The sequence below is a fragment of the Antechinus flavipes genome, chromosome X (genome assembly GCF_016432865.1).
Source record: "Antechinus flavipes isolate AdamAnt ecotype Samford, QLD, Australia chromosome X, AdamAnt_v2, whole genome shotgun sequence".
Taxonomy (NCBI): domain Eukaryota; kingdom Metazoa; phylum Chordata; class Mammalia; order Dasyuromorphia; family Dasyuridae; genus Antechinus; species Antechinus flavipes.
The window spans coordinates 82577267-82698860 of record NC_067404.1 but is presented as its reverse complement, the minus strand read 5'-3'; the positions used below and the strand labels follow the sequence as shown (position 1 = coordinate 82698860).

General features: G+C 42.4%; 4 protein-coding genes and 2 long non-coding RNA genes across 11 annotated transcripts; 2 read left to right on the top strand and 4 right to left on the bottom strand.

The window, feature by feature from the left end:
* The first annotated feature begins 960 nt into the window (after positions 1-960).
* OGT (O-linked N-acetylglucosamine (GlcNAc) transferase) lies at positions 961-36177 on the top strand. Its single transcript, XM_051968441.1, has 22 exons — positions 961-1238; positions 4615-4765; positions 6406-6649; positions 11356-11424; positions 14654-14770; positions 21074-21153; positions 22184-22379; positions 22866-23006; positions 23671-23771; positions 23994-24147; positions 24257-24358; positions 24495-24674; positions 25037-25195; positions 28146-28235; positions 29033-29158; positions 29511-29681; positions 29805-29921; positions 30013-30180; positions 31698-31850; positions 32569-32821; positions 33019-33142; positions 33716-36177. The coding sequence occupies exons 1-22, from the start codon at positions 1202-1204 to the stop codon at positions 33888-33890; spliced, it is 3108 nt and encodes a 1035-aa protein (XP_051824401.1). The 5' UTR covers positions 961-1201; the 3' UTR covers positions 33891-36177.
* Positions 36178-36279: 102 nt separating this feature from the next.
* GCNA (germ cell nuclear acidic peptidase) lies at positions 36280-58528 on the top strand. Its single transcript, XM_051968442.1, has 10 exons — positions 36280-39703; positions 44032-44083; positions 47781-47827; positions 48243-48294; positions 48385-48452; positions 49415-49568; positions 54821-54959; positions 55130-55271; positions 57492-57696; positions 57912-58528. Exons 1-10 carry the CDS (start codon positions 39661-39663, stop codon positions 58186-58188), a joined length of 1179 nt encoding a protein of 392 aa, XP_051824402.1. The 5' UTR covers positions 36280-39660; the 3' UTR covers positions 58189-58528.
* A 381-nt stretch (positions 58529-58909) lies between these two features.
* CXCR3 (C-X-C motif chemokine receptor 3) lies at positions 58910-78221 on the bottom strand. Its single transcript, XM_051968443.1, has 6 exons — positions 78167-78221; positions 69266-69320; positions 69027-69178; positions 66952-67762; positions 60286-60378; positions 58910-60066 (listed from the first exon to the last, which is right to left on the bottom strand). The coding sequence occupies exons 5-6, from the start codon at positions 60292-60294 to the stop codon at positions 58978-58980; spliced, it is 1098 nt and encodes a 365-aa protein (XP_051824403.1). The 5' UTR covers positions 60295-60378; positions 66952-67762; positions 69027-69178; positions 69266-69320; positions 78167-78221; the 3' UTR covers positions 58910-58977.
* A 788-nt stretch (positions 78222-79009) lies between these two features.
* On the bottom strand, positions 79010-93735 carry LOC127542658 (uncharacterized). The gene is made up of 5 exons (XR_007948775.1): positions 93086-93735; positions 87612-92784; positions 80956-81004; positions 79799-80021; positions 79010-79207 (listed from the first exon to the last, which is right to left on the bottom strand). It is a non-coding gene; the product is annotated as an uncharacterized LOC127542658 (long non-coding RNA).
* A 2004-nt stretch (positions 93736-95739) lies between these two features.
* LOC127543098 (hornerin-like) lies at positions 95740-110978 on the bottom strand. 6 transcript variants are annotated; one of them, XM_051969132.1, is made up of 9 exons: positions 103965-110978; positions 102441-103201; positions 101637-102186; positions 101050-101589; positions 100248-100610; positions 99745-100017; positions 99555-99644; positions 99289-99458; positions 95740-96738 (listed from the first exon to the last, which is right to left on the bottom strand). In XM_051969132.1, the coding sequence occupies exons 3-6, from the start codon at positions 102175-102177 to the stop codon at positions 99782-99784; spliced, it is 1680 nt and encodes a 559-aa protein (XP_051825092.1). In that variant the 5' UTR covers positions 102178-102186; positions 102441-103201; positions 103965-110978; the 3' UTR covers positions 95740-96738; positions 99289-99458; positions 99555-99644; positions 99745-99781. The 6 variants fall into 6 exon arrangements, with proteins under 6 accessions (XP_051825092.1, XP_051825088.1, XP_051825090.1 ...); XM_051969128.1 differs by adding an exon at positions 103473-103537 and having other exon boundaries at positions 100248-102186; XM_051969130.1 differs by having other exon boundaries at positions 100248-101589; positions 101659-102186; positions 103965-106550.
* A 4434-nt stretch (positions 110979-115412) lies between these two features.
* On the bottom strand, positions 115413-116426 carry LOC127542682 (uncharacterized). The gene is made up of 2 exons (XR_007948784.1): positions 115734-116426; positions 115413-115627 (listed from the first exon to the last, which is right to left on the bottom strand). It is a non-coding gene; the product is annotated as an uncharacterized LOC127542682 (long non-coding RNA).
* Positions 116427-121594: the final 5168 nt, after the last annotated feature.

Below are 121594 nucleotides of genomic sequence, written 5' to 3'. Positions count from 1 at the left end.
ATTCCCATGATGCACCATAACTTGGCACTCCAGTCCTGCCTTGCACTCTTTTTAGTCTGGGCGGTGTGTGAGCCTCCCTTTAGAGAGTTCCCCTGATCTCAACTTTCTTATCTGTACGAATTCTCGGGACGGCGGAGAGACCTTGGGGTCATTTAAGTGGATGAGCCGGGCTGGAGGCTGTGGTCCAAGATCGACACCCAGCAACGGTCCGGGCTCGGGAGAGTGTGTGTGTGTCTGTGTGTCGGGGGGTGGAGACGGGCTCAGCCTCTGCCAAAATGGAGCAGCAGAGGCGGCAGCGGTGGCTGGGCCGGCGGGGGGTGGACTGAGGATGGGTGAAGGCGGGGCCGGGACCTCTTACGCGGCTCCCCGAGGTCACTCACGCGCCGCTCCAGCCCCCCGCAGCGATTTGGGGTCCAACTCCGGGCTTGAAATGGGGCAGAGAGAAGATAACTAAGCCCTGTGTAGGGCAGCGGAGCGGATCTGGGGGTGATGGGGGGCGGTAATAGGGGGTGGGAAAGTCCCTCCCTTCCCGAGCCCGGGCCTGCCTTTAGCGGACTCATTGGCTCCCGGCTGTCACTGACGACGACTCGCCCTCTCCCCCCTCCCCCCCACCCCGCCCCAGCTGCTAACTTGCGCCACGGCGGGTTCGGCTCAGCTCCGGGAGCCAGTCAAGGGCCGGGCGCGGGCTCCGGATGGGGGCTGCTGAGTGTCACGCATGCGCCCCGATTCCAACTCCTGTTTGTCGCAATGCCCACTCCCCCGCCCCTTTAACCCCCCCCTCCTTTCGCGGAAGATTACATCGCGTGCTTCGGTTTTCATTGTAATCATTTGGTGGCCTCAGCGAGTCTACCCGAGAGAAGCCAAAAGTCACCTCCTCCGCCTAGGGACTCAATTGTAACAGGAAGTAGTTCCGGCTGGTGTTGTCTTGGGTTGGGAGCCGCCACCACCGCCGCCATTTCAAGAGCCTGAGAGCTGAGGGGCGGCGCGGAGCTAGCGTAGCGCTGCGGTGCTTCGTCAGTACAGCGGCTGAGAGTGAAGCAGTCCCGGCTAGCTCGGCTGCTCGCCTGCCCGCCCGCCCGCCGGTCGGCGCTGCAGCTCGCTTCCCGTCCGTCCTGTCGCCGACCTCGGAGGCGGCCCCGGTGGCGGCGGGACGCAGCGGCGCGGGGCTCCCCCTGGCCCGCCCTCCCTCAGGAGGCTCCCGATGGCGTCTTCGGTGGGCAACGTGGCCGACAGCACAGGTACTTAGGCGGCCAGGTGGCCGCGACTTTGCGCTCCCCTGCTCGCGCGCTGCCGCAAACTCCCCAGGCTCCTGGACAGCTGCCTCTTTAACCCCGAACCCCGCCATGTTAACCCTAGCCCCGCGGGGTGACCCGAGCAGGCGAGGGAAAGATTCGGGGCGCTACCCTTGCGTGCGCCTTCCCCTCCCTACCCGGCACCCTAGGGGCCCCCACCGCTTAGGGGACGGCTGTCTTTCCCCCAGAGGAGGGCAATCGTGGATTGAGGGAACTCTGAGGCCACGCCCTCGTGTCCTCAGGGAGGAAACTGAGGCAGGCCCAGGTGGAGTGCTTAGCGCACGGTCCCGCGGCTAGCGGGCCAGTTTCAGAGGCCGGATTTGAACTCGGATCTCGGCGAGGTCGGGCGCGGCGCCGTGCCCCCTCCCTGGCCTATTCCCTCCTCCCCCCCCTCCTCCCTTTCCCCCCTGCGGCGCCAGGCTTCCTGTGGCTGGGTGGCGGCGGCGCGGACCTGCGGGCCTGGGGAGGGAGGTGGAAATTTCCAGGGGCGCCGGCCCCCAGGGCTTGCCCTTTCTCGGACCCGCGTCTTCCTTTTCTTTCCTACTCGCTCTAGCCCGAGGGTTACAGCCTGGCTCCCTGGGCGGGCTCCGGGGCCCCGGGCCAGACTTCTTTGGGACTTTGCCCCTTGCACTCCTCGGGGGGTCCCCCGCCTGCCTTTCCCCTTCCGTTGCTCTCCGGCTCATTGTCTCCTTTCCCGAGGTGTACGGTTATTAGCATTTGAAGTTTGCCTCGCTCGCCTGAACCGTGGGTTAAGGCACCGCCCGGGCTGGCTGACTCCGAAATGGCCATTTTCTTTTCGCTTTTGAGCTATGCCGGATTGGGATCTCTCTTCCTCTCCCCTCCCCTCCCCCCACTCCCAAAAAAGACCTTTTTGATTCTTGAGCCAAGTACCTTCCTGTGTTCAAACTTTCTTGGGCAGGGGCCCCTTTAAGACGACTGTTCGGAACAGTTGCTTCATGAATGCTACCGAAATGGGTTTCTTTTCTGCATTGTTGAGCACTAATGACTCCTATTTGGGAACTAGCTCATCCGTTATTTACAGCTCTAAAGGGTGGAATTTCATAGAGCGTTCGGGCTTTCCCCCTCTCCTGAGGTAGTATTAAATAGCGCTGAGAATTTCGTTTATAACTCTCTTGCCAGGAGAATCAAACGAAATGCCATTTATCCATTGTTTAAGCACAGGACGGTGGATGGGATATTCTAAACACCAGCTATTAATATTAGTTGAGAAAGCTTCGATTTCAAGCATTAAGATGGTATTTATGCCGTTTTAAACCTGGTTTGTTAATTGAAAAAAAAAAAAACCAGCTGGAAGTGCTGGTTGTTTTTTTAGTGTGCAATATTTGCTTTCCCCCCATTTTCACAAATATGGCTGATATTTGGCAGTTGAGTGTCTCATCCTCTCACTTTTGGTTGAATTCCATGGTCATTGTCTCCAGAAGCCAAGGCTGCCATTTTTCCCTCCCGTGGAGCCGGATTTGTTTTTTCGACTTCGTTTTTTCCATTCTGACGACCATCTATCTACCTATAGTTTGAAAAATAGCCGAAAGTCCAATGGGAGCGGCTGTTTTCTAACCAATTCTGAGGGTACAGTCGCTTCTGGGGCCGTTCAGTTGGGCAACGCCATTTGAATAGCCCCGTGGTGTTAGCTCGAGTCTTTCGTCTTTTCATTTCGTTCTTGTTGGGCTGAAAACCGTTTTGGTTTTTTTTTTCCCCCAATGCCGAAGCTGTTACTTTAGAGCGCTAAATTAGCATTTATTTAGTTTCGAAAGTGATAGGATAGTTGAGCGAGGCGATGGGTACATTTCTTAGCTACTTTTTTTTCCCTTTAGGTTTCATTACTGACGTTTGCCTCCTCCAGATTTGTTAAGATCAAATCTCCCCTTTTGATAATTATATTCAGCAGTACAGGCTGTCATTCCTCTCATCCGGGTTGAGTTCCACGCAGAACACGAGCCAGCTGCTTTAATGATCAGAGTACCCAGTAGATTCACCACCTTAAACCTCAGTTTCTTCCTCTGTAAATAGAGCCGATAATATTGCTTGTGCAACGTCGACCTCCCAGAATTGTTGTGAGAAAAGGTCCTTGGAAAGAATTTTAGAGAAGCGCTTCTATTTCATCTGTTTGAAATGAGTGGGCTATCGGTCTAGGCTTGCAAAGCTCACGTAGATACTTTTATGGTAATAATATCGGGATTCAACTTGGCGAAAGCCAAGTTAATTTTTAACACTGTAATTCTATGTTGAAACTGGCAAACTGCCTCCCTTTGCCTGAGTGAAATGTGTTGCACTCGGGAGTTCTTTTTCAAATGTTATTAATTGAATACTTTACCAAAGGTTTTGGACTGGATTTCATAGTATCTCTTACTTAGCACTGCAGTCACAGGTGACTATTCGCAACAGGCATATGGATGTTTTTGCAGTATTTTAATCCTCCCGTCGAGCTGTTGGGAAAAGGATTAGAGGGATACCTTGAGGATCGGAGTGGGGGGTGGGGCGTGGGGCGAGAGCAAATGGCTTCCCAGTCCTTAATTTAAAACATTTGATGACCTGTTTAAAGACTTGGGAATCTTAATGGATAAATTTGCCTTTCTTATTTTATCAACTGCCTTAAAAATAGCAGTTTAATTTTCAAGTTAGTTGTGCTCTCCGACACCATTAGCTTCTAGTCTCCCTTATTGTTTTCCATGCTTCGTCTGGAATTTTATAGTTTCACAGAGTGGGTTTAGAAAATCCCAGAAACCTTACTTGGGAAAGCATATTATAAAACTACTTAAGCAGATTTAACCCCAAAGATTATTCTGGCCAATATTATTAAGCATTTTTCCATCTGTTTCAGAACTACATGACTTTATCTTGTTTCTTAATAGAATAAGGTGTTAAGGTTGGGAGGACTGTCATTCTAGAGGAAGCTCCAGAAATAGCACGTAGAATTTAACGGGCACCTAGTGTCACTTCTAGAAGATGATCTAAAAATAACCGTATGGCTAATTTATTGCACATGAGTATTTAAATATCTTCTAATACTTTCTCATTTAGTTTGAGAAGAACATGTTCCCGAATGCACTCCTGAAATGTTTATTTTGTACTTAATGTGAGGATGGGGTATATTGATGTAGTTAATACATTCTAGTGCTTTACTTAAGGATTTTGATCTTTTGGTTCTGTTGGCCATTTTCTTTTTCTTTTTCTTTTTTTCCCAAACAATTTGTCATTTGTGTTTTCTAATGTTTTGTCCTTCCCTCCCCTTACCCCCCCCCCAAAAAAAAAAATGTTTTGGTGAATTCTCCACAACGAATGAAACATATGCTTTTCTTCCAAGGGTTAGCTGAGTTGGCTCATCGTGAATATCAGGCAGGAGATTTTGAAGCAGCTGAGAGACACTGCATGCAGCTGTGGAGACAAGAGCCAGATAATACGGGTGTGCTTTTATTACTCTCATCTATACACTTCCAATGTCGCAGACTGGACAGGTAGGAGACTTGGTTTTATGGCTTTGGTATTTAAATTGGAAAATTTTCAAGTTTTTACAAAGTACACTCGAATCATTACGTTATCTCTCATCCAAGCATGGAAAAATGTTTCTGAGCCTGCACTGATTCATTACAATACTTTCCTGGGTTTGCTATGTTCCACTTGTGCCTCCTGGCAGCTCCTTTCTTAGTTTTTATTAGGCACAGGCTTCACTGCTAAAGAGTTCAGGAGGGAAGGCTAAAGGGACTTTGCAGACTTGTCCATCTGGGGCTGTTATTTCCTGTTCAGGTAACAATCTGTTCTTGGTACTACTGTTTCTTTTCACACTTGAATTGAATGCCGTGGGGGAAATGAAGAAAAATGATTCACAAGTGGAAATGCATAATGTGACAATAGGAAATGTATGTACTTCAAATAACTACTACCAAAACATAAATTTGAATCTTTCGGATAAAATTACTGGACCGAATCAATGAATTATGCTGGAATATAATAAATGCTATGGATACTTGAGGATGCTGAAAACAGGGATTTGGGGTTCATTTAGTGTTGGTGCTTTCACTGTTGGGATATACTGGAGTGGAAATGCACCTATTAACTACTTACTGCGTTAATCACTGGTACCAAGAGGACAACATTGATACGGTTCCTGTTCTCAAGCTCACATTCCAGTTAAAGGAGACCACATATAGAGTAGGTTTCATCTTCAGGCAGATGGAAAGGCCGATAGTCCTTAAGTGCAGGCTTAATCATGTTTGACTTTATCATGGAGGATGGCTTGGGTGGGAGTCCCAGTGGAAAGGGCTTAGCCATGGATGAGCCGCTAGTTGTTCCTTTCTGCTTTATGACAATTTCTTCAGAGTGTTATACGTTCTCCTTGGTGAGAGACGTGATATGTTGAGAAGAGAGCCACCCAAACAATCTCTACAGGAACAACAAACTGTATCGGTGCCCATTGCCCAGACTGATGTGCATTTGAATGGCTAGCTCATTAGTACAGCTATATATATATCAATCTGGCTCAGTTACTATAGGTGTCTAATGAATTGGGCCCAGTATTGAATAGGAGATTGAATGGGCTAGATTGTGTTTGAGAAATTGTGTAGTGCCTCTTGATTCCAAACTGCTCTCTGATAGATGACCCTTATTAAAATCATTTTTCTGTGAATCCTTGAAGTACTGGACACTGAAGTAGAAAATTAGATGCAGTAATTTCTTGAGACTTAAGTAGATAATTCTTTATTCAATCTGCGATGCTCAGAAGAATAAAGAATAGATGATGAGTTCTCTCCTCTCCCTCCCCCTCCTCTAACTTCTGAAAGCCAGTGCTTTTATTGTTTGCACTTTTCTTGAGTACTCTGCTTTTAAGGCTTGTGTAATTTCCAAGTGTCTTCCAGTTAGGGGGATAATTGTCATGTGGCGAAAAGAGCCTGCTGCATTTTGGAGCCACAAGACCTTGGCTTTTGGCGTGTCCTTTATGGAGCCTGGATTTGATGGGTTTTGAGACTTTGTAAACTGGTGCAGAAAGTTGACATTCTGGAATCTTGGAGGACTTGTTGTGGTAGACCAGGTCAGGTTTTAGGATGTGCCTTTCTCTAGATCATCCTCATCACCAGTTTTCTCTCTCTTCCTTTTCCAGGTCTGCTCATTTTAGCACTTTGGCCATTAAGCAGAATCCACTTCTGGCAGAAGCCTATTCCAATTTGGGAAACGTGTACAAGGAGCGTGGACAGTTGCAGGAAGCTATTGAGCATTACCGACATGCACTGCGCCTCAAACCCGATTTCATCGATGGCTATATTAACCTGGCAGCCGCTTTGGTTGCAGCAGGAGACATGGAAGGGGCAGTGCAAGCTTATGTGTCTGCCCTTCAGTACAATCCTGTGAGTAAAATTTGGTAGTGACTATCTTACTCCCACAGAAACCCAGGAAGCTGCTTTGGGTAGCTAATCTGTTGCAAAGCCAAAACAGCTTTTTGAGTTTGGAAAATGGGGTCCTTCTAGAAAATGAGCACTATTACTTTAAGCTGAGTTCTTAAATAAGCAAATTCCTCTAACAAGCAGAGAAGGAAAAGGATAAAATCTACCCTTGTTGCAGATACTATTTCTAGTATGATAGGCAAGGAACCGGACATCAAATACCCAGTTTCTTCTTGTGGGTCATTCTGGTAAGTCTTGTTGAACTCCAGAAAATTCTCTTAACACAGTGTAGCTCTCTGAATTCTCTCAGCTTGGGAGTGCTAAATATTTGTGACAGTGATTATTGAAACCTGGTCATACATCACCATTCTCCAATCATATGTTAGGATTTGAGGTAATTTTTAGGAGCATGGTTATATGATAAGGGTTAGAGTTAGGGCAAAGCTTTCTGTTATCTGGTAGAAAAGGGGGTAGGAGGTGGGAAATTTGCTCTGGTTCTACTACTAATTTCAACATAAAGGTTTAGAGTTAGTTGCATAAGTGACTGCAAAGTCACTTAATTTCTGTGCTTCGTTTTATTCACATCTAAAATGGGATTGCTGCTTGCCTATCTTCCTCACAGGATTGTATGAGAATTAAATGAAAAAAATCAATGTGAAAACACTCGATGAAGACTTAATACTACTATTAGGTAGTGTGTTATATATACTTAAGCTTCTAAGTGGTTTTTAGGGAGTACCTAAAATAGTGTGTTGTATTTATCTACTGTTGATATGTAAAATTTCTTTAGAACAGATGTCAAAGCATAAAGTTAGATCCTTTTTCCTTCATCTTGTCATATCCAGCCAGCATAGAAGACAGAATTGCTAATGAGGTGAAAATGGTTTCACTAGGCTTTTTGTTCAGTTCCCATATTTCTCTTTATAATCTGAAATAAGTCAACAGATTTATTGCATATCCATCCTGTAAAAGATAAAGAGCCCTTGCTCTCAAGGCGTTTACAACCTAATTGAAGAGTCATGACACGCATAGAAATAGAACTAGCGCTATAAGGCCTTGTGTCTAACTAAGGTAAGTGCTGAACGAATAGATCCAGAAAACAAACGGTAGCCTGTTGGTCTGAGGATGGCCCAAATAAGGCCTTTGCCGTTTCATTCACCGTTGTTCCAGTGGGTAGTTTTGTCAAAGATCCGAAGCTTTCTTAAATTAACAGTTTTCTCTGTACTTTAATGCTTTGTTATTCTCCCTATACAAGGGGCTCAGCTCCGGTAGTAAGTAGCTCTCTCTTAGTTCAGAACCTCAGTTGGTAATACTTAATGGCAGTAGAGAATGAAGGATAATTAATATGTTGAATGACTGAATTACAATCCCCAAAAGTTATCAACGAGCTAGCATGATGGGCCGAATCTGATAAGGTAAAATTTTATATAGTCAAATATAGGACCGAGTCTTAGGTTTAAAAAAAGAAACAAACTAAAATCCAATCAAACAGATACTTAGTGGTAGAAGTCTCAACTGTAGGATTTTTTATGTTATGTCGGAGAACTCAGTGTAAATCAGCAGTGGGCTCTGGCAACCAAGAAAACTGAAGAGGTTTTTGTCCTCACCAATAGAAATCTAGTACAGAGGGAGGAGATAACCTCCTAAGCTGCGTTGGTTCAATACTATCTGGGATGCTGCTCTTAAGGGATTTTGAATTTAAAGCACCTCCAGGATGGTTCAAGAAACTAGGAACTGTTTACAAATGAGAAGAGATTTAGAGGAACTGGAATTGGTTAGACTGGAAAAGAAAACGGTGTGTGATTGCTGTCTTCAAATAACTGAAGACTTTTTAGTCTTTGGAAAAGAATTCCTTTTGTATCCACCTCTATGGTTTTTTCTGAATTATACTAGCCTTTTGATCTCTGGATCCTCATTCTGTCAATTAAGATAAGAAGAACTTACCCTTCATGCTTTGCTGTTGTCAGTACTGGCAACTAAAGGCCTGAACTAGATTTTTTATTTGATTTGAGAAGGCAGAACTAGTAGCAGTGGGTTGCAGAGAGAAAATTGAGCATGATATAAGGAAAAACTTCAAACTTTCAAAGTGAACATGGGGTACCAGGGCCTCAACCCTCGAAGACTTCATGTGGCAGCTGCAAGCCCAATTGTGTAATATTTCTCGGGAGAGGGGGAGAAGTGTTCCCGTTCAGGAATAAGTTGCTTTAAATAATTAATAGGTTCTTTCCAATGCTGAAGCTGTATGGAAATGAGACAGTGAGAAAAGGAGATGTTAGGAAAAGAACTGATTCTGAAAGAGCTACCCATTAGCACAAAGCTCAACATAAATCTGTCCTACCCTGCCAGAGAAGCAAGTTGGATTACTCTGAATTATGTATTGAATGGTCTCGTGCCATGCTCGAATCCCATAACATAAGAAAGGAGCTGCTTGTTTACCGGGTGGACTGAAAACATTGACATGATTCCAGCTTTTAATGCTTATTCATCATGAGTAAATGTTCCAGGGCATCCTCAGTTGCTGTAGTGAAGGTGGTAAGAGTGCCTTGACCTTTACCATTTGACTGGTTGATAAAACTTGAAATAACACCAGTTCCTCATTGCTCCTGGATATCATTTGATTTGTATAGTAATAGCTACATTTATATGCCGCTTAAGTAACACTTGAAGGTTTGCAGGGCACTTCACAAATATGATCTTAGTTGATCCTCACAGTAACCCTGGAGGTGGTTGCTATTCTGATCCTCAGTATACAGTAGAGGAAACGGAGGCAGAGATGGCTTAAGTGATTTGCCCAGAGTCACACAGCTAAGAATGTCTGCAGCTGCATTTGAATTCCGGTCTTCCTGACTCCAGGTCCAGTATTCTATTTACTGAATAAATAGGCCCCCAGCTGCCTCTAAATGATGGTCTGAGACATTCAAGACACCTTTGCTTTTGCAATGGCAAAGAAGTGCGATATTGATGACTTGTGATAGTCAAAGTGCTTTACCACATCTCCATTTTCTAGAGTAGTGATCCAGTATCTTATATCTAGTGGTATCTCATTTCTAACAAAAAGGTATGTCACATTCAGGCCTAATTTTTTTGACTCAATTGGAGCAATTGCCCTGATACATTGAGCTGTTTATTTATTTATTTATTTTGCCTCTTGCCTTTTGCATCATCAGTAGCTTCTAGTGATGTTTGGTGTGTTGACTTAGCATAAATGCTAAGTCTGGCATTCCCAAGTGCTTTTTGCTAACAGTCTTGATCACAGAGGTGATGGAACCGATTGGGAATTAATTCTCAGCAAGTGATTGTCCTCCCATGCTATTCTGGAAGTTTCACTTTTACTGTGATCACCCTTCTTCCAGTGACTGGTCCGTTGCTCACTATTTTGGCATCCTGATGTCAAAAGTGTCAGGGGCTCTCGCTTCTGCAGCTGAGCTCTGGAGGACCATTTATTTCTGTGCTTATGCTGCTGTTGGTTAAATTTAGCACATATATCAGAGGTCAGTACATATTTGAGTGCCTACTACGTGCATTGCTAGAAGCTCTGGGGAGATCAAAAAAACTATTGGGATTCCTTTTCTTGCTTATGATCTCATGAGAAGAGAATATATACACGAGAGAGGCAACCAGATACAAAGGGAACATGTCCACTGCTAAAGCTAGCTATGATGTAAGCCTGCTGGAGAAATTTGGAGAAAGGGTCAGAGCTCAGAACTGAAGTCTAAAAAGCAGTATTAGTCATCTTAAATCCCTCCAAGGATTTTCCTTTGTTGTGGATGGCCGTGGCCTCCTTCAACAACAACAGCAGCAACAGATCTATTGCTGATACCCTAAAAGAAAGTCTTAAGTTGGCTCAACCATGATATCGACCCAGTGTAGCAGTTCTTTGTTAAAGGGATATCCTATAGCTTTCCTAATCTTTGCTTATAGTTAAGACTTGATGATTCTGAGAAGCAATTGAGAATTCAGTGTTGTGCATCGCGTGGCACTGTGGAAATACTAGCTTTGGGGTGACAGTTGCTAGGATATTTAGTTAAGACGAGTCCACTTATGGACGGACAATTTTATTTTTTTAATGAACTGTTGAGGTTGTTTGGGCAAATCAGGACAAATGCCAGAAATAGTTCAAGGACATCCTTCACTGCAGTTTGGGTAAATGCATCTGGTTACCATCTGTACAAATTCAACTTTCTCTAAGGAGCAGAATCAACTGCTCTAAATTTCAGTTAGCCACCCTAAGGTGCCCACTGGTCATGCACTGAGAGCGCTGATGAATAACATAGTGGTAAGCAGCCGGGCTGCGGAGGGGGAGGGGGTGTGTGAAAAGTGTGGAAAAGGACAAAGAGTTGAGTAATTTCCTCTTACATAACAGCTAAGTATAATTTTTAAGTTTCTAAACTTATCTAGGAAGCTCAGGATCTGGCTGTTTTGTCTTGCAAGTTTTTCTGTGTCAGTGGAAATTTGCTCTTCAGCATGACTCACCACTGTCGTGGTTATGACGAATGAGACCATTAAATTGAATCTGATTATTTGGTTTATGACCACTGATCCTTTTGAGGGCCAGAGGAACTATTTACTTCCCTGAAGTGTAGAAGTCCAGAGTGTGAGTGCAAGGTTTCTGAAATTAATGCCGGGACGAGAGTATATGCAGTTAATGATAAAGTGTCTCTGATTTCTAGGATTTGTACTGTGTTCGCAGTGACCTGGGGAACCTGCTCAAAGCCCTGGGTCGCTTGGAAGAAGCCAAGGTAGGTGTTCCGTAGAATGCATTTACACATCAGTGTTTTGAAAATCTGTACTCTTTGCCATGTCTTCAAATCTTCATTGAGTTATCTTCACAACCAGTCCTGAGAAACTGAGGAAAAACTGACAGCATGAATCGCCTCAGTCTAGAGCAAAGCCAGGCTTTGGTGCTCCTGCTCTAAATGTAGGGGTAAAGCGAGGACCTGCACATTGTGGAGCCCTTCTGCTGAGCTAGATCACCCTAGATCACTGGGCTCCGGCACGATCTTATCTGGGAATAAATAGCATTCCTTCAAATGTGAGGTTTGCCTGCTGGTGACAAGCAGCGGCGCCATTGAAAATGCTGCTCTTCTAAGTCCTTTGTGGCTTGTAAGTGGAGAAGAAAGTCATCAGAATGTTACCCTGTAATACTGGCATTTAAACTTTTTATTCTTTAACCTTCCTCCCCTCATCCCTGCCCCTTCCCCCCTTTTTACAGTGGAAGAAAGGCTGGTTAATGATCACAAATTCCATGATTGGCACTTCCCCACCCCCTCCTTCCCACCCTGCCCTCTCTTTCCAGCTCCCCACCTCCCTCCCTCCTTCCTTCCGGTCCCCCTCCCCCCCTTCCTTGCAGTTTCCTTTAGTCTTCTCCCTCCCTTATTTCCTTCTCTTTCCCTGCCTTGCTCCCTTGAAAAAAAAAAAACAAAACAAAACATCAAAGGGCAGAAGGACAAAGCTGGTTTGTTTGGGAAATGGACTGATCGAAAGAAAACTTGCTAAAGTGGAAAGGTGGCTTTTAGCAGTCTTTTGTTTCCAAATGATAAGAATTTGAATATCAGGTTGGGTTTGAAAGCTTTCGGCCTAATTGAAACCTTAAATTACAAACTGAAATTGTCTTGTTACAAGCCACCTTACGCAATCGCGCTGCAGGGGTGAGGAGTGGGGAGAAACCAGAGAGCCTCTGAACCTCCCACCTGTTGCTCTGAGCCCCACGCGCATGCTGATGCGTGGAGTGTATGCGCAGCGTAGCTGTCTGTTTGATCACCTCATGGTAGGGAGAGCGAAGGCTTTTCGGCACCACGTGATGGGAAAAAGCCCTGATGTGTTTTTTTTTGTTGTTGTTTTTTTGTTTTTGTTTTTGTTTTTGTTTTTGTTTTTTTGCAAAGTGCAGAGTTCATAAATTCATTGCACTGGCCATTTGGATCAACCCGCATAGGTTTCCACCCTATGAATTCCATCCGATTGATTAAAAACGAGCTGAAAAGATGCCTCGTTGGCGATTTCCTTAGGAAATAGATCTTCCAGGCCCGGTTCATTTTCATCCCACCAAGCGGACAGCTAACACGAATTGCACTTCACTGCAGCTTTAGAGACCGGTTTAGGCTGAGACACTGCGCCTGCCTTAGGTTGCTGACTTCTTTATTTCAGAGCTCTGGAGACACCTAGTTTGAAAAGCGTTATACTGGTTTTGTGAGAACTTAGTAAACAAGACACCTATGGAGTGAAATGCAACGTATTTCTTTTGCAATCAGTGCATTTAAAAATTCAAGCCAGCAAATTCTTAGCAGCTAGAAGCAAATTTGTTTTACAGCAATCTCAGAGCCTTTCTTCCAGCAAAGTCCCTGCTGTATGCAATAGTCCTGATTATAACCCTCTCCCTTCTGCATGACTCCCATGTTACAGACTGAGACTGTCCTCATTCCCATATGTTATAGACATATCCAAAGAATTTCAATTGCTTTGTTGAACTTTTACTAATGATCTTGTTTTATTTTCTCTCTTGTTTTTGGTTTTTCACCATTGATATTGTATTTAGAAGGTTTCAGGTGGGTGAAACCTCCTATTCCATGCGTAAGGTGCCTCGCTGAAGGGAGCTCGAGGCCTGGATCTAGGGCAGACACACACCTCCTCCTCCTCTTCCAGCAAGGAACGCACCGAAAAGTCACATGATGAGAAATATGGTAACGGGTTTGTAACTGCCACAGCAAAACAATTTGCCTCCATGCCTGAATCTTCTGTCTTGTGGCTTCAGAAAAAGCTTAAAACTATTTTATTTACAAGCAAGTAATGTAAGAGAATGTTTTATACTTTAGCCACAATTCTTTCAAAGAAATAAAGTTAAAGTAAATTAAACTATTAAAAATTAATTGGAGATAATTTACTAGTAAAAGCTTCTAACTCTCCTTGTTGTTCATTTTTTTTTCCTTTTTTCTTCTTTGTTTGGATTGCAGCGTTCTGCTCTTCTGATGACGCGCTGTGACCCTGCAGTAGCGCAAAGGCTGCGCAGCGTTGATCGCGCGATGCGTGCGAATGAACCCCTGCGAACGGTTGACTAGATGAGTAATCTGATTGACTGGCTCCCTCAGTCCTATTCTGTAGCCTTTTTGGACCAAATTGGGTTTTAACCTCAGCACTTTGAGTCGAGCTGATCTCATTACCAACAAACACTCAATGCGGGCCTGTCTAGTAGATTAATGGATCTCGTCGGCCGTTTGCCGTGCCTAAGGGTGTTCTGCGAAGCGCAGCAGCAGTCGCAGCAGGCGCAGCGATGGCGCGAGCGCGATGCTGTTAGGAGGCGCTGGCGACACTTGCGCTTGCATTACAGGGACCTCAACCCAGGTGCATTCCTGTCATTCGAGGTTTCAGCTTCATTCCCCTCTGGGTGTGGGCCAAGACAAAGTAGAGCTTACTGTTCAGCCTGAGGTAGCTGACCCATAGAGAGCAAGAGCACAAGTATGTAGAGAGCGAGAGCACGCTCTAGATGATCTGCAGCAAGAAAAGGAAGTCAGCTCCTATCGCGGGATTTGGGTTTTGCTGAAAGTCTTTAGTATGGGGAAAGCGGCGGGTTTCACTCGGTGACCCCAGAAGAAGATTTGCTATCTGTGATAAGTAGGGGCCCTGCTGGTAGGTTGAGAAATGATGGCAAGTGAGATGTCCAGCTCTAGATTGAAGCAACTGGCTTTCCAGGTGAGTTCCCCGCTGAAGAATTCATCCTTGTTCCGCAGAACTGAACATGGTGGTTTGCACTTGGGTTCTGGTTGGCGCGGGCGCAGGAGCAGCCAGCTGTGGCAGCGCAATTTAGTTTTGGCGCAAGCGAGCCTATGCTGCAGGGTCACTTTTGGCCGGTCAGAGAAGGAATACTGACATCGACTTTTTTTTTCCCCTTGATCTTTTTTTTTCTTTACAAATTTTCCCCTTTCCCTATACCTTTTCCCCTCCCATCTTTTTTCTTCTTTCATTAACCCTTCCAAGGCATGTTACTTGAAAGCAATTGAGACGCAACCAAACTTTGCTGTAGCTTGGAGTAATCTTGGCTGTGTTTTTAATGCCCAAGGAGAGATTTGGCTCGCAATTCATCATTTTGAAAAGGTAAGTCATTGAGTGGTTAAGTTCTAAAAGTATCAGGCTTTCTGCCTAGAGATACTTAATACATTACATATTCATATTTATATACTGACTCTATCTATGGAGGGATATGGGAGAGAGGGGTGGTGACAAATGTAAATTCCTAGGTACATATACTTGTATATCTACACATAGCCTACATCTCTCATGCAATCTCCATCTCTGGGTAGCATAAGGCAGGTTTACTTTTTTTTTTTTTTTTTTTAAGCTTTTTATTTTCAAAACATGCATAGTTTTCAACATCCACCCTTGCAAAGCTTTATGTTCCAAATTTTCTCTCTTTTCCCTTCTCCCCAACCTTCCCTTCTCCCCACTACCTCCTTTTAGACAGCAAGTAATCCAATATATGTTAAAACATGCGCAGTTGTTCTGTACAAATTTTCACATTTCAGATTCACTCTCTAGTTAGAAACTCGGGCAATTATGACAGCCATTGAAAGTAGCTCACAATAGATGAATAAATCTACCAATGGGACTGATAATTCATTTATGTCGAAGTAGCCATCAGTTGGTATGGTCCTCTGTTATGCATTACTAATACTATGATATTCAATATAAATATCTAGAGGCCCCCCACCCTTTCGGGGTTTCTGATCTCATTTGATCCTCATTGGCAGGAATTGTGACTCAAGGAATTGATGTAATTGTAGTAAAATGATCATAATAATATTAGCTAAGATTTGTTACGGTCCTTAGAGGTTTGCAGATATTCTCTTTTAATCCTCACAGCTTTGGAGGTAGATGATACTACGATACTTCCACTACCACCGCCACCACCACCACCCTCTTTGTTTTTTTTAACAGATAAGGAAAATGAGGCAGACAAGTTAAGTGACTTGTGCAGAGAGCTAGTAAGTATCTGAGGCTAGACTTGAACTCAAGGTCATATGGAATTGTCACTTAAATCAGTTGTCATACTCTGCTCAGAAACCCTCTGATGCTGTTATGATGAAGGCCAGCTCCTTAAGTTGGCTTATCCAAGGTCCTCTCTCATCTGGACTCCTCTGGTCTTCCAATGCAGTCTTATCTCAAGGACTCCTTTACATACAATCCATCGTCTGGGACAGTGAAATCTGGCTCTTGGAGAAGAAAGATCACCAGAACCCGGTGCTATTGAGTCTGTAACTCTGGTCCTTTCACCTATAACGTGCCGTTTTGGACCGTGAACTTGTTGAGTTGGAGGGCATGGGTTCAAATGCTGTTTCTGCTAACTTGTGTAACCCAAGCAAGTCACTGAACTTGGTTGAGTTTCCTTTTTGTTTTTCCTTTAAAATGAGCTGGTTAGCTTAGATGACTTCTGATGGCCTTTTATACACACACTTTAGAGCCCTGATCTTAAGCTGACTTCCCAGGCTAGTTTTTATTAAAAACATTTTGGTCTTTTTTTATTGTGGACTTAATCTTGAAACAACTTCTGTATCACAAATCAAAGTGGACTTCTCTTACTATGCGGTTAACAATGTTTTTATTCTGAACTTAACATTAAATAAAACGAACGTTTCTACATTCGAAGTAAACTCAAAAGGATTATACATGAAACACTGAAGCTTGGTTTTCTTTTTAAGTGGATACTTATTTCAACAGGGAACTCTTCCCCTTTCTCTCTCCACTCCATTTTGTGACTTTATAAGATGGTTTGCTTCTATGTTTACTTCTGATTACTGATATCTTCTGTGCATCCTTTTTTTTTTCTCCTTTAAGTTCTTCAGTGACCTCATTTTATTTTCTTTTTCTTTGGCAACCTATTGCTAGCCTTCCTTTCAGGTCCCTATTAAGTTGTAAACAGAACCAACCCCCTTGTAAGAACTATACGTAGTCAAGCAAAACATGTTGACTGTGTGAAAATGTCTGTGTCATGCCGAACTCCATCTGTGCCCTCTGTGGCAGGAGGTGGGTGGGGAACCTACTTTATCTTCAGTCTTCTGGAATCATGGGTGGCCATGGCATTCAGCAGCTTTCCTAAGACCTTCAGAGGTGTTGGTATCGCCCAAATACTCCTGGGTCTGCTCCCATCACCATGGAGTGAGTCTTTCCGAGTTTCCTCATCTGTACCTTTCATCAGTTCTTATAGCGTAGTAAGAGGCCATTGCCCTCATATACCATAATTTGTTTAGCTCTGCCCAAGCGATGGGGGCCTCTTAGTTTCCAGTCCTTTGCCCTAACAAAGGAAGGGGACTGCTGGAAATAGTTTTGTACATCCTTTTCTTGTTCCTTTGGGCTCTTTGGAGCGTGAGCCTAGTAGTTGTATCCTTAGAGAGTTGTTTTTCAAAAGTGTTTATTAAATTTAATACTATGGTAACATAGTTGTCCTGTACTGGATTTTTTTGTTCCGTGTGCTTGTTTGGTTAATGTACTTCCCTTTTTTTTTGATTTCTTTAAAAAGCTTGGTACCTCTTTACTATCTATGAGCCTTCTCAAGAGCTCTCCTTTGTAACACGTACAGTTAGTACTGCTCATTTCATTCAGCATTAGTTCTTATGAATGTTCTCAAGACTCCTCAAGTAGCCTCTTGAAAAAGGCAGAGAGTAGCATCCATCAAGCCACTCGTCTGTGGAAATCTAAATGACTGTTGCTTGTATTAGGCCCAAAGGAATTTTTGCGGGGGTTCTTTTCTATTTACCCAATAGATCGTTTAAAAGGTCATTTCTGTTTTCTGAGCCAAAACTCGAGCTTGAAGATGAAATGGGTTTTTCTTTCCCATCATGTTAGGTGACCTCTTTAAACCTGTGGGGAGAATTTCATCCAGTGTGTGCTACTTTAAAAAAAAAAAAGGTGGGGTGATGCTTTTTAGCTTCTATATCAGGTTGAAAAAATTGGGTCACAGTCTTCTCTTTCCCCTCTTTAAAAACCAATCAAATGGCTGAGTCAGACACCTGGGCATGTGCCACACTCCAGACCTATAGGCCATTCCCCAAAGACCACCTTGTATATGCTGAGCTTGAAGAGATTAAAGAGGGCATGTAGTTTAATGTTCTTCTCTTAGAGGTGAGGAGATGGGCCCAGTGAGGTCACACAGCGAGGGAGGTATCACAGTGAGATTGGAATCTGATTCTCTGATTTTTCCAGCTCTCTCCTGAAGACATGAAAATAAATGATCCCAAGCTTTGGCTTCCCTCCGGGGCTGGAAAGATGAGAGAGTTTCAGACTCAACTTGTTCAAGTGTGCACAGGCCTAGGGAAGTACCTCCACAGATGTGTTTTCCTTCTCCCCCTCCCCTCTAAATCCTAACTTGGCTTTTTGCCTGAGCTTTGGCAGTGACTCCTTGTGGGGACTGCTTTCCCATGTCCCTTGAAATTGGGCTGTGTTAGATGTCCTCAAAGCAAACTTGCTGAGTTGAAGTATGAAGTTTGTTAGGATAGTTTCTTTTAAACCAACAGTTGCTCAGAGTGAACTGGAAGGGACCCCGGTGGCCTTCGGCCATGACTGAAGAAGCTCCCCTTCTATGCTATATATAATACTATAGTATTTACTTACTATAGGATGTCTGCCAAGCTGTCAGCTAATCTCTACTGGAAAGAGCTCCAATGAGGGGGAAATCCATATCAGCAAAAATACGCTGCTTTGTAACTTTTTACAATTGTTCTCTCCTCCATGACCACATAAGTCTCTCTCCTCCACACATCAGACTTTATATTTCCCCATCTCTGAATACTAACTTCATTTAAAACATCGTGAGGAGTAATACAGTAACTTCAAATGTTATTATTATTATTATTGTTTTTAAACTGTAACAGATCTTCCCAATTCTAGAACACAGGAATAATAGAGTAACTTTGGTAGTGGCTGTTTAAAATGGTTACAATTTTCCTAACTAAATATAAGCCTTAATAGGCTCTTCTAGGGAGTTTTGGAATTACTCTGAGTCTTATATACCTCTGTGTCAAATCAACATTTGATTGGTAGAGTTATTGAGAAGTCAGTGGTTGGTGCCCTCCCGGAAGGTCTTCGGAAGGACTGATCTCTTTGGGATTGTTAATTCATAGATTCTTAAGTCTCTTCAGACTTCCGAAGTCACATGTCCCAAGTGTCTATATATAGTAGTTAAGAAGTGCTTAAGACATACGTGTTTAATTGTGATGGGACCAACCTGAATGGAATTCCTTCCTGTTTTTAATCTCTTAGAGGGTCTTTTAGCTACCGTGATCTTAGCCCACTGTACTTTTTGGTTGGTTATGATTTGTTAAGAAAGTTTTTCTTTGCTTCTCTTATTTTTGCCTCTCTGACCAAGCAAAACAAATCTCATCTTAATCTTGTACTTGATGACCTCCTAAGTAAGCAAAGACAGTTCTCCTGTGCCCCCAAGGTCTTTTTTTTTTCCTCTTCAGGTCAACACCCAGCCCTTTGGCTGATTGGTTGCCTCTGTGTGTGTGTACAGTCTCGGGGGGGGGGGGGGTGCTTCTTAAAATGGTTCCCAGAGAGATTCTCAAAACTACTTCTGTTCATGTCAGAGAATACATTAGCTTTTATGGCTACCATGTCATACTGACACTCCCAAAGAACTGGTCCATGTCTTATCATTTCAGTTTCTGTTTCTAGATCTAACATGTTTTTAGGCCCTGATCATAGCCTACACAACTTGACAGGTTAAGAGTCTTGAAGTCAATCATTTGATAAAAATGTGACCAAAGTAAGACCCTAGATTAAAAGCTTGAAGATTCAGGTCCTCAGAGGCCTTCTAGTTAGTATGATCCCTCAAACCCTTCTTTGTTATTTTTTTCCTGTTTTAAAAAATTCTGTACTTAAACATAAAATGAACACTCATTTACACTATAGAAGAGAAAGAAGGTGGCACATGGAAGTACATATCTCTTACGTACAGCTTGTTTGGGATTTTTTAGATCTATGATGAGTTCAGCATGTTAAATTTAAAGCAGTCTTGTTTGTCCGTGGAGCCTTTCCTGGCCATCTGTTTGGAGCAGTGCTTCAATGACCCTTATTTTCTTTCTCTTACCTTTCTCTCCCCATCCGTAGCTCCTCATTCCCACCCCCCAAATTGAGACAAATTATAAAAAAAACATTTCTTAACAATTATACAGAGTCAAGCAATACATTGTGCATTAAAATAGGTGTTTGTTTCCATTTGGAGTTCCTCACCTCTTTATCAGGAAGTGGCTAGTAGTTGGCTTCATCATCTGTTCTCTGAGGAAAGGGCACCCTAGAGAAAGGTGCTCAGTAGCGAACAGTGAATGGCATGAGCTCAGACACTATCAGGGTGTATTTGAACTTGGATCCTCTCCCTCTGGAACTGGGTTGAGGGTCAAGGGTAAATGTGTGAGGCACTCTATTAAAGATAGATTAAAAACTTTATCAAGATTGGTGTGGTCGGCAAACATAGTTTGCTTAGGTACACTATGATTTAGCCTATGTCCCTTTGTCTTGTCTGCAAGAATTGTCTGAAGGGTTTTATTAATATTTAATCTCTGTCTGTGTTGTTCTCCTGATATATCGAGCTAGTAATCCAAAGGAGGAAATGTTAGGTTGAATCCTTACAGACTATTCCTTTAATAATTTGCTTATTTTTCCAGAAGTTGGCCTGTGATTTTAGTCATCTCCTCTCACCCACCCCCTTTTTTTTTGTTGTTGTTTAAAGCACTTCTACCTTCTCTCTGATACCCATTGTAATCCCTGTCTCCATTTTCACCCTATGTAGCTTTAAAAGCAGTCTCTCTCTTTTTTTTTTTTTTTTGCCTTTACTGTTTGTTGTCAAGCTTTTGCTTCCCTGCAGTTTAGCTTTTCTGTTCCTATTGAATGTTTTTAAAGATATTCCTTTTCTCATGCTGTACTTGCTTTTCCCCACTCCCTACCCCCCCTTTTATCATGAAAAAAGTTAAGTGGAATCTTGTGGTACTGCATCTGACAAAATGTACCATTCCCTACTGTAATTCATCTTTCTCGAGAAAATTGTTTGAGAGAAGAATTTTGTTCCAACATTAGTGATTTGGAACATAGTTGCATCCCTTATCATAAGAAATGAATTAAAGGAGAAAAAAAGTTTTCTTTCTTGGGACCTTGGTTTCCTCATTAAAATGAAAACTGTAGACCATATGGTTTATTTTCTTTTTGATTTTAACTCATTCATTGAATAGTTAAAAATACCAGAATATATATATCATAAATTATTTTATACATTTTCATGCATAATTGGAGGCTTTATGTTTACTTGTACCCAGAAAGTAGCCTTTGAGAAATTCTTGCAAACACATTTTACCTATTTCTTACAAAATGGGGTAATGTACAACATTATTTAATTCTCTCTCTTATTTTTAGGCCGTGACCCTTGATCCCAATTTTCTTGATGCCTACATCAATTTGGGAAATGTCCTAAAGGAGGCACGTATATTTGACAGGTGAGGAAATATTTATTAGAAACAATGATTATGGAAATATCCTTATTTCCTTTAGACTCCCTTCACCTTACTTCCCGAGACTGCTTCACAATACTTACACAAGTTCATGTGTAATATTTTTTCTTGTTTTTTCCAGGGGCATTTGAATTATTTCATTTCTCTCTTGTTGGCCCTTGTAGATCCTTCTTTGTAGCGTTAGGACTTTGTGCTAGTACTTAAAGGTTACATAATGGAGGAGGCTGCAGAGGGTAGGAGAGTAATAACCCAAACCTAGTTCTCACTCTCCAAAAGAAGGTTGGAAGCTTAGTAGTGTAGACCTTGAGTGGCCTAGGAGTGCTGAGGTTTTGGAGCTTGACACCAAAAAGATAGAAAAGCAGAAAAGTGTAAGAAAGAGGAAGGGAAATTCTTTTTTAAGGCAATTCTGACATGTGAGTACTTTAAATCTTAGTGTGATGGAATCCAGGAGCGACGTACCATGTTGTCTTTTGTATGGCATGAGATCTTCTTTCCTTTTTTTACTGATGTTTTTCAGGGGCCACGTGTTGCTGTGAAAGAATTGCCTTTTCTTTTTGAATCGGTATAGATAAGTGTGTTCCCTAGTTTAGAACAGACCTTTCTTCATTTTGGAGGTCGTTTTAGACTTTGAAATATTTTTTAGTAGGGCTTGATCTAGAAAAGAGGTTGACCGGGGTTGGTTGAAATGAAGTTGCCCTGGCCCTCAATCACTTTGTCTTGCAGGGCAATAGGGAGGATCTCTAGCAGAGAAAGAACTTGGATGAGATTTGTGTTCAGTGAGCCCCTCTACCCAAGCCGTGACCAGCCTGACAAGGGCATGTGTACAGATACACCCTCCACCTTTTAACTTGTACCTGTCAGTAAGAAAGGACTAAATCTTCTATAGACAGTGTGGGAAAAAAATACCTTTCTTCTGGGGCCAAAATCTTTTTTACCCAGTGTATCATGTAATTAAAATGACATTAAACATGTTTTTCATGTATTGGATGATATAAATGTGCTTTTGTGTTTACAGAGCTGTAGCAGCTTACCTTCGAGCCCTGAGCCTGAGTCCTAATCATGCAGTGGTGCATGGCAACTTGGCGTGTGTATACTATGAACAAGGCCTCATAGACCTTGCAATAGACACCTACAGGCGTGCTATTGAGCTACAACCTCATTTTCCAGATGCTTACTGCAACCTAGCCAATGCTTTGAAAGAGAAGGGCAGTGTAAGGAGGATTTTCTTTTTCTTTCCTTCTTTGCTTCCTTCCCTTTCTTTCTTTCCTTCTTGTTCTCTTCCTTCTTTCCTTCTCTTCTTTCTTTCTCTTCTCTTTCTCCTCTCTTTGTTTTTTTCTAAGCTGGTAAGGTCAAAAAAAAGCTGCATGTGTTTTTCATTAGTAGTGACTGGGAGGTAATGGTGGAAAACAAAATTAAATTTGTATTTTAGTAGGAGAAAATGAAGTTTCAAACATCCTCTTAGTGTAGACTAGGGAATACTCTGTACTTATATAACAATTCCTATTTGCTAATTTTTTTTTCCTGGGAAGTTTTCACATGGTGCAATGAAGGGATGGGTAGAATGATGGTAATGATGTTACCATTTGGGAACTTTGGGAAAGAAACTGATTTTCCAGCCATTGGGCTTAAAGGTAGATCAGGATGACAGCAAGTCTGAGATTCAGTGGCTTCTAAATAATCTCGGTTTCATTTTCTAGGTTGCTGAGGCAGAGGATTGTTATAATACAGCTCTCCGGCTTTGTCCCACCCATGCAGACTCTCTAAATAACTTGGCCAACATTAAACGAGAACAGGGGAACATTGAAGAAGCAGTCCGCCTGTATCGTAAAGCGCTTGAAGTATGTTGACGGGGCTGGGTTCTGTTGTGTGTGATAATGGAGCTCGGCAGCTTGAGTATAGTTTAGTAATCGGAGCTAGCTAGCACTGATAGGATGCTTTAAGGTTTGCAAAACACTTTGCAATTATCTCATTTTATCCTCATAACAACCTGAGGAGGTAGGTGTTCAAAATGTTCTCCTTTTGGGGATTAAGGTTAGCATTGGGTTCAATTTTGCAGAAGAAGAAATTGAAGTGAACTTGCTGAGGGTCACACAGCTAAGTAAGGCTCTTGAGGTCAGATCTACATGTGGCTCTTCTCGACTGCTCACTGCGGTGCCTCCCAGTTGCCACTCCCATGAGAGTAGATAGTTTGGAGAAGATATTTTATATTTAACTCTTCCTGCTGTATGACCCCCGTATTGACTCCTATGTGGAAAAGAACAAGGATTTCATCCTCGGAGTCCATTTTAGCGGAAGGACAGGATGTACTGAGAGAACTGAGTAAGAATGGAATTCGGCAGATGGTATCAAATGAGTAATCTGTGCCCGGGTAGCAACAATGGCAGTGGGGGATCGATGTGGCCAAAAAAGAGGAAGTGAATCCTCGGAGGAGGTGGGTGGTGATTAGTAAAAATGGTGAGTTCAACAAACTCAATTTCAGATATTTGTGATGACTTTTTCTAGGTGTTCCCTGAATTTGCTGCTGCCCATTCAAATTTAGCCAGTGTATTACAACAACAGGGAAAATTGCAGGAAGCCCTGATGCATTATAAGGAAGCGATTAGGTAAGGACTTAGAGCCTAGAATTCTGGTAAGAGCCACGGAGAAGCATAAAGCATGGGAACCATTTCAGTCTGCAAACTGACCATATGTCCGTGGGTTTTGGGACAGCACAGAATGCTCAAGTGGCTTCTAGCAGGAGGACAGAGTACATCGAACATTTGAAGAGATTAAAGATTTTCAGTTCTTTGAAAAGAAAAAAGCATGATTTTGATTCTCTAACTCAGGATCAGCCCTACCTTTGCCGATGCTTATTCCAACATGGGAAACACTTTGAAGGAGATGCAGGACGTTCAGGGGGCCTTGCAGTGTTACACCCGAGCCATCCAGATTAACCCAGCTTTTGCAGATGCACACAGCAATTTGGCTTCCATTCACAAGGTAACACTTAGTCTTGTTGATTGCTTTTGCTCTCCCTTTTTCAGTTTCCTTTTTTCTTTCTTGGTTCATTTTTTTGGAGCTCTCGTGGTTTTTTTCTTTCTGTTCTTAGGATTCAGGTAACATTCCAGAAGCGATCGCTTCTTACCGAACTGCTCTGAAACTAAAGCCCGACTTTCCTGATGCTTACTGTAACTTGGCCCATTGCCTGCAGGTAAGGGGTGTACTACGATCAGCTGAGTTGAAACTCTCCTGATGAGTCCCTTCTGGATAAGGCACATCAAAAGTGAAGTCCTCTGTTTAAGGTTGAATCAGCTTTTTTTTTTTTTTTTTTTTTTTAAACCTCTTAGATTGTTTGTGATTGGACTGACTATGATGAACGGATGAAGAAATTAGTTAGCATTGTAGCTGATCAGCTGGAGAAGAACAGGTTACCTTCTGTGCATCCTCATCACAGCATGCTATATCCTCTTTCTCATGGATTTAGGAAGGCTATTGCTGAGAGACATGGAAACCTCTGCTTGGATAAGGTGGGGCCTGATTAGATCTCAACTTGGCTTGTTCCTGTTCACTTACCTGTTCTTTTATGGTGGTAGCCCTCTTTGGGTGTCAGTACTCTGGCTTGCTTAGGATGCTGAAAGTGGTTTTTGAATAGTAACTTTAAAGGCTTAGTATCCTTTCATCGTAGTTTCAAGCTGCTCCATTGCTTCTGTGAACAAATTAAGAGCATAAGGTGCACCGCACAGATTTAATGTTTCAGGGTTGCCCTGAACTGGCATTAGGCTTAAAACCAGTTTTTTCAGCCCCTAACACTTGGCGTTGAATTTTTACTTTGATATATGAAGTATGGATTCTTTAGATTTGACCAGTGTGCACTGGATTCCTTTCTTAGATAAATGTCCTTCACAAGCCACCGTATGAACATCCAAAAGATTTGAAAGTCAGTGAGGGTCGACTTCGTGTAGGATATGTGAGTTCTGACTTTGGAAATCATCCGACTTCCCATCTCATGCAATCTATTCCCGGGATGCATAACTCCGATAAATTTGAGGTAAGCATTGTGCTCAAGTAGGTAGGTCTCAGGCACCAAGTGCTTCCCAGGTGCCAGCCACAGATGGGTAATTAGTGACAGAGAGTGTGTCAGGTACCGGGATCCATTTAGACAGGTCATTGACCTGGGTTCGAGTTACTCTGTGTGATGGGAAAGCAAGTTGCTTGAATTCTGGCCTCAGCTTCTTTTTTTAGGGATAATTTAGTCATCTAAAACACGGACCTGGGTGTACTTTGAACAATTTACGGGCAGTACTGCAAATGCCAGAAGTGAAAATGTACCTCAGCTGAGTGAGGATTTCGGGTTTGCTCAGATAACCGAGCAATTTGCATCTCTTTGGTTTCTTGTTCTTCATGAGTCCTGGGACTCATGAGGGATTTCTTAGCAGAGAAAAGAGGGGGTAAAAATTCAAGAATGTTTTGGGTTCTAAATTCTTGCTCAGGGTTCTTGGGGGACTTTTGTTCTGTGATTCAAGATTTTCTGCCTCAGGAAACTCCCACACCCAATCTGTCTGATTCTGACCACTCCTTAGTCAGATAGCTTCTGGCCTCAGGAAACTCCCACAGATCCAACTCTTGAGAAAATAGTCTGATAATCTGGTCCATGAGAAGCTCCTTCCCACCTATGAGTCATAGAATTAGCATATCAATGCTAAAAAGCTGGATAGTTGTGTCTCCTTGCTTTTGAATTCCCTTATAGTTCTGTCCACATGTAATGGTGGTACAATTTCTATTGCAATGAATATTTTAGCATATCAATGCTAAAAAGCTGGATAGTTGTGTCTCCTTGCTTTTGAATTCCCTTATAGTTCTGTCCACATGTAATGGTGGTACAATTTCTATTGCAATGAATCTTTGCCCCTTGACTAGGAGATGGGTTCAAGCCTGTAAATTCTTTTTTTTTCCTCCAATATTATTATTATTTTTTTATTATAACTTTTTATTGACAGAGCCCATGCCTGGGTAATTTTTTTACAACATTATCCCTTGCACTCACTTCTGTTCCGACATTTCCCCCTCCCTCCCTTCACCCCCTCCCCTAGATGGCAAGCAGTCCTATGCAAGTTAAATATGTCACAGTATATCCTAGATATAATGTATGTGTGCAGAACTCAACAGTTCTCTTGTTGCACAGGAAGAATTGGATTCAGAAGGTAAAAATAACCCGGGAAGAAAAACAAAAATGCAAGCAGTTTATATTCATTTCCCAGTGTTCTTTGGGTGTAGCTGTTTCTGTCCATCAGTTGGACTGAGTTAGATCTTCTCTTTGTCAAAGAAATCCACTTCCATCAGAATACATCCTCATACAGTATCATTGTTGAGGTATATAATGATCTCCTGGTTCTGCTCATTTCATTCAGCATCAGTTCATGTAAGTCTCTCCAGGCCTCTCTGTATTCATCCCGCTGGTCATTTCTTACAGAACAATAATAGTCCATAACATTCATATACCACAATTTAGCCAACCATTCTCAATTGATGGGCATCCATTCATTTTCCATCTTCTAGCCACTACAAATAGGGCCGCCATAAACATTTTGGCACATACAGGTCCCTTTCCCTTCTCTAAGATCTCTTTGGGGTATAAGCCCAGTAGAAACACTGCTGGATCAAAGGGTATGCACAGTTTGATAACTTTTTGACCATAGTTCCAAATCGCTTTCCAGAATTGTTGGATGTATTCACAATTCCACCAACAATGTATCAGTGTCCCTGTTTCCCCACATCCCCTCCAACATTCCACATTCTTTCCCTGTCACTCTAGCCAATCTGACAGGTGTGTAGTGGTATCTCAGAGTTGTCTTCATTTGCATTTCTCTGATTAATAATGATTTGGAGCATATTTTCATATGGCAGAAATAGTTTCAATTTCTTCATCTGAGAATTGTCTGTTCATATCCTTTGACTATTTATCAATTGGAGAATAAGCCTGCAAATTCTTTTGAGACATGGTTATGACCTCTTCCCAACTTCAACAAAAGGAGGCAAAAGACAATCCTTGTTCTCCAGGGGCTCCTCCATTAGGGAAGAGGCAACATGCAAACATGTATGAAGCAAATTATAGACAGGGGAAACAGGATATCACTAACTGGGAAGGCACTGAAATTAACAGGGATGGGAAAGTGGGATTTGAATTGGGTTTTCGTGGAGGCCGGGGAGGTTAGGAATGCCTCTTACTGACCTGCCCTACCCATCTCTCTCCTGCTCAGAACACCTAAGGAATATGATGTGCAATTCTTGATACTGCAATTGAAGGCAGAACAGAGGCTGTAGTAGATTCAGAATAGGAGAGTCGGGATCCTGGTGTTATAAGGAGCAGCCAAAGGGCCTGAGCAGCTTGAAGTTGCAGAGAGGCAAACGTGGACTGCTTGTCATGGAAACACTTCATTCTAATTAGAGCCGTCCCATAGGTGAAATGGCCTATCCTGGGAGGGCAGGCAGCGGCATTTTTCCTTGCCTTCTATCAAACATGTGTGAGGTTTTAGAAGAAAGTTTGCTGGGCCTGATCCTCATTTATGTACATTGCTCCTTCCAACTGTGAGATTCTGGTTCTGTTGGATTGGCTTAAGTCCTCAATGGGGTCTGCTGATGCATTTTGGGAGTGGAACCCAGAGCCATTGCCTACATCCCCTTTCAGGAACCATGTATACCAGCTAGTTGGCACAGTACATAGTCAGGAAGATTTGAGTTCAAATCCATTCTCAAACTTACTAGCTAAGTGACCCTGGCGAACTCATTTAACTCTGTTTACCTCAGATCCCTCATTTCTAAAATGAGTTGGAGAAAGAAATGACAAATCATTCCAATATCTTTGACAAGAACACCCCAAATGGGGTCACAAACAGTTGGACGTGACTGAAACAGTTGAACTAAATGTGTTGGAAGCAACATGAGTCTCAGTTGTGTCTGCCTTTTTAGGGCATGGCTGACGTGGTGTGCTTGATTTCCAGGTGTTCTGTTATGCCCTCAGCCCAGATGATGGCACAAACTTTCGTGTGAAAGTGATGGCAGAAGCAAACCATTTCATCGACCTTTCTCAGGTAAGTCTTCTCCAGTAGTCTGACGAAGTTTCGGTGGAATGAGTAGACAGTTTGTATGTCTGCACGTGGTATCACGTACGAATAAAAAGGACATATAGGAATTAGCTTTTGATCTGTGAGTTTCTCGCTCACCTTAATTCTCGATAATGGTGGGGGGCAAGGTGGCTGTCTACCGATATCTAGAGAATTAAAAAAAGAGGTATATATCAATGACTGCTTTTTTTCCTGGGGATGAAAAGGAGGTTTTATTAAAGTAACTGCCCTAGAGCAAGATTTATATATATATATATAAAACTCTAGTGGAATGGAATAGATGTCTTGGGAGAATAACAAGTGAAATATGTAAGGACCCACATCTTCTCTCCTGGTTTTCCTTTCTTCTGCCCAGTTTTTACTTTTTCTCTTGCTGTAAACCATGGAGTATGGTTGGGACAAAGGTATGGTAAAGTTAAGGACTGAATTGCTGAGGATGAAGATTTGTTTTTCCTCTTCGCTGGAGTCTGTTGTTCACTCTGGCATATCCCCTTGTTAGATGGGAGAAACAGGCAGTGAGGAAGTTAAGGGGGTTGGACTAGACGGTCTCTAAGGACTCTTCCTGTTTGAGATCTGTGGTACTGGAAAATCAAAGCAGAAGGGCTTGCGATTCTGGTTCATGTGAAGTTTTCCCAATAATTTCTTGGCTAGTGGCTCTCCAATGTCAACATACCTTCGTGAGAAGCTTTGAATTTGTGTTTTATACTTTGAGTGTAAAGACAGTGTTTTCTACCTGATCTGCTTGACACTTTATTCCTCCTTAGATTCCGTGTAATGGAAAAGCGGCAGATAGAATACATCAGGATGGGATCCACATCCTTGTGAATATGAATGGCTATACCAAGGGTGCACGCAATGAACTCTTTGCTCTGCGGCCAGCTCCCATTCAGGTATTATTACATGTTGCTCATCGCCTAGAAAGCATTCCGATTCCATGAAGACAGGATCATGACACCTGCACTCTTTAGTCCAGACTGGTTAGATGGGCAAATTATTTTGGCTGGAAGGCACCGATCTCCATCTCCAGGGACCATGAACTTCAAAAACACACTAGTCTGGCCATTGCGTTCTCCGTGGGAGTGGATGGGGAGAAGCCGTCAAAGTTAATTTTTTTACTCTATGTCCTCTTGCTAAAGAAATGAATTCTTGATTTAGTTTGTTCACATTATTGAGAACTTTTCAGGATTTTGAAATGAAGATTCTTGTTTTTAATGCATAATTGTTTCGGTCGGATTTTTGTAGGCAATGTGGCTGGGATACCCTGGGACTAGTGGTGCACTTTTCATGGACTATATTATCACAGATCAGGAAACTTCTCCAGCAGAGGTTGCTGAGCAGTACTCAGAGAAATTGGCTTATATGCCCAACACTTTCTTTATTGGTGATCATGCCAACATGTTTCCTCACTTGAAGGTTCGTAGAGAACACAGGGGTTTGGGAAATACCAACCGACTCTGGTCTTCTCTTTCAGTTTGGGTAAAGCTGAAAATTACTCTAGGGTAGTTACTTTAATAAAACGTCTTTTTCCTTCCCCAGAAAAAAGCTGTCATTGATTTCAAATCCAACGGACACATTTACGACAACCGGATTGTCCTGAATGGCATCGATCTCAAGGCCTTTCTAGATAGTCTCCCCGATGTCAAGATTGTTAAGGTGAGAGAGACTCCATAATTTAGGGTAATCCTTTGTGAATCTTAAAGGGCTAAGTCGTTGATGAGCTCATTGTCATTATCTCCATTATTAGATGAAGTGCCCTGATGCAGGAGACAACGCAGACAGCAACGCAGCTCTCAGTATGCCCGTTATTCCCATGAATACTATTGCGGAAGCTGTGATTGAAATGATTAACAGAGGACAGATTCAAATAACAATCAACGGATTCAATATTAGCAACGGACTAGCGACCACTCAGGTGAGATCTGGCAAACGACTGCTCATAAATTCATTTAAAAAATCAGGCCTTCTATTGGGAGCGTATGTGTAGAGGCGTTGACTGCTCGGGAGATTGCCGCAAAAGTGGCGTTCAAGAGTGAGGTCACGATGCAATGGGAGATCACGTTGTGAACTCGAGATTTGTGTGGCACTGGTGTGCAAGGTAGGTTGCTGATCCAGACCAGATATGTGAAACATAAGGTAATTTGGCTGCAGATCTGTCTCCCCGCCTCCCCTCCATTAAAGGAAGGGAGGGGCTTTAATCGGACTTCAGAAGATAAGTTGGATTTAGGTAGACGAAATTTCAAGATAGGCAAAACAAAAGGCATGGACTTTGGAGTATGGACTTGGTGCTGCGTTTTGGAGAGTGGGTTAGACGGATGGATTTGGGGGAAAGTAGGGAGAATGGAAGTTGCTTAGAGGAGTTGAGACCTTAAAAGCCTCGTGGTAGCTTCGGCTACCTTGAAAGCAGTAGCCAAAGTGGAGAGTCGAGGGCCTTGATTTTCATTTCTCTCTCATGATTGCTCCTTCATGCACTGATAAGATAGGTACCATTTAGCCCTTAGTTCTGGGGAGGACTCCTGGAGGGCAAGGAAACTGTGTGCTGCTCAGTTGGGCATTTTTGCTCATTGGTGGTTTCTCATGCCGTGCAATCAGTTGGAAGGACCCCCATGAAGGAACAGTCTTTCTTGTTCATTGAAATAATGTTCATTGTTCATTGCCCAGCGTCCTCTGTTCCATTCATTCCCTTCTGTCTGGTCTCTTCCCTCCTGGGTCCCAGTCCTCTGGGCACCTGCTTCTGCCAGTGGCCAGTTTTCTTCTTTAAGGCAAAAGGACATGAGCAACAGGGATTTTGGTCTTGGCGAACCTTTTCCCATTAGTCCTTGACCCCTTTGCTCTTTCTTCCCCACAACCATGTCAAGAAGTAGCATGATAACTTGTTCACTTTATTTTTTTTTTATTTTCAAAAATCCATAGTTTTCAGCATTCACCCTTGCAAACCTTGTTTTTCCAGATTGTTCTCCCCGCCCCCACCCCAGACAGCAAGTAATTGGCTTGTTCAGTTTTAACCAGCTTTCCACTGAGCGACTCCTTTGTGGACTGTTCACCTGGGAATTGTGGGGTGGGGAGGGGGGGGGGGTTAAGGCCTAGGCCTGTGGTTTCCTTACTGTAGGGGGTGCCACTTGTTCAGGCTGGCACCTGCTCTATAATTTAGTCTTAAGGGATTGCTTAGAGGCCTGAGAGCTTTGGTGACTTGCCAGGTTCACAGTGGGGGTGGGGGAGCATGGCAGGAGGCGGGGAGGCTCAGATGCAGGACTTTTACCCAAGTTACCCAAGAGGCCTAAGGCCTCTCAGTGCCCAGTCTAGCTCTCTGCTCTTTCCAAGTTTCTCTGAGTATTGACCAGATTACAGCCTTTGAATCTTGTACTGTTTTTCAAAGTTGCACCACTTTGTGAAATGAAACTTTTGTGGATAAGAGTTTGTTTTTTGTTGCAGATAAACAACAAAGCTGCAACAGGAGAAGAGGTTCCCCGGACCATTATTGTTACCACTCGTTCTCAGTATGGCTTACCAGAGGATGCCATTGTGTACTGTAATTTTAACCAGCTGTATAAAATCGACCCTTCCACCCTGCAGATGTGGGCTAATGTGAGTATGGGCAGCTGCTTTGTCCCTTCAGCAGACCGTTCTTCCCCCTTGCAGGGAGCTGCCCTTCATCCCGGGAGTAGCTGCTTCGTTAATGCCCTAGTTTGCTTTTCTCAGATATCAGAGACTCTTGAGCGATTTTTCAAGTGACTGTGGTTATGTGTTTTGTGTATGGGAGTAGGAGGCAAAGAGTAGAGGCTGATCAAATGAAGCCTTTGTCTGTTTGGCTTTGTTTCAGAAGTTTCCTAGTGCAGAATTTGAAGTTTACCATGGGAAATCTGTACTTCTTTGGGGAAAGCTGCTATTACTCTCCAAGTGCTTATAGAACAGCTGAGAAGAGGGAGATGTGTTCTGTTTCATTAGGTGGGAGGAAAAAACAGTGAGCTGATACCGAGCTGCTCATTAGATGAGAAAAATAGACTCTTAGCCCTTCAGGAAGTGCTTTTGGGGGCCAGAGAAGAAAGGAAGTCAAATGGAGGACTATTTACAGGCCTAGGAAGAAATTGGCACATTGTGTTTATTGTTGTTGAATTTTTTCACTGAAATGGGCAAAGACTTAATTTCCTGGTGTTTGAAAGGGAAAATCGGTTGCCTTTACTTAGCCCTCTAGTTTTTCTTTATCCCTTATTAGGAGAAAGTGAAGCTAACCTAAAATAGCCCCTTTTGGGGATGAAACAACAAACAGTAAAAGAAAGGTTACTTTTATCCTCTTGATTTGCAGATTCTGAAGCGGGTTCCCAACAGTGTGCTGTGGCTCTTGCGTTTCCCAGCTGTAGGAGAACCCAATATTCAGCAGTATGCCCAGAACATGGGCCTTCCCCAGAATCGGATCATCTTTTCTCCAGTTGCTCCAAAGGAGGAGCATGTGAGGCGAGGTCAGCTAGCTGATGTCTGCCTAGATACCCCGCTCTGCAACGGGCACACCACTGGCATGGACGTGCTGTGGGCAGGAACCCCCATGGTGACTATGCCAGGTAAGCCTCCCCCTCTGCTTGGCTTTGTTCGGGGGATGCTCCTAGGGAAGAGCATCGAAGACAACCAAGAAATCTCATTTATTAGGATGGTCTGCTGTCTCGCTTGTTCATCTCCTTAGCAAGGATGATTAATCTTCCAAGTCCTACTTAAGTAGATTTTCTGCAAGACACATAAAGTGTTATCCTTCCCATTACAGGAGAGACTCTCGCTTCCCGGGTTGCTGCCTCTCAGCTCACTTGCCTCGGTTGCCTTGAGCTTATTGCAAAAAATAGGCAAGAGTATGAAGATATTGCTGTGAAACTGGGGACTGATCTAGAATAGTAAGTAACTTTTTTCTTAGATAACGTAAGACTGTAAAGTGGAGGGAATAAAGAATTTAAGGAAACGATTACAAAGGATTGGCATTAATCTAATCCGTTTAACATGTCTCCAGAAAAAGGTAAGTGACAGAAGTTTGGGGATTTTGTCCGGCTGCCATCTTACAAATGCTCATTGATAGAGGGCTTTCTTTTCCTTCCTTTAAATGTTTCAAAGACACAAGTTGGGTGAAATCAAGAAAGAACGTGGTCTCTTGGCCGTAGAGTTTTGGGGGGAAGGAGCAAAACAAATAAAGCATGTTTCAAGGGTCGGGGATAGGCAGGATTAGAAGTCCTGTCAGTGAATTAAGCTTTGTCTCTGTCTACAGCCACGAGGCTATATATAGGAGGCAGAACAGAGAAGAGAACTGTTTGAAATGAGAAAGAAACAGATGCTCAGAATTTGATTTAAAAAGTCTACCCTATTATGACATCCAATTGTGGTTCTTCCATTTTGCTTTTCTCATTTTTTTTCTCTTTCTCCATCTCTGTCTTTTTCTCTCCTGTATCTCTTTTTTTTTCCTATTTTTAACCCAGCCTGAAGAAAATCCGTGGCAAAGTCTGGAAGCAGAGAATATCCAGCCCTCTTTTCAACACCAAACAGTACACAATGGAACTAGAACGCCTTTATCTTCAAATGTGGGATCACTATGCAGCTGGGAACAAACCAGACCACATGATTAAGCCGGTTGAGGCCACAGAGTCGGCATAAAAGATTCAGTACATATAGGAGAATTATCCCAAGGCATGAGCCTCTCAAGCCTCTGTTGCAAAGGAAAAGGGAACTAGAGACCCCTACCTACATTTCTACATATCTGCTCAATACCATGTGACGTACACAATGGTAATAAAATAGCACAGCAAGCCTACTTCCTGCACAATAGGGAGAGACAGTAAAGATGGGAAACTGCTATTCCACAAGGAATCTGCATACAGTTGAGCAGTGCCCACAGGTGCTGTGTAGGTATGGAAGACGTGATTGAATTGGAATGCTTGGTGTAGGGGAGAGAGATTTGCCCAGCCACTTGCAATTCTATGGATTGATTGAGTCTTCTATGAATTATTTTTTCCTTCTTATATTGGGAATTGGAGCTTTTAAAAATGTTTAATTTCAGGTATTCCCATTGGCGTGTGTGGTTCTCTTCCAGGATTAAGTTTCCAGCTAAACTTTTCCAGCTAAATATTTCCAGCTAAAATGTTCTTTACTCCATGACCTTTCAGCTTTTGAGCCACAGATTAAAAGGGCATCTTTGCTGGTATAGGCTTTTTATAGGTTTTATAAACCGCTTGAGTCTATGTCAGCCTTGTAGTGTCTGACCTGTTGATTGGAGCTGTTTGTGCTGTTGGTTTTGATGATGACTTTTTGTTCTGTATTTTTGTTTTGTCCCTCTTCCCCTTTCCCTCTCCTCCCCAGTCAGTCTTCCACTACTTCTTGGTTTTTGTTAGAAAAAAAAAAAAAAAAGAAAAAAAAAAAAAAGAAAAAGAAAAAGAAAAAAAAAAGGAAAAGGAAAAAGAATAACAAAACAAAACAAAAAAAACAAAACAAAAAAAAAACAAAACAAAAAAAAAAAAAACAAAAAAAAAACCAAAACAAACAAACAAAAAAAACCACAACCCTTCCTGAGAATCATTTAATTGGCTTCTTTGGCAAGAAAACCAGACTTAGGATTTCACACATATTCTCAAAGTGGTGTTTACTTTAAACACACTGGTGCCAAATGCCAGTTTTTAAAAAAATGATTATTAATTATGTAAAGACAGTCATGGTACTGTTTCACAGAATAAATCATTTTTGTTTTCTAAGTTTTGCCCCCCCTTTCCCAGCATTTACTGTTGTCGGAAAGTTATAGTGTGCGCAACATTTTGGCTCCATTTTGATGGTTTAGATTTTTCTTGAAATTTTCCTTGTTCTTCCTATTTCTTTTAGCAGAAATGAAAGCCCAGGTAAGTATTCAGTCATTTCATTCAATAAGTCATGATTGCCTCCAATACATTCAATCAGTTTCATTCAGAAATAGTGTCGTGCCAGAAGCTCTGCAGGGCCACTGCAGATGACCTTTCAAGGCATTGCACAAAATGGTCTTTCCATCCGAACCTTCAAGTATGTGATGTACAGATTTTGCCTCAATAGTGGCTTGACTGCATTGCTACTTGAATTATGTTTCAGACCTCAGCACTGCTAGTGCTGGAGTGTCTTCTGGGAAACTACAGGAATAGAAATATTCCCGAATTTCAACAAAGGGCTTGAAGTTGAAAATAAGCCAACATACGAGTGTATATCATGTCTAGCTGTTCTGTTTTTAATGCTACTCGGTAAGAAGTAAGTATTTGTCTGCTAGCGGTGCTGCTTGTAGGTGACCAATGGTGGCCAAGGCCCAGGGTTTGCTTCACCTATTCTGTAGCAGCTCGTGCTTTGACTGGCTCCTAGCTGACAAATTCTTGATTAAATCACTGTCAGACACTTTGAGGTTCTGACAGAATCTGAACGGGAACCCTCAGAATTCTGAAGCCAGAATTTCTTAGGCATGAACTGCTCCTTTTAGCAGTTTGGGAACTCCTTAATTTATTTTTCACCTTTTCCAATCATTAAAGGATGTCAGGACATTTCCATGAATGATGTTTTCAGTTCACAGATTGCCGAAAATGGATTAGAATCAAAACTGTCCCTTTCTGATGCCCTGGAGGCTGTGAGCTCCAGCCATTTCACATAGCACATCACTCCTGCATTGGAGGAATGTTTTTCCTGGTGTGGAAAGTATCTGCTGTGGTTGAAGCTTTGCTTAAATGTAACAAAAGAGGTTTTGTTTCCAGGTAACGGGTCTGAGGAAGACTTAATTCTGAATAGAAACATAGATATTACTGGAAACTAATTTGTCTTTTCTATTGTATTCCGCTTTATCAAAAACAGTAAAATATTTAAATTGTGCTACAGAAATTCAAATATTGTCTTGCAGTCTTTAAACAATAAACAGAAACATTTTCCTCTGAACTTAAAAAAATGTTTGTGTGCTAAATGCTAGCTGGGTATAGTTTCGGAAGTCAATGTCTTTTATGTGCCTGTGTCTGAGGTAACTGTTGGGCAGAGTCGTGGGGGGTGGGGTGGGGAGGGGTTAAGTAAGTATGACTTAGCTATCCTGTCTCCTGCTCTAACTGCCTTGAGACAGCTGAAGAATTTTAAATGAGAAGTCACCTTGATCCTCTGGTTCGGATTCTGATTTTCCTTCATTCCAGCTGTAATCACGATGGTGATAGTGACTAATGCTTCTGTAGCAACCCTCTGTGCTTGGTGCCCTTATCCTTATTTTACTGATTTGATAAGGAAGGAGGCATTCAGAGGTTAGTGACTTGTCCAGGGTCACAAAGCTAGTAAGCTTAAATTTGAGACACCAAGGCCAGTCCTTTCTCCACTGTGCTTCTTCTTGCTCAGGTTATTAAGCACCTAATACATGCCAGGCACTGTGCCTAAATAAAAACATTCCCTGCTCTCCAGGAGCTTTCAATCTAAGGGAGGGGGTGGAGGGGTGGAGAGGGAGAGACAAAGAAAAGGATGCTGGAGAAGGGTGGGAAAGAAGGTGCCTGGCTGGGGTCATGAAGAGTCAGAAATGACTGAACAAAATACGCAAAATTCTGTGCTTAGTTCTGAAGAGAGAAAAAGAGGCACAAGCTGAGCCCTGCCCTTAAGGAGTTCATTAGAGTGTCCTCATGCTGATATCAGTAGCTCTTTTTATTAACAGAGAAAGGAAAAGTGGGAATTGAAACTTCATACCCCTGTTGGGAAGAATGGAGATGGAGTGGGCAGGAGGCAAATCAATAGGGCTACTCCTGCTTAGGACAACTAATTAGACTAACGGGCTTAATTTCCAGTTTTTTAAAGACCAGTCTGCACCGAGTGTCCTTCACTGATCGAAATTCCTTACTTCCTCTGATACAGCTTCCCTGCTAGGTTAATCTGCTTCTGTGTTCCCTTTGAGCTACTCTTGGCACACTGCCACCCTTAGAAGGGAGATGTATGTGGTTAACCTGTTATTAAAAATGTATCGGTAGATGGCTTAGATCCCAAAGAGATCACAAAGGAGAAAAAGGGTCCCACATGTGCAAAAATGTGGTGGCAAGGACCTGGAAACTGAGTGGATGCCCATCAGTTGGGGAATGGCTGAATGAGTTATGGTATGTAAAGGTTATGGAATATTGTTCTATTAAAAAACAATCAGCAAGAAGATTTCAAAGAGACCTGGAGAGACTTGGAGAGACTTGCAGGAGCTGATGCTGAGGGAAGTGAGCAGGACAAGGAGATCACTGTACATGGCAACAAGATTAGAGGATGATCAATTCTGATGGAAGTAGTTCTTTCCAACAATTAAGATGATCCGGGCCAATTCCAATGACCTTTTGATGAAGAGAGCCATCTGCATCCAGAGAGGACTGTGGCAACTGAGTGGGGCTCACAACATAATTTTCATTCTTTTTGTTGTTGCTTGCATTTCATTTTCTCTTTTTTTTCCGGTTTGATTTCATTTTTCTTGTGTAGCATGATACATGTTATAAATGGGTATACATGTATTGGATTTAACACATGTTAACATGTTAAACATATATTGGATTACTTGCCATCTAGGAGAGGGAGGGGAAAATTTGGAACACAAGGTTTTGCAAGGGTGAATGTTGAAAAATTATCCATGCGTTTTTTTGAAAATAAAAAGCTGTAATAAAAAATAATAATTTTTTTTAACTCAATAGAGCTTCCAGCAAAATAGTTGCAAAACCTGGCTTTTGGATTCCTCATCTCTAAAGCAACCGAGGGGAATAAAGGCAGCAACAGTGCTTTGTAGCATCTGCAAAGTCTGCTTCTTAATTTATCAGCGTCTATGTATTGTTTCTTGTAAGCAATTTTTGTCATGGCCCAGGCCTTCTATGGGTAGTGACTTCTGACTTCTCCACTCACACTTTAAGCTGATCGCCCAGCCAGGGGCTGGGCTAATGTCTCAAAGTTAGGTTCTATTCCTGAGCAGACATCTTTTCGGCTTGGAAAAAAGACCAAAGACACAATTTTCATGGGTCGGAATCGATATACCCGTATATTCATATTTTCCTTAGGCCGGCCACTAAACCCCTGCCTGAAGTCATATTTACATAAACTGGACGACAATTCTTGGAGGCCATGTTCCCTTCTAGTCAAGCCTTTTGTTCCTTTCTCCTCCCCCCCCCCCCTTTTTATTTTTTTATTGTGAGACTCTCAAACGTTTTGAATTTGGTTTCTTTAAGTTCAACTTGGTCAGCGTTTTTCCCCTACCTTTTAGAACCCAAAGGCTCGGCGCTTTTTTTTTTTTTTCCTGCCGATGCATCCTTCGAGAACCAAGTAGCCATCCTAGCTTGGTGGTACATTGGAGGAGGCAATCAGGCTGTGAAAGTGGAGCTCAGGGAGCTCACTATGAGACATTAAATGGAATTTTATATTGGTAACTGTACAAAGCAGATGGTACAATCTAAAAATAAAGACTTTTTTTTTTTTTTTTTTGGTAGGATGTGATGGCGGCAGCCGTGTTAGTGGAAAAGACTCATTTCGTAGCACCCACGCATCTACCATAATAGGAAAAAAAGCTGTAAGGTTTATAAAGTATTTTAATTATTTTGAGTTTGGAAACTTTTAACAGGAAATGAAACTACAAGAAGGGTTACTTGAAATACTCCCATAAACTCCCATTGGCCGAGCTAACTTTCACACAGGCTTTTTTTGGCCGATCATCTCTTTCCATTTTTCGGCTGCATCCGGTTTCACTTTCGCTCTAAGTAATTTACAACGGCCCCTCCCTCCGTACTTCTCCCTGGGGGCTTGACTGCTTGCTCAATCCGCCATTTAAGGCTCTCTACTGAGACCAGTTCCATTTAGGGCCTTCCTCACTCCGCCCCTCCCCCACAGAGCTTCCACCCTGGTCCGATTTTCCCGCCCGGACCCTTCCCCCCTTTCCCCCATCCTCTTGTCCGCAGGGTCGTGATTGAACTGACGGCTGGCTCCCTTCTGCCCTTAGCAGAAGGCAGGGACCGCCTTGAAAATTGTGCGCTTAAGTATTTCCTGGATTGGTTCGAACGGAAGTGGAAAAAACAGCAGGCACGAGGAGGCGGAAGCTAAGGTGGAAGGCTTGGCCCTGTCTCCCCCGCCCTGGAACCTAGAGGGAGTCCCAGAGCGAAGGGGGCGGGGCCAGAGTTCCAACAGGAAGGAGACTCGAAGAAGTACCGGAATTGGGGCCAGCCCACAGCGCCGCCGGAAGTGGCGTCGGTCTCGCGCCGGCGCCAAATTCAAAAGAGCCGCCCGCGAGAAAGACAACCACTAGCTGCGCCGGAAGTGGAAAGGGCGTCGCACTACGTCGCGCCAAAATTCGAACGCGATGACGCGCCGTAGCTGAGGAAACCAGTGTTGTCCAGCGCGTCTCCGAGGCAGCCGGTAGTCGGTTCTCGGTGTCCGGGCCGGCGCACCTCGCCGGGCCATGGCACGGGTTTTCAGACGAGAAACCGAGGACATCACCCCTGGTGAGTAGGGGAACGGGGCGGGGACGTGGGTGGGGACGGGGATAGGGGCAGGCTATCCTTTCGTGTACTTGGGGCGGTCCCTACCTGACTGGGGGAGGAAGGAGAGAAAAGGTGGGGCCTAGGCGGTGGGTGGAGAAACATTTGGAGGGAGCCCAGGGCAGAGAGATGGGGTGAAATGGGTTGAGCTGGCGTCGGCTGGCGTCGCCTTTGGGCCGCGTCCTCAGTGGGGTCTCCTTCCTTTCCTGGTTCCCTAGGGTCCCGGGATAGCCCTGAGGCAGGGTTTTGGTTTGGCGGTTGGGTCCTGCCGCCTTTTTTTTTTTTTTTTTTTTTTTTCATGCCGCCTTAGTGTAGTGTTCGTTTGTCCCAACGTTATTGACTGGTCCCCAACAAACCGGTAATAAACGTTTATAAGCGCCTATTTTAGCCAGGTAGCGTGCTAAGTGTTGGGGATCCAAACGGGGACCAAAAAAAAACAGGCTTTGAGAAATGAATGGGCGTTTATTTGGGTGGTCCACGAGGACATCAAAGGTGGAGGTTATCTCTAGTAAGATAGTAAAGAAAGTTAAGAATGTAAGCTCCTTGGGGACCGGTATTGGCTATGTAATGAGGGGTGGAAATTCAGGTCTGTTTGCTGATGGTTTTAGAAAGGTGCTACTGATCATTTTAAGTAAAACGCCATTTATTCCTATGTTCTAGTTTTTTTAAAATTTGAATGGGTATTGGATTTTGTCAAATGCTTTTTTCTGCGTCTGTTGAGATAATCATAGTTTGGTTATTGTTATTGTTTGGTTGTTGATATAGTCGTTATTCTACTAGTTTTCCTAATGTTGAACCAGCCCTGCATTCCTAGTTCAAAACAAAACCAAAAAACCCTCTTTGGTCATGGTGTATTATCCTGGTGATATAATCTCTTAGCTAATATTTTAAGATTTTTATGTCAGTATTCATTAGGTAAATTGGTCTATAATTTTCTAAGTTTTGGCCCTCCCTGGTTTAGCTAATCAGCTTCATAATCTAGTCATAAAAGAAATTGTCAGGACACCTTCTTTTCGTGTTTTTCTAAATAATTTACATAGTATTGGAATTAATTAAAGATGTTTGGTAGAATTCACCTGTAAATCCAACTGGCCCTGGAGATGTTTTCATAGGGGACCGATTAATTAGCTTTAATTATTTGTTATTGATGAATAATTAACTTGTTCGATTCTTTTTCTAAAATTTTTATATTTAAATAATAATTTTAGGTAATTTATTTCCTCTGTTAATTTGGCACTCTTATATTTTTATAAGCATTCTTCCATTTTACTTAGATTGTCAGAATTATTGGCATACATTTGGGCAAAATAACTCCTAATTATTGCTCTAATTTCCTCTTCATTGGGGGAAAGTTCACCCTTTTCGTTTTTGATACTAGCAATTTGATTTTTTTCCCCTTGTAATCAAATTAAGGAAAGGTTTATTTTGTTGTTGTTGTTTTCATAAAACCAACTTGTAGTTTTGCTTGTTACTTCAATATTTTCGTTACTTTCAATTTTACTAATCTCCCCTTTTCATAATTTCAAATTTGGTATTTTATGGGGAGTTTTTAATTTCTTGTTTTTCTAGCAGTATCTAAAAGATAATGCATAATTTTGCTGGGTATTTTAATTCTTGCCTGTAGTCCAATCTCCTTTTCCTTCCGGAATATCTTATTCCAGGCCCTTAGCTACTTTAAAATGGAGGCTGCTAGGTCCTGGGTAATCCTGATTGTGGCTCCTTGATATTTGAATTGTTTCTGGCTGCTTGCAGTATTTTCTCCTTGATCTGATAATTCTGGGATTTAGTTACAAAATTATTTGTTTAGATATTTTTTGTTTTTGTAATTATTTGTAATTAGCTAAACAAAACATTGTTTAGCCATTCCTCAATTTAGCCACTTCTCAGTTCTCTGTGTGCCTTAGTAGTGGTATTATTGGGGGTCAAGGGGGACCCTGAAATGGTTGGGGTTTTAAATCAGTGTTGCAAGTTGTCTCAAAAGAATTTGCAGGCTCAAAGCCATCTCTAAGTCAAGGGGCAAAGTTTATTATATAATTTGTACATATCTATATCATAATATTGTAATTGTAATGCCCATTAAAGCGGGCTAAGTTCCAAAGGATTTAGCAAAGAACTAGGAAAAAGATCAGGTGCTTCATGTCACTGATCTGCTCATTTTATGGCTTAGAAGTGAAGTTGAGGAATGGTCTGGTATTGAATTCTATGGGTTAGAGGTGGAATTGCATTGCATGGTTGAATTCTATGGCTTAAATTGTCTCAGAAACTTCGTTATTACTGGCCAACAGATTGTTATCTGATAGCTAGCTTTGTGGTACTACAGCACTCCCAAGGGCATTTCTCTAGAATGGTGGGTTACTGACTTAATGATCCATCAGACAGTCATATCCAAATTCAAAACATTATCAGTTAAAGTCCCAAGAGATTTTATCTCTAATAGCAAATTCTACTAATAGCTTAGGGCTAGATATAGTAATATATTTTGTTTGCTGTAATGGATTTTTTTTTGAATAATAGCTCTTTATTTTCAAAATATTCGCAAAGATAGTTTTCAACACTCACCCTTGCAAAACCTTGTGTTACAAATTTTTCTTCCTCCTTTTCCCCCACACCCTCAGGTACCCCCCAAGTAACTGTACACCCACATACTTGAAGGTGAACTCTTGATTCCACACACAGTAATCACAAATTTTAGGTTTAACGTGATGACAATAACTCTGTTAATAATCTTAGAATTTTCATAAGTAATAACCAAATAGCCTTAGCTGTAGTTTCCCCTTAATTCTCTAGCAAAGGTGGAAATACCTGATTTCCTAAATTACATTTTCAAAACATTATAAAATGTTTTGCAAGGCTGATGAAATAAACTTCCCACCTTCATTTAGTTGTTCAGTTTATTGTGCCCCTAAGCTGTTGTAGCTCCTCAGGTAGGGTTCTAGCTTCCCCTCCTGTTCCCTGAAATAAGTTTCCCTTTTGTTTTAGGGAGAAAACAAGACAGTTCTGAAAAAGTGAGATAGAACAGAATCTATCCTAAAAATGAAGTCTCATAAAATTTAGTCACGATTCCAATTTTAACATTTAAACCTTTCTTACTCAAAATGTTATCTCCATGCCTAATCTTAGCTAATTAATTAGCGGATCACTTAATTATGCAAATTAGCTCATTAAATATTCAAATATATGCAAATTAATTAATTATGCAAATTAGGCAATTGACTAATTAATTATTTAAATTAGGTTAATTAGGCAACATTCTAATTGATGCGGCTAATCAGGCAAATTAATTTGGTGGCCGACTAACAATGTAATCAATTATCTGATTAACCAAAACTAATTGTCTAAATCAACAAAGCAATTAACTAATTGTCTTAATTAATTAGTTGATTAACTAATTTAATTAAAAATTCTGAAATAGATTGGTTAGGTGGTCAGCTAATATTTTAATTATCTAGATTAATTAGGTGATTAGTTAATTTAATTATAATTTGAAATAAATTAATTAGGTGATCAGCTGATATTTAATTAATTATCTGAATTAATTATATGATTAGTTATTTAATTGCAATTTGAAAAAATAGGTGATCAGCTAATAATTTAACCATCTGAATTACTTATGTGATTATTTTAATTGCAATTTTGAATTAAATTAATTAGGTGATCAACCAATATTTTAATTAAGTATCTGAATTGATTAGGTGATTAAATATTTAATTAGTTTTGAGTCAATTAATTGGGCAATTAACTAATTATTTTAATTAATGTTTAGATTTTTTAAATTGATAAGTTTAGTTTATGAGATTCTCTAATCTTTCAGTAAAACTGAATCACCATTTGCTTATTTTCCAATTCACACACACCATTTCTCTTTTGTGATCCAGGAAAAGGTTAAGTGACAGTTTTTACTATCAGGGCCCCCAGAAGTCTGACACCCTATGACCAAAAGCAGGCTGTTTGCTGCCAGAGTTTTTAAAGTAGCAGCAAACTACTTTTCTGTTTGCCTGAAGTTGTCAACATCTTAGATCTTCTGTTAACACTGTCAGTGCAAATTGATTACAACTCACATGTCCCTTTAGTGGGCTTCCTGGTCATTTGAGGTGGGGAGAGTGAGAATGTGGCCCAGAAGTTCCTTTTTATATTAATGACTGCCAGTTTGTCAATGAGTAGGGATCATGAAAATAAGGGATTGGGATATGATCGAGAGGTCCCCAATAAAGAGATGGCCTGAGGCCCTTGCTTGCTCCCTGTGCCTTTCCATCCCCATCTAAAACAAGATGTGTCCTATCTTTTTCCTACAGAATCTAATTTTCCAAGGAGAAAGCAAGAAGAGAAGAAAAACAGGGTCACACCGTAAGTGTAGATAAGGAATACATATTGTTGAATTTGAAAGTGAATTTCAACACTTCACCTGAATGGTTGATGGGACAAATATTTTATGGCCAGCATGTGGTTAGCTAGGCAATTCTCTCAACCACCTGCTAACATTGTTTTCAAATTTATTATCTCCTAATTTGCTTAATTGCCATTTTGTTGACATGCTCATAAATTGAGGTTTTAGGCAGGTAAATCTTAATCACTAGCCTAAGCAGTCCCAAGACCAGAAGGAGGCCCATTTTCCTTCTGGCTTTCCAGCCTCTGCAGCTTACCAATGTCTCCTAAAAGTGAGTTCCACAACTGAACTCAGTATTCCAGATGTCTTAAGAGGGAGAGAACTATAGGCCTCCTGTCTCCCTCATTAAGCAGCCTCTCAATTTAAGCTTTTACGATAGCCATTTCATACTCTGGAGCGATACTGATCTTTCAGTCTCTGAATGGTTAGGAAGCAAATCTGTCCAAAAAAGATATGGATCTTTCATTCTCTCATCTGACATTTGTAGAGATTTTTGAATTCATTCTAAGTTATTGATAAAACATGTCAGATAATTTAGGGTCAAGGGCAGATGATTGGGACATTCTGCAGGAACTTTCCAAGTTATTGTCAGTCCATTAAGGACTGTACTTTGGGGACTTTTATCTCATCAGTTTAAAACTCCCCCTAATCTAAATTTCATTGAAGAGGATTGAGACTTTGGAACAGAAGTTGTTAATTATCTCCCACATGGTATCTGCATACACAGAACATGAACTATTTAACTGTAAATTAATACCAGGAGTCAATTCCATTGAAAAAGATTTACTCCTGAAGGGACAATTAGTAGACCCCAGGCTTCTTATTTCTAGGAAAACTGTTGATGATGATGCTAGCTGGCTTTCCTTGAGCTTGTTAAGAGTTACCAAGTGCTTGATAATGACTTATTTTGAGACCCAAAACTATTTTGTAAGTAAGCAGGACGCCTGGGGGTATCCAGCTTTGCTCATGGGAGAACCTGGGGTTCATAACATTTCAGTAACTGACTCTCTGCCCTGCCCTCCCCAGATAAGCAACCAGATAGATTTTATATATATATATATATATACATACATATATATATATATATATATATATATATATATATATATATATATACATACACACACACATACACATATATATACATATATATGTGTATGTATATATATATACACATACACATATATATGTGTATATATATGTGTATGTATATATATATACACATATATATGTGTGTATGTATATATATATACATACATACACATATATATATGTGTGTATATATGTGTGTATATATATGTGTGTGTGTATGTATACACACACACACACACACACACACCCCATTACCTAAAACATTTCCATATAGTCATTTTGTACAAGACTCAAAAGGAAAAAAAAGAAGTGAAAAATAGCATGCTTCAGTCTGTATTCAGTAACAGATTGTTTTGATAATTACCGCTTTATAATACAATTTGAGATTTGGTATGTTTAGACCACCTCTTTCTCTTCCCTCCCTCCATTGGTTTCCTTTGATATCCTTGAGCTTTTGTTCTTCCAGATGAATTGTTTTTTCCCCTAGTTCTATAAAATGATTTTTTGATAGTTTGATTGGTATGGCCCTAAATAAATAGATTAAATTTAGGTAGAATTGTCATTTATTATGTCAATTATAATGACTAAGCTTACCCCTGAGCAATTAATACGTTTTCCAGTTGTTTAGAGCTGATATAATTTGTGTGAAAAGTATTTTATAATTGTGTTCATATAGTTCCTAGGTTCGTCTTCGCAGGATTTTTTCTTAGGAAGTTCATCGATGGTTTGTTCAATTTCTATTTCTAAAGTGGGGTTACCTAAGTATTTGTTTTTTCTTCTGTTAATCTAGGTAATTTATATTTTTGTAGATATTCATACATTTTATTTAGATTGTCAAATTTACTGGCGTATAATTGGGCAAAATAGCTCTTAAAAATTGTCTTAATTTCCTCTTCATTGATGGTGAATTCATTCCCTTATATTTTTGATTCTAGTAATTTGGTTTTTTTCTTTTTAGTCAAATTAACCAATAGCATTATTTTCTTCTTCTTTTTTTTTTTTTTTCATAAAACCAGCTTCCAGTTTTATTTATTATTTCAATGGTTTTCTTTCAGTTTTATTAATTTCTCCTTTAATTTTCAGGATTTCTAATTTGGTGTTTAATTGGGGATTTTTAATTTGTTCTTTTCTTAATTTGCACTGTCCAATTCATTGGTCTGCCTTTTCTCTATCTTATTGATATAAGCAATTAGAGATATAAAATTTCCCCTAAAATTGATAGCTTTACACAACTGTATCCCATAAATTTTGGTATGTTGTCTTATTGTTGTTGTCATTTTCTTTAATGAAATTGTTTCTATGATTTGTTCTTTGAACCATTTGTTTTTTAGGATTGAAATTTTTAAAAATGAATGTTAAAAATTGTCTTTACATATAATTGGGGGGGGGAAATAGCATTAAAAAAAAGAAGAAGAAGAAGAATGTGAGCTCCTTGAAGGAAGGGATAGTATTTTTACCTTGGTATATATTAGCATACTTCTTGATACATAGAAGACATATAGTAAATGCCTGTTGACTCTGGCAAACTGGCTGTCTACAAAATGCATTTGGAGGGGGAGATTGTGGGGCCAAGTGGCTGACTTCTTAAGTGTTCGGGGTACTGTAAACAGCTATTGTAGCGGGAAGAGGTGTTCTGGCACCTACCTCCCACCCCCAAATATCTGTGTTTAATCAAAGAAACATGGAAACAATGATTAACCAGTATGGGGCCAGTTTTCAGATAAGATATCTGGGTTGTTTGAGGTACACAACTCTGAGAAAATTAACTATATCAGTCTTCAGATCTGACTGAGTTTCTGGTCAGTGTGACCTAGGTCTTTAGTTAAGATTCTCTAACCAATTGGTAGAGATGGTCCCGGTTCCCAGCCTTGTTAGGGCTAGGTTCAGATACTATAATAAAATCTCACGATTTCCACGGTTGAATAGTTTTCTTACAAGATAGAAACTGAACTAGACTCATAATCGAATAGAAAGGAAACTGAGCTGACTATAGAATTGAGCCGCGTTCCCACAGTTACCTACTTGCTGTTGTAGTTCCCTTGATTCCCTCACCCAGCCTTAGTTTACTCATCTAAAGCAGAAGATTTCTAAGTTTCTTTCCAGGTTCTTGTCCCAATGTGTGATACCATGACAGTCTGCTACTTCATGGTGAACAAGATTTTTCTGTCTGTCACAAACTACCCTCTGAAGAAGCTTGGAGAGAAAAGGTTGCCCCTGCACTCTTGGTGTATATTCTTTTGGTTTTCACAAGTATGTAAATGATGCCCTCCAAACTCCCTGCTTGTGCTCTCTTTGTCCATATTCAGATTTCAATTTCTAATTTAGTTATATTCCTGGATCATAAAACCAATTTTTAAAACTTTAATGGACTGAGGAAGCTTGATTGGGCTTCTCATTTCTTTAGCCTCTCCTATCATAGTGTTAATCATAATGTTTAAAGCCCAAGAAATCTTTATTTCCAGACACAGTACAGTGGTGCTTATAATTCATTTGCATGCATATGATGCTGGTGGCCTTGGAAGTTAGATAAATACTCTTTTTAATACCTCCCTTTTATCTTTGTAGACCGCTCATAATTTTGGATTCTAGCAGCGACGAAGAATTTGAAAAGGGTAAGTAGAGCCTATTCCAAACTCTTAATTGACATTTCGGAGGATATGGTTGTAGATCAGGTTGAGCTGCCATGTGGAAAGATTCAGCATGAACTAACTGACTTCAGGTTAGTCACCCCAGTTCAGTCAGTGAAGTGTTAGAAACCTTATTGCTCTTATGTGTTAGGATTGAGGCATTCTGAAGTAAGTGGCTTTCCCTGGTGTAGCTGTACTTTTAGCTCCCGAGTTCCTTCCCTTACTTTCCTTCTGCTTTTCCTGAGGAAAGTACTCGCTAGATAGCTTTACACAAGCTGGGCCATGTGGCTTCTCCAGTGCCAGGGTTCTTTGGCTATTATATAGCCCCTTTTTACTAATCTGTCACTTTTTAAATGTAACCTGCTTTCTAATGCCTAATGTTTCCTTCTTTACGATTAAGTGTTGTCTCAAGTTATTCCAAAGATCTCTTCTGGGGAGAAAAGAAATGACCAGTGAGTATGAGAATTATGGAGAGGACTTTTTAAAATGGACAACATGCCCTCCTTTCTTTGTCTTAACCAATTCTCTGTCCTGTCTTGCAGAAGTGAAGCAAGTACTAGCTCTGTTCATGAGTCATCTGGAAAAAAAGAGTCTGGGGAGAATCCTAAAGGTAAGTGTTCCCTACACCATTCTTTGACATACTCGGCTTAGAACAGGGGCAGAAAGGGTTGAGGTCCTTAATCAGACAGAGCTTCACAAGAGTATCACCAGTGCCACCTTGTGGGAAAGTACCGGGGCTTCTCTATTATCCTCTGCCCCCGTGGCTGCACAGCATATATATCTGTGTAGCTGTTGTGCTGTACCCCAAACAAGTCTTCCCAGGTCTCTGAAACTCTCCTTTGCCATGTCTTCTGATGCAATTTTCATCCATTACATTCACATACCATAATTTGTTAAGTTGTTCTTAATTTGATAGGTGTTTCCTCAGTTTCCAGGTTTTTTTTGCTATAACAAAAAGCTACTCTAGATATTTTTGAATTTATGGATCCCTTTCTCCTTTCTTTGATGTTGGTCATCTTTTCCGATCTGATGGGTGTGATATGAAACCTGAGAGTTGCTTTAATTTGTCTCTTTCTGATTATTTGTGATTTGAAGTACTTTTTTCCCGTATGGTTCATATTTGTTGATAGTTTGGACTTCTTCCTTTGCAGATTGCTTGCTAGATAATGTCCTTTAACCATCTATTAGATAACAGCTTTTGTTCATAGAAATTGAATCCATTTCTTCATTGGTAAATGAGGACCTTTCCAGCTTAAAATCTAAAGTCCTGTGTGTGATCTCCCACTCACTTTCTCTCCCTGAGCCTCACTTCCCCATCTCAAAGATGGGGGAAGAGGGGACTGGTAGAATAAATAGCTTCTGAGATCTCTTCAAGTCCTAAGTCTAATCGAGATGCTTTTGAATACAAATCTTGGCACCTTCTAGATTTGCTTATGGGTGTTTCCAGGTTGAACTTCTAGGCTTTCCTTGGTGCTGGTGGCCTATTGTTTGGATGCAAGTTAGTTTACTCTTCTCTCTTCAGATATCCTTTACACGCAGTATTTTCAAGTCCATTTTGTTTGTGCTTTTTAGGGAACAAAACCTGCAAGAGTCCTTCTGAGGATATGCTAATCTGTGTTGATGATGATTTTGATGATCCAAAGCCTGGATCTTCAGGCATTCCAGGGCCGAGGCCTGCCCTACCAACTATTTTGCTCACACCAATTGATCTGCAGAGCCGAAGAAGGTATGTGATTGATCGTGATCCAAGTCGTTGGTATGTCCTTGGCCCAGCGTATGTTGGGTATTATGGGAAATGTGAAGCACAGCAATCTAAGGCACAGTCTCTGCTTAGATCTTATGGTCTAGTGGAGGAAAGAAAATGGAACTACACAGGAGCCAAATGACAATGCAAAGATATGTATAATTAAATCCAAAATGAGAGGTATTGGGTAAGGAGACCTCAGTGTGGATTAGGCCCTTCCCTTTCCCCTTCTTGCCCTCCTTTGTCAGTCTGTAGGCTTAATGTCATCCACAAGATTGTTCCTGTTGAAATTGTGATACTCACTGTGGGGGCCTATTGGTGCCTCTGATGTGGGCAGATAGAGTGCTCGAGGGGAAAGGATTCAGGGCTTCAAGGCCCAGTTTGCATATACTCGTAGGTTCGTGTTTGCAGACATGTTTCAAATTGTTTTCCAAAATTTGAGTTTGGGGCAAAAAATACTCCTTTGGCAGGTATCATAGAAGGAATTGAAGACCCCATTTGCCTTTTGATCATATTTGCTACTTCCCTCATCTCAGGTAGTTTGTGGTTAAAGGTTTTCTGTTAAAATCACAGGCTTTTACTGCCCCGACTCCCTTATACTATAATTGGGATTGTTCATCCTTTTCTGGGATCTTTTCAGCTTTTCCCCCCAAGATTTGTTCTATTTAACTTAATTCAACCAGTGTTTATTGAGTAATTAAAGACCTTCTCTGGGCCAAGTTTCATGCTATTTACAGAAATCTGCTATATGGTTCCTACCCTAAAGGATCTCAGAGCCCAGTAGGAGTCAGTATGTGAGTGAGTGACCAAATAACACGGGCCTTAGAGAGACAGTCCTAGCCCAGCTTTCAGATCTCTGCAGAAGAGTAGCAGACATGGTAGTGAAGAAGAACTAGAAATCACAGTGGCCTGAAGTCAAGGAAGGACTGGGGGAGCTTTTAAACTTGGTTCCTGAAGGATGGTGAAAATTTGGAGAAAGGAAGGGAGACTAAAGGTGAAACTCTGGCCCCTCAGGAGGCTGTAAAGAATGGGGTCAAGTTCATAGGCCTAGGTGCTCATATTTCTTTTCTATCGTGACCTTCTTTACGATGGCAACTCTTATCTTTCTGAGAGCCAATGAAAACTGAAAGTTAGTGCCGCGACTCTTCACTCTGTACTTTTGTCAGCTCTCTAAGCTTTTAGTCAACAGGAGGTCTTAAAAATGCTCTGTAAGTGATGTGGGGCTGAGATGGTTGGGTGCCATCACTGTGTGCCTAACACTGTGAGTTGTCTTGCATGGGAGTTAATAGGGATACACGTTCCACTGGCCCTGAAGACCACTTCTGCTCATAGGCGGGGCTTTGCTGTCTAGGACCCCCAGGGCTGTGTCAGCTTTCAGTCCCTCCTAGCAACCCGTCTCAGCTCTGGATCCAGATCACCCACCAATGTCCAGATGAAAATTTAGAAAAGGTGACTAAATCCAGTGGCTTCTTTTCAGTCTTCCTTGACCTCTGGGGAGGAAGCCCCTCCCATGAACCGAAATTGTCTTCAGAGACAGTGGAAACGTGTATCCCTATTAACTCCCTTCTCAGACACCAATTACCCTCTCCTCCGTATCATTTACTGAATCTTCTTCCAGGTCATGAACACTGACCAAAGGTGTCTTGGACCCACTTCCTCTATAGCAAGAGCTCTCCAACATTACCTCCTGCCACTTCCCCAGGGGCTAGATTAACATGTGATTGGGAAATTAAATTAGAATGAAATTAAATATAGAATGAAACATAGCTAATATTACATTTGAAAACCAAGTCACCAAGCAGGCCCACGGGGATTCTTTAGTACAGATAAGTGGCCCCCATTTTTGGATAGGAGTTTGACCCCACTACTCTATACCATCGCCCTTGGTTACCTCATCAGCTCCCATTGACTCGGTTCTCATCTCATCGCAGGTGGCTCCCTCTTCCTAAGCTTTGTCTTGGATCAATCTTGCCTTTTGATCATCTTGACTTGGTTGTCTTTTAGGAATCTCAAACTGAGCACGTCCAAAACAGAACTTATCTTTATCCCCAGTCTTCCCTCTTCCAGTCGAGGGCATCACCATTCTCCCAGTCACCCAGGCTGTTGTCTAGGCAAATTGATGCTACTCTGCCAGTGTCTCCCATACGCGTCTCCTATCTGCTCACGTAGCTGCCATCCTGGTACCACTCCTCGTCACCTCATGCTGCTCTCCCTGCCTCAAGAGTCTCTCCAATCCATCTTCCACTTAGCTGCCAAATTGCTTTTCCTAACGTGCAGGTCTGGCCAGATCACCCCCCTATTTCACTCCAGTGACTTCAGGATAGATAGAAAATTTTCTTTGGCGTTTAAAGCTCTCTTTATAGCTTGACTCCTTTCTATCTCTTTCAGTCTTTCTCAGTATTTGCATAATGTCTCCCCCAGTAGAATTTGAGCTTCTCAGGGGCAGGGGCCTTTCTTTGCGTCCCAATGCTGAATGCAGTGCCGGGCATCTCATAAGCTCTCACGAACAATTTTTTGAATGCGCGCGCTGACCGAGAACGGAAAAGACACACAATGAAAATAGCTTGACTGCTTTTTTGGTGAACTTACCTTAAAAATGGAGCACAAGCACAGAAGGGAAGTTTTCAGGGAAGTAGGCCCGCTCTCCCCGTCATGTTCTGCCTGGCCCCCTCCCTTGCTTCCTTCTCCTTTGGAGTTCTGGCTGCACTATCAGAAAGGGCCTGTTTGAATCCAAGGACTTGAACCCATTGGCGGCTTCCTAGGAACATAAGCTGGAGAGCACAACCCAAGTCTTCTCTAGGAATGTGCCAATAGACTAGAGTACGGTCATAGATTCAGAAGTGGACCCGACGAGGACTCTGAGACCCTTGGGAGGATCGTTGGCAGAGCAAAAAGGATCCCTGTGGGCTGCCTGTTGACGTAAAAAAAAAAAAAAAGAAAAAAGAAAACACCAATTCAAACTTTCTATGTTGTGTTGCATTTTTATTTTGTTCAATATTTCCCAATTGTGTTTTAATCTGGTTTGGTCAACCACCTCTGCAGTAGAGAAAGATCATTGGATTTGGGTCAACAAGTAAGTGTCTACTATGTGCCAGTCACTATATCAAGTGCTGGGGTTTACAAGTAGAAGTGAAGTCAGTTTCTCTCTTCAAGGAGTTTGTATTTAATTTTTTTGATTCTATAGAATTTTACTTTTCCAAATTTGAGATGTTGTGCAAGAAAAGTCAGACCCAAAGGGGGGGAACTACAAGAGGAAAAACAAAGCAAACAAAGGTGAAAAGACTGTGCTTTGATCCACATTTAGTCTCCCTAGTTCTCTCTCTAGACATGGATGGTATTTTCCATCTCAAGTCTATTGGACCTCATTGTTGAGAAGAGCCAAGTCCATCACAGTGGGTCATCACACAATGCTGCTGTTACCACATGCAAGGGTCTCTTGGTTCTACTCCCTTCACTTAGCATCAGCTCATGTAAGTCTCTCGAGGCCTTCCTAAAATCAGCCTGCTTGTGTCATTTCTTGCAGAACAGTAATATTCCATTACATTCATAGATCATCACTTATTCAACCACTCTCCAACTGATGGGCATCCACTCTGTTTCCAGGTCCTTGCCACTACAAAAGGGGCTGCTACAGTTTTGCAAAAGTGGGTCCTTTTCTCTTTTTTTATGATCTCCTAGGGATAGACTCACTGCTGGATCAAAGGGTGTGCACAGTTTGATAGCTTTTTGGGCATAGTAAGGAGTTTCTATTTTAATGGGGGAAAAGCAAAACATCAGAGGAAGTTGAAAAATAAGGGTGGTTGTTATGATGGGGGAAGGGAGTGTCAGGAAGGAATACTGGAGAGGAATGAAATAGTGAACATTGGCCTGGGAGGAATTGACTGAGCAAAGGACAAGGCCCTGGGCAGGAGGGATCTTCAGAGGGGGAAGGCCTCTGGTCAATGGTTGGGAAAGAAATCTGGAGAGTTAGAGCCACTGAGTTCAGAAGCCTTTCCCTGCCATTTAACTCCCTCTGTGACTGGGCAAGTCACTGCTTTAAATGGGCTTGGAGGGCTGATTTTGGAGTCAGAAAGGTCAGAGTTTGAATTTTGCCTCAAACATTTAATAGTTTGGGCAACTCATTTAATTGCTCAGTGCCTCGGTTTCCTCAGCTCTAAAATGAAGGGCTTGGACTTGATGGTCTCTGAGGCCCCTTCCAGCTCTAAATCTGTGATCTCAGATCTTAAAATGGAAGAGACCAGAACCCAGCTCCTCTGCTTTGACATCATGGTGGCTGTTTGAAGTGCCTAGTGCTACGTGGGACCTCTGGCATATCAGGTTGGAAAGTTTTGACTACATTGTCTGAGATTGTCCTTGTTTTTGGTTCTTTGACTTCAGTTTACCAAGTGGCTACTGATTGCATACGTATGCCACTGGCTCTTTCATCAGGCTGTGAGAACAGGGACCCTGTTTTTGCTTTTTGGTGTAGCCCCAGCATTTACCATGATGCTTGGCGACAGAATGGGCGTCACTTCAGTTGGGCGCATTGATCGAATTCTGAGATCTAGTTGGTGGGGGTATTAGTCTATCGATAAGGAAGTGATGGAACTGGCCAAAGGTTGATCGGCTCTTTCTAAGGACATAAATGCTTATCAAGTTGAATGGAAATCCAGGTTTGAGTTGGCATACTGTAATCATTTCTTTATGTTTTTATAAAGAATTTTAATGTGGGTATATCCCAGAAGGGTGTTCAAAAAGCTAAGAATACTACTAAGACTTTGGTAACACCCTGTTAATACAGATCACCCAGCAAATGGTCTAGCTATACTTTTGTACTGACTTCTCTTTTCAAATATTAGACCGATCCTTTTGGTTTTGTTTTTTCAAATTTGACTTAATTTTCTTTCACTAAAAATCAGCTCGCTCTCTCTTTTCCACCTCTGCCTATCCTTTCCCCCTTTCCACAGTGGGGAAGAAAAAACAAAACCCACGTACCAAACATACATAGTCGAGCAAAATTCCTACATTGGCCATATCTTCAAAAGAAACATTTCGTTCTGCCTTTGATCCATTTGGATGATTATTTATTAAGTGTTTCTTCTGAGCTGTCAGGGGTGTGAAAGCAAGGGAGAAGCCAAGGGCTGCTTTCAGATGTGCATGACTGGGACAATGTGCATCCTTAACTGGTAAAGGGAGGGATTGAAGGCTTTCGGTCACTTGAACTCTATGGGCCGATCTGAGCTCTGTCTCTACAGGATGTGCCGTGTAGCCGGTTGCTTCTTGGCTGACCTGTCAAATCCGACATGCGAATATGTGAGATACTTTCAATGGAAAAAGACGGAGCTGACTTGGAAGCTCTATCACTTCTTTAATGATACAATATTTGACAAACAGGTAAAGTGGGTCAGTTGGCAAAAGACCATGGGAGGTCCAGAATGGGGCGGGTGCATACAGATGGATTAGATACTGGGCAGCCCCACCCAGGTGGGTGGCAAGCTTTCTGCTGTCAGGACAGGGAGGCCCATCAAGCTTCTGACTCCTTTTCATGTGTTCTTTGCCCTTAGTTACCAGAAAAAATGACCATCAACTGGAATAACAAGATGCGGACTACAGCAGGCTACTGCCATTTTTCTGGCAAAAAGGGGGGTTCCCAAGCAGGACGGAGTGTCCAGATCGAGCTGTCTGAGAAAGTCTGCGACTCTGCAGGTAAGAGAGCGAAACGTGCAGCGTATGCACTGAAAACTTTTCCCAAGGTGACACCAATTCTTCAAGTCCCGCCTGCCCACTTCAGCTGGGCATGTCGGCTTGAAATTGGAATCATTTGGACACCGCCCACTCTCCTTTCTTATGTCCAGTTAGTAACTAAGGCCTGTCCCTTCTTCCTTAGGGAAGTCCCTTCAGCATACCCTTTTTCAGGTCTGTCATTACCACCTTGGCCTGGGCCCTCGTTATCTCCCATCAGGCCCCCTGCTGCCATAGCCTAGGACTCATTGTTTAGTAGTTTCAGTCATGTATGTCCAAGCTTCACTCTTAGTGATCCCATTTGAGGTTTTCTTGGCAAAGATACTGCCAATTCCAGCCTTAATCACCTCGCTCGTGGATGAACCCCGGGGGGGGGGGGAGTGGGGGGCGACTGCCTGCCTCGAGGCCCTCCCCACTCAGCTGCCAAAGTGCCCTTCCTGAAACACAGGTCTTTGCCACCCTCCCTCTATTTAGTCAACTCCAGGATCACATGTAAAAGCTTCTGTTCATAGTCCTTCAAGGACCTTTGGTAACTTTGGAGAGTTACCAGAAGTTTTTGAATGATGGGGGCCACAAGCTAGCTCATTGGGGGGGGGAGGAGAGGAAGAAGTCTTTAGAATTAAGTGAGAAGAAAGGAAGTAGAGGCCCCCTGTTCAGAATTGTGGTTTCAAGGAGAAGGGAAGTTAGGTAGGATAGCTAGTAGTCAGGTCAAGTTAGGGAGAGAATGGGAGGACAATGAGGGCCCCCTGTTCAAGAAGGTGGGCTGAGCTGGGAATGGGAAAGAGGGCAAAAGTTTGTTTTGTTGCAGTGCTGGCAACAACGTCTTGGGGCTCCCAGGCAGGAGGCTTGGGGGATTTCCTCCAGCCTCCGTTCAGTAGTACACGAATGAATAGTGGGAAAAGAGAGGGTGGGGGTAGTAAGTTGGGCTGACATTAACAGTAAGACTCGAGTGTGGAGCTGGTTCACCAAGGGGAGTCAAGATAGAGTCAAGAGGGGGCAGAGCAGAGCCTATACAAGAGTGATAACCTGGGTTAAAACCCGAGAAGTGGCAGAGATAAAGCAGAGAGTTGCTTTATGAACAGGTTTAAAGCAAAGGAAAAGATAAAGGAAGGGCAGAGATGGGGGGGTGGGGGGAAGAGCTCCTGGGAAATTAGTTTGAAAAGAGTCTCAGTCTGGGTGCCCCTCAGCTGGGGACAAGACTGGAAGGTATATATTGAACTCAGTGAGTTTAGGTCTGGTTAAGGGGTCAGATTAGAACCTGAGGCTCAAAAGATAATCACTCTCCCGAGTGAGTGCTGGTAGAGAGGTGGGGAGGGGGAAGGAAGGAATATTCCGATTCTACCATGGCTGGTGAATTAGAGGAAAACATAGCCAGTGCTGGCAAGGGGGTCCCCTGTAAGGTCAGCTGAAGGAAAAGCAGGATAAGTCAGTTGTAAATCAGCAGCAGAGAGAGGTCAGAAGTAGTGGTTGGAAGAGGCAGCTAAGAGTGAGCGATCCAGGAGTCAGTTGAAGCCCTCCCTCGACTACTGACCTTGTGGCATCGTGATGATGCATCTTTGGAGACCCCCACAAGTGCCTTCACACGGGGAGGAGAAGATGTTAAAGCCTAGTCAGGAGGCAGCTGTCCCTTCCCTGACCCGTAAAAGTCCCTTGGGAAGAGGGCCAACAGAAGCTGGGGCCAACTGCCATTGGAGAAGGCCTCAGGATGGGGTGAAAGAACATCCAGAAGCAAAGGCCTAGTCTTAGCTAGGGTCTTGCCTTCCCCTGTCTGATGGAGTCAGCTCCCAGGGCTCCTTCCCCCGAGCCATTTTTGTCTCTGGGGCCACCCGTTGCTGTCTGCTCCTCTTCATGTGACCCTATGGTGCTGGCCCAGTCCTGGAAAATGAGTTCCTTGACAGTTGAAATTGATTGATTTTGCCTTTGTATCCCTGGTGCCATGTACACAGTTGGTGTTTAGTAAATGCTTGCTGCTCTGTTTGAATCTAAGCTTGTCTCTCTCAGAGGGGGTGAGTTGGAGTGGAGGAAATGCTGTTTTTCCATCCTGTGAAAGGAAAATGTGGCTCCTGTGTCTATATGGAGAAAGTGCCTGTCTGCTGGGGGAGAAAGGTTGGGGCTTTTGTGAGTTCTGGGCCTCAAGGGGAACGGTTCAGGTGCTCATGAGCTCTCTTCCTCTTTCTTTTCCAGACCGGCTCCGGGACACCCTGATCCATGAATTGTGCCATGGGGCTACTTGGCTGTTCCACGGCATCAGAGACTGTCACGGTCCCTTTTGGAGGGTCTATGCCCAAAGATCTGCATTGGTGCACCCTGAATTGCCTGTGGTGAAACGCTGTCATACTTATGAGATTCACTATAAGTTTATCTACGAATGTTCTTGCTGTGAAGCCAGGTAACGCAGTCCCTCCGCCCTCCCCTTCCTTCTCAAGGCCTTTTGCCCACAGGCCCGTCTTTAGCGTTTCCCTTAGACCGCTGGGGTCCGAGACTAAACCCAGTTTCTCAGTTTTCTCCTCCCTCCCTCCCCCCATGGGTGCCCCTCCTCCTGTGGCAAACAGCGCAGCGCTCACCTTCGTTCCCGCGATCTGAGTCCGTGTTTTTCCACTTTAGGATTGGCCGCCATTCTAAGTCGGTGAATACCAGCCGTGCGATGTGTTCTCTGTGCCACGGGCACCTACGCCTGCTCCCACCCAATCAGAACATGAACATTAACTTGTCTAAAGTCACGCAGGCCATTCCCATCGATTCCCGCGTGAGAAGACGTCCACCTCCTAAGAAGGCCAAGATTGAGTCGCCCTCAAAAGGGCCTGCGAAGAAGAAGGGAGGCCGGGAAGGTGGGGGATCTGGGAGCCAGGGCTCTGGCCATGCTTCAGGCAGCACTGTTTAGATAGGTTACTTTTAGATAAGGTTTAAGTTATGTTGAAATGTTTGGAATCAATTTTACTGCTGCTTTTAGAATCCCATGCCTTTAAGCAGTGATTTCCCATCACTGCCCAAGGAACACCACTGTGAAGTCTAGCTTTACTCCCTCTGAGGGAGGAGCTGGAGGGGGAAGGGGGGGAGGAGGGAACCCAAAACAGGGAGGCCGCTGTGGGGGGCATTTTGGGAGGAATGTTTTAATGTAAAATTTTAGTCTGTTATTTCTGTGTTGAATTTTCTTTCTTACACAAAAATTAAATACCAAGTATTTGATTTTATTGTGAAGAATAAAAGTTTTTACGGCCTCACCCAAGTCTCTTGTTTGGGTGGCGGCAGCTGGCACTCCACTCTTGTGGGATCCCTCCCTACCTCTCCCTGCCCCATCGCCCTTGGGGGCCGGCTCCGGCAGGCCGCTTCTTACTTGCTTTGCCTCCGGTAGGGGGCCCAGCTCCGTCTCTCGAGTCCCGCGCCTCTTCCTCCCTCCTTCGCCTGCCACACCCTCGGCACATTCTGGTGTTGGTGACCACAGATCTGGGCCAGCTCTAGCCTTGCCCACACGGTGCCCTTTGGCAGGCAAGGGGGAAAAAAAGCAGAAGGGTGGTTTGTGTTCCTAATCCGAGGAGACACTAGGTTTCAGTTAGAGGTTAGCGCACGGCAAGCCATCCCTTTTTTTTTTTTCCCCCCTCACATTCACTAGCCCCAAGTCAAAAAGCCCCACCGGGGCTGGCCTCTGCGCGGGCCGAGGCCCGCGTCGCCCTCACAGCCCAGAATACGAAGCTTCCGTGGTCTCGGACCAGGAGGAGTCTCGCCGGGAAGACGACGGAGTCGGGCGCAGGATGGCCTTCTGGCCCGGGCAGCCCAGCCTCCCTAGCAGGGCCCGCATCTGGCCTCGGAACTTGACCCCCACAAAGGCATAGAGCAGGGGGTTGAGGCAGCAGTGCACAAAGCCGAGGACCGAGGTGACGGATCTGGCCACGGCCAGCTGGCTCTCCCACTCGCAGTCCCGGCTCACCACCTTCAGGTCAATGAGCAGGTCCACCAGTGTGGCCAGGTGGTAGGGTGTCCAGCAGACGGCAAAGGCCACCACCACGGTCACCACCACCCTCATGGCTCGGAGTCGCCGCTGCCCCCGGGAGCCCAGCAGCACGAGCAAGATGCGGGCGTAACAGTAGGCCATGGTGAGCAGGGGGAAGAGGAAGCCGGCCAGGAGCTGCAGGACTTGCAGGACCGTGCGGCCAGTCTCGGGGAAGGCGTGGGAGCAGCGGGTGGCGTTGAGGCGCGGTTCGTGCTGGGCGGTCAGGAAGAGCAGGTCCGGGAAGGCCAGCAGCAGGCAGAGTCCCCAGACGGCGACGCACGTGAGGGTCACGCGGGGCCCGGGGCCCCGCCGGTAGAGGTGGGTGGCGTGTACGATGTTCAGGTAGCGGTCGAAGCTGATACAGGCCAGTAAGAAGGCTCCCGCGTAGAAATTGATCTTGAAGAGGGCCCCCGCCACCTTGCAAAGGCCTGAACCGAAGACCCACTCCCAAGCGGCCTCCACGGCCCAGAGGGGGAGGGTCAGCACTAGCAACATGTCAGCCAGTGCCAGATGGAGCAGGAAGGTGTCGGTGCCGCTCGGGACCCGGTGCTGCCGTAGGAGGACGGCCGCCACGGCTCCGTTGCCCAAGAGCCCGAAGAAGAATAGGAGGCCGTAGAGGCTGGGCAAGAAGGCCAGGTCAAAGGTCAGGCTGAAGTTGTGGCTGCAGGGTGGAGAGGAGCAGCAGGGAGTAGACTCATTTTCCAAGTAGTCATAGGGAAAGCTGCTATTTTCCAGGAAGCCGAGGTCCAGCAAGACCAAGTGGTCACTGACCTGTGGAGACAGTGGAAGGGCTGGGACCCAAGAGTTCGGCAGCGCTGCCCCAGGAGCTTCCCCTCTACTTCCTATCTCGCCTCACGGCCCCCAGAAGCCCTTCTCTCCCCTTTGGCGTCTCCTTCCAGCTCACTGCCAGTGAACGGCGGGTCCCAGGAGGTAGCTGGGCACGTTGCCCCCCTTCTCTCCCCCTCCCTCAGGGTGGGCTCCGACTCTTACCTGGGACATGGTGGCAGGCCCGGAGCTCAGCGGCCCCAAAGCTGCTCCAGGGGCTGACGGTGGCGGGCTGCTCCCTGTCTACCACCTGTGGGGCTGAAATCCAGACTGAGCGCTTCAGAGGAAGTGAAAGGTGCACAGAGACACAGCTCCGACACCCCCACCCCCGCCCCACCCGGCCCCCAGCACACTTTCCTACACAAAACCTCAAGAAAAGTCCGGCTCTCCCAGGTGACAGGAAGTCGATCCTGGGGAGAGCGGTAGGAAGGGGTGCTACCCCGGGGCAGCCGGGGGGCGCTCTGGACCTCCCGGGCTGGCACTGAAATCAACTGTACACCGTGGCCTGGCCGGGGCTTAGTGGGCACTGAGCAGGGTGGGGGGCGCGTCACCCAGAGCTCACACCGGGCCACCTTGGGGTTCTTTTTCATTTCCTCTTCTCCTTTCTTATGGGATACATGTGGATAGATTAGGATTCTAGGTTTCCAGGGGGTTTAGACCCCTCCCCCCCCCCATCCATTGTGCTTGTTTTAAGGCAGAGGTGAAGTGGCCTGCCTAAGGTCGCCAAAGCCATTTTGAACCCTGGAGGGGGGGTGCTTCCAGGCTATAGGGTGGCACATAGCATAAGGCTGGGGGGGGGGGATGGCGGCACTCTGACAAAATGTCCTTCCCCTCCACTACTGAATGACTAGCTCAGATGGTTCATGCTCTTCCCCCCCACCCCCAGAGAAGAGTCAGAACACGGCCCAGGGCCTCCATCTTTCTGACCCCGTTCCCCAAACACAGATCCCCTGACCCACGCGCATCCAGGCCCCAGAGTCCAGAACAACTCATCGTCTACCAGGGCAGCCCATGACAGCTCCCAGCAGACCTCCTTTGAGTCCATTTTTTTTTTTTTTAATTTCAAAGCAAAATACAGAATGCTGGGAATTCTTTGAGCCAAGTGTGGGTCACTAAGCACAAGGAAGGTAGAAAAGGCAGCCTGGGATCCAGAGGAAGAGTTTGAAGGAGGCAGTGGGCAGAATCTCCCTGCCCCTGGAGCCCACGCCCCTGCCCTTCCACCACGTCTCCCTCCTGCCGCCTTCACCTGATTGTCCTGCAGTGGGGAGGGGCGGGAGGGTAACTGGCCGATCAGCGAGCACTTCTGGGGAAGCCCCGGCCCCTATGCTAAGCTCTGGAAACAAACACCAAAGCTTTTCGGGATTGTGGGAGCCGCCAAAATGCAGCTGGGTGCTCCCAGCAGACGAGGGCGTGATGGGCCAGTGTGGTACAATTAGTGAAAAGTGGGACTTGGGAGTCAGGATTTCCTGGCTTTCTGTCTCCACTTTTGTTTGGTCATGGACAGGCCATTTGGTCTCAGTTTCCCTCCTCTGGAAAATGGATAAGTCCGCCTCACAGGGTAGTTGCGGGGCCACAGGGAGAATGCCCGGCTTGGGAAGCCCAGAGCTTCCACACGGATGGGTTCGAGTACGTGGAGCTGGAAGGACCCTCAGAGGTCCACTAGTCTACGTTCCTCTTCCAACAGATGAAACTGAGGAAGCCCAGTGGGGGGGGGGGCTCGAGCCCTGGAGGCAACTGGCAGAGCCCAGGGTTTCAACTCAGGCTGTGGGTGAGTTGGCATTCTCTCCACTGGAGCACGTGGCCACCCCGGCCCTGCCGGAGCGAGCAGGGTGCTAAGCAGGAAGGAGGCTCCAGGGTGCTGGGCAGGGGCCAGGAAAAGGCTTTGCAGGCTGCTCCTCCCCCAACTCTGAAGAGAAAAAGCCAGCCCGAAGGGAGGAAGTTAGTCAGAAGGAAGCCGCTCCAGGCCCCACCTGCGGCCAAGGTGTGAAGTCTCCCCCGTGCACCTGTATCCTCTCCCCTCCGCGGCCTCCTCCAGGCAGGAAGGCTGGGGGCCGATCCAGCCTCCTGTTGTTTTCACACCTTAGGGCTTGTGGTTTTTAGGGAGGGGGGGCGTAAGAGGGCCTCAGGAGCTACTGTCCCAAATCTGGGTTCTGCAGAGAAAACAAGTCAGGGGGCAGGGGGGAGTCTCCTCACAGGGGGAGGCCACTGGCTTTGGAGGATCTGTCCGGAGACGGTCTCTGGTCGGGCACGGGGAGCTTGCCCTGGGAGGCCAACGGCCGGGAAGGGAGGGGCTGGGAACCCACCCTGCCCTTGGACTGGAGAGGCAGCTTCTAGATGGATAACTTGAGGCCTGCTGAAGTGCCAGTCTGAAAATATGGGGAGAGACCCAGTGGCCCTGAAAGTTAATGGGCTCTGGGGAAGGTCCCTCTTTCCAAATCAGAGGCACTGAAGTAAAAAACAAAAAACAAGAAAAACCCAACTGTAAAGTTTGGTAAAGGTTGGTCTCACGGCCTCCCCGGGCACTGCATTTCTTTCCCCCTCCCTCCCCAGAGCCTTTCTAGTCCCTGCAAAGGCAGATGGGAATCAAGCCTGGAAGACCCGCCCCTCGTTTGCCAGGGTTCGAGGACCGCCCTCTGTCCGACCTTGGCAAGGAGCTCGGGAGAAAGGTTGGCTTTGGCCGTGTGGATCTGGGAGAGTCGAGGAGCTCGGTGATCGGCCAAAAAAGGGCAGAGGCGGGGTGGGGGGATGGGAGAAGGGGTGACAGAGATGGAGTGGGGGGCGGGGGGAGGGGGGAACAGAGACCGGGAAGGGCAGAGGCAGCTCCATTCAGAGGGACAACTAGCTAAACATTGCCAGATGTCAAGATGGAGGTTGCCAAGAGAAGGCAAGAGAGGTGTGCATACACAGTGAGAAGAGCAGAGAAGAGATGGACAGAAATTGTGGGGTTTGGGGACACAGGAACAAAGCCCACGTGGCGCCGGAGAAACTGAGGCAAGACACATTAGAGGGATTTTAATATTTGGATAGAGGAGAGTTTGGACTGGCGGCCAAACGGGATCCACGTTGACCCCGAGCCGGCCAAATCGGACCCTCGTCTCAAAGTGTTCAGCGATCAGCAAGGGATTCCAGAGACCCTCAGGGCTCCCGCGATCAGGGAAACAAAGGCAGGGACTGGAGTCCTGGGGAGCGGAGATTCCAGGAAGGACCATCACTTGTTCATTCTGATGGGTTGTGCAGGGGGTGGGGGAGGGGATCATAAATTCTGATAAATTGGGAGGGAAGAAGCTTGGAGACGGGAAGTCAGCCCAAAGATAGAGGGTCCGTCTAAATATTTGAGATAAGCCATCTGCAGTTTTATGACTCTTTGGAATGCCAGAGAGGCCAGGGTTCCACAGCTCCAGTTATTTCAGTCCTAATGGCCAGGAAGGGGGGGGAGGATTGTCACCAGGGAAACTGAGGCATTACAATCCAGGGAAACCGAGGCATTACAGTTCAGGGAAACTGAGGCAGAACAAACCAGGGAAACTGAGGCATTACAATCCAAGGAAACCGAGGCAGAACAATCCAGGGAAACCGAGGCAGAACAATCCAGGGAAACCGAGGCAGAACAAACCAGGGAAACCGAGGCAGAACAATCCAGGGAAACCGAGGCAGAACAAACCAGGGAAACCGAGGCAGAACAAACCAAGGAAACCGAGGCAGAACAAACCAAGGAAACCGAGGCAGAACAATCCAGGGAAATTGAGGCAGAATAATCCAGGGAAACTGAGGCATTACAATCCAGGGAAACCGAGGCATTACAGTTCAGGGAAACCGAGGCAGAACAATCCAGGGAAACCGAGGCAGAACAAACCAGGGAAACCGAGGCAGAACAAACCAGGGAAACCGAGGCAGAACAATCCAGGGAAATTGAGGCAGAATAATCCAGGGAAACTGAGGCATTACAATTCAGGGAAACAGAGTCACAACACCCAGACACACGCGTGGGTCAGAGTCCTAGAACAGACCAGTTCTCCAAATCTTTGACCAACTCGGGATCTGATGGAGTCTTCATGTCAATATCTGGTCTCACATAGTGCTTCCACATTGGCTGGAAGCCACCAGTGAAGACAAGGGCAGCAGCTGAACGCCCGCTGCCTGCTTTGGGACTGCTGGGCATTTAAGAAGCCTAAACTGACACCCCCCCGACACACACCATTTGCCTCACATCCCATGGTCTGCCCCTTTAGGATAAAGCGCAATAAATTGTGTCCTTTCCCCCTCTCTCTTCAGAAAAAAAACAATGGATGACTTGGAGCATTTGGAAAACTTCCAACAAAAATCACATCCTGACCCAATTTCTGTGTCACTGAACCTCTGAAACCCAGACCCCATCTTTCAGAGTGACAGACTACTTTATGGAACCAAAGACTGTTTCTCTTAAACATTTGACCTTCTCTACAGCAGGGGCGGCTCCCGCTCCAGCTCAATCAGGTTCCAGTGTGGGGACCACGTTTAACAAAACAAGCAAAACCATGGTCAGACATAGACAATGACAACCCCTGGTTTCCCAAGCCCGTGTGCTTTTGAGTTTAAGACCAGGCCCTAAACTATAGGCATCTTCCCTCAATTGACTTTTCTTTCCCAATTGCCATAGTGTGTATTTGTAGAACTCGACACATACAAGTAACCCCACCCAACATTTCCACAGCTCTGGAGGGTTGGCAAAGCACCTCAATGGTGAAAAAGGGGGAAAAGCTGATCACAATAAGGAAAGTCCTTTTATTTTTAATTTTTAAAGTGTGAAGGAGGGCTATGTCTCATCAGGTTCCTTTTAAATCTACTTCAGTGATTGAATAATTTCACTTTTTGGGTTATTAACATGACTTAAGCTATTTTGACCTTGCTAAAGTTTGGCCCGTTTCCCTGCCGTCCCTTTTTTGAGGGTCATTTCATCGTGAGCTCCTCGAGAGCAGGGCCTGCTCATTTTATCCCCGCCGCTGGGCCGAGCGACTAGCACATTCGCTCCGCCATTTTTCAGCTGTACTTCCCTCCGTGACCCCTTTTGAAACTGTCTTTCGGCAGAGATGAGGGAGTGTTTTGTCACTGCCCTGGCCAGCGCCTAGCATGTGGTAGGTGCTTGATTGCTAAATACGTATTACAGAAGCTCCGCCATGTCTCCGCGCAGGCTCTGTACCTATTGGCCCTCAAGTTGAACCTAAATCTGGAGATGTTCTTAAAGGTCAAAACGTCTGGAGTAATTTATCTTCAGGAACCTAGCTACAATTCACTGAAAATAAATAGCTGAGGAGAACATCACTGAGGAAGGGCTGGCTACCCCCAACTCCTGGGGGAGTACAGGCCAGAGCTTTCTCATGTAATCCCTTCATCATGAATATCGACCAACTTTGGCATAGATTGCCAGAGCTGTAATGCATGGATCAGCAGTCATTCAAAGACAAACTCAGGTCCTGAGGGCCCTCACCAGCCTAGTTGCTAGTCTTCCTTCCTTATTTTAGATTATTCCCTTTCACAGACCTGATCTTGCCAAATTGGCCGCTAGCTTCTCCTGGGCTTCCATGCCAAGAATAGACCCTCCTTTAGGATCCTGGTGTCTTTTTTCAAGGCCCAACTCGGGGGCGGAGGCCAAGGGGAGTTGACTTGTTCCATGAAGCCTTCCCTCATCTCCCATTTTTAAATGTTCTCTCCCTCTTCCAATGGTTTTGTAGCTTTCCTTCTCTCTTGTAAGTCTGGATCTCCCCCTCTTTTCCTCCAAACCCAGGAGAGAGGCTCCTAGACAAGCCCTGTTTGATATTCCCCTTCCAACGCTGGGCACCTAGCGTGATATTTTGCACACGGTATGTATTCCAACGATCTTAACTTCTTTTCTTGCTGGTGACCTATCTACCTAGAAAGGTGGCCCTTTCTAACTATCGAGCCCCCAATGACACCCTTTCTGGCACATCTGGTCTGCTTCTGTATCCGACTCAAAAAAGGTAGGAAGCAAATTGCCTTAAGCTCAAAACGCCCATCCTCTAGGTCAGATTCTATGTCTTGGTCTTGTTAAACATTTCCCAGTGACACTGGAACCTGGTTTGGGCAACAGGCTGGCACTTTGACCCTTCCGTTTTAGTCTTCTCTCACCCACCGGACCCTTTTCCATCGCCCCCTGGGCAACCCCACACTTTCTTTCAAATCTGCGCCAGATGACATCAGCAAAGGAATACTGATGTGAAAAACGTGGCCTTTTGTTTCTCGATGTCATTCAAAGTACCATCAATTCTGAGCTCAGACAAGGCAGCAATAAAAATAGGAACCATTCAAAGAGATTAATTAGGGAAACTACACTCTGCTTAAAAAGGCCACAGCCAATGAACTAGCAATACTCGATATATTCTAAAGGATATTGCATCTGGGGCCTCGAAGGAAAATCACACTGAATTACAGAGAGAAAAAGAAAGCAAAACTTGAACCTTTCAGGCTAGTCATATCTAACAAAGAGATAAGAAAGAAGTTAAAGACCCAAAGACACTTTTAGAAAAGTTGGAAATGCTATTTGTCAGTTCCTGAAAGGCAATTAAAAATAATGCACAAAATCAATCACATGCTAGGGCTTACAAACTCTTAAACAACAACCAAAAAACCAAACCATTTTGTCCTGTCCACAAATGGAAGGTCTTAGTCTTAAGATGAGTTGACACTGAACACTTTTCAGACTGTATAGAGAGCTCAGGTTCGGCGAAGTAAGAAGCCCGTGGGCCTAGAACACAGATTTGCAGAGTTTTAAGAGCTCTCCCTACACGGTCGTTCAGCTATTTCATTTACACATAAAATAATCCCCCTTGAACATACCTGGTAAGTGGTCGTCTGGCCCCTGCTGAGAGACATCCTGAGGAAGAGGAAGTTCATTCCACTCATTGACCTCGGTCCCGGTATTCAGGCCAAAGTGGCCTCTTCACAATTTCTGCCCGATCCTCCTGTGCAAGACAGAATAACTCTAACCTTCCTCCGCAGGAATTCGTGGATGCATCTTGAGTCTTCCTTTCTCCAGGGGGATTGGGAGCGCTGGTGGAGAAGATCTATGGAGCTCCAACCTACGTGGCAGCCAAGCAAAAGACCAATAAAAAGAGGTCTACTGTGCAAAACTGTTTGTGGCGGCCCTTTTTGTAGTGACCAGAAACAGGAAGCTGAGTGGTCGCCCATCAGTTGGAGAATGGCTGAATAAATGATGGTATATGGATGTGATGGAATATTCTTATTCTATAACAAATGACTGACAGGAAGATTTCAGAGAAGCCTGGAGAGACTTATATGAACTGATGCCAAGTGAAATGAGCAGAACCAGGAGATCATTGTACACGGCCACAAGATTATACAATGATCATTTCTGATGGACGTGGCTCTTTTCAAACAGGGAGCTGATTCAATGCAGTTCCAATGACCTTGTGTTGGAGAGAGCCATCAGCATCCAGAGAAAGGACTGTGGGAACTGAGTGTGGATCACAACATAACATTCTCACTCTTTTTGTTGTTGTTCGCTTGCATTTTACTTTCTTTCTCATTTTTTTCCTTTTTGATCTGATTTTTCTTGTGCAGCAAGATAGTTGTGGAAACATGTATAGAAGAACTGCGTGTTTAATATATATATTGGATTACTCGCCATCTAGGGGAGGGGTGGGGGAGGGAGGGAAAAAATGGAAACACAAGGTTTTGAAAGGGTGAATGCTGAAAATTATCCATGCATTTGTTTTGAAAATAAAAAATGATAATAAAAAAAAGAAAGAGGCCTACTGCCCAACTCAACTTTCTAAGTGAAATAGCCCTAGTTCTTTCAACAAGTCTTTATATGCCATGGACTCTAGGGCCCTCTGGACATGGTGGGGGGGGGATGTCCCAGAAGTAAACAATGCAGGTGAGGTCCGAGGAGACTGGAGGCCAGTGGGACTCATGCCTCCCTATTCTCAGGCTGGATTCCCTTTGGGAGCTACTGGCTCACATCGCATTTACCACTTTCCAGAATCACTAGGACTTTTTCAGACAAATGATCATCTCTGTCTCCTCCACATTGTCTTCGGGAGGTTGATTTTCTTTACACACATGCCAGGAAGTAACAATATGGCTCCAGAGAGCTTATCCTGTCAAGCTCCAGGATTCAGAGATTATGGTATAGATCCTCATAGAAAAGGTAAAGCAGGGATCTCTACTCTGAAGGGGACTCAAGGGGAGCGGGGCTTCTGTCATAGGAAAAAAAACATCCAAGTTTTTGACTTCCTCTGGAGAGCAGACACGCATAAGTGACACTCAATGGTGGCTGACCGTATTCCTACCTGGTGTTATGGGAAAAATATTAGTGTACGGCTTCCCTACCCAGGATTATTTTTGCTCATTTACTGACATTTTTGGAACAAGTTTAGGGAGCTGCTTAACCTGGCACAAATAAATGAAGTCTACCGCAGTTTGGTAGCTGGACTACCTCATTCCTATCTTGCTAAACAGTCTGGGGATACTGAGGCTTGAGAAGATGTCTTAGAGGGATCAGCACACAGACGCTGTGCACATGTCTCTAATATCACCGAGAATGGGGTCATAGGTTTCAGTCCAAATGTATCTGGAACCTGTTATCTTAAATGTTTTAGGGGATCAAGAAGCTCAAGAGAGCCCCAAGCTACAGGTCACCCAACCAAAAGAGCAACTGAAAGAGGCCAACTGCCTATCTCTAACCTCTAGCCTTATTCCAAAAGGGCAAGCAGAGGTATGATTCCCAACTTCATTCACAAAATCTTGCTGTTTCTGGAAAACACGACAGAATGGCATGGAGAGCTATTACATAACAAGTATTTGTTCAGGAAGGACTAGTACGGCTGCCGTGAGGGCCCTTTTAGGGCTGCCCATTCACTTTTGGCGCCCACCTGCTACCCAATTCTCACCTGTAGCTCCAAGGAGTTGTCGTATGAGCAGTAGCTACATCCCAGTGAAATTGTCTCTGCACACGGGCGGAACCAGGTGAGAGTAACTGAAGGCATCAGACGCATCACCACGTTTGGGGGGGGGGTGTACTCCCAAACACGTGAAGACTTCCCTAATGGAAGGGGGAGGTGAGAATCAACCCAATGGCCATGAAGATGGCGGAAGCAGGCGCCGTGGAGAACTCAGAACTTGATCATACCAAGATATCAAGGTCATCCACTGCATTCTAGTCCATCCACTGGACCTCCAGGACTCTGGAAGAGAGAGTGAAGCTGATGACTTGGTGCAACTCTGTCTCACTTAAATCCAACCTGTGCACAAGTCGAGATATTACCCCATGATGTCACTGGTCCTCTTCAAAATGAAGGATGGACAACGACGGGAAAAAACTACTTAGAAAATAGCATAAGGACTGGCTAATAATGGTCTTGTGAGTGGTCTGGCCGTCAAAGGTGGTTGTCCGGCTACCTTCCTGGTGGTTAGCTGGATGTCTGGCAGACTGACTACATTTCGGGGGTTTGTCCAACTGTTGTTTTTCTATACCAGACAAGTAGGTTGAATGACTTTTTGGGGCCAGACTGGCTGACTTTGTGAGCTCTCCAGTTTTTTTTTTTTTTGTCATAACTTCTGCTATCTGATTATACTTTTCCTTCTTGCACTTACTTGTTAAAGTTGAATTTTTGTACCTTTTACCCCTTTTGTACATTTATCCCGACTGAATTTCATCTTTTTCAAATCAGTCCCGTGCTTCAATCCGTCAAAATCTTTTTAGATTCTGACTGTTATCCAATCTATTAACTCTTTCAGCTTTCTATCACTTGCAAATCTGATGAGCATAAAAGTGCACTTTCAGTCAAAAGACCACAGGTCTGTCTATCCCTAGCTTGAGGAACAAGATGGCCAAGGAGACACCACTACCCAGAATCCTCTTTGCTCACTCTATCCCACAAAACCAATAGATATTGATTCAACTCCACCTTGTGAAAGAAAGGACAACTAAGTGGTGGGGGTGGGAAGACTGTGTGATTATGCTGAACGAGAAAGGGGATTGAAACCCATAGGGTCAGTCTTGTCCCCCCAAAGAGTACTCAGAATGGGAACCTAGGCTACTGAACCCTATATCCCCTACCGTGAAGAGGTTGAGACAGCTTTGTAGTCCAACTTCTTGGGTGTACTTACATGCAAAAGGAAGAGGACCCAGTAAAGGGGGAATTTAAGGAAAGGCTGAAATAGCAAAGATTTTTGAGAAAGGACCTCAATAAAAGACCAGAGCACACACAGATAAATTAACAGAAAGGATTTAAAAACCAAACTACTTTTTAAAACATAAAATTCAATTAATGAATTAATTAGCTAATATATCAAATAAATATAATAAATACTTAATTATTTATTAATCAAAATTTTTATTAAATTAAATATTAATTAAATTTATTAAAACAAATTAATAAACACAAAACCCAATGACTAATTATATAAATTAATAATAAATTAAATTAAATAATAAATTAAAAATTAAAAAAATTTTTAAAAAGGATTAAAAACCAAAAAACAAACAAAAACCAAAAACCTGATTAGTAATTCATCAAAAAGAATAGAATACCAAATTCTCTTAAAAATATTACATGGCCAAGGAAAATGAAAAGTTCCTGAAGAAATAAGAGAAGACTATTCTCAAAGATACTCAAATCAGCCCTGAACAACACTGAGAAACTCCAGAATGGTACAAAATAGAAATGAAATCTGTAAAAGAGGAAATTAGGAATGAATAAGGACCAGAACTTAGGGGCAGCTAGGTGGCGAAGTAGATAGAGCACCAGCCCTGAAGTCAGGAGGACCCGAGTTCAAATGTTTCAGACACTTAACAATTCCTGGCTTTGTGACCCTGGGCAAGTCACTTAACCTCAATCGCCTCAGCAGCAACAACAACCACCACTTTAAAAAAAGACCAGAACTTATAGAGTGCTCAATGAAGAATTTTAAAAACTCAAATGAATAGATTAGAAAAAGATTGACTCCACAGGGGAGAATTGCTTTAAAGAAGTGAAAGTGATAAAAAGATTTTGAAACACAAAAATCCTCTATCAGAGGAAAGTTTGGTACAAGGTAAGAAAATGGGTGACAACATTGAAAACCAACATTGAGTTGCTGCCATCTGAAGAGGAGACAGGCCACCAAGCTGTCACGTACCTATTCCAGCAAACTCTTAAGGAAAGTCTCAGGGTGAGAACCCTGAAAGCAACAGGGAGCAGCAGCAGGCAACAACCACTGGCAATGCTCAGAGCAGGACAACCAAGACTCAGAGGCTTCCAAGGGCCTCTAATACCCTGTCCAGAGATGGCAGAGATCCCTAAAGATCTAGTGCTCTGAATCTCAAAAATCCAGGGGAGGCCCAAGAACTCAGGAGACCTGCCATCCAAAAGTTCCGGAGAGACTAGCAAAAAGCTTCATTTCAGGAACTAGAACTGGAGAGATGATTAAATCAAATGAAACATTTTCTCACGTGTGTGTGTGTGTGTGTGTGTGTGTGTGTGTGTGTGTGTGTGTAAAACAGATTTTTTTTGGAACAGACTATCTTACCATCTAGGAGAAATAATGCAAGTTATAAGAAATGAAAATCTAGGCATAAATTTAATTTTCAACTTGAGAAAATGAGATTGGCTTATGAGCTGAAGTAGGTAATTGCACCCAATAATCAACCTGGGGTGCAGGTCTTGTTGTAAGGACACAAAACTTAGAAATGTGAAACTTAGCTCTGTGGAAGGTACCATGGGGTGAGTGGAGGTGGGAGGGAGGGAAAGGGAAAATGTACTACATTTAATAGTGCACAAAACTCCTATAATCTTCATATGATCATTATCTGAGAATGACATTTGTTCATTTGAAAATACTGTCATTTATGATTTATCTATAAGGCTGTAATATAAAATTTGAAAATTAAATCCCTCTGTACAGTGGATTTTCGAGTGGTACAATTCATAAAGCTTTTTTTTTCCCATGAAAGGCAAATGTGGACAGTTAGGAATTCAATTCCACACCTATCAGTAAGTATCAAAAACCAGTTCATGTTTGTTAGTATTCTTTGGATCGAGTGCTGCTTCTACCTAGAAATGGGATTAAATGTTTAAAAAACAACCGGATGAATAGTGATTTGACAAGGCTTAAAAGATCGCTAGGAATATATTGATGGCATTAGTTAGATGGCACATGTTAATTTAAAAAAGTAGGAGAAAAGGTAAAATCTAAAAAAAAAATTAATTTTAAATTAAAAAAATATAATAGCTTTCTCCGGGGTTTGTGGATGAATTTAAAAGGAAAACAAGAAAGATTAAGAACATACAACATATACAGTTGTATATGAGGGGGGGGGAACAGATAAGGGATCAAAGTTGACTACATTAAGAGTATTGGTGATGAATACGTTCTAGTAACACAATCCACTACTTTGTTTTTTTTTTTTTTGTAAAAAGAGGAACCAAAGAACAAAGAGAAGAAAAAGTATAAGAGACTGAATGAGAAATGAACCTCTACATAATGTAGAAGAGAATAGCAGATTAGATTAAAAAACAGAATCCAACAAGGGAAAAAAAACAGAATCCCAAAATAGCTTGTTGATATGGAACCACTGAAATATGATGCACATAGTTAAAAATAAGGATTGGAGCAGAATTTATTATGTGTAGGTAAACTGAAAAAAAGAAAAAAAGGCCAAGTGGTAGCAATCGCAATTTCAGACAAAGCAAAAGTGAAAATAAACATGATTAAAAGCTATAAACAGAAAAATTATATTTTTGGCTGTAAAATACCATAGACAATGAATCAATACGCACTCAATGCATATTATGCAGTAAATGGCATAGCACCTAACTACTTGAAGGAAAAACTAAATGAGCTGCACACAGAAATAGACAGTAAAATTATAGTATTAGAGATCCTCTTTCAGAACTTAACAAATGTAACAATAATTGAAGGAAAGAAAGAAAGAAGAGGGGGAAGGCAGGAGGGAGAAAGAAGGGAGGGGGTGAGGAAGGAAGGAAGAAGTTTAGGACCTGAATAGAATTTTAGATGAGTTAAATACGATAGTTTTGACAATTGTTGAATGAAAACCTATTTCTCAGCTATGTGTGGCAAGGGTATAAAATTCTTCCAAATGCAATAAAAGCAGAACTGCTGAATGTCCTTTACTGACCACTTGAATATAAAAATTATATTCAATAAAGAATGGTAGAAGAAAAGATTAAAATTTATCTGCACAGTAAATAACTTAAATTCTAACAACTGATGGACCAAAGAACAAGTCAGAGAAAAATATATAACCTCAAGCAAGAAAAGGACCACAGTTGTTAAACAACACAAACAGTTCTCATAAGAATTGCAAATTATTAACAGCCATATGAAAAAATGCTCCAAATCACTATTTAGAGGTTCAAATCAAACTAAAACAACCCTAAGGATTTATATCACACCCAGCAAATTGGCAAAGATGACAAAGGATGGACTAGCTATCTCTGGAGGAATTGTGAGAAGAGAAGATAGGCGCACTAATGCATTGTTTTTTTGTTTTTTGAACTAATGCATTGTTAATGGAGCTGCAGTACAACCATTTTGGAAAGCAATCTTCATAATTTGGAATTATGTAAAGTGACAAAAAGTCCATATCCTTTGATTCAGAGATTCCAATATTAGGCATATACCCCCAAGGAGGCCCTTGAAAAGAAGAAAGTTCCCATGTACAACAAAATATTTATAGTAGTTCTTTTTGTGATAAAGAATCAGGGGGAAAAAGATGTCTTTCAATTGGAGAATAGCTAAACAAATTGTATCCATTGATATAATGGAATATTATTGTACTATGGAAAATGACAAACATGATGAATTCATTCAAAGAAGAATGGAAAGATTTAAAGTAATGAGGAGGGAAATTAGAGCTAAGAAACAATATATACAATGATTAAAACAACATAAATGCAAAGAACAACCTACAATCCAATCCAAAACCAATCCAAAATGAACGTTGCAAAATTGTAAAGGGCAAATCAGGTTTCAAAGAAGAGATGGGAGAAGATCCCCTCACCCTACTCCTGAGTAAAGGTGAAGATCTGTGAGTGTGGTATATTATATACATTTTCAGATTTTTGGATGTATTGATTTTTTTCCCTTTTCTTTAAAAATCTATATTCTTTGTTATATGTGATGGCTTTCTGGAAGAGAGTAAGAATGGATAGTGTAGAGAATTTTCATGCTTCAGTAAAACTTATTTTATTTTAAATTTATTTAAAAAATTAAAACAAAAAAGGAAAATAATGAGAAATCATGCCTATATTTTTTTGATACCGTCAACATGATCCTTAAGGGAACATTTGTATCTCAAAGCATTTTCATCAGTAAGACAGGAAGAATGGGTCTGTAATTTGGGCATGCAAGTCAAAAAAAATCCCTAAAAACCCAACTTATTAAATAACTGTCATAAGAAAACTTTAGTATAGTTGCCATTTTGCTTAAGAAAGCAATTAATTAATCAAATAATTAACTGGTTAATGATACAAAAATTTCTGGCTCAGCTTTATTGACTCAATTACTAATGATTTGAAATTCCAGAGAAATCCTTTAGGATTTGCTATTAGTTCTTTGGTGGGTAAATGTTTACTTTATACTTTGACTCCTGTAAAAATTCCAATGATCTTCATCCTGCCTTGTTCTAGATAAGATTACTGAAAATGCTACTCATCGTCCACTGGCTTATTTTTATCTTGGGATTCTGCTGAATATATAATAAACCGATTATGAAAATGTCCCTGAGGGTTGATAAATATGACTGGCAGCTTTTCTATATGTATTTGATGAACACAAAGTAACTTCTTTGGGGAATTTTCCTCCCTTGCCTGTTTTTTAGGAACCTTAAATATTCAGTAATAGTCCATTTTTAGTACTAGATATGTATTAAACCTCAAATCTGTCATATCCCTTGTTCTAAAAAAGCCTAAATCCAGAATTTGTAGAACAAAATTTAGACTAGGCTGACCATTTAGATTATTGGGTCAATATGGTATATGTTGTATTTGATGTAAGCTATCTATTTATTAATTTAATTCTTCTACATAATCCTGTAAGAACATTACATAAAACTGTGTACTTTAAAACCAGAAATGTTTCTTTATATAAATGTAAAGGTTCTTAAACTTTATTTTTATTCCATCTTTCTCTTTTATTCCACTTTTTCTAATATTGAAAATGATTGAATTTCAAAATACTCATCTGTTTTCAATAATATTTAAGAGGATTTAGAAATGTAACCCCATATTAGTTCCATTAGAATGGTGAAAAACTATGATGAACATATTTTCTGTGTCATCTATTTTCTGTGATATTGATAGAGGGTTATCAAACATGGTTATTGCTGTAGTATCTTTTTTAGAATCTAAATATAATTTTGAATATATGTATAAAAAGCACATTGTTGCTTTTATGATAGCATTTTGTTTTATTAAATTTTTTGTAATCAGAAAAAAAGATAAATATGACTGACAACCGTATCTCTCAATGAATCCCTGAATATTTATCTACAAAACAATACAATATCAAAACAGAAGTTCTAAAAAGCAAAGAAAAAATTAATAAAGTTTAGTGAAAAAATCTCCCCAAACTAATAAAACCAGAAGCACTATTTGAAGAAAAACTAAAATAGTTCGAACAAATTAGCAATTTTTTTTTAAACAGAAGAAAACCTCATGACTAAATGATGAATATCAAACAAATCAACATTAAGCACCTATTATGTGCCAGACACTGCACAAAACATGAAAAAAATTCACAGACACCATTTTGCTCAATTCTATGTCAATCAAATTGACAGCTAACATAAAATGGATGAGTATTTACAAAATATAAAATGCCCCCATTAACAGAATTAGAAATAGCAAATTTAAATAATCGAATCCAAGAAAAATAAACTGAACAAGCCATAAATGACCTCCCAAAGGAATGAATGTTATGATCAGATGGATTTATTTATAAATGCATTTTATCTGATATTCAAATATCAATTTATTCCAAAGTTATGTAATGGAATAGTCAATATTGTTAATGAAGAACAACACAAACACTTAAATTAAATAGTAGCAAAGAGGCCATAGCAACATGTCAAAAAGTTTATAGTCCAGGGGTCCTCAAACTTTTTAACTAGGGGGCCAGTTCACTGTCCCTCAGACTGTTGGAGGGCCGGACTATAGTAAAAACAAAAACTCTGTTTTGTGGGCCTTTAAATAAAGAAACTTCATAGCCCTGGGTGAGGGGGATAATTGTCCTCAGCTGCTGCATCTGGCTAGTTTGAGGACCCCTGAAACTTTATACACTATGATCAGGTTGAATTTGTATCAGGAATATAGGGATAGCATAATATGTGTAATATATGGGAAAGTACAAAGATAATATACCATATTAACAAGAAAAACAATGATGACATCCAGAGACAGAGCAGATTTTGACAAAATTCAATGCCCAAATCATGAAAATAAATGGATCTTTCCTTAATATAGTAAGTAATACATATCCTAAAACAAAGAGCCAAGCATTAGGTATAATGAGGATAAACTGGAGACTTTTTCAATGAAATTAGGCATAAAGCAAGCTAGAACAATAAGACAAGAAAAAGAAATTGAGGCAATAAGCACAGGCAAAGAAGAAACAAAATGATGGCTTTTTGTAGACGATATGGGTTTACTGAGAGAATCATGGAGAGTCAGCTAAAAATTAATTGAAATAACAGCTTCAACAAAGTGGCAGAATATAAAATAAATCCACATAAACTATCAGTGTTTGTGAATGTTGCCAACAAAATTCAGTAGGACGGAAAAAAACCCAAAACATTTTTTAAGTGCTTGCTATGTGTGGGGTACTACTAAGCATTTTACAAATATTCTCTCATTTGATTCTTAAAACAGCCTTGTGAAATAGGTGCTGATCATTATCCCCTTTTTATAGTTGAGGAAATTGAGGCAGACAGAGGTTAAGCGACTTGACTAGGTTACTCAGCTTGTAAGATCATGAATACCCTCCTTCTTTATTTTTATCACTGCACTCCCTCTACCTTTCTCTTCTTCCTTTCCCCTCCTACTTTCCAGATTAATCAGATGATTAATATGGATATCTATAGTCAATTGAATGTGTATTTGGGCGGGACTTCTTGTGAGGCTCGAGCATTGTCCACCATTCCCCTCATTTTCCCCATGACTGGAAAAGCTCTTCCTGGTATGACTTATGTGAGAGAACTTGCCTTCTCCTTCCTTTCCTTTCCCTCCGTGCATTCATCTTCCTCACATTTGTATTTTTGAAGACCACCCCAACATAGTCAACTCATACCCATGCCCCTTCTATGTAGCTTCTTTCTACATAATAATGTATTATCTTCCCATATAAGAATATAAATAGTTTAACCTCATTAGGTCCCTTATAGCTCCTCTTTCATGTTGATCTTTTTTAAGTTTCTCTTGAGTCTTGTGTTCGAATGCCCAATTTTCTAATCAGCTCTGGTCTTTTCAGCAGGAATGCTCAAAAGTCCTATGATTTTGTTAAATATCCATTTCCCCTCTGAAAGATTATATACTCACTTTTCTGGATAGGTTATGGCTTGTCATAATCCTACTTCTTTTACCATACCAAACAAACTACCAAAGGATTTCTTTAGAGAACTAGAAAATAAATGCAACTCTAAGATCAAAAGATTAAGAATCTCAAGGAAAATGGTGAAACAGTGGAAAGGAAGGGGGTCTAAATAGCACCAGATCTCAAGTTCTATTGCACAACCATTGTAATTATCAAAACGATCTCTTAATGATTAAAAAGAGAGGTTGCCTACTGGCGCAGATTAGGTACCCAGCATACAGAAGCAAGGGAATTTAGTGTCCTGCTGTCTGATGAGCTTAAGGAATCCAACTATGGGATAAGGACTCTAACAAAAACTATTGAGAAAAACTGGGAAGTAGTCTGGCAGAAAGTAGCTTAGACCAACATTTACTCCGTATGTCTAAAAGAGTTCCAAATGGACATATGACAATTAAAATGTCACCTCATAAACAAATTAGAGGAGCAAGGAAGAAATTACCTTTCAATCACATGGCATGGTCAAACAAAGGACAGAGAAGCTAACAAAAGATAAAAGGGTTAATTTTGATTATATAAAATTAAAAATCACATAGAAAAATAAAACCCAAGCAATTAAAATGAGAAGGTACCCAACCAATTACCAGGGGGAAAAAACCTCTGTACTAGTTTCTTTGTGTAAAGGTTTATCTCTACAATATACAAAGAATTGATTCAGTTTGTTTCTTTCCCTAGGCTCCAAGTTTCCAGTTCTCTGTGTATCTAGAGCTGTAGTTCCTGAGGCTTCCAAGAATCTAGGTATTCAAGTACAGGGATTTAGTCCCCCCTCCTCCCAGGTGCCAATTTCTAAATCTCCAATTCTCTCAATCTTTAAGGCTTTAGTTATCTTAATTCTTGGGATTTACTCTCTGGAAGCTTTCCTTCACTGAGTCTCCCCAGTGTTCAAATTCATTGATCCCTAAGTCTCTGTGTCTAAATGAAGGGATTTTGGTTTCTAGATATCCAAGGCCTGAGATTCAGCCCTTCATCTTTAGGTCAAATGCTCTCAGGCTCTAGCTTTCTATTTCTACACAATGAGGACCCTTAGGTGTCTGTGTCTAGCTCCTAGGTTCTGATGCCTAGTTCACTATTTTCTAGATCTTGAGATGATCAGATGTCAAAATGTGCAGCTGGAGACTGAGATTTGGAGCTTTAAAGACCTCTGCCTCTACCTGTATTGAATCCAGATCTAGATGTAGTGACTCCAAATCTATAGGCTTTAAACCTGGACACAGACATGTAGATCCATGTCTCATTCCCCGTTCCACTAGTTGTCTGATAGCGAGGAGGGGGGAAGGGAGAGAAAGGATTATCCCAATGCCTTTCAATGGTTTGTCTTCTGATATGATCATGTTTTTTTAAAATATTATCTCTTCATTTTGGTTCTTATTCATGGACCCATAGAGAGAGAACATGATGCTCACCTTATCTCCTCATCATAGTCTTGACAGCCAAGGCAAAGGGAGGGAGAGAGAATCTCCCCCGGTGGATTTGCTAGTTTGGTCTACGGAGAGAAGGTCATCTTTCATCTTTAATGTTCCCTTTATCTTTCCAGATACTTGTCTCAACTTCTTGCCAAGATATTGCCAGCCAAAGGTATCTGCCACAACCTTGTTACCAGGTTTTATACATTGTGGGAGGAAAGAAAGAGGAAGGGGAGGGGAAGGGGAGAGAGAGACAGAGACAGAGAGAAATGGAAACAGAGAGAGATACAGATACAAAGACAGATACAGAGCCAGAGACGGGGAAAAGAGAGAAAGACAGAGACAGAGACCCCCTCCTACAGAGAGAGACCCCCACAAAGAGAAACCCCCAGAGAGAGACCCCCCCAGAGACCCCCTACAGAGAAAAAGCCCCCTCACAGAAAGACCCCCCCCAGAGAGACTCCCTGACAGTGAGACCCTACTCACAGACTTCCCACAAAGACCCCCCCTCAGAGAGACCCCCCCAGAGATCCCCTCACAGTGAGACCCCCTCCACAGAGAGACTCCCCAGAGAGAGAGAGAAACTCCCTCCAGAGAGACCTCCCACAGAGATCCATAGAGCCCTCCACAGAGGGTAGTGCAAGCAAGGGCATATGGAAGCTGCTCTCTACCTCTTCTCCTGGTGATCTTTTAGAAGCAGCAAGCACTATGGCTTCTAGGGCCAGATAGATGGAAAAGATCTCATTGGTCATGTGATCTGTTCTTTGGACCAGGAAAAGAGAGAGGTGCTCCGTCAACTCCAGTGCTGTTTGTCGGGCCCAGGCAGGCAGCCCCTGTTCCCTCTGTGCCTCCTAGTTTTGAATATCATGTTGACACAATCTCGTTGGCTGGGTCCTGGGAGAGAAGGAGAGAGAGAGGGGGAAAATCTTCCTCTTTAGCCACTCATCGCATCCTTGTTTTAGTTCTATGGGCCAGACCCTGCAAATGAGGAAGGGCGGGCTCTCTCGTTCACATCCTGGTCGTCCTTTTGCTGTTCTTTTCTCCTAGACCGGAATAAATGAAATGGAAAACCTAGGGATGGGTGAGAGAGATGCGTTCCCACCTCATAACTCCCGGACATCTCTTGTAGCAAACAATGAAGGGGGTCTCCAGACACAAATCTTCTGGTACGTCCTTCCCAGGTAGGCTGTTTTGCTAGGTGCACTTCCTGAAAGTATGAAAGCAGTAGAGGCAGAAAGGCAGCAAGACAAGATGAAGAATAATAATATTTTACTTCAATTCTCTTTTTTTCCTTGTGCTTCTACTGGCTGGACTGGGATGAGAGAAAAAAATCATTTTTCTTGTTCAGACAATGGTCATTGCTTTGAGGTAGCTAAGCAAGAGAAAGGGAAAGAGAGAAATAAGTGAGATTCTCTATCACATATTATAATTGCCTCCAATTTAAAGATGCTGAAAAAATAAAGAGCCTAAGTATGCCTTTCTTTAGTTCGTCACATTTAGTCTTTTGTAAGTGGGGCCTGCTGCGATCAGGAAAGAACAAGAGGAAGAGGTGGATGAAGTTGGAAAGATATAGGGAGAGAGACACACAAAGAAACAAAGAAGATCTACAGAAAGACAGAAAGACAGACCAGAAGTGGATCTTCCTTTTTCAGCCGGTCATCTCCTTCCTGTTGTCCCATTGGCCTGACTCAGGAAAAGAGAATCTCCTCCAGTGTTTATCCATTTGCTATACTTTTGTGAGTGAGAAAAAGAAATATGGGTGAGAGATGATCTCCTCATATTTACAAGCTATTGACAAGGCCAAGAAATAAACAGGGTTTCTTCATACCTGTTTCTGGTTTTCTTTTCATAGTCAGGAGTCTGCTAGATTGATCCATCTGGACAGGGAAGAGAAAGAAGAATAAAAGAATGAAATAGGGAAAGAGAGACAGAGAGAGAGAGAGAGATCCTTTTCACTCCTGATCCTTATTTTGCTGTGATTCTATTGGCCCGACTATAGAGAAAGAGAGAATAGATACTCATACATTGGTATCTCTCTGTTGTTTGTGGGAAAGAGGGAAATTTAGATGAGAGACTCTGTTCTAGCTCATAACTTCCTCCAATCTGATGACAAAGTCTGCAAATGAAGAGGGTCTCCTTATACCTGCCTTCTGTGTATTCCTCACAGTCAGGCTTCTGCCAGATTGGTAGGCCTGGTTAGGTTAAGAGAAAGAGGAATAAAAGAATAGTAGAGAGACAGAGAAGGAAGAAGAGGATGAGAAGGGGAAGAGACAGAAGTGGGGGGACATCTCTCTTCCAGCCTATCTTCCTTCTTCAATACTACTGACCTTGCCCCCCAAAAATGAGAGTCCTCTCTCTTGATCATATATTGATCACCTCAATGCCCTTGTTTTGTGGGAGAAGTAGAGTAATTTGGTCTCCCTCAATTTCCTTTAATCAGTTGACAAGGCCCAGAAATAAAGAGGATCTTGGGAGAAATGAATATTTCTTTTTTGAATTTAATAAGTAATTACTGTATTAGAAGCAAAGTTTTTACCCTCCTCTACTTTCTCATGCAGAAATTAACCAATGTGACAAACCTGTCTTAGAGCCATATGGATGCCAAGATCTGAGCAGATAGTAAAGAAATTCGAATTTGGGGCTTTTTGGTACTTTCCTGCTCATTGTGTTTTCTCAGACGGGTCTGAGAAGCGTTCTTTCTTCTGTCAGAGTGGTGATATGGAAATTGACAATTTTCCTAAAGTGATCCAAGTCATGGAACCCAAAGACCCCCATTTAATTGAATATTCATTTTCTTTTGGACCAGAGCTTATTGCCACCTCCAGGAACGCCTACTCTTTCAAGGGCATGTGAACTGTGAGCCCATTGCCTGCAGGACTTTTTGGTCTAAGGATGACAGCTAAGTGGCTGTTATTATTGAACAAATATGCGGGCCTTCTTAATAAAATCAAACTACAGAGAAACTAGGTTTCTCAGAATTTTGTAGTTGTCACACTTGGTGATCAAGAAGGAACTTTAGAGAGAAAAAAAGACAGCTCTTTCAGGCACTGCCTTTCCTGAGAAAATCTGAGATTTTGATTCTCCTCAACCTAAAACTTCTGACTTGAACCTTCGATCATCTCTGGGGTGAGTATACATGTGTCTATATTTCTGTTTTTATTGTCTATTGTTTTCTTATCTGTTTATTGTTATTGTAGCTTTTTAACTCATTTTCACATGGGGCGGGGGGGGGGGACAGCATTTTGACAAGCCATGTGTATAGTGGGATGAAAGAGAAACCTGTGTATACAGTAAAGAGTCACCTGGAAAATTCAGGGTATTTTGGATTTCATCTTATTAAGATCCAACTTGGCAGTATGAGACCCTAAGGTACTGACAATATATTCTGATTTTTTTTTGCAGTAGTAGGGTTTCCAGAAAGGGACATGTGGGTCATTAACCTATGATAGAATCTCTAAAGCTATAATCCTTACTTCCAAATTTGTGGGGTTCCATATAAATTAAGCTATGTGTAGATAAGAACTCCTTAACTAGAGGAAAAAATTAGGTATTTTTATTCTGAGTAGATTAGGACTGGGTGTATCCAAAAGGGATAGAGTCAGATTAAAATGAATAAATTCTGTGATATATTGAGGCAAGGAATGAGTGCAGGATCTGAACTCCAAAAATATTGGGGTTCTGGGCCAGTGTTGTGAGGTTTCTCAGAAGACTTTGTAGGCTTACACCCTCTCCCAACCAAGAGGCAAAGGATTTATTATTATGCCATTGACTGACAGGCTAAGTTCCAAAAAGGAGTTAGCAAAGAAGTGGGTGACTAGTAGCTACTTTCACAGGAGACAAATAATCTTGGGGATTGACATCTCTCTCTTAGTCTTCCGACTGTATATAGTAACTGTGGAAATTCAACAAGGGTCCACTGCGACAAAGGCCCACTTAAATTTAACAAAGGCCGTCTCCTCTCAATATCCCTTACTAGGGCTCATCTAACTACCAAGGACCTGCTCTTTTTGGGGTCTTATTTACCCCATCATTCCCCCCTTCAAACAAATGGGACCCCAAATCTGGGGATATGGGACGGCGGTCTCATCTTCTGAAACTGCTTCCTGCTGAGATTGGGCGTAGAGCTGTCCCTGCCTCACGGGTCCCATTCAAGGGGTTAGGTCCTTAAGGGATGTTAATGATGGCTTTCAACTCAAGCAAGGCTTGAGCAAACATCTGAACAGGTATATCTTGGTATTTAGAGGAGCCAAGTCTAGCAAGGGGTTTGAGCAAACATGAGTGTCAAAATGCAAAAGTAGGAAGGTGTATATAATTTCACGTCTTTCCATCTATTCATCTGCCTGAGGGAACTGGGTTCTTTCTAGAGAATAGCATGAGGCCCTCTACAGGTTTGTAGGAATATCCTGCAGTATATGGTAGAAATCCAAAGGTGGCACTAGTTTGATCCTGGAGTTATGAGTCCAACTGGGGAGGCCCCTCAGAGCTTACTGCTGTGGGGGCAATGAAGATGACTTGGTAGGGCCTTTTCCAGTTGACATCTAAGTATTCCCCTTTTTGGTTTTTCTAAGATTTCTAGTATACCTACTCTCCTGCTTGTACAGAAGCAGAGTTTTCCTTTTTCTCGTCAAAAGGTTTTGGGAGAGGTCAGTATATTCTGTTAAGGCATGCCAGACTGCTCTAAACCGAGGTGTGAATTAGGTGACTAGATGTTGTTCCTGTCAGATGTCAGGAAGGGTGTCCTATATAGGAACTCAAATTGCCTAAGCTTACTGCTTTGCCGAGGTGTGATACGGACTCTAAGCAGTTGGATTGGGAGATTTTTCGCCTAGTTCTCGGGAGTTTCTCGGCCCACCTTAGTAAGGACTCCCTTGAGGGTGTGATACATTTTTTCCACCTTCCCAGAGGACTAAGGGTGGCAGGCAGAGTGAAGATGATGAGTAAAGGGCCTCTGCCACTGCTTGAGTTACTTGTGAAGGCTGGACCACCATCACTTTGTAGAGAGCTAGGCAGAGCGAAGTGAGGTATAACCTCTTTTAGTAGAAGCTTTTATACCTCCTGAGCTTTTTCGGTCCTGCAAGGAAAGTCTTCCACCCAACTGGTGAAGGTATCAACAAAAAAACAGAAGGAACTGGGAACCCCTGCACGGGGGCCTATGTAAAGTCTATCTGCCAATTTTCTCCTGGATACGTACATCTACTCTGAACACATTTTAAAATAGGAGTTAATGGAACCCTCAGGATTCACTTGGCACAGACTGGTCAGTCTTGACAAACCTAACTGATGGTGTGTCCTAGCTTGTGACCAAAGAAAATAGGTTTTACAAAGGCCAGGAGGGGCTTCTTTCCCAAGTGAGTAGCCTGGTGTAGTGTAGCCAAAGAGGTTTCCAAGCAACTTGCTTCTAGGATTAGAAGCTGGCCTGATGCTATTTTGAAACCACCTAGAGGGGGAAAAATACATACTCTCTCTTTAGCAAGAGCCTGTTCTTGAGAACAATGGCAAGGTATGTAAGAGTCAGGAGTTGGGGAAGCAATGGTGTCATGATTAGGGGCAAATGTGCACCAGCTGAGTCGGTTTCTTTTGGTCTAAAGTGAGTCCCCCTTTTGATGTCCTTTACACACACACACACACACACACACACACTCACACTCTCTCTCTTTCTCTCTCTCTCTCTCTCTCTCTCTATATATATATATACACACACACACATTATAATGTATATAATATATACAGTATATACAATGTATCCAATATATATCCAATATATACTATATATATATATATTATACACACACACACACACACACAATGTGTACAATATACAATATATAATGGAAACCTTTCTAGGTAAGCTTGCACTAACTACAGCATATTCCTTGTATGCTTAATGGGAGAATGTTTAGCTGTCAAAAATCCCCTTTCTTTCCATAAAGCCCTGTCAGTATGTAAAACAGGAAAGGTTTATTTGGAATCATTATGGATGTTAATGCTCAGTTCTAAAGCTCTAGTGAGGGCACTCATGAGTTCAGCCCTGTGTAAAAAGGTCGAGAAGGTGTGAGGGAGAGATAGTTTAGCCTTTAAGGTGCTATTAAAGCTAATCACAGAGTAGCCTGCTTCCATTTCCCACATCTTCAACAAAGCTGGACACATCAGTGTACCATCATCTAGGTTGTTAAAAAGAACGTCCCACAAGTCAGGGTGGGTAGAATAGACAGAATCTAGTCTCCTCACAATTGTGACTATCACCCAGTTGTAATGTTGGAAAGCAAGGAGGCTGGACTGAGAATGTGGTACACTCCAAGAGTTCAATCAGGAGTGTCCAGTAAGAGCGGGGCCTGATATTTAGGAAGCCTTTCACTGGCCACCCACTGACAGCCTTTAGCTTCCAAAATACTCTGAACTCGGTGGGGAGTAAATACCTCCAAAAGTTGGCCAAGTGAGTTTAGAGGCCTCCTCAATTTAAAAGGCCGTGGCAGATAGAGCTTCGAGACAAGAAAGGCACCCTGAGATCATCGGATCAAATTGTTTCAGGAAGTATGCCGTGGACCTGGGATGAAGCTGACGGACTGAATTAAAACTCCTAAAACTTGATCCCCTCAACATACAGAATAAAAGTTTTGTTTTTTTCCAAATTGGGCAGGGCTGGTCAATTTAGTTTTCAAAGTTTCAGAAGCTCTGGGGAAATGTGTCAGGACTTGAATATGATTCCATGAACAGAATCATAAAGAAGTTTTGCAATAATCCCCAAATCAAATTTGCAGACCTTAGAAAATCCAGCCATGTCTAGAAGCATACACAACTGTTTCTTTGCGGCTAGTTCATGAAGTGACAAGATAGCTTGTTTTCTCTCTGAAGTGAGTAAGAGAGAGGTGGGGGCCAGTTTACAGCCCAGATGCTTAACAGACTGACAGGTGATGTGCACCTTAGATAAGGGTATCAGATGAATGGAATAGAATATTACTGTTCTATAAGAAATGATGAACTGATTCCAGAAAAGCCTGGTAAGATTTAACATGAAGTGATGCTGAGTGAGGTGAGAAGAACCAGGAGAACATTGTGCACAACAACAAGATTTTGTGATGATCAATTCTGATGGATGTGGCTCTTTTCAGCAATGAGGTGATTCGGGCCAATTTTAATAGATTTGTGTTGGAGAGGGCCATCTGTACCCAGAGAGGACTATGGGGACTGAATAGGGATCACAACATTGTATTTTCACTTTTTTGTTGTCATTGTTGTTTGCTTGTTTTTTTTCTCTCATATTTTTCCCCCTTTGATTTTTTTTTTTGCACAGTATGGCAAATATAATTACATTTAATTTTAATTTAATTTAAAAATTTAAATTGAATAAAATTTGAATAAATATATTTAGAAGAATTGCACATGTTTAACCTACATCAGATTGCTTGCTATCTTGGGGAGGGGGAAGACGGGGAAAGAGGGAGAAGAATTTGAAACACAAGGTTTTGCAAAAGTGGATGTTGAAAACTATCTCTGTATTTGGAAAAGTAAAATACTATTAAAAACTAGATAAAGGTACCAGATAACCCAGAGAGCCTAGAAAATTAAAAGCTCGCATGGCAGCAGCCAGAGAAGCCTCTCAAGTTGTGCAGCAGACAAGAACATTGTCTACATATGGGACTAGACTGCCGTCAGTTAATTATGGATCTCTTGAGTCCTTTCCTCGTTCCTGCCCAAATAAGTGGGGGCTGTTCCAGAAGCCCTTGGGTAGGACTACCTATGTCATCTGGTGGGGGTTGGGTTCCCCATTCTAAAAGGAAAAGAAATTATGAATTTTCACAGAGTGGAATACAAAAGAAGGTATCTTCAAGATCAAAGATAGAAAACCACTGGGTATCCCCTGGAATCTGAGTAAAGATGGCACAGGGATTAGGCACCATTGGATGAATAAGAATAAACCTCATGAATAGCTCTGAGGTCTTATACCATATGGTTCTTGTCATGCGGCTTATTAACCAGGATGCTGGGACTATTACAGGGAGACTGACATGGACGCAGAAGCTCATATGTTAGAAAATTTTCAATCAAGACTTGTAGTCTCTCTCTGGCCTCGGGCTTTATTGGGCACTGGCACTAGTCGGGGAACATATTAGAATCTCGTAGGCTCACCATGGCCAGGGCAGAGCTCACACTGGGATTCTCTGATCCCAGAGGAGTTCACTTCCAGATTTCAGGTGGAATATTGGAGGGCTTCAAGAAAAGTATAAAAAGCTTGGGAAGGAAGAACTGAGTTCCCAATTTTACCATCAGCTCATACCCAATAAAGGGGCTGGGTAAGGAGAGAATATAAAAAGAGTGTTTAAATAACAGGTCCCCAAATTGACAGGGCAGAGGTAAGGTCTCAAAACATTTCCTAAGTTTCCATCTATTCCCACTAACCTGGGAAGACGGTGTGTGTGGGGCTACAGTGCTAGAGCAGGATAGAATAAGTGACTCCCGTGTCAATAAGAAAATTAACGGACTTACCTGCCGCATCCAAAATTACCCATGGTTCGGCCATGGTGATGAAGTAAGGGGGAGCCTTGCCAAATCCTGGGCCCTGTGATTCCTGGTCCTGAGGAGATGGAGAAGCAGGAAACGAGAAGTGGCTCGACCCCTCTGTGGGCAGTCTCTTTTCCAGTGCCCCTCCCAGGGGCATGGATCAGGAGTCTTCCTTTGAGGACAGCTTCGAGATCAATGGCTCCGACTCTGGCATGGGAAACAAGCCTCCACACGTAGATTCCTCTGGGTCCCATATATGGTGGCAGCCAAAATCTGAGCCTGTTCTCTATTCCTAGCCCTACTCCTGAGGTCCTATTCCTTGGCTGCAGCTTGGTCTCTCATTAAAAAATCCCAAACTTCTTTCCCAAAGCTGGACCAGGAGAATTTGAGGACCCATGGTTAAACTGGTACAGCTTCCTCTAGACATCCTGGCCACACTGAGGACATGGTTCCTAAACGTGGGGTCCACCTCAGCATATTTCTTAAGAGCCTCTATAAATCATCCCTGAAAGAAGGCAGGTCTTTCCTTGGCTCTCTGGTTAACTTCCTTAAATTTCTCATAATTAAGCTGCTTAATTCCCTTTCCTCATAGTATCAGTGAAGCAGCTCAGCATGTGCTCCCTTCTTTCTGGTCTCTGATTCTCTTTTGGTAATCCCACCTGGAGTCTGCACCTGGGACAGCAATAGCTCCTGGGGGGTATCTATCTATCAGAAGAAGATTCGTTCATACCATTGCCAGACTTTTGGGCTAAATCCCAGATTCCTCTTTTCTCTTCTGTTGTGCAGCAGGAGGAGATAATGATTTTAACATCTCCTCAAGTAAGATCAAATTGGAAGGAGATGGTTTTAAAGCCCTCGGTAAACTTAGTGGAACCTTCAGAATAATGCTCAAGTTTTTAATTTGGGAAAGATCTGGCATTGAAAAAGGGACATGTACCCTGAGTGTTTAACCCTGAGAGTCTGCTACTTCTCTCAATGGGCAGAGTTTAAAAGGGATGTCTAAGTCAGGGTCTTCAGAAGGAAGAAAAGGGGTCCCACTCCTTTATATGGCAGAGACTGGGAGGTTGTAAAATCTGGCTCAGCATGCGAGGGACCCACAGGAAGAGGACTGGGCAGTGGGGGAAATATTGTTGAACAGAGTCCAGATCCTGATATGGGAGATGGTCCCAGGTCTCCTGGTAGGGCGAGGGGGGGCATCCCCTGAATGGGGGAGAGTAGAGAATTATCTAGGTCAGTCTCATTCTCCATCTTCAATTCCCTTGTACTAAACTTAACCAGGAACATCCTACACTGTTGTCTTGAATTAGGATCTTGACATAAGGCCTTGAAGGCCTGGATGTATAGAACTTCAATCAGTCCATTTGCTTTCTAGGCAGCAAAATAGATCAAATGGTTAAGTTAGTATTACTAGTTTAGAGCCCCATATCTCCAGATCCTCCAGGGTATACTGAGGCCAGGAGCTGTTACAAAAGAAAACAAACCTTACCTTTTTGAGAGCTTCTAGGCTAAATTTTTTCTTGTTTTTTATTCTCTCTGAGACAAATCCAATGAGAGTAAAGTTCAAACAATGCTCCTTCCTTTCCCTTTTCCTCTACTGTAGCAGGTCTTTTGTGTTTCTTCATGTGTTGTAATTTACTTCATTTTACCTCCCCTTTATAAGACTCCGTGTGGGGTCTTGTAACTGAATGGGGGGGAGTGTCATGAAATTATGGCTTACTATCAGTAAATGTTTGATCTGTATACCTATTTTATATATGCCATGTAAAAATTTCTCAGGTGAAAGGGGATCAAGAGTAGAAAAAGTTTTAAAAGCCCTGGCCTGTTGGGCTTTTTAGAAAGAGTTTCTTTCCTTGTCTCTTTTAATTAGATCTATTTTTTGTTTTTGCTTTGCCTGAGATCATAACTGCTTCCCTTGCTTTTTTTAATTTCAGCTGAAGCATAATATAATGTTTCAGTTTGTTATCTTGTGTGTGCATGTGTGTATATGTCTACTTCAAAGGGAGATGTTCTGGTTTTTATTTTTGTTTTTAATTTTTTTGGGGGGAGATGTCATCTCATTCATAGTCACAATCATTCACTGTGTATTTTCTCCGTTTATACTTTTCTCTCTTCTTTTACCCTGTCCCTTCTCACCTGTGTTTTCCTTCTCACCACTGCCTCCATTCATTTGCCCTCCCTTCTATAAGCCCCACCCCCTTTCCCCCCTTCATCTCCTCCTTCCCTATAGGGTAAAAAAAAAGATATCTATACCCAACTGGGTGCATATGTTATTCCCTTTTTGCTAAATCCAATGATGATAATGTTCAAACAATTTTCACTCCCCCCCTTCTTTCCCTCTACTGTAATAGATTTTTTGTGCCTCTTCGTGTGATATAATTTATCCTATTTTACATCTCCCTTCCTCTTCTCCCAATACAATCCTTTCTACCTCTAATTCCTTGTAACTTATAGTTACACCCTCTAAGTATATACCTCTTCTAACTGCCTTGACAAAATACAGTTCTCAAGAATTACAAATATCATCTTCCCATGTAGGGAAATAAACATTTTAACCTTTAAAAACCATTTTTCTTCCCTTCCCTTTTTACTTTCTTATGATTCTCTTGAGTCACATATTTCAAGATCAAATTTTCTTTTCATTAGAAATGATTGAAAATTCTCTATTTCATTGATCGTCCATCCTTCTCTCCCCCACCCCGAATGATAATGCTTAGTTTTGTTGGGTAGTTCTAGGCTCTCTGGTCTTTTAATATGGAAGTTGCTAAGTCCTGGGTAATCCTGATTACGGCTCCTCAATATTTATACTATGGAAATTTGGCAAATGATTGTATCAGATGCAGTTAGAAAAGTAATTTCTTTTAGACCTTTGGATGTTGTTAGACTAGAGATTGTACTGTTAAAAGAAGGCTAGAGTTTGAAAACCGTCAGATCATTTAATCAGTCCTGCAGAACCTGTGCCGTAATATTTTGAAGCAACATAATCAAGAACTTAAACTTCCGAGTTTTGCCTGTATTTAAAAGGAAGGTTTACCTAAAATCATTTAGCTATCACTTAGGAAAATTATGAGATTGTTAACATTATGACAATAATTTCAAAAAATCTAGTTAAAAATATATCAAGTATTTCCATATGTATTTTTTAAAAGAGAAAATTGGTAAATGGACAAAGAAAATACTTTGTGAAAGCCTCCTTTATAAACTTACAAGGATTCTTGGAACATCTAGTCTCAAATTCTTATCAACCCTGTGTAAGAGTTTTCTGTGTTATGGAATTTCTACTGAATAAATGGGATATAAATAATAGTTGGAGGATGTGGGGATGTCATTTTCAAGTCTGCTTATGATACAGAGTAAGTTTCATCTAATAGGGGAATGTGTGTGTGTGTGTGTGTGTGTGTGTGTGTGTGTATGCTAATCTGGAGGTTTATAGCAACTGGCCAGTGTTGTTTTTTCTGGGGGTTAAAGTGAATTATCACATATTCACTATGTAGGATTCCAAAATACAACCATTTTCCTAAATTCTAGTGATATTTTGTATCAGCTTGAATTAATTTGTACTTTAGGAGATGACAAAAGGAAGAAAAAGTTAGTAAGTAAAATTTTAAAGGTAAACTTTGCTAATTTAATCATTTTTGGCTTTAAAAAACCTGAATATCCTCCCCGTTACAAATACCTTTTGACTCAAGGAGGGTGCTATTTAGGAATTTGTGATGATTTTTTTTTATTGTACTTTGGGGATTCATTTATGATACTCAAAGCCATTTTATACCAACTTAGTTTTGAAAAATTCCAATTTTCAAGATTTATTTTTATTTTAAGGTTGAATAAGAGAGATCTTAGTTTAGAAGTTTACAGCTAATTTACTTCATTTTGTTTTGTGATTATCATTTGAACATCAGGATAAAATTTGAGCTAGTTTTTAAGAAAGAAACACTTTTAGGAAGAAATGCTTAAGTAAAAATCTTGTGTACATGTTTAGGTAAAGATCTTTTATATGATTTTAAGAAGGGCTGATAAATTTCACTTGCAAACCAATTTATTGCAGTAATGTGATTTTATTGATAACAATTGTGTCCAGACCTACTGTAATTGCTGAGACTTTACTTTTTGAGGAGAAATTCTTTCTGAATTTCATTTTTAGGTTTGCTGTGTCCTTGGACCAATCTTAAATGGGTGTTTTATGAAAAACACCAGCAGTCAGTGAGATCTAAAGCTAGTGAATATTTATCCCAGGGCATAAGGTAGAGAGGTTACCTTGCAAATACTAAGGTTGGACTCTTCTTAATTCATTTTGCCATGCAAGAAATCTGTCCACCTACTAGGCTACTTATAGTGGTGTAGGTCTTAAAACCACTGCTGAAGCTGTTATAACCACATGTCTGCTTCTAAAATTCATAGCACATTTCTATTTTCTGGGTAGACAAAGTAAAAGTTTGCCATTGTAACAATGGATCTATTAGATTATGAGATTAATATTAAAGCATCCGAATTACCGTAATAAGCTGCAAGTGGCAAGACCTAGTTGTTTGGAACTGAATTTGTAGTTATTCCATAGCTTAAACAAGAATTCAGTTAATGCTAGAATTTGTCATATGTAAGAGATTCAGTTCTTGAAGTATCTTGTTCTTTCAAAATGATACAAATAAGAAGTTTGTGAAAAAAAGATGGGGAAATATTAAGTCATGAAGTTGAAGGGAAGGAAAGAGGAGAAAGAAAATCTTCCTCTTGCAGCCCATTAACTCCTTCCTGTAGTCTTTTTGGTCTGCCCTTGCAAAGGAGAAAATCCTCCCTGAACACGTATACCAGTCATCTCTCTGCTGGGCAGGGAAAGAAAAATGAAACTTAAGTTCCTACTTCCCCTTTGCTATCTTTTTGCAGCAGCCAGCAGCAGGCTTGCTCCTTGATTGTGGAGACAGAAAATTCTCAATCTGATCTTGTACTATCATCTGTTGTCTGAGAACAGATACACAATGTGGGGTTCTACTCACCCCTGTCAAGCAGGTTCAGGGGGGCAGCTCCTCACTCTCACTCTTTGGCTCTGCTGGACACCATTTTACTACAGTCCTTTTATTTCAGGGAGAGCTGGGGGGTGGGAAGAGAAAGACAGAGTTCCTCTTCTGTCTGATTATCTCCTCACTGTTGTCTTGTAGGCTCAACACTAGGAAAAAAAAAAGAAAAGAGAAAAGAGCTTTTGCCCTTGTGGACACATTAGTCTTATCTGTGCCATAGTTTTCTGGGAAAGAGAGAGAGAAAGATGGGCGAGAGACTTTTTTCCTCTTTTAATTTCCTCCAATTTAGGGACAAGGCCCAGATATAAAGAGGGACTCCCCAAACCTCACTTCTGATCCTCTATTCACACTCAGGCTTCCAGCACATGGGCCTGCTGGGCAATAGGAAGAGAAAGAAAGAGAAGGAGAATCAGCAACGTTAAGCTGATCATGTCATTGGTTTAGTCTTACCTCTTCTCCTGGTGATCTTTTAGAAGCAGCAAGCGCTATGGCTTCCAGGGCCAGATAGATGGAAAAGGTCTCATTGGTCATGTGATCTGCTCTTTGGACCAGGAAAAGAGAGAAGTGCTTCGTCAACCCCAGTGCTGTTTGTCGGGCCCAGGCAGGCAGCCCCTGTTCACCTCTGTGCCTCCTAGTTTTGAATATCATGTTGACACAATCTCATTGGCTGGGTCCTGGGAGAGAAAGAGAGAGAGAGGGAAAATCTTCCTCTTTAGCCACTCATCGCATCCTTGCTTTAGTTTTATGGGCCGGGCCCCGCAAATGAGGAAGGGTGAGCTCTCTCATTCACATCCTGGTCGTCCTTTTGCTGTTCTTTTCTTCTAGACCGGAATAAATGAAGTGGAAAACCTAGGGATGTGTGAGAGAGATGCTTTCCCACCTCATAACTCCCGGACATCTCTTGTAGCAAACAATGAAGGGGGTCTCCAGACACAAATCTTCTGGTACGTCCTTCCCAGGTAGGCTTCTGCTAGGTGCACTTCCTGAAAGTATGAAAGCAGTAGAGGCAGAAAGGCAGCAAGACAAGGTGAAGAATAATAATATTTTACTTCAATTCTCTTTTTTCCTTGTGCTGAACTGGGATGAGAGAAAAAAATCATTTTTCTTGTTCAGACAATGTTCAGTTCATTGCTTTGTGGTAGCTAAGCAAGAGATATGCAGAGATAAAGATATAAGTGAATGACTCTGGCCTAACTCATATTGTCCTATTTTGTGGTAAATATGCTCAAAAATAAAAAGAATTTATACAAACCTTTCCTTTAGTCCTTTTCTACTATTGTAATCAGGGCTTGCTGAGGAGAAGTATTTGAGGAAGAGGAGGGTGAGGTGGGAGAGATGGAGAGAGAAGAACAGAGAGAAAGAGAGAGACACAGTAAGACAGACAGAAATAGAGGCAGAGACAAAGAAAATCTTAAATTTTGATCCAGTCCTCTCCTTGATTTATTCCTATTAGCTGGATACTGCAATGGAGGAAGGATATTCTCTCATTTACTCCGTGGCCGTTATTTTGTTGTTCTTATATGGTAGACTAGAATAAAAGAAGGGAGAAAGGGAGAAATCTGTGTAAGAGTCTCTGTCTCATTTCATCAATTCCAGTAATTTTCTGAGGAAGATAACAAATAAAAAAGGGCTCCAGATACCTTTCTTCTGCTATATTCTTTGCAATTAGACTTCAGCAAGCTGGGCGTGCCGGGGTGTGAAAGCAATAGAGTAATTTTCTGAGGAAGATAACAAATAAAAAAGGGCTCCAGATACCTTTCTTCTGCTATATTCTTTGCAATTAGACTTCAGCAAGCTGGGCGTGCCGGGGTGTGAAAGCAATAGAGGCAGAAAGAGAAGGTCAATAATATTTCACTTCAATCCTTTCTTTCCTGGTTATGGTTCTACTGCCTGGCCTGGGATGACACAGTCATTTTTCTTGCTCACACAATGGTCATCTTTTTGTAGTAGCTATCAAAGAAATGGGGAGAAGTACCAGTGACCGATTCTGTCCCAACTCATAATTTTCTCCAATCTAGTGAAGACACTCAAAAATAAAAAGGATCAACACATACCTTTTTTTCAGTTCATTCATCACATTTAGTCTTTTGTAAGCAGGGCCTGCTGGGAACAGGGAACAAAAGGAAGAGGAGGATGAAATCGGAAAGACACAGGGAGAGAGACACACAAAGAAACAAAATAAAAAAAGCTCTACAGAAAGATAGAATGAAGGAAAGAAAGACCAGAAGGGAGTCTTCCCTTTTCAGCCGGTCATCTCTTTGCTGTTGTCCCATTGGTCTGACTCGGGAAAAGAGAATCTCCTCCAGTGTTCATCCATCTGTTTGCTATACTTCTGTGAGTGAGAAAGAGAAAAAGAAATATGGGTGAAAGACAATCTCTTCATATCTACAAGCTGTTGACAAGGCTAGAAAGTAAACAGGGTCTACCCATACCTGTTTTCTGGTTCTCTCTTCACAGTCATTATTCTGCTAGATTGGTCTGCCTGGATAGGGAAGAAAAAGAGGAATAAAAGAATGAAAGAGAGAGAGAGAGAGAGAAAGAGATAGATAGAGAGACAGAGAGAGACAAAGACACAGAGAGAGAGAGATTGAGAGAGACAGAGAAACAGAGAAAGAGAGAGAGAGAGAGAGAGAGAGAGAGAGAGAGAGAGAGATTGAGAGAGATTGAGAGAGATTGAGAGACAGACACAGAAAAAAAGACGTAAAAGGAAGCTACTTACATCTTTCTTCTGGTTGTTAGATGTAAACTGGCCATTCTGAGAGTGGGGAATGTGAAGAGATGAATGAGGGGGGAAGGAGAGAAACACACAGCCAGAGAGACAAACAGAGACAGAGACTCGGAGAGGCAGAGACAGAGACCGAACAGATGTTCACTCCTCTCTCCTTCCTTTCTGGAAGCAGTAGTCTCATTTCTTGCGTCAGAGAGATGGACAGAGTATCACTTAGGTCTTGTTCTATCTGCTGTTTCCAAGTGGCTCCTTTACCCCTATTTTCTTTGTCTCTCCCAAAAGGGCACCTTCTGATTCTGTCTTTTGGTCATTACTTCACTATAGTCTTCTTGGTTTAATCCAGGAAGTGAAACAGATAATGAACAAGAAGCATTCATGTTTTTCAATCATACTTTATTTTTTCCAAATAATATTATTTCCATAATATTAATTTTTCCATAATTTATTTTTTACATGTAAAAACAATTTTTACATTTATTTTAAAAAACATTTTGAGTTCAATACTTTTCTCTTTCCTGCCATCATCCATAAATAAGCCATCATATATATTATATATTTGCCATAATGTAAAACATATTTCCATAATAGTTCTAACATGAAATGAGAGGAAAAAAGGGAAAAATTTGAAAAAAAAAACCCATGAAAATAATGTGCTTTGATCTGTTTTCAGACTCCATATGGTCTTTCTCTGGATGTGCATTGCACTTTTCATCATGAACCTTTTGGAATCATCTTGGATCAGTCTTGTACAGAAGAGCTAAGTCAATCTTAGCTTATTATTGCACAGTGTTGCAATGGGACATGTGGACAATGTTCTCCTGCTTCTGCTCACTTTACTCAACATCAGTTTGTGTAAGTCTTTCCAAGTTTTTTTTTTTTAAATCTGTCTTTTCATTTCTTCCCCCTCTCCATAATTCAATATTTTGTTTTTCCCCAATTACATTAAAAACAATTTTATCAATCTTTTTTTTCAAATCCCGAGTTCTAAATTTCCCTCCTCCCCCTTTTCATCGAAAAGGCAAACAATTTGAAATGTCATACACGTGTGATAACGAAAAACACATTTCCACATAAGTCACATTTTGAAAGAGAATACAGACAAAAATAACTCCAGAAAAATAAAGAAAAAGTATCTTCAATCTCCTTTCAGGCTCAGTTCTTTCTCTGGAGATGCACAGCTTTACTTTTCACCATAAATCCTTCAGAACTGTTTTGGATCATGGTATTGCCGAGAATAGTTCAGTTGTTTGCAGTAGGTCATCATAAAATGTTGCTGTTAACTGTGTACAATGTTTTTCTGGTTCTGCCTATTTCACTTTGCATAAATTCACGAAAGTCTTTTCCTGTTCTTTTCAGAGCATCCTGCTTGTCATTTCTGAAATCAGAATAGTATACCATCACAATCATCTATAACAACTTGTTCAGCCATTCTTCAATTGTGGGACATCCCCTCACTTTCCAACTCTTTGCCACCACTAAAAACTGTTACAAACATTTTTGTTTTATTAAAATCTCTTTGGGATACAGCCCCAATAGTGGTACTGCTTGATCAAAGCCCACATATGCATGGTTTTATGTCTTTGGGTATAGTTCCAGAATGGCTGAACCACATACAACTTCATCAACTGTATTAATTTAACGTTATAATTTTCCCACATCCCCTCCAACATTTGCCATTTCCCTTTTCTGTAACATAAGCCAATCTGGTAGGTGGTAGCTCAGTGTTGCTTGAATTCTCATTTCTCTAATCTATAGTCATTTAGAGCATTTTCCCCCTATGATTATATGTTTTGATTACTTTGTCTAAAAACTGCCCATTCATATACTTTGACCATTGAGCAATGGAGGAATTGCCCTTATTTCTATAAATTTTGACTCGATTTTTTTAAATATTTGAGAGATTAGGTGTTTATCAGAGAAACTTGCAAAAACATTTTTCAGTTATGAGATCACCAACTATGTATTTCCCTCCACTCTATTTTTTTTTTTTTGCTTTTACCTACTCTCTCTTTTTTCATAATGTCCATTCTCAAAAATTTCTTGTTTTTGATTTATCTCAATCTGCCCTTCCTTCTTGTATCAGTCCTCTTACCCCCTTCTCTTATCCCATTCCCCTCCTACTTTGCTGTATGGTTTGTACACCCAACTGATTGTGTATGTTATTTCCTCTTTAAGCGTTTTTTTTTCTTTTTTAAAGCCGATCCTGAGTTTCACATGCTTTCCCCCTTACCTCCCCCATCTTCCCTTCTACTGTATCTTTTGTCAGATAATTTATCCCATTCTAACTTTCCTTTCCCCTCCTCCCCCCGGTACATTCTTCTTTCTCACCCTTTTGTTTTTTAGATAATCACCTCATCAAATTCAACTCCACCTGTTTCCTCTGTCTGTGTATACTCCCTTCTAACAGCCTTAATAATGAGAAAAATTTTAAGATATACATGTATCATTTTCCACATGTAGAAATGTAAATAGTTTACTGAATCCCTTATGATTTTTTTTTTTTGGTTAGCCTTTTTATTCCTCTTTTGAGTCTTATATGTGAAAGTCAAATTTTCTATTCAGCTCTGGTCTTTTCATTAAGAAGGCTTGAAAGTTCTGTTTCACTGAATCTCCATTTTTTTTTACCTTTGATAGATTATACTCAGTTTTTCTGGACAGGTACTTGTTGGCTGTAATCCTAGCTCTTTTGTCATCTGGAATATCATATTTTAAGTCCTCTGATTTTTTAATGTAGAAATTGTTAAATCTTGTGTTATCCTGACTGTGACTCCATTATATTTGAACTGGGGAGACATTTTTACATCCAAAAGATCTGATAAAGGCCTCATTTCTAAAATATATATAAAATTGACTCAAATTTATAATTGTTCAAGCCATTCTCCAATTGATAAATGGTCAAAGGATATGAACAAACAATTTTCAGATGAAGAAATTGAAACTATTTGTAGCCATATGAAAAGGTGCTCCAAATCACTATTGATCAGAGAAATGCAAATCATGATAGTCAATTATATTTTTAAGGAGGTGTTTACTTATGTGAATTTTTATACTTCCTTTTCCATTTAACCTATCCTACATTTTAAGGAATAGTTTTTTCTTTTTCTAAGCTGACTTTTTTTCATGATACTCTTGCATCATGCTCATTTTTCTTCCCAGTGTTTCCTTTACCCTTCCCCTTACCTGATTTTTTTTTTTTGTTGAGGCAATTGGGGTTCAGTGACTTGCCTAGGTCACACAGCTAGGAAGTGTTAAGTATCTGAGATCATATTTGAACTCAGGTCCTGCTGACTTCAGAGCCAGTGTTCTATCCACTGCGCCACCTAGCTGCCCCTACTTAACTGATTTTTAAAATCCTTTTTGAGCTCTTCCAAGAAGACCTTTTGGGCTTAAGACCAATCAAATTCCTCTTTGAGGCTTTACATGGAGATATTTTTGACACTGTTTTCCTTTTCTGAGTTTTTATTTTGATCTTCCCAGTTACCACAGTAGCTTTCTGTGGCAGGACTTTTTTTTTGCTCATTTCCCCCTATTTCATGACTTTTAAAGTTGAGCTTTGCACCCGGGAAACAGGGGTGAGGTCTCAAGTTTCTTGCCCTTGGGGAAAGGGGGTCTGGTCCCTGGCTTCCTATTCTGGGGTCTCCAAGCAGCCTTGCTAACTGCACTGGGGTGGCCTGGCCTAGTCACACACACCTGTTGTTCCCTGGGTTCTGGGGGGCCTGGCAATTTGTGTGCTGCACTGAGGCTGGGGACCTCACAGCTGTCCTATTGTGCCAATGGCTTGCTGAGTCAGTACCACAGGGCTATGGTTGCTGCGGGTAGGACCCTTCTGCTGGCTTGCCACGATACCACCTGTACTGGATTGTTCTCCCCTTTTAGCCACGTGAATAGTGCTTCTAAGATATCTTGAATTGCAAAACTGTTTTACCTTAACTTTTTGTGAGTTCTTTCACTCCAGAATTTTCTTAGAGGCTTGATTGAATGTTGTTTTGAGGGTAACCGAGGACAGTCCAGGCAACTTGCTGGTTTTTCTCTGTCATCTTTGAGAATCTTCCTCTGTGACCAGATCATCAGAAAAAGAGCCGGTTTTCTGGGGACCTTGGGAAGAAGTGCCACATTTTATTAAAAAGATGGCTGGTTAACACATAGAAAAGGGGATGATGAGAGAAAATATATATATATATATATATATACCATTTGCTGTGGTCCTATTGGCCTGATCAGGACAAGAGGAAGAATCTTCTGTCTTGCTCACACATTGGCCATTTCTCCATAGTAGTTCTTCTAGAAGAGAGAAAGAGTCAGATACGTGTGAGAGACTCTATATCACCTAATAATTTCCTCCAAACTGGTGTCAAGGCCTCAGAATAGAGTCTCCCCATACCTGTCTTCTGGTAAACTCTTCACGGTTAGCCTTCTGCTCACTGCATTTGTTGGTGAGGGGAAAGAAGAAGAAAGGAAGCGAATCTTCTTCTTCCAGCCCTTCTCCTCCTTGCTGTCCTCCTATTGGTCTGATCCAGCAAAAGAGAGAATCTTCCCTTTGCTCCTCTCTCCCCTCTCTCATATGCTGGGACTATCTTTGCTAGAAAGAGAGCAGAAAGAAGCTTCTCTTTACCTCCCCCTCCTCGTTGTCTTCTTGAAGTAGGAGTGTTGCTTCCTGTGCCAGGGAGACAGAAAAGGTCTCATTGAGATCTCGTCACTTTTATCTGCTCTTTGGGCCCAGGGAAACAAAGAGGAATACCAACTTCTGTTCTGTGGGTCAGGTTCAGAGGGGAATCTCCCTATTCTCATTTTTCCTCTCCCCCCCCCTTTGGACATTATGTTAGTACAATTCTCTGGGCTGGGTCCAGGGAAAGAATGAGAATGTGAGAGGAGAAGAAAGAGTACCAAGAACTGAGGACGACTGAGGGTCACCGAGGACGACCACTGAGGCCCACCGACGATGACCAACAACCCCCAAGGACCACTGATGACGACTGAGGACGACCGATGACCCCTGAGAATCACCAAGGATCACTGAAGACAAGTGAAGATGACTGATGATACCCGAGGACCACCAAGGATGAGCGAGGACGACCGACGACACCTGAGGACTACTGACGACCCTCGAGGACCACCGAAGATGACCGACAACCCCTGAGGACCACCGAGTGAGGATGACCGACGACACCCTAGGACCACCAAGGACAACTGACGACACCCGAGGACTACCGAGGACCACCAAGGACAAGCGAGGACAACCGATGATGCCTGATGACCAAAAACTGAGGTTGACCGACGACCCCTGAGGACCACTGATGACCAAGGATGACTGAGGACCACTGAGGATGACCGAAAGCCCCTGAGACAAGTGAGGATGACTGATAACACCCGAGGACGACCAAGGACCACCGAGGACAAGCAAGGATGAGCGAGGACGATCAATGATGACCAACGACTGAAGACCGATGATCACCAGCAACCTATGAGAATGAGCTAGGACGAGCGAGGATGACCAACAACCAGCGAGGACAACTGACAATCTTTGAGGACGACCAAGGATGAGTAAGGACGACCGAGGACCCCCAAGGACGAGGGAGGACGACTGACAATGAGCAAGGATGAGCAAGGACGACTGACAATGACCGATGATGACCGATGACCCTCGATGACCGATAACCCTCGACAATCCCAACGATGACCGACGAGCCTTGACGATGACCGACAACCCTCGACGATCCCGACGACCCCCGACAACGACCAATGACCCTCGATGACCGACAACCCTCGACGATCCCGACGACGACCGACGACCCCCGATGACGACCGATGACCGACAACCCTCGACGATCCCGACGACGACCGACGACCCCTGATGACGACCGATGACCCTCGATGACCGACAATCCTCGACGATCCCGACAGCGACTGACGACCCCCGATGACCCTCGATGATCCCGGCGACGACCGACGACCCCCGACGATGACCGACGACCCTCGATGACCGAGACCCTCGACGATCCTGACGACGACCGACGACCTCCGACGGCCCTCGATGACCGACAACCCTCGACGATCCCGACGACGACCGACGACCCCCGACGACGACCGACAACGACCCTCGATGACCGACGACCCTCAACGATCCCGACGATGACCGACGACCCCCGACGACGACCGACAACGACCCTCGATGACCGACGACCCTCGACGATCCCGACGACGACCCTCGACGATCCCGACGACGACCCTCGACGACCCTCGACGATCCCGACGACGACCCTCGACGATCCCGACGACGACCCTCGACGATCCCGACGACGACCCTCGACGATCCCGACGACGACCCTCGACGATCCCGACGACGACCCTCGACGATCCTCGATGATCCCGATGACGACCCTCGACGATCCCGACGATGACCGACGACCCCCGACGGCGACCGATGACCCTCGATGACCGACAACCCTCGACGATCCCGACGATGACCGATGACCCCCGACAACAACCGACGACGACTGATGGCCCTCGACAACCAACGACCCTCGACGATCCCGATGACCGATGATGACAGATGACCCCCGACGATGACCGATGACCCCTGATGACGACCAACGACTCCTGACGACGACCGATGACCCTCGATGACAATCGATGACCCTCGATGACCAACAGACCCCCGACGAAGACTGATGATGACGATGATCAACGAGCCCCGATGATGACTGCTGATGACAATCGACAACTGATGAACCTCGACCATGACCAACGATGACCTACGACCACGACCGACCACCTCTGACAACGATGACCGATGATGACCGACAACACCAACCATGACTAAAAACTGAAGAGCAGGAAGAGGGGGAGAAGGGGGAGAGGGAGACAGAAAGAAAGAAGAGTCTTCCTTTTCCAGCAGGTCATCTTCTTGCTGTTGTCCCATTGGTCTGACTCAGGAAAAAAGAAGCTCCTCCACCATTCATATGTCTGCTATACCTTGATGAATGAGAAAGAAAAAAAGAAATATGGGTGAGAGACTCTTTACCTCCTCATGTTTTCAATCTGTGACAAGGCCAAGAAATAAAGAGCGTCTCCCCATACCTGTTTTATGGTTCTCCCTCCGCAGTCAGGCTTCTGTTAGCTGGCTCTTCCAGAGAGGGGGGGAAGAGGAGCACAAAAGGAGCTAGAGCCCCTTCTCCTCTTCCAGCCCCTTCTCCTTGTGGTTCTCCTATTGGTGTTGCCCTGAAAAATACAATATTTCCCTTTCCCCCTCCCCATTTTCATGTGCTGGTCACATCTTTGCCGTCAAGGGAGGGAGAGTGAGCACATGGAAGTTTCTCTCTCCCTCCCTTCTGGATGTCTTCCAGTTGTGGCAGTCTTGCTTCCTGGGCCAGAGATACAGAGAGGGTCTTCTGTTGGGTCTTCATTTGATCGCCTCTTTCGAGCCAGGGAAACAAAGAGGAGCTTCATCAACCCCTGTTCCATCTGTCAGGTCCAGGGGAGCGCCTCCTCATTCTCTCTCTCTCCCTGTTTTGGATATCACTTTATGGCAATCCTCTTCATGGATCCAGGGAGAGAATGAGAGAATGAAACGGAGATGCAGACACAGATAGAATCTTCTTCTTCTTGATAGTCATCTTCTTGCTGTGGTCCCACTGTTTTGACTCTGAAAAAAAAAAAAAGAATCTTCCCCCTAGCTCTCCCTCCCCCATACTTACACCCTGGTCATCTCCATGCTGGAGAGAGCAAGAGAGGAAAGAAAAGTTCCTCTCTTCCTCCCTCCTGGTTGTCTTTTGGTTGTGGCAGTCTTGCTTCTTGGGCCAGGGATACATTAAGGGTCTCTGTTGGGTTTGTCCTTCAACCTGGTGGAATAAGAGATTATAATAAAGAGGGATGGCTGATACCCACGTCATCCTGTTTTTCAGACCCAAGGGGGACATTTCCTGATTCTCTCTCTTTTCTGGACTTCTCTTTACTATAGTCATGTTGGCTGGATCCAATGAAGAAGGAATAAGGAAAAGAAAGAGATGGATCAGAGACTTTTCCCCCTCTCATAATTTCCTTCAATATGGTGAGAAGGCCCCAAAATAAAGAAGGTTTTCCCATTCCTGCCTTTTGGTATTTTTCTCTCACTCAGACTTTTGCTAGTCGAGCTTTCCAGTGGGAAGAAGACGAAATGCAAGTCGGAGACAGAGAGTCTGGGACAGACAAAAAGAAATAGAAACAGAGAGATGCTGTCTCTCTATCTGCAAAGAAACTGGTTGTTTCCTTGCAGCAATCTTGCTGGCTAGGCTCAAGGAAACAATGAGTTCTTTCCCAACCATTCCTTTCTGCCCTTTTGGATGGACCAAGGTAAAAACCTTGGTCTCTATTACTTTTCTCATTGACTGAGCAGACCCAGTTCAGCTTAGGAAGAACACATTCATGGGGAAATGGGTAGGATAGCAATGGGAGAGAGTTAATGCGAGTCTCCCCAGTCCCATAATTCTAGTTATTTCTATGAATCTTGTGCCAAGGCACAAGAAGAAAGTCTCACTGCTATCTCGCCTCTGGTTTTCTTCTTCATGCCAGGGTTCTATCACTGTGTTGAGGGATGGAGGGAGAAAGATAAGTACTTCCTCTTACCTCCTCACTGATTGTCTCCACTAAGAAAGATGGAAACAGACGTCCTCCTTGTCTTCTCATCTTTTCTTGGGCCTTCTGGCTGGCTTCAGGGACAGAAGAAGTGTTTCCACTCACTCCTGTCCCTCTGGTCAGACCTAGGAGGCGTGCTGATTCCCCTTCTTTTTTCTAGACATCTCTAGTCTTGTTGGCTGGATCCAGGAGGAGAGAGAAAGAGAGAAAGAAAGAGGGAACGAGGGAGACAGTATCTCCCTCTTTCCCAGCTGGTCATCTTCCTGCTCTGGTGCTGCTGGCCTCATTCTGGAAAAGAGAAAGCGAGTCTTCTCTCCCACCCCTCACCCTCACCCCAATTGTTCATCTCTTTGTTGTGGTCCTGTTGGCCATGCAGGGAGAAGCAGGGAGAGTCAGAGGAAGAGTGAGAAAGAATCATCAGTTTCTCTGTCATTCTGTTGGCTGGTTCGAGGGGAAAAAAGTTTTCTTTCCCTCAGCTCTTCTTCTTCTTGCTGTGGTCCCCCTGACCTTACTCTGGAAAGCAGAAAAAGAAAGAATTTCTTCCCTCCAGCCCCAGTCCCACCCCTTGCTTCCAGTTCTGGTCTTTTACACTTCTCAGCTATGGGCCTGCTGGCCTGGCCTGGGGAGAGAGTATCTCAATCCCCCTTTGTTTTTCAAAAGTGGCTTTATTCTGAACTTAAAACACCCAAAATAACAGTGGATTCCATATGAAATCACAAACCTCAATTTCTTGCTTCTTGCTTTTAAAAAAATATATATATGATAAATTTCAAACAAAATAAATTCACACAGTAGCCCCGCCCCCTATGCCAATCTACCTGTTCTTTCCTCACTTTCTTGCATATCCTTTCTTCCTTTTTATTCTTTGTTGGTTTTTTATCTGCATCTGCCCTTCTCTCAATTAATCTCTAATAACACAATTTATATGGTGCTTTAAGACCTTCAAAGAGGAGAGAAAATTCTGGGAAGATGGTGGAGATCAGAAAATTCCAAGCTCTCTAGTTTCCCCCACACATAAACAAAACAAAATTGTGCTCAGAGGGATTGTAGACTGGTGAAAAACGTGATTTGGGGCAGACTAGTGATCTTCTTAAGAAGATCTGAAAAAAGAGGGAAGATTGAGGGAGGTATTCATCAGAAACAAAACACTAATGAGGAGGAAAAGGGTTAAAGGAGAGAGAAAAGTATACCTTGGAAAAAATAGGAAGGTGGGAAATACAGAATTAGTCATTTAAACTGTGAATGTGAATGGGATGAACTCTCCCATAAAATGGAAGCAGATATCAGAGTAGATTAAAAGCCAGAATCCCAAAATATGTTATTTACAAGAAACACATTTGAAGCAGAGATACATAATACAAAATCTATCATGCTTCAGCTGAAGTAAAAAAAAAAGCAGAGGCAGCAATCTTGATCTCAGATCAAACAAAAGGAAAAATAGATTTAATTAAAAGAGATAAAGAAGGAAACTATATCTTGCTAAAGGGTACCATAGATAATGAAACAATATCAATATTAAACATATATGCACCAAGTGGTATAGCATCTAAATTCCTAAAGGAGAAGTTAAGAGAGCTGCAAGAAGAAATAGACAGCAAAACTATACTATTAGGGGATCTCAACCTTGCCCTCTCAGAATTAGATAAATTGAACAATAAAATAAGTAAGAAAGAAGTTAAGGAGAATAGAATTTTAGTAAAATTAGGTATGATAGACCCTTGGAGAAAATTGAATGGGGATAGAAAGGAGCATACTATTTTTTGCTCAGTAGTATACAGCACCTATACAAAAATTGACCATAAATTGGGGTACAAAAACTTCACAATGAAATGCAGAAGGACAGAAATAGTGAAGAAATCATGATGCAATCAAAATTATATTCAAAAAGAACCAAGGAAAGTGAGACTAAAAGTGAATTGGAAAGTTGATGTCCAATAGTAAGATGACTGATTTCACTTCACCCACTACTAATATAATTTATGGTTTGTTTGTTTTTTAACGTGAAATTTGAGATGTCAGCAATGTTAAACAAGATCATATTCTTTCCTTACTCAATACTCTTCCTCCATTAAAATGTGGGCTGATTGTATTGGCCTTATATGTATGTTATAACTATATTTATAAAAGTTACAAGAGCTACTTGTTTCATTGAAAAAGTTGTCTGATTTACTTCTTTTCAATTAAACCTGTGATTTAAACAGACAAAACAAACAAAAAAAGTGAATTGGAATTTAAATATTCTAATCCTAAAGAATGAGTGGGTGAAACAACAAATCATGAGAAACAGCCAATAATTTCACCCAAGAGAATGACAATAACGAGACAATACACCAAAACTTATGGTAAGCAGCCAAAGCAGTTATTAGGACAATTTTTTAAAATCTTTATATGCTTACTTGAATAAAATCAAGAAAAAGAAGATCACTGAATTGGGCATGCTATTTAAAAAGAACAAATTAAAAACTTCCAATTAAATACCAAATTAGAAAATTTGAAAATCAAAGGAGAGATTAATAAAATTGAAAGAAAATTATTGAATTAATTAATAAAACTAAGAGTTGGTTTTCTGAAAGAAAAATAGATAAACCTTTGGTTAATTTTTTTAGAAAAAAGAAAGAAAACCAAATTACTTGTATCAAAAATGAAAATCTTATCACCGATGAAGAAAAAATTAAAGCAATTATTAGGAGTTATTTTGGTCGACTGTATGCCAATAAATCTGATAATCTAAGTGAAATGGATGAATACCTCCAAAATTATAGATTGCTCAGATTAATAGACAAGGAAATAATTACTTAAATAGTTCTATTTTAGAAAAAGAAATTGAACAAGCCATTAATGAATTCCCTAAGAAAAAATCTGCAGGGCCAGATAAATTTAAAAGTGAATTCTACCAAATATTAAAAAAGTTAAATTCCAATATTATTCAAACTTTGTGGAAAAATAGGGGAAGGAGAAGTCCTATCAAATTTCTTTTATGCCACAGATATGTGCTGATAGCTAAAGAAGGAAAGGCCAAAACAGAGAAGGAAAATTAGAGGCCAATTTCCCTAATAAATATTGATGTAAAAATTAGCAAAAAGATAACAGCAACTTATCATACCAGGATAATACATTATGACCCAGTAAGATTTGTACCAAGATTGCAGGGCTGGTTCAATATCGGGAAAGCTATCAGCACAATTGACCATATCAAAAACCAAACTAACAGAAATCATATGATTATATCAATAAGTGTAGAAAAAGCATTTGGCAAAATATAACATCTATTCTTATTAAAAACATTAAAGAATATAGGAATAAATGGAGTTTTCCTAAAATCATTAGTAGCATGAGGACTGTCATCTAGGGCTAGAGCATTCCCTGTGGGCTCATTTCAGCCTCACTTCATCCTAACCACCTTCTACAAAATAGGATTCCTGTCTCCCTTCACAAACCTCACATTGTCTCATTGTCTCCATTCATTTCTCTGTTACTGCAGCATGTTCTTGCATAATATGTCTCCTTTTCCTGGACCCTGCTCCAAACTGTCTCTCACTCTCAACTATTTCTCACTCTTCTTCCATTCAGGGAACCAAGTGGCAAACAGCTTGTTTTCCTTTCAGGTACCTTTCAAAGTGCAAATTGCTCCATGGACAACTGCCATTCACTACAGTACACCTCTCAATGTCTAGGTCTCTCCTTGCTTGCCCACTCTAGCCAAGCATTTCTCTCTTCACAGCCTCCAGCTATCCACAGGCTCTCCATCTATCCACTTCTCATTGGCTACCAATACCTCACCCACTCATCTCTATCTGTCCTGCTCCATCTTCCATTCAACCCTTGAACTCAGGCTAGATTTTCCATGTCTCCATTTCTGCCCCCTTGGCACCATGGCTCCTTTCTGAAACCTTCTATCTCCTGCTGTGTCAATTTCGATATTCCTACACATAAATGATGCGCTTGGATTTTGTCCTCGAATTTCCTTCTCAACCAAGCCTTCTCTTCCGTTACTCCTCCCTATGGCTTCAACTCTCTTACTTAAGGACTCTCAACTCCTGCTTTCTATTCAGCCATACAATATTCAGGCAGTTGTTGCCTCCAATTATGGAGCTCTGGTTAACTATTTCTCCACACCTCAATGGGTGCATTTTGAGAAATTCACCTCTTCCTCCTGCTGTGCTTCCATCTCTCCATACCTTCTCCATCCATCCACTTCTCACTCAGTCCCTAGGCCCAAGCACTAATCATTTTTTCTCTGGCCTAGCCCTCCCATCTCACCATTTCCTTTCCCGTAACCTATTGAATATCTTCATCTTTGCCACAATTGGTCCCTTCTTCCCACATCAGACAATTTCTCCAGGCTCAGCCCTTGCAGAGAGCTTCATTCCCTCCTTTCATTAAAATGCCAAACCAGCATTTTTCCTAAAATATACCTTCTTTGGCTTACCTTCTCTCTTAAAGTTTTCCCTCTATTTTTTCATTCAAATCTCCATTAGCCTGACACTTCCTTTGCCCATGCGTCCATCCCTTACTCCATTTGCTCCACACACAGATCTCCTTTTACTACCATTTGGCTCTCAATGCCTACGAGTCTCTCTCCCTGCAACTGTCTCTAGCAATTCACCTCTTCCTCTTGCCAGCTTTCTAATTGTCTCCATGCTCTCCAGCTAGCCACTTCTCATTCAACAGCTCTACCAAACAATTCATCTCTTCCTCTGAGGCCTGCTCCTTTCACTCGACAGTCTCTTTCAGTCAAGCTGTTTCCATGCCATCCTGTAGGACCCTCTGCTTCATTTCTACCTTGTCATTCTCCCCAGTTATGCTCCTACATTTCACCTGATTTCATTCCTTCTTGAACATCTGGAAGATCTGAATTAACCTCTTTCATTACACTTCTCTTTTTCTCAGACTCTGCTTCCACATGTCTCTCACTCAGTGGTTCCCTTCTACCACCTAAGTCTCAGAGAATGCCGTGTTCCCTTCATCCATCCCTATCAATCCCCACTTCTCCAGAAACAAATCAAAATTCAATATCCTTTCATACTCAGTCTATGGCCCTTTGGGCATTGCTCTCTAAGTGCCATTTAGAAAAAAAAATAAAGAACTTCTCCTGCTCTGCTCTTTTCTAGCTATTCCCCACACTCTGCATCTATCCTTCTACCCATCCAACCATCCATCCATCCATTTCTTACTCTCTCACAATGCCCAACCACTATTCAGTTCTTCTCTGGTCTTTCCATTCCATCTGGCCATCTCTTTTTTTCTAACCCTTTAAATGCTTTCATCTCTGCAAAGTTTGGTTCTGTCTCCTCTCTCTCTAAACTTTTTTTGTTTTCTGCCCTTGCCTGGGAATTAATTTTCTACTTTTTTTTTTGATTCTCTACTTCCGTTAAAATCCTAAACAAGCATTTTCCTAATAATATACTCATTCCTAGAGGAGTTCTCCCTCTATTCTTTCACTTAGACCTTTTTGCTGATAGTTCCTTTTCACATTCATCCATCTGCAACTTGAGTGCTCTATGCACAAATCTTCTTTCACTAAAATTTGTTTCTCAATTACTACTCTTCCTGTTCCTTTCTCTGGCAATTTGCTTCTTCCTGTATCTTTATTTCCCCTATATTTTTCTAACTATTCATATGCTCTTCTTTCTACCATTACTCAATCTTTTCTTTTGCACAGTCTCTTCCCATCTTGTCTTCTCCTTTCATTTGAGGATTCTCAGGGTGGGCTCATCTTTTTGCATATTTTTAGCTCTACCCTTCTCAGCCTTTTTTTATTTTCTAGCTTCATTTATTTAGATTTCTACATTCAGACATTTCTCATTTTTCTTCTATTCAGGAAAATTTAAGTCAAGATTTATATGACCTTTCACCTCTCTCTTAGATTCTCCTCTCATATGGCTCTCACTCTGTTCTTTTATTCAGGTTTGCAATTCTCAATCATCTCATTTTTCATTCATTCTTCTAGCAAATTCTTTATCTTTCCATCTACAGCTCCTTTTCACTGTATTTCACCTCTCAATATACTTTAACTTTCATTCAACTTTAACTCTAGGACTTTGCATTTTTCCTTCCCTTGCAATTCTGCTCTACATCTCGGTACCTTTCCAGCTATCCACATATTTTCTATTTCTCTTAATTCTTTATTAAACCATTCATATCCTTTTTTCTGGATTTCTCCTTTCATTCATTTGTTTTTTGATCTAGGTGTCTGTTTTCTTTTCCTCTATTACTCTGCTTCCTTTTACCTTTTATCTATCCTAATTTGTATTTCTACACTTTTGCACCTTATATAATTACATTATTTCTATTCAAAATTCTGTTCTATTCCAAGTTCTATTACTGTTTTCTGTTACATTACACCTCTCTTTTTCTTGAACTCTGCTCTTATATATCTCAGTGCACTATTCCTTTCAGACAGTCCTATCTCTGCCCGTTGCCATCTCTATTTTTAATTCTGTCAACTTTTCCATGCACAAATCTCCATTTCTTACAGTTCTCTCCACACATCAGTCTCTCAACATCTAGAATCTCAGCAATCTTGACTCATACTATATCTGTCTTTCACCATCATGTTTTCTCCACTTTTCAAACTTCTGAGTTGGTCTCTTCAATCCTTTAAAACTCACTACATGGGTCTCTTCAGTAATCTATGTTTGAATACCTAAGTATTTTTATCCATCCAACTTTATGCTCCCTTGTTTTCTTCAACCACCCATGATTCATCTTATATTACTTGACTTTCTAAAAACATCTTTCTTGATCTTTCTGTCTTACTCTGGAACACTTACACCATCTGTATTTCACGCATCATATTTCTCCCAGCCTTTATCACTTTTCACTTGGTCTTAGTATTCATCACAGGCCCTTCCTACAAGGGTCTAAGGGTCTTCTCTAATTTCTATTTATTTGAAAATGTCCATTCATTCATATTTTCACTTTCTTAATCTCTCCTACACCAGAATCTCACTTTTTCTCTTTTCATATCACCCATTTCTCAATCTATATATCCCTAGAGATTCCTTAGTGACTTACTAGGTCTCCACATTTATTCAGTCACACCCTCACATCCTATATGTCTCCACAAGATACTATTCTTCCTCTCTTTTTCTCGCTCTCTTCCTATCTCTCTCTTTCACTCTCTCTTTCTCTGTCTCTTCCACTCTATTTTCTCTCTCTTCCTCTCTCTCTCTCTCTGTCCTCCTCTCATCATTTCTCTCCCCACTCTGTCTTCTTCTTTTTCTCTCTCTTCCTCTATCTTCCCTTCTCTCTCTCTTCCTCTCTTTTTCTCTTCCCTCTCTCTCTTCCTCTCTCTCCCCCTTACTCTTTTTTCTCTCTTCTTCTCTCCCTGTCTCTCTTCCACTCTATTTTTCTCTCTCCCCACTCTTTCTCCTCCTCCTCTCTCTTCCTTTCTTTTTCCCTCTCCGTTTCTCTCCTTTTTTCTCTCTTCTTCTCTTTCTTCCACTATCTTTCTTTCTCTTCCACTCTCTTTCTCTCTCTCTCTCTTCTTCTTTTTTTCTCTCTCCTCTCTCTTCCACTCTTTTCTCTTTTTCTCTCTCTTACTCTCTATCCCCCTCTCTTTCCTCCTCTCTTCATCTCTCCTCTTCTCTTTTTCTCTGTCTCTCGTCCTCTCTGTTTCCCTCTCTCTTCCTCTCTTTTTCTTCTATTTTTTTCTTTCTCTTCCTCGCTTTTCCTCTCTTCTCCCTCTCTCTTTCTCCCCATCTCTCTCCCTTTTCTCCCTCTCTCTTGCTCTCTCTCTTTTCCTTTTTCCTCCCTCTTCCTGTCTTCCACTCTTTTTTTCTCTCTCCCTCTCTTTTTCTTCCTCTCTCCCTCTCTCTTTTCCACTAGTTTTTCTCTTTCTTTTTCTCACTGTCTCTTCCTATGTCTCTCTCTTCCACTCGCTTTCTTTCTGTCTTTTCACTTCATTTCTCTCTCTCTCACTCTCTCTGTCCTCCTCTCATCATTTTTCTCCTCCTCTTTCTCTCTTTCCTCCTGTTTTCATTTCTCTTCTCTTCTTTTTCTCTCTCCTCCACTCTCTCTTTTTTCTCTTCTTCTCTTTCACTCTATTTTTCTTTCTTTCTCACTTTCTTCCTCTCTCTTTCTACCTCTTTCCTCTCTCTCTCCACTCCTCTCTCTTCCTTTTTTCTCTCTCACTTCTTTTTCTCTCTCCCTCTCCTCCTTTTCTTTGTCTCTCTCCCCTTCTCTTCCACTATGTCTTTTTCTCTCTCTTTTTCCTTCTCCCTCTCTCTTCCCTTTTCCACTCTCTTCCTTTTTCTTTCCCTCTCCTCTCTTTTCCTCCCCCCTCTCTCTGTCTTCCTCTATTTTTCTCTCTCTTCCTCTATCTCTTTTCCTCCTCTCTGTGTCTCTTCCTCTCTTTTTCTCTTCCTCTCTTCCTCTTTTTCTCTCTTCTCCCCCACTCTTTCTTCTTCTTCTTCTCCTCTCTCTCTTCCCTTTTCCCTCTTGCTTCCTCTCTCTTCCCTTCTCTCTCCCCCTCTTTCATTCTCTATTTTTCTCTCTTTCCTTCTCTCTCTCTTCCCTCTTCTCCCTCTATTTCTCCCTTTCCCTCTCTCTTTCCTCATTTTCCTACTCTCTTTCTCTGTCTCTTCCTCTCTCTCTTCTACTTTTTTTCTCTCTCTCCCTTTCTCTTTTTCTCTCTCTCTCTCTATTTTCTCTCTCTTTCCTTCTCTTTTCTCTCTTCCACATTTTCTCTGTCTCTTCCTTTCTTTTTCTCTCGCTCTCTTCCTCTCTCTCTTCTCCACTGTCTATTTCTGTCTCTCTCTCTTCCGATCTCTCTCTTCCACTCTATTTTTCTCTTGCTCTCTTCTCCCCCCCCCCACTCTGTCTTCCTCTCTTCTTTTTCTCTCTCTCTCCTCTTTTTCTCTCTCTTCCTCTCTCTCTCTTCCGATCTCTCTCTTCCACTCTATTTTTTTCTCTCCTCCTCCCCCCTCTCTCTCTCTTCCTCTCTTCATTTCTCTCCTCTTTTTTCTCCCTCTTCCTCTCTCTTTCACTCTTTATTTTTCTCTCTCTTACCCCCTCCCTCTCTCACTTTCCTCCTCTCTTTCCTCCTCTTCCTCTTGCCTCCTCTCTTCATTTCTCTCCTCCTTTTCTCTCTCTTCCTCTATTTTTCTCTCCCCCTCTCTTCCACTTTTTCTCTCTCTCTCATTCTCTATCCCTCTCTCTCTTTCCTTCTCTCTCTCTTCCTTTCTTTCTCTTCCTCTCTTCATTTCTCTCCTTTTCTTTTTCTCTCTCTTCCTCTTTCCCTCTCTCTTGTTCCTTTTTTCTCTCTCTCTCTCTCTCCTCTCTCTCCCTCTCCCTCTCTTTTTCTTTTCCTTTTTCTCTCTCTCTTCCACTCTATTTTTCTCTCTCCCTCTTTTTTCTCCTCTCTCTCTTTTCCACTCTATTTTTCTCTCTCTTTCCTTCTCTCTCTCTTCCTCTTTTTCTCATTTCTTCCTATCTCTCTCTTCCACTCTCTCTTTCTCTGTCTCTTCCACTCTATTTTTCTCTCTCTTCCTCTCTCTCTCTCACTCTCTCTGTCCTCTTCTCATCATTTCTCTCCCCACTCTGTCTTCTTCTTTTTCTCTCTCTTCCTCTCTTTTTCTCTTCCTCTCTCCCCCTTACTCTTCTTCTCTCTCCCTGTCTCTCTCTCTTCCACTCTCTATTTTTCTCTCTCCCCCATCTTTCTCCTCCTCCTCTCTTCCTTTCTTTTTCCCTTTCTCTTCCTCTCTTTCTTTCCTCCTCTCTCTGTCCCCCCCCTCTCTCTTTCCTCCTCTCTTCCTCTCTCTCTTCCACTCTCTATTTTTTTCTCTCCTCCTCCCCCTCTTTCTCCCTTTCCTCTTCTCTTTTCTCTCCTTCTCTCTTTTTCTCTCTATTCCTCTCTTTTCTCCCCCTCCTTCTCCCCCCTCTCCCCCTCCTTTTCTCTCTCCTCTCTCTTCCTCTATTTATCTCTCTTTCTCTAGTTTCTCTCTCTTCCTCTATTTTTCCTTTTCTTCCTTTTCTCTCTTCCTCCTCTCTTTTTTTCTTTCTTTCTCTTCCTCTTTTCCTCTCTCTTCCTTCTCACTCTCTTCCACTCTCTATTTTTTCTGTCTTTCACACTATTTCTCGCTCTTTTCCTCTTTTCTCTCTCTCTTCCATTCTCTATTTTTCTCAGTCTCTTCCATTCTATTTTTCTCTCTCCTCTCTTTTCTCTCTCTCTCTTCCACTCTATTTTTATCTCTCTTTCTGCCCCCCCATCTCCCTTTCCTCCTCTCTTCATTTCTCTCCTCTCTTTTTCTCTCTCTTCCTCTTTTACTCTCTCTCTCTCTCTCTTCTCCCTCCTCCCCCCTCTCTCTTCCTCTTTGTCTCTTCCACTCTATTTTTTTTTCTCTCTTCCACTCTCTATTTTTCTCTCTTCCACTCTATTTTTCCTCTCTTCTACTCTCTTTTTCTCTCTCCCTTTCCTCCTCTCTTCATTTCTCTCCTCCTCCTCTCTCTCTCTTCCTTTCCTTTTCTCTCTCTTCTTCTCTGTTTCCCTCTCTCTCTCCCTCTCCCCCTTTCTCTCATCCCCCCTCTCTCTTCCACTTATATTTTCTCTCTTCCACATTATTCCTCTCTTTTTCTCTCTCTCTTCCTCCATCTCTCTCTCTCTTTCTCCTCTCCTCCTTTGTGTGTGTGTCTCTCTCTCCCTCCCTCCTCCCCTCCTCTTCCATTATCTTTTTCTCCCTCTATTCCTCTCTCTTTTCCCTCTTTCTCTTTCCCTCTGTCCTTACCTCCTCACACACTCTCTGTTCCACTCTATATTTCTCTTCCTTTCTTCTCTCTCTTTTCCTCTCTTTGTCTCTCTCTCTCTCTCCCTTCTTCTTATTCTCTCTTCCTCTATCTTTCCCTCTCTTTTTCTCTCCTCCTAGCTTTTCCTCTCTCCCTTCCTCACTTTATCTCTCTTCCTCTATCTCCCCCTCCCTCCCTCTCTCTCCCCCTTTCTTTTTCTCTTTCCCCTCTCCCTCTTCCTCTCTCTCCCTCTTCTTCTTACTCTCTTCCACTCTCTATTTTTTCTCTCTCTTCCACTCTCTATTTTTTCTCTCTCTTCCTCTTTTCCTCCTCCTCCTTCTCTCTCTCTCTCTCTCTCTCTCTCTCTCTCTCTCTCTCTTCCTCTCTCTCTCCCATTCTATTTTTTCTCTCTCTTCCACTCTTTATATTTCTCTCTCCTTTCTTCCTCTTTTTTCTCTCCTCCTCTCTTCCTCCCTCTTTTTTTCTTTTTCTCTCTTCCTCTCTTTCTTCCTCTTTTTCTCTCTCTTTCTCCTCTCTTTCATCTCTCTCTCTGTCTTCTCGTTTTTCCCTCTCTCTCTCCCCCCTCTCTTTTCCTCTCTCTTCTCCCCTCTTTTTCTCTTCTTCTGTATCTCTTCCTCTCTTTCCCCCTCTCTCTTCTTCTCTTTTTCTCTCTCTTTCCCTCTCTCCTCTCTCTCTCTTCCCCTCTCTCTCCTCTCTCTCTCTCTCTTCCTCCCTCTCTTCTTTTCTTTTTCTCTCTCCTTCTCTCTCTGTTTCTTCCTCTCTTTCTTTCTCTCTCTCATTCTCTGTGTTTCTTCCTCTCTCTCTTCCCCCTCTCTCTTTTTCTCTCTTCCTCTCTTTACCTCTCTCTTCCTCTGTCTCTCTTCTTCTCTCCCTCTGTGTATGTCTCTCTCTGTCTCTTCTCCCTCCCTCTCTCCTTTCTTCCTCTGTGTCTTTCTGTCTCTCTCTCTCTCCTTTCTGTCTCTCTACTTCTCTCTCTCCCTCTGTGTATGTCTCTCTGTGTCTCTTCTCCCTCACTCTCTTCCTTTCTTCCTCTGTGTCTTTCTGTCTCTCTTACTCTCCTCTCTCTCTAATCTCTCTTTCTCCCTCACTCTCCCTCTTCCACTATCTTTTTTCTATCTCTCTTCTCTCTCTCCTTCCCTCCTTCATACACATTCTCTCTTCCTCTCTCTCTTCCATGTGCTATATCTCTCTTCCTTTCTCCCTCTCCTCTCTCTCTTTTCCTCTCTCCGCTTTTTTTCTCTGTCTTCCCCCCCTCTCTCCTCTTTTTCTCTTTTTTTTTCTCTCTCTCCCTCTATCCCACCCCTCTCTCGTTCTCTCTCTCTCCATCTCTTTTTCTCTGTCTCTCTTTGTTTCTCTTCCTCTATCTCCCTCTCTCTTTTCCTCTCTCCCCCTGCCTCTCTCTCTCTTTTTTCTGTCTCTCTTCTTCCTTCTCTCTTTTTCTCTCTTCCTCACTCTCTCACCCTCTTTTCTGTCTCTCTTCCTCTCTCTATTCCACTCTATTTTTTCTCTCTCTCTCCCACTCTCTATATTTCTCTTCCCCCCTCTCTCTTTCTTACTGTCTCTCTCCTCTCTCTCTTCCTCCTCCTTCCTTTTCTCTCCCTCTCTCTTCCTTTCTCCCTCTCTTCCTCTTCTCTCCACTTTCTTTCTCTTCTCTCTCTCTCTTCTTCTCTCTTCCACTCTATTTTTTCTCTCTTTCTTCCATTCTCTCCCCCCATATTTCTCTTTCCTTCTCCCTCTCTCCCTCTATTTCTTTTTCTTTCTCTATCCCTCTCTCTCTTCCTTTTCCTCTTTTTCTCTCTCTCCCTCCCTCTCTATTCCTCTCTTTCTCCCCCCCTCTCCCTTTCTCCCTCTCTCTATTGCCCTTTCTCTTCCCCATTCTCTCTTTTTTCTTTCTCCTCTTTTTCTCTCTTCTTCTCTCTCCTCTTTTTTTCTTTTCCTCTCTCTTCTTTTCTTTTTCTCTCTATTTCTTTTCTCTCTCTTCTTCTCTCTCTCTCATTCTCCCTCTATCTTTCCCTCTCTCTTCTATTTTTCTCTTTCTTCCTCTTTTTTTTCTCTCTCTCCTCTTTCTCTCTTCCACTCTCTATTTCTCTCTCTCTCTCTCTCCCACTCTCTGTCTTCCCCTCTTTTGCTCTCTCTCCCACTCTGTCTTCCCCTCTCTTTTGCTCTCTCTCTCTTTCTTTTTCTTTCTTTTCTTTTTCTCTATTCCTCTCTTTCTTCCCCCTCTCTCTGTCTTCTGCTCTCTCTGTCTCCCTCTCTCTCTCTCTCCCTCTATCTTTCCTCCTCTCTCTTCTTCTCTCTCTCTCTCTTCCTCTTTCCCTCTCCCTCTCCTCTTCTCTCTCTCTTCTACTCTCCCTCTCTTCTCTTTTTCCTCTCTTTCTTCCTCCCTTCTCTCTCCACTCTCTATATTTCTCTCTTCCTCTCTCTTTTTTTTCTCTTTTTCCTTTCCCCCCTCTCTCTTCCCCCCCTCTCTTTCCCCCTCTTCTTTTTCTGTCTCTTCCTCTATCTTTCCTCTCTCTTCCTAGCTTTTCCTCTCTCTCTCCTCTTTCTCTCTTCCAGTCTATATTTTTCTTTCTCTTCCACTCTCTCTTCTACTCTCTCTCTTCCTCCTTCTCTTTTCTTTTTTTCTCTCTTCCTCTCTCTTTCATCTCTCTCTCTTCCCCCCCTCTCCTCTCTGTCCTCTTTTTCTCTTCCTCTGTATCTGTTCCTCTCTCCCCCCTCTCTCTCCCTTTCTCTCTCTCTTTTTCTCTCTTCCCCTCTCTCTCTTCCTCACTTTTTCCTCTCTCTTCCTCTCCCTCTTTTTTTTCTCTCTCTTCCTCTCTCCCTCCCTCTCTCTATTTCTCTTTCTTCCTCCCTTTCTATTTCCCTCTCTTCCTCTCTCTTTTCTTTTTCACTTAATTCCTTTTTCTTTCCTTCTCTTTTCTTTTTCTCTCTATTCCTGTCTCTCCCCCCACCTCACTTTCACACACCCTTTCTCCCTCACTCTCTCTTCCTCTTTCTCTCTTATTTTTCTCTCTATTCTTCTCTCTTCCTATTCTCTTTCTTTCTTTTTTCTTTTTCTTTTTCTCTATTCCTCTTTCTTCCCCTCTCTCTGTCTTCTGCTCTCTCTGTCTCCCTCTCTCTCTCTCTCCCTCTATCTTCCTCCTCTCTCTTCTCTCTCTCTCTCTTCCTCTTTCCCTCTCCCTCTCCTCTTCTCTCTCTCTTCTACTCTCCCTCTCTCTCTTTTCCTCTCTTTCTTCCTCCCTCTCTCTTCCACTCTCTATATTCTCTCTTCCTCTCTCTTTTTTTTCTCTTTTTCCTTTCCCCCCTCTCTCTTCCCCCCCTCTCTTTCCCCCCTCTCTTTTTCTGTCTCTTCCTCTATCTTTCCTCTCTCTTCCTAGCTTTTCCTCTCTCTCTTCCTCTTTCTCTCTTCCAGTCTATATTTTTCTTTCTCTTCCACTCTCTCTTCTACTCTCTCTCTTCCTCCTTCTCTTTTCTTTTTCTCTCTTCCTCTCTCTTCATCTCTCTCTCTTCCCCCCCTCTCCTCTCTGTCCTCTTTTTCTCTTCCTCTGTATCTGTTCCTCTCTCCCCCCTCTCTCTCTCCCTTTCTCTCTCTTTTTCTCTTCCCCTCTCTCTCTTCCTCACTTTTTCCTCTCTCTTCCTCTCCCTCTTTTTTTTCTCTCTCTTCTCTTCCCTCCCTCTCTCTATTTCTCTTTCTTCCTCCCTTTCTATTTCCCTCTCTTCCTCTCTCTTTTCTTTTTCACTTAATTCCTTTTTCTTTCCTTCTCTTTTCTTTTTCTCTCTATTCCTGTCTCTCCCCCCACCTCACTTTCACACACCCTTTCTCCCTCACTCTCTCTTCCTCTTTCTCTCTTATTTTTCTCTCTATTCTCTCTCTTCCTATTCTCTTTCTTTCTTTTTTCTTTTTCTTTTTTCTCTATTCCTCTTTCTCCCCTTTCTGTCTTCTCTTTTTCTCCCCCCTCTCTCTCTTCCTCTATCTTTCCCCCCTCTCTCCTTCTCTTTCTCTTTCTTCCTAGCTTTTCCCTCTCCTTTCCTCTCTCTCTCCTTAGCTTTTCTTTCTCTCTTCCTCTCTTTCCCTCTCCCTCTCTTCTCGTTCTCTCTCTTCCACTCTATATTTTTCTTTCTTTTCCACTCTCTCTCTTCCTTTCTTCCTCTCTCTTTCCACCCTCTATATTTCTCTCTCTCCCACTTTCTTCCTTTTTCCTCCCCTTCTCTTTTTTCCTCCCCTCTCTTTTCTTTTTCTCTCTTCCTCTCTCTTCCCTCTCTCTTTCCCTCTCTTCCCTCTGCCTCCCCTTCTCCCCCCCCCTCCTCTCTGTCTCTATCCTCTTTTTCTCTTCTCTGTATCTGTTCCTCTCTTTCCCCCCTCTCTTCCTCTCTCTCACTCTCTTTTTTTCTTTCTCTTCTTCTTTTTTCTCTCTTCCTTTCTCTTCCTCTGTGTCTGTCTCTTTGTCTGTCTCTTCTCCCTCCCTCCCTGCTCTGTGTCTCTTTTTATGTGTGTGTGTGTGTGTGTGTTGTCTCTCTCTCTGTCTCACTCTCCTCTCTGTCTCTCTACCCCTCTCTCCTTCTTTGACTTTCTTCTCTCTCTTCCTCTTTCCCTCTCCCTCTCTCTTCTACTTTCTCTTCTACTCTCTCTTCCATCCTCTTTCTTCCTCCATCTCTCTTCCAGTCTCTATTTCTCTCTCTCCCTCTTTTTTTTCTCTTTTCTTTTTTCTCCCCATCTCTTTTCTTTTTCTTTCTTTCTTTCTTTCTTCCTCTCTTTCACATCTCTCTTCTTCTTTTTCCCCCCTCTCTCTTCCCCTCTTCCCTTCCCCATCTCTCTTTCTCTGTCCCTTCCTCTCTCTTTCCTTCTCTCTGTCTCTGTCCTCTTTCTCTTCCTCTGTATGTCTCTCTCTTTTCCCCTCTCTTCCTCTCTCTTTCTCTTTCTTCCTCTCTCTCACTCTCTTTTTCCTCTCCCTTCCTTTTTCTCTCTCTTTGTTTCTCTATTCCTCTCTCCCTCTGTGTCTGTGTCTGTCTCTTCTCCCCCTCCCCTTTCCCTCTGTGTTTCTTTTTCTGTGTATGTCTCTCTCACTCTCCTCTGTCTCTCTCAATTGTCTCTCTACCCTTATCTCCCTCTTTTTCTCTCTTTCTCCTTCCTTCCTTAACACACACACACACACTCACACTCACACTCTCTCTCTCTCTCTCTCTCTCTCTCTCCATCTCTAACTTTCTATATTTCTCTCTCCCTCTCGCCTCCTTTCTCCCTCTAGTTTTCTCTCTCTCCTCACTTTTTCTGTCTCTCTTCCTCTCCTTTTTTCTCTCTTCTCTTTTTCTTCCTCCCTCTTCTTCTTCTCTCTCTTCTCTTTTTTTCTTTTTCTTCGATTCCTCTCTTTCCTCCCCTCTCTCTTTTCTTTTTCTTTCTATTCCTCTCTCTCCCCCCTCACCCTTTCTCCCTCTCTTTCTTTCTCTCTTCTCTTCTGTTTTTTCCCTCTCCTCTTTTTCTCTCTTCCTCTTTTTCTCTCTCCTTCTCTCTCTCTTTTCTTTTTTCACTATTCCTCTGTCTTCTCTCTTTTTTCCTCTCTCTTCCTCTCTTTCCCTCTCCTTCTCTTTTTTCCTCTCTCTTCTTCTCTCCCTCTCTCTTCTCTTTCTTCCACTCTATAATATTTTTTTCTCTTCCACTCTCTCCCTTCTACTCTCTCTTCCACTTTCTATTTCTCTCCCTCTTTTTTACTCTTTATTATTTCTATCCATCTCTCTCTTCCTTTCTCTTTCATCTCTCTGTCCTCCTATCTTCCTCTCTCTTCCTCTCTTTTTTCATCTTCCCCTTCTTCCTCTCTCTTCTTCTCTCTCTCTTCCACTCTATATTTTTCTCACTTCCATATTCTCTCTCTTCTACTCTCTCTTCTTTTCTTTTTCCTCTCTCTCTTCCACTCTATATTTTTCTCTCTTCCTCTTTCTCTTTCTTCTACTCTCTCTTCCTCTCTTTTTTCCTCTCTTTTCCCCCCTCTCTCTTCCACTCTCTGTATTTCTCTCTCCCTTTCTTCCTCTTTCTTTTTTCTTTCCATCTCTCTCTTCCTCCTTCTCTTTTTCTCTCTTCCTCTCTCTCTCTCTGTCTCTTCCTCTGTCTTTCCCTCTCTCTCTGTCCTCTTTTTCTCTCCTCTCTTTTCCCCTCTCTCTTTCTCTCTTCTCTCTCTCACTCTTTTTCTCTCTCTTCTCTTTGTTTCTCTCCTTCTCTCTCCCTCTGTGTCTCTCTTGTCTCTTCTTCCCTCTCTCCCTGTCTTTTTCTGTGTGTCTCTCTCTCACTCTGCTCTCTGTCTCTCTACGCCTCTCTCCCTCTTAGACTATTTTTTCTCTCTCTTCCTCTCCTTTTTGCTTTCTTCTTTCTCTCTCCTTCCTTCCTTCACACACTCTCTCTTCCTCTCTCTCTTACATTCTCTATATTTCTCTCTTCCTCTCGTTCCCTCTCTCTTCCTCTCTCTCTTCCATTCTCTAAATTTCTCTCTTCCTCTCGTTCCCTCTCTCTTCCATTCTCTATATTTCTCTCTTCCTCTCGTTCCCTCTCTCTTCCTCTCTCTCTTCCATTCTCTATATTTCTCTCTTCCTTTCTCCCTCTTCCTCTCCCCTTCTCTCTTTCTTTCTCACTTTTTTCTCTCTTTTTCTCCCTCTCTTCCCTTCTCTCTTCCTCACTTTTCTCCCTCTCTTCCTCTCTCTCCTCTCTCTCTTCTTCTTTCTCTCTCTCTCTCTCATTATATTTCTTTCTCTTCCTCCCTCTCTTTTCTTTTCACTCGATTCTTCTCTCTCTCTCTTCCTCTCTCTTTTCTTTTTCTCTCTATTCTCTCTTCCCCATTTTCTCTTTCTTCTCTCTCTTTTCTCTCTTCTTCCCCCTTCCTCTGTTCTCT

What these genes read in the sequence shown, in the direction of transcription:
- GCNA (XM_051968442.1), top strand. Translation starts at nt 39,661, where the DNA reads ATGGCACGGGTTTTCAGACGAGAAACCGAGGACATCACCCCTG. An exon ending in CGACGAAGAATTTGAAAAGG is followed by an intron (nt 47,828 to 48,242) that starts GTAAGTAGAGCC and finishes TTTACGATTAAG; the next exon opens with TGTTGTCTCAAGTTATTCCA. An exon ending in ATACAATATTTGACAAACAG is followed by an intron (nt 54,960 to 55,129) that starts GTAAAGTGGGTC and finishes CTTTGCCCTTAG; the next exon opens with TTACCAGAAAAAATGACCAT.
- LOC127543098 (XM_051969128.1), bottom strand. Translation starts at nt 102,177, where the DNA reads ATGGTTGGTGTTGTCGGTCATCATCGGTCATCGTTGTCAGAGGTGGTC. An exon ending in TCAGTCGTCCTCAGTTCTTG is followed by an intron (nt 100,018 to 100,247) that starts GTACTCTTTCTT and finishes TCCCTGGCACAG; the next exon opens with GAAGCAACACTCCTACTTCA.
- OGT (XM_051968441.1), top strand. Translation starts at nt 1,202, where the DNA reads ATGGCGTCTTCGGTGGGCAACGTGGCCGACAGCACAG. An exon ending in ACATGTTTCCTCACTTGAAG is followed by an intron (nt 29,682 to 29,804) that starts GTTCGTAGAGAA and finishes TTCCTTCCCCAG; the next exon opens with AAAAAAGCTGTCATTGATTT. An exon ending in ACGGACTAGCGACCACTCAG is followed by an intron (nt 30,181 to 31,697) that starts GTGAGATCTGGC and finishes TTTTTGTTGCAG; the next exon opens with ATAAACAACAAAGCTGCAAC.